This window comes from Ambystoma mexicanum, chromosome 7q (genome assembly GCF_040938575.1).
Source record: "Ambystoma mexicanum isolate Mex_15411 chromosome 7q, UKY_AmexF1_1, whole genome shotgun sequence".
Taxonomy (NCBI): Eukaryota; Metazoa; Chordata; class Amphibia; order Caudata; family Ambystomatidae; genus Ambystoma; species Ambystoma mexicanum.
The window spans coordinates 1,117,055,666-1,117,199,844 of NC_090941.1; the positions used below are offsets into that span (position 1 = coordinate 1,117,055,666).

Below are 144,179 nucleotides of genomic sequence, written 5' to 3' on the forward strand. Positions count from 1 at the left end.
CAAGACCCGCGTCTCCGTGGGAATCAGGTGAGCGTTACAGAACGCGAAGCCCACCACTAAACTCCTACCCAGGCGCAATGGAAACTTCAGATACCGATCAACTAGCCCAGTTGCTTGGGGAATTAGGAGCAGAAGTACATGCAGCTCGCCAGGAAACAAGCTCCCTAAGAAGAGAACTGATAATTTCTAAGGAGCGAACCGAGGACCTTGCTAGGCAGTTGTTACAAACTCAGGCAGGACAGACACCTTTGCCCGTTCCAGGAGGGAGTTATCCTTCTGCATCAGCTTCAAACCCAGTGCAAATCAATCTGCCCGGTAATGTGCCCTTGGCTCCGCCCGAACCCTTTGCTGGTGATCCAAAGAAATTCGCAGTGTTCATCAACCAGTGCCGCCTGCATTTCTTGTGTCGACCAGCTGCATTCCCAACGGACCAGGCCAAGGTAGCTTTCGTGCTTTCCTATCTCAGTTGCAGTGCTGCAGATTGGTCGATCCCTTTAGTCACCCAGGATGATCCGGTTTTACACGATTTTCAAGCCTTCCAGTCCAGCATGGAGAAACTGTTCGCAAGACATGCACAAGGGCAGGCCTTGGACAATGAACTTCTCTCATTACGACAGGGTAACCAAGACCTCTTGGCTTATATAGCCTCTTTCAACAGACTCATAGTGGAAACACAATGGCCCGAGGACAAGAGAATAACGCTTTTTTACAGAGGCCTGCGTGGAGAGCTCAAGGATGTGCTAGCGCAGGTTGTGAATCCTCCACAAGAATGTTCAGACTATATTGACTTGGTTGTCCAACTAGACCATAGACTACAGAACAGGAAGGCAGATCGTTCCAGATTTGATACCCGAGTGTTTACCAAACCACAGACCTCGACTAAGGGAGCTGATACTGTGAAACCCATGCAAATAGGGGGCATGAGAGGACCTTTAACCCAGAAAGAGCGGGAAAGAAGAAGGCAGCTGCAATTATGCCTCTATTGCGGTAATTCAGGACACTTTCTTCGGGACTGTCCCGTGAAACCAGCTAAGAAGACTGTAGGAGCCGCTGATACCTGTACCACAAGTTCTGAGCAGGGAAACGACCTCGCCCGACAAGAGTAGAGGTCCTCTTGCCGAGCATTAAGATCTGTCCCGTGACCTCGCATTTCGTGATACCCATGGTCCTCATTAGTCCTGAACGTCCGGATGGTTTGCATGCAATTGAAGCTTACATTGACAGCGGAGCAATCGGTAACTATGTGGACCGTGAAATGGTATCAAGGATGAATCTACCCCTTGTCCCTAAGGCAGTAAAAGACGTCATCACTACTGTGGATGGCACGGAGATAGCCTCCGGACCAGTAACGCATGCCACCCAAGAAGTGACGCTGTTGAGTCATAACGGACATCGGGAGAGAATAGTGTTCGATGTAATCAAGGCCCCTCAGTTCCAGATCATTCTGGGATTCCCTTGGTTAGAGAAGCACAACCCTCAGATTGATTGGCGAGCAAAAACGGTTCAGTTTCCAGAGTGTTCTACCACTTGTTATCCTCGACCTGATGTTTCACTGGCGACAATCTCTTCTGAGGAGATTCTCAAATTGCCTCCCGAATACCAGGAGTTCCAAGACGTCTTCCAGAAGGATCAAGCTAACACCCTACCTCCTCATAGGTCTTACGACTGTCAAATAGATCTGATACCTGGAACAACCCCTCCTTGCAGCAGGATCTATGCCCTCACCGAGCCAGAGAACGTTCACCTCAGACAGTACCTGGACCAATACCTAGCTAACGGGTTCATCCGTCCTTCAAAATCTCCAGCTTCATCGGCTTTGTTCTTCGTTCCGAAAAAGGAAGGAGACCTTAGGACTTGCATAGATTACCGCTCCCTGAATCAGATCACTGTTAAAAACAGATACCCGTTACCTTTGATCCCTGAACTCCTGGACCAAGTCAAAGATGCCTGTATATACACAAAGCTGGATCTCAGAGGAGCCTACCACTTGGTACGGATCAAAGAGGGCGATGAATGGAAAACGGCCTTCCGCACCAAGTACGGGCTATTCGAATATCAAGTGATGCCCTTTGGACTGTGTAATGCTCCTGCTGCTTTCCAATATTTTATGAACGATGTCCTCAGAGAACTCATTGACGTATGTGTAGTTGTCTACATTGACGACATCCTTGTCTATTCATCATCTGAAGAAGAACATCAGAGACATGTTAAAAAGGTTCTCGAGAGATTGCGTCAACATAGTCTTTTTGCTAAGCTTGAGAAATGCGTCTTCAACGCAACGGAAGTCGAGTTCCTGGGATTCATACTGTCACCTAACGGAGTCCATATGGATTCAAAGAAGGTTGATGCAATTATCAAGTGCCCATCACCAACCTCTGTAAAAGGAGTTCAAAGCATGTTAGGATTCGCTAACTTTTACCGCAGATTCATTCCTGAATTTTCCCGGATAGTCCAGCCCATCACCGCTCTGTTGAAAAAGAACAAGCGTTTTGAGTGGTCTTCTTAAGCGGAACAAGCTTTTCAAGACTTAAAAGCTAAATTCATCTCTGCACCTGTTTTAAAACACCCTCGCCCAGAACTACCTTACATCATGGAAACGGATGCTTCTAGTCTTGCTATGGGTGCAGTGTTATCACAAAGAGATTCGGTCACAAACCAACTACATCCGGTTACCTTTTGGTCCCGCAAGTTTTCGCCTCCTGAGATCAACTATTCAATTACAGACAAGGAACTTTTGGCCATCAGATCGGCCTTTAAAGCTTGGCGGCATTATCTTCTAGGAGCCAGACACACCGTCACCGTAATGACTGATCACCGCAATTTACAATACCTAAAGACAGCCAAAGCTCAGTCTTCCAGACAACTTCGTTGGGCTGTGTTTCTAGCAGAATTTGACTTTATAATTACTTATCGACCAGGCAGTAAGAACGGAAAAGCGGATGCCCTCTCCCGGATGGGAGTAGATGAACATTTGATCAATCCAGATCCAATACCCATAATCCCAGAACAAAGGATTTTGGGTTTGGTCAGCACTCAATCTTTTGAAGACATCAAGACCACGGTGAAATCGCTCCTAACTCCGACCGATTTGCAGGACTGGCAATTAAAGGGAAAAGATTTCTCAGTAGATCAAGACCTACCATATTTCCGAGGACGATTGCACTTGCCCTGTGAGAAACTACAAAAACAAGTAATCTCCGGTTATCATGACTCTCTAATGGAGGGGCACCCTGGTATTACCAAAACCATGGAAAAGATTAAAAGACATTTCTGGTGGCCATCGTGGAAAAGGGATATTAGAGACTTTGTAATCTCCTGCGGTGTGTGTGCCCAGAATAAAAGTCAAAAGCAAAGACCAGCCGGCCTATTACAGCCACTTGACATCCCTCCGTGTCCATGGCATACCCAGTCCATGGATTTTATCACGGACCTACCTCCATGCTTGGGATATACTACCATCTTAGTAGTCGTGGATCTATTCTCGAAAATGGCTCACTTCATACCCTTGAAGGGTCTGCCTTCAGCCTCAGTATTGGCCCCGGAATTCTTGGCAAACATTGTTCGCTTACACGGTTTTCCTTCGGTTTTAGTCTCCGATAGGGGAAGTCAATTCATCTCCCACTTCTGGCGCAGTTGCTGTCGTCTAGCCCAAGTTGATGTAAGACTTTCGACCAGTCACCATCCCCAAACTGACGGACAAACCGAAAGGACAAACCAGACACTAGAGCAATATCTACGCTGCATGCTCCAACAAACAGAAAACCCCTGGAAGGACATTCTTTGGATCGCTGAATACGCGTATAACAATTCGACTCATTCTGGAACCGGGAAGACTCCTTTTTTCTTGTTATATGGACACCATCCTAGAACCTCCAACCTGGACCCTCCCCAAGAAATTGAAGCACCTGCTGTGGATCACTTGCATTCGGAGATCACCTGTGCTTTTAAGGAAGCCACTGCCCATCTGCAAAGAGCTAAAGCTCAATTCAAAAAGGCAGCCGATCGGCAACGTAAAGAGGCCCCTCACTACGCTGTTGGAGATCAAGTCTGGTTATCCACTAAGCACCTGCCTTTAAAAGGACCCCGCACTTTCATCCCGAGATACCTGGGGCCCTACCTCATATCTGCCATAATTAATCCGGTGGCTGCCAAATTGGAATTGCCTACGCATATGAAAATACATCCAGTATTCCATGTCTCCTTATTAAAACCAGTACAACCAGAAACCCGATTGACTGAACTCCCGGAACCCGTTTTGGTAGACGGAGAACTCGAATTTGAAGTGAAGAACACCCTAGACTCCAAAATTTCCAGGTCTAAATTATACTATCTGGTTGATTGGAAAGGATACGGTCCCCAGGAAAGGTCTTGGGAACCCTCAGAACACGTCCACGCACCTCGTCTGGTCAAGAGATTCCATCTGAATCACCCCGACAAGCCAAAGCCCCCGGAGAAGACACACAGGAGGGGCCTTGAGGGGGGATACTGTCATGATCACTGCTTCCAAGGAGTCAGGATCAGTCCAACGTCCTTGGAAGCAGGCCCCTAACCCTGATCCTAGGCACCAGCCGGTCCCCACAGGGACCTTTTGGACCTTGTCCTGGCGCCGGTGGCACCAGGCTCATCAGAAGCCTTGGTCCCGGCACTGGAAGCGCCGGGCTCATCATAGGTGTGAAGATGCTTGGGTGGACTTACCTGCGGCAGACCATGCTGCTGACTTGCCAGACTCTTAAAAGTCCTCTGTGAACTGGGACTACTTTTCTTACCTGGGTGGGGCAGCTCCACTCCACTGGAACTCTTCTGGAAGCAGGAACTCTTTTCTTGCCTAGGCGGGGCCGTGGAAGGAGACGCCTCATCACTCCAAGGCTATTTAAACCACACCCGATTGATGAAACGTGCTTCGCGTTATTCTGCATCTGCAGCAGAACGCTCACCGAGTCTGCTCCAGCTTTTCTTCTTTGGATCCTGAACCTGCAAGAATTATACTCACCATTCCGGTACCCGAGCAACATCAGCACCTGCAAAAGATCAGAAACAACAGGTTAGCAGAACAAACTTTCACACGCAGTGTTTGCTTACCTGATCCCTCGGCAGCGGCCGTGTCTCACACTGCACCTTCGCCTGCAAGGACAAACAGCATTATTTTACTTACCGGCACGCAGTGTATTCCGGATTCTTCACCCTGCATCTGCACAAAGACAAACAGCATTATTCTACTTACCGGCACGCTGTGCATTTCGGATTCTTCACGCTGCATCTTCACCTGCATAGACAGCAGCAGTGTTACACTCACCGGCACGTGGCGATTTCCGTATTTCTTCTTTCTGCATCGTCGCCTGCAAAGACAAAGAAAGAGACAGTAAGAGCACTTGCCATACTTACAGACTAAAGGTGTCCAGAAACTTACCGGTCGTACAGGCAACGACGGTACTCATCCTCTGAAATCAAGAGGCTAACGTTTCACCAGTGAAGGAACTGGCAACGGCACCCTGCACTAGACGCAGATGGAGAGCCCAGCAGTCACCTATCTAAGGTGAGCAAGTTGACCTGGGAGGGGGTTCAACAGACAAGCTGGGAGGAGAGAGATAGGGACATTCGACCACCCAGACCTTTAATCCCCATATTATTTCACCTGCAGAAACCTCACCCTTCGAGTTCGACACACAGTGCGGAGAGGTTCGACCCCAGAAGCCAACCGAATCCTGCACATCACGTTTCGTGTTACGGACACCTTCCTGCCAAGACCCGCGCCTCCGTGGGAATCAGGTGAGCGTTACATGGGGAGAACCATCCCCATGGACCCAGAGAGCCTTCATCATGGACCCAGAGAACCATCCCCATGGACCCAGAGAGGCTTTGCCATGGACCCAGAGAAGCTTCACCATAGACCCAGAGAGCCTTCACCATGGACCCAGAAAGCCCTCGCAATGGACCCAACAAGCCTTCCCCATGGAGCCAGAGAGCCTTCACCAGGGACCCAGAGAGCCTTCACCATGGACACAGAGAGCCTTCACCATGGACCCAGAGAGCCCTTACAACACTTCCTACTGGGGACCACCGTCTTACTGAAAAACTTCAAATTGTTAGTCTTGTGCAACAAACAAGATTTCTTGCTCACGCCAGATGCTTACTCCTTATTGAATCACTCACCATCTCCTTCTCCTTGACCTCCTTGTTGACTTCACATACCCTATTTATGTCCAACACTCGCCCACCAGACACCTTAACAGCGCCATGTAATTTCTTAATAACCATCATGGGCACCGACCATCTCAAACCCCCTTCCATTCTATTATCAGAGAGTTTTATGTGCACCCACTCCTCTTCTTTAACAACAACCTCCTTGGTCGCTTTCCTCAAACCAAATGTAGCCTTATTGCTCAATTGTCTAGCAGTTATCCTCTCTTAAACATTATCTAAATAAATATTCCTTTGACACGCCCTACCTAACTAACCTGGGCGGATTCTTGTGTTAGGCTTCCTTCCTCTTAACATTTAAAAATTAGAGATACCTGTTGTAACATGGGGTGTGAACCTGTATGCCACCACAGTGTCCTCCGCAGCCATCTTCCAATCCCTGCCTTCTGAGATAGCCATCCTTCTACTGTTCTTAATAACTCTGTTAAACCGTTCGACTATCCCGTTGGTTTTGGGATGGTAAATTGAACTTGTCTTATGTTCAATGCCATTGGTCCTAAGATACTCTTTCATCTCATCTGCTACTAACTGGACTCCATTATCAGTGAAATGGAAGTGGGTTAGCCTTACATCATAAATATATTATCCAAAAATGCAATCACATCCCTGGCACACACATTTCAAAACCACAACAATTCCACCCAGTGAGACAGCACATCAACTAGTACTATGCCAAATCTATTGACTCCTTGAGACCTCATAGGACCAATGATATCCAAACCTACTCTTTCCCAGGGAACAGAGGGAATAGACAAAAGGGTCATAGGTTCAGCTCTAGAAACACACCCTTTGGCCACCTCTTCACAGACGCCACATTCCCTGATAATCCTTTCTATATGTACATCCATCCCTGGCTACCAATAGTCCTGTCTAACCAATTATTTAATTTTAGTAACTCCTTGATGGCCTTCACAAGCCATTTCAAGAATTTCCTTCCTAACACCTGCTGTGGGTAATATCTTATCACCCCTTAAAATCAAATCCCCTTTTATGCATAGTTCATTGAAAACATGCCTAAAAGGGATCAGGCACCACCCCTTTTCTTAATTCAGAACCTTTCATACCACACTCCAACCTTTACTTAACATTGATAAGGACCATCTGCCAACATAGCCTCACACCATACCTCCTGTGTCACTACTGCCTGGTCTATACTCAAAGGGCCTCATTACAAGTTTGGATGTAGCCATGGCTGCCTTCAAACTCGTGTCTGGGTCCGTGTTCCCTGAATGGGGAATTACCGGGCCATTACGACTTTGGAGGGCCTGGTATTTCCCCATTAAGGGAACCCAGACCCGGACGTCCCCATTCCCATTTGAGCCCACATAGGGCACAATGGGAATGGGGAGCATGCTAACAACGGGCCCCTTAACAATGGGCCCGTTGTTAGCATGCTAGTCCCTCGCGGGACCAGCAAATGACGTCTGGTGTGACCAGATGGGTCCCGGGAGGGAACCTCGTAATAGGGCGGAATGGGTTTAATGGCGCTGGCACCTTTACCGGGGCCGTTAAACCCATTCTGCCAGGGTCGTAATTAGGCCCAAAATGTGTTCATCTTTTTCCTCATCATCTTTCTCATCCTCAACCACATTAATGAGCCTGGATAAACAATCGGCTGCCTTATTCTTAACACCAGGTAGATACTGTAGGATGAAGATGCTATGGCAGTAATTTCAATGGAGGCAGTCAGTAAAATGCGTGCAGATGGGAACAGCAAATAATTTAAACATGACAGTACTTTCAGTGGGGTCAGTATGCATAAAGGCAAATAGGGACTTAGTGCAGATGAAGGCAGCAGATTAAAAATAATACATTGGGTTCATGAAGCAATGAACTAGGATTTCCATGGGGTTAGCAAAATGGATGCAAAAGACAGCAGATTTAATATGCACTAGCAAGTGATTCATGTTATAAGCAAATTCGCCATCTGTGTAGCCTTGCATTTAACAAACTAACCCAGATTAATCAACTAACCATTCCCTATTAAATAATATCCCAGTAATTAATTGGTGCTCCTGTTAACATTGAAATGCAAGCAAGCTCAGATGGAAAATTCTGTTTTTCATTCTGTGGAAGTAAACGTGCTGCAAAATGAATGAGCTGTCTTTTCCATTCAGAGAAGCTATTGTTTGTGCAGGAAATAAAGTGGATACATATACACTCTCGCTAGGATTGGACAGAGAGATGCTATGGCTCTGGAAACTTACCGAAGCACAGAGGACTTCCAAAAAAGAGGCAGGTTTAGCTTTTGAATCAGGCATCAGGCATAAATACAGGAGTCAGAAACAAAAGCTGATGACAGAAATATCTTCCATGTACTGTGCTGTGTTTCATATTTCTTCTCTTAGATAACCACGGCAGTGTCGATGCAGTGGTAAGAACAAACAAATGTGTTATTGTGAACTGAAATAAGGTTTTATTGCAACTAATGTTATTTTTAACACACATATAAAAATGGTAAAAAAAACGGAGCAGGTGGGATTGTTTTATTGTGTCTCTGGTGATTATTTTCCAAATAAGGGTGAGGTAACAAGGAAGTGCCTTAGCGCATATACCACAGTGATAAAATATTTACCGCCGGTGGTAGAGTAAAAAATCAAATTACAGAACCATAAGAGCAAGCTAAAAAAACCTGTGTGTGTATGTGTGTGTTCAACTATGAATGCTGGGAGCTGAACAGAACCATTCAAGATGGTAGGCTGATGTCGTATATAAGTCATCAGCACAACATGTGGTCATTTGTATACCTACTAAATGTGTAAGATCCGGTAAATTGTATTAACAGTCAACCCTAAAACAGAATACAAGTACAAAAGGGGGAGAGTGTGTCTCATCATATAGGGCAGCACTATAAATATGCTCACCACTGTTATACCACCATACTAAATTACCACCAATTTACCATGATACTAAAATACCACCCAAGTTAGGTAATAGCTCTATGAAAAAACCCCTAACACATTTGATGTGTTGGCCTGGGAATTGAATCCGGGTCAACTGCTTGGAAGGCAGCTATGCTCACCACTATACCACCAATGCCAGTTATACCGCCTTACTAAATTACCATCAGTGTACTACCAATTTACCACGATACTAAAATACCGCCCAAGTTAGGTAATAGCTCTATGACAAGACTCCCAACATAATTTGGTGTGTTGGCCCTGTGCGAACAGACTGTAAAGCAGTTAGTGGGTGGGGAAATGCGGAAAGAGCCATTAAATAATATTTTCGAAGAAGGCAGCATAATTGAAGTCTGCCTCTTGAGATTGTTTAGAGCTGTGGACAAAAATGCTGAAAAAACCTGCTTAATAAGGCTCTGTGCCAAGACCTGGTTTCTTTTAAATCGGTCTTTAGACTGCAGGAAAATGATGCTGGGATAATTAACAGGTTACAGATCAATTTGCATGAGGCAGATGAGCAGAGGAAAAATCTGAAATCAGAATTACAGTCATGCAATAGAGAGATGAAATCTAAATTCAGTGAATTAGAAAAACAGCTGTCTGAGAGCAGGAAACAGTTTGAGGAGAGTGAGCAGGACCTGAAACAACTGAAAGGGTGGTAAGTGCCATCAGACAAGATATAGAGGACATTATGTTGGAGATGCAAATGCTCCAAAAGGATAACATGGAGAAGGAAATTGAGTTTCAGGCTATTGAACAAGAGATGGCTAAAATGTTTCGGAAAATGACAAAAAGGACAGGGAAATTAATCAGTGCCAAATTCAAATAAGTGAAATGCAGGATGTATTTAACAAGATGGGTAATGAGAATTCTTACCTTTGTCAGGAAGCAGACCGAAGTGCAAAGATTTGGAGCAGCAAACATGTAATTTCAAATCTCACGAAAAACAAGAAGGCACCACATTCCATGGGATTGAGGTTAGCCCAACTTCTACACGAGGGAGCAGTGTACCAGTGGCTATACCGGTGGCTAGGCCTGGTTGAAATGCATTGGAAGGGTTTGACTCACCCACTGGTAGTTGCCATCAATCCTATCCACCTGAGAGAAGGAATGAACAACAGAATAATCCTACTCCAAATATAGCGCCAAGTAGTCCTATAAAATAATGAACTCGATCAAGGCATTGATTAAACTGTTCAAAAAGGAAGGGGATTGCTGCATAGAGGATCACTTGGAAACAGTGCATGATATATTTAAAGCTCTTCAAATACCTAGGGAACAGTATAGACAGTATTTTCACTTAACGTTTGATGTTGCTACTGCTAGCATTATCAGGGGCCTAAATGAGAAAGAGAATATGTCATGGGCAGAATTTGAAAAAGAGGTTAGACATCACTTCTCACCATACCAGCCATTGCAGGATACAAAAAAGGCATCGTATACCATGACAATGAAGCCAAACATGTCACCTCACCAGTTTCTCCAAGAATTAAAAAGAGCATTCTCCCGCTTTGATTTATCTTTCAGCCTAACTCTGCTGTGTTTAAAACTGCCTACTTTTATGGTTTACAAAAATACATTATATCACAGTTAATTCAGAGTTTGATCATTTAAAATCACTAAAGTGGATTGTAGAACAAGGAACTAAACTAAATGAGGTCATATATTGTCAGAGTGCAGAGGGAGCTAGAGTTAAAGAAGCAAAATCTAAATCTAAAGACTCCACACCAACGGTAATGGAAATAAGATCTGCAAAAAGGCCACTTGAATCAGCCCAAACCCAGGTCAGGAATAATATGACATCTGATCAAAGAGGCGCGCCACAGAGACTGCCATCCCAAACACCCATGTTCCAGTCACACGATCAGAGCAATAGAGAAAGTTACATTAGTCCTAGATAACTGGGAGACAGACCTAGGGTAGGATACCGGCCCGATATGTCAGGCATGAATAACAATCAAAGACAAAATCAAGATCCAAGAAACAATGGTCCATACCAGACATTGGGGGCACAACGCAGATTTTACCTCAATACTATGGTATATGGCAATCAAGACAGACCACGATATGTGGATCGGCTCATTGAAAATGGAAATCAGTATAGAGAACAGTTCCCACAAAATGAAAAACAAAACATGAAATATGCCACGCACCACTATAATCAGTCACCACCACCAGTGGATCACAACCAAAGAATCGTCACACCACGTTGCCCACCTCCCATGAATCAAGAATTCAGAAACAACTCAAATAGAAATCAATCTCCTGAGAGATACCAGAACAGGTCCAACCAGGGTGAAAGTAACCAATACCAGCCTAGGACGCAATGAGACGATTCCAGGGAAATGGGCAGAGTCAATGCCTTGAGGCCCAAGTTAAAATGTTGTCTGAGCAAATAGGAAAACTCTGTGCAGTTCAAAAGCAGCCACAAAGTGAGGGAGCAGAATGTTAAAGGAGTGATCTTGTACGCTCTGACAATAAGTGACTATGTAATAGCCCCTGCAATGATAAAGGTACAGAATCCCATGAACCAGTTTTGTGTAACGGTCCTGAATTGCTTGCCGGTTGAAACATAAAGATGACCACAAATGAGAATGAGGAAGGGTAGGCACATGCCCATAAAAAGGGGGTGTAGTTCAATTTATAGTTGAACCAGGCTATTGAAGTGTGCGCAAATGAAAGACAGAAAGGACAAAATAAACAAGAAATTCCAAAAGAGCAGAGAGACAGGTTAAAAAAAGACAGCACACGCTATGATAAAACACCTGATAAAGAGGTTGGATTGATTGTTAAAACATCCTCGCTTGTTAGTCAGAGTACTGATGAAACGCAAACAGAAAAAGTGAGTGCTCAAGAGGATGGTACAGGCCAGTCACCTGAAGAATAGTTTGAGCCACGCATATTCCAAGAGACCGAGAAGATAGGCACAATCTAAGAGGTAAATAGGTGTCATGAACCAGAAAATGACAAGCTACCAGATGATTTATGTAGGCATATCCAGGCAACAAACTGCAGTGTGAACGCTGATGTTCCCGGGCAGAGGGGCGGCCAGTTGCTACACTCCAGATGGGTGCTGAACATGGAAAAATAGACAAAGATTCCCAAAATGAAATGGGCAGAAAGGCCGGAAAAATATCATTCCACTTGCCCCTGTGTTTGGCAAAAAGTGAAAAGGGCCTGAGAAAAGTGAGTCCTAAAATAATTAGAAATTCACACTATTTGTGTGTATTGGAAGAAGTTGAGGACAGGGATTATGCTCCGATTACTGTGGAAGAGAAGTGCAATGCATTTGCAATGATTGACACAGGTGAACAGGCCACGAGCATGTCCTAAGAGTTGGTAAAAAGTATCAATGAAGGGAGATCCCCGCAAAACCATATCAAAGTGAGACAAAATGAAGGCCTAGTGAATAATTTCAATGGTAAGGAGATACCTAACAAAGGTGTCCCTGAGGTTGACATAAAGATAGGAAAACACAGGAATGAGACAGGAAGCATTGATAACATCTATCAGTGAAAACCCATTCTTGATGGGAACAGATTGCCTGAAGAGGCTGTGGCCCCTCATTGATGGGGTAAATGGAGTTCTATGGTCTCTAACAAAAAAGCCAATGGGGTCTAAAGAAGTGAGGTCACAAAACAATAGTATAAAAGAATGCCATACTGTGGCATAATCAGATGATGCCGTGGAGGTGTACCTTCAAAATGGATGTGTGCCTAGTGTCACTGTCATCATGATGTGTCATAGTTAAATGCAAAGTTAAAAAGAGAAGCAATCCATGGAAATTTATTTGGACCCTAAAAGAAAATAGCAAACAGAGATAGATGAAAATACTTTGTGCTTTTACTTAAAGGAAGAGAAGTGCAAACAGAATGTTATCCCTGAGGTAACCACAGAAAAGCATATTACAACACTTTCTGAAATACGCGTGGGAGATGGGCAGCCATGGATACCTATTTGTGTAAATGGTCATTCTGGAATGATAAAGGCCACCACAGCACTTGAACAGGAAAGAAGTTTCATTAATGAGAAAATACTCCAGCGAATAATTGAAAGGGAGGAAATCACAAAATTCAGTATTAACAACCAACATGTTCTCTGGTTAGATGAGTCGGATTCAGGGAATAGAGTCTTAGGTAGATGTATGCTAAAAATTACCATTGGCCCGAAAACTATCTGTCACAATGTGCAGATAGTGAGTGGGACACAAAATGATTTTTATTTGGGAAATTACATTATTCACAGAATGTGTATGGTGTTGGACTTCCTTAATCAAAAAGTGGGGTCCAGGTTAGGGGGACCTGCGCTTGAGTTTGAAGACAAGAGACAGACTTATCATTGTGCGCAGTTGGTGCCATTTGCAATTGAGCTACAGGTGAAGAAGGATGTTATCATTCCTGCATTCACCAGACAAGTCACTATAACACTAAAACACAGAAATGGACAGCAGATGAAGGATTCTGATGCATTTGTGTGCATAAATGAATCCTTGAAGCAACAAGGACTAGAATGTGAATATATACCACTGGTGGAGATTGGGGATGGGCCCATCAAAATCATTGTGGATAATAAAGGATGTCAAGATATTTATTTAGAAGAGAATTCAGCATTAGGTATGGCAAAACAAAAATCACATTATACTGCAGATTTCAGTAATACAGTGATTGGGAACATCCCTGAGAAATATGTGAATGCACAGGATGAATTACCAGAGTCTCTAGATTCTCAACCTAAAGGGATATTCAAAATTCAGTCTGTGAGTCAGTGTGCTGTCATCAGGAGAATTGCATATTATTTGATTTTAATGAAAATGAAACAGAAAAACAGCATATTGAAATAGAGGCTGACATTCCAAAATATTTAAAGGTGGCAACTCTACAGAGAGATAGAGCCACGTGGTTAGAGGAGCATACAGAGGTTCCTCCATTGGAGGATTTTACAGAGTTTTCGAAAATGGTAGAGGAACAGGTTCAGGCAGCAGATGTGTGTACCAATGGAGAGGATAGGAGTGAGTTGAGAAAAATATTCATGGAATGTAAAGACGTTTTTGCCAAGGACGCTTATGATTGCGGCCTAAACGATTTGCATGTTGCCACGTTACCAGAGGGATATCGTAGAGATCCGGTCTTTGTGCGCCAATATCGGTTGCCACTGGCATGCTTGGAGTCATTAGCGGAGATAATAAAAAATCTAGAATCCAGAGGAATTATTAGGCCCATTCATAGTACCTCAAACACTCCCATTTTGGACGTGTTAAAACAAAATGGCCTATGGCGTCTGTGTGCAGATTTGAGAGAATTAAACAAAAGAGTACCAGTGTCCAGATGGCTGCTCCCATTTATTGATCAAGGTCTCGATCAGGTCCATGGGTCAAAGGTATTTACCACGTAAGATCTTACCGCTGGGTACCCGTGCGTGCTACTAACCTGAAAGGATTGAAAAGCTTACTAGGGATTACAGGATATAACAGGAAGTTTATTGAGAATTACGCAGAGATTACTCAACCCTTAACTAAATTGCCGAAGAAGAGTGTACCATGGAAATGGGAAAAGGAGCAATGTGAAGCGGTGGATAAACTGAAAGAATGTCTCATGAAGGCGCCATGTTTGGGCTATCCCATAAAGAACCAGGATTTCTTTGTGGAAATAGGATTCACTGACCAATGCATGTCAGCTGTGTTCTCGCAGAGACATGATTTAAATCAGAAAACTATTGCTTATACGAGCAAGGCATTATCTCAGGTTGAAACTAAATTCAGTGAATATGAAAAGGCTCTTCTGACCAGCATGTGGGCGTTGCAGCATTTCCGTTCCATCATTCAGGGAGAAAAAGTAATTATTGAGACAAATGACCAACCCTTACAGTTTTTGCAAAGTAAACGAATTAAATTGGGTAATTGGGCACAGTCCAGAATTACTTCCAGGACATTGGCATTACAAGGATTCCCTGTGGAGGTAAGGTATGGACAGAATTAGTCCGGTTGCTCAAGGGCTAGCGGATCTGCATGATTGCACAGCTAAATGCATGCCTGATAAAAACAGAAATAGAGACCAATTTTAATGCATTTGAACTCTCCCCACACAAAGCTTTCAATGAAGAGGTGTGTGAAGGCTTGCCAACAGTGTATGTGGACGGATGCGCATATCCTGCAGCAAATAATGAAGAAAAGCAACTTGTGGCGGGAATAGGAAATAGGAAATATTTGGTTCAAATGTGACAATATTCCAAGAGCGAGCCTGAGAATTGGAGCTAGGAGTAGCCAAAGAGCAGAGCTGGCTGCCATTTATAAGGCAATTGCTACGGCCGTTGAAAATAAATTCAAAGAGATTGTTTTGGTGACTGATTCTGATTATGCGCAAAATAGTTTTGTTGAGTATCTACCTGGTTGGAAGGCAAAAGGGATTCTCACACATAACAAAAAGCCTCTCAAACATGGGAAAATGATCCAAGCCATAGACAAATTAGTGTTAGAAAATGATTTCATAATACACTGGAGAAAAATCCTTGGCCATTTAAAAGCACCAGGAGAGGACAAGGAGGGAAATGACAAAGCAGGTCAATTGGCCAAAATTGGTGCAGTCATGGGAGAGCTGTTTCCCATTGAACACTTACTTGGTGAAATACAGGTAGATGTGATCACATGCTCCAAATCTCTGAAGGAAATCGAACAGCCTGTAGTGCAATGGAGTTATGATACCCCGGATGAGGATTTAATTAACGAGTACGGGCGAGCGCCTGTGCGGTTCCCATCAGATAACTAGTATAGGGGGTTATTTTTAACAAAATGTTTGCTATTTTTCTTACTCACATTCAATGTTAAATAACAAAAGCTGATGACAGAAATATCTTCCATGTACTGTGCTGTGTTTCATATTTCTTCTCTTAAATAACCACGGCAGTTTCGATCCATTGGTAAGAACAAACAAATGTGTTATTGTGAACTGAAATAAGGTTTTATTGCAAATAATGTTATTTTTAACACACATATAAAAATGGTAAAAAAAAACGGAGCAGGTGGGATTGTTTTATTGTGTCTCTGATGATTATTTTCCAAATAAGGGTGAGATAACAAGGAAGTGCCCCAGCACATATACCACAGTGGTAAAATATTTACCGCCGGTGGTAGAGTAATAAATTAAATTTGAGAACCATAAGAGCAAGCTAAAAAACCTGTGTGTGTATGTGTGTGTTCAGTTATGCATGCTGGGAGCTGAACAGAACCGTTCAAGATGGTAGGCTGATGTTGCATATAAGTCATCAGCACATGTGGTCATTTTTATTCCTACTAAATGTGTACGTTCCAGTAAATTCTACTTACAGTCAACCCTAAAACAGAATACAAGTACAAAAGGGGGAGAGTTTCTCTCATCATATAGGGCAGTACTATAAATATGCTCACCACTGTTATACCGCCATACTAAATTACCACCAATGTACCACCAATTTACCACAATACTAAAATAACACCCAAGTTAGGCAATAGCTCTATGACAAAACCCCCAACAATACTCAATATCCCAATTGAAGTCTTGTAATTCAGGTTACCACTTGTGAATCCTGGATGACACCTTATCCAATCCCTTAGACATAAAAAATGTCCTTCAAAGGCTTATGGTCTGATCTAATGACAAACGTTATCCCCCACAAAATGGGACGAAACTTCTCTATTGCCCATTTTAGGACTAAAAGTTATTTCTCTATCATGGAGTAATTTGTTTCAGCAGCCCTCAGCACCCTCGATGCAACTGTAATAGTGTACTCCTCTTTCTCACCCTTTTGTGACAGCACTGCACCAAGACCATGGTTACTAGCATCAGTGGTGATTATGATACTTCTCCTAGAATCAAAGTTCTTCAACGTGGGTGCCTTGGTGAGAGCAAGCTTAATCTCTTGGAATTCTCTTTCACACTGATCGGATCAATGGAATCTTACCCCTTTCTTTACTAATTCCCTCATGTTAGGGGATTTGCTTGCTAGACCTGGCACAAACCTGGAATAGTGATCCGCAATGCCTAAAAAAGATACTATTTTCTCCTTGTCAGAAGGACTGGGAAAATGTACAATGTTAGCTCAGCCTTACACTCAATGCCCCTTTCAGATATGGTATGTCCCAAATATTGAATAGCATTCTTACCAAACTTACATGTGTCCTTACTCAAGGTTAAACCTGCTTCCATAAACACTTTCTTCCACCTCTTATCATCTTTTACCTGATCTTTACCATATACCAACACATTGTCATGGAAACACGGAACGCCATTCATATTGTGAAATAACTGGTACATAATGCATTGAAAGACTAATGCAGCTTAAACTAATCTGAAAGGCATGCGTTTGCATTGGAATATGCCTTCCGGCGTAATGAATGCTGTGATATTCCTGGAAGAAGGATGGAGTACAATCTGATGATAGGCAGACATCAAATCTAGTGTGATCATAATCGTTGCTTCTTTATTAGTACAAAGCATTTCTGCGATGTTGGGTAAGGGATGTCTATCTGGGATTATACAACGATTAACAGATCTTAAATCGATGCATTATCTCAGTTTTCCATTAGGCTTATGCACCACTACTAAAGGAGAGACCCATTGGGCAGCCTCTGCCCTTTCAATAACATCATTCTTCTCCATGGTAAGCAATTCCTCTTTAACTGCATTCATTAAGGCTAGTGGCACACTCCTGAGTTCATTTACAACAGGAACAGATCCTAGTTTTACCCTTATGTTGTGCATAAAACTCTTGAGGCTGCCTAACTCATCACGAAACACAGCATGTTGGGACATATCAACAGTGCCTTCTACAGCATACACATCAGCATTAGGATCTAAGTTTATCTTAAGCCGTTTCTGATGGGACCAACTTAGTAGAGGATTGCTACCTTTCTTAGAAACGTACACTTTCCACTTTGCTGGCCTGTCTTTGAACTTCAATAAAGCCCAGAACTGACCCTCCAAATCTATACTCTTTCCACCATAGGCAACAGCATAGCTCTCAACTCACACGCTTTTGGCGGGTGTCACCCGCCTTGTAAAAGGCTGACTCACCCGCCAAGCCTCCTGCACGCCCATTCATTGCAATGGGCGTCTCACCCGCCAAAAACAAAATCGGGTGATTTTACTCGCCTTTGCAACAGAAATGGTTGAGAGCTATGGGCAACAGGGTGGATATCAACTGCATTGAGAGATATGGAATTTTGCAATCCCTTTTCAAACACATGTTTGGGCAGTAACGTGTACTTTGCCCCTTAATCTATCACCATATTCAGATTCATCCCTTGAAGTCCAATGGCAACCATGGGTTTTTGGGTGTCAGCATCACTGTACCATAGTGACATCATCCGAGGTAAAATCAATGAGACGTGCAGTCCTCCATGTCCTCACATATTCTCCCTTTTTGTCCTCAACAAGGGTAAAATGTCCACGCCTGTTGCACCTTTTGCATGTAGCTTTAATTGCTGAGCATTTGTCACTGTTTGCAAAATGGGAAGGACTTTCACAATGAAAACATCTTTTCTTGTTGGAGTCATCCTTTCTACCACTGCTCCTTGTATTTCTCCTTTTTCCAGTATCCTTCCGAACAGTCTGTTTCTTCTTGTCGTATTTCCTTGTCTGACCGGTGCTCACTTCCATGACCTGGTCCTCTACCAGTTTCTGCTCATATCTTTCGACCCGGTTCTCCAACTCCTTAACACATATGTGGGTATGCTCCACTGCTTTCACTACCCTTATGACCTCATCAATGGTTGGTTTGTTTTTGGCCCATAGTGCTTCTCTCACCTTTTCATTGCAACATTCAAGCATGAATTGATCACATGGCCTTTCATTCACCATGGGACCAAATTCACAGGAAGCAGCAAAGCCTCCCAGGGCTGTGAAATATTATTCCACTGATTCATCCATTTCCTGTTTCCTTTTTCCAAAGGGATATCTTTCCAATATAATGTTTGTGCATGTTTCATAGTGTTTGTCCAACATCTTGATGCATTTCTCATATTCTGATAAGCAATTGGCTTCTTCTTCCGGTAGAGTGGGTAGGTTTTCAAATTCCTCTTGTCCATAATTTCCAGACAGTGCATGGGGAGACATTTTTTCCTTTCTCCTGCAAAGTTTACTCCATGCATGGCTAAAACATAGTGAGCGAACCTATTCTTCCACCTCTTCCGAGGTAAACTTTGCTCTCCTTGTATCTCCAGAAAGAAGTTAGACAGTGGTACTCTTTGTAAAGCCATTCTGTCTGTGGTGCTAAGAAATCACAGATTCTGACTATTCTCACATATATGCAATTACCACTCTCAGGCGTATACACTGTGCCTGCTATGAAGTTGCTCAACAATGATGCATTAATGGCTGTAGGAGTACTGATTATTGTACTGGTACTTGATAAACTTGCTTGCAACAAACAGGGTTTGCTCGCTGAGTCTTGAAAGTAGAGATACACACTCTGACGCTGGCAGTGTGGCTGGCTTGTAATTGCGCTGGCTGCAATATTGCAGTGTTGTTTGTATTTGGCACCCTGTGCTGTGGTCAGTTGATGTGTGGCTCTTATAAAATTAAGCTTTTCATTTTGACTCACTCTGAGTGTAAGTGTACACTTTACGCACTTGTAGAACCAAAGTCTCTTTGGATCCTCTTATGTTTCAAAATGTCTGAGAGCAGGACAGCAATTTTTGCGCACAAAAGAAGCAGGTCCTTAATTGGTAATAGCATTTTCCTTTGTATACGTGCCACGAATACTTGGATTTATTTGTAAGCACACTGAAACAGCAGAGAGACTTTGATGCTCCGTCATCCCCTTGAGATTTACGCTCACAATGGGCTTTAATCCCATGAATGATGACCACTCTTAAGTCTCTGATGTTCCTTTAGTGATGTGTGGAGTGTGCTGGCTTGAGCACTGGATATTCCTTGAAAAGAATATTTACAGTCTTGAAAGTTGCTTTGCCTATCTGTAACATGGGTTGGCACTGGACATTCCTTAACCTCACTATGACATGTAAGAGTTCTTTCTAGCTTATGCATGCTGGTGGAATGTGAGGTTTGTTGTTCTTGAAGTATGGTTGCTGGGCAACTTAATCTGAACACATAGAAACATAAAGGTGCGTTTAAGAAGGACTGTTTACTTTTAAAATGGCTAGTGGAAACAGGTGCAATGAGTTTGTCTTTGTAATGGGTTTGTAAAAGCGATGCTGTCTTGGTTTAACAACACGGCAGTGACCAAGTTGTTCTGTAGATGCAAGTCACTTTCACTTTGTTATAAATGAAAGTCCCTTTTATTTGAGAGATGCGCTTTGGGGGCAGCACACTTTTATTACGCTGTATAGGGAACTTGAGCTGCATTTAGAGCAGTTTGGCACGCTGGCAGAACTCTCACCTTATTGATTGCAGGTTGGTATTTACACTCTAGTCCTTGATGAACGAAGATACAGTTACTGAATGCATAAAATACTGGCACCACGGTTACTCGGTGGGGCGGCTGTGGTGACACATCAATTCCTTTGATCCTCGTGGTCAGTGAAATGATTCTTCTCACACAGGAGGCCAGTCAATATTATTTATTTATTTATATAAACTTAAGATCTGCAATGTGCCCCACCGGCCTTGTCCACAGATCCTTTGACCTGACCAGATAAACACTGACATTATCATTCCACCCTTGTCAGTTCCACATTCCACATATTACCTGTACAACATTCCCAGTAGCATCACAGGATGCTACAGTGTTCTTCACTGAAATCCTGTTAAACACAAGCATTGGCAAGTCCAACAGTTTTGGCTTGTGTATAATTATTAGGCTTTTGCCATGTACTGTCATTATATGCCCAGGTACTCACACCATTTCCCAGCACCCATCATTGATGTCCAGTAAAAACCAATACAGCTGTGCTTGGCAAATGCATTTCCCATGCCTACACGAATGCCAGCATCGAATGCCAGCATTCAACTCACAAGGGTAGTACAGGGCCACTTACTTTTGCAGAGCACTTCTGGCTCCTAGCCAGCACATGCACAGTGTCTCGCGTGTTCCTTTTAGCTAGATGTAATTTTGGTCCTCCGCTATGTTTTGGTCCAAAGCTTCCATTCTATGTCAGGGAGTTCACCAGTCACTGTGCCTGAGTAAGATGTGATTCCACGTACAAGTTATTTAGATAAACGCACTGCATGGGGCGCAGAGTCAGAAGTACTAGAATGAAATGTAGTAGATCTGATACTAGCCTGCTGAGATTGTGCAGGCCTTTTGATCAGTCTTTGCTCCCTCAGATAATGTGTTCTCTCTTTGCTAGAGATTACGCTGAGATCTGCTAATAGAATGACACTGCCTCACAGTGACTCATTTTGTGAAGAGACCAATGATATTCCATCTCTTAGTGGTAGTCCCTGCCAGAGCCGGCCAAGGCATGGGCAGTCTGTGCCGTTGCCCCGGGTCCAGTGCTCTTGGGGGCGCTGCATCTACCTGCTGCAGTGAGTACATGAAGTAAGGAGGGCTGGGCTGCTTCCAGCCACAGGGCTTTTCTTTGTGCCTGATTTAGCCAGGCCTTGCTGCCAGCTCCCAAACCCCCTGTGACGCGCATTTAGAGACCTCCCGTCCATGTCCCCAGAAGCCCATCAGACCCGTGGGGCCTCACCGTTAGGGCGTAACACGCTCTTTGTTTAAAGTAATGGTTCATTTAAGAAACTTTGTTTTGGACAAGGGTTTGAAAATGGGTATTATTTTCTGAAAGCAGATACAGAAGAACTAGTTGCTGCACAAATCTGTCTTGGAAGACAATTAAAATATGTTGACAGTATTCATATATCTGCATTTTCTTTTTTGGGAGAATGTCATATTTCACTTACATCATATAAAGCCTTTGTCAAACGATGCAAAAGGGTACCATTTGACATTATCTTTTGTTATGACTAAGTCTTGAAAGACAGCCTTGTAACAATGTATTGGAGGACACCACACAACACAGAGTTCCTTCCCTCCCCAGTCCAGGTGTCGCTCAACAAGCCTATGAATGGATTCCTATTTGGTTCGATTCCCGGCATTTATAATGCCACCCAGCGCCCTTGAACCCAAATACAAACACTTCATAATAGATGGAAATACCATTACCGTCTAGGAAAAAGTTAAAATGCTGGGTGTGTACTTGGACTCCTCCTTAACCTTCTCAAGACAAGTCAATTCCATAATCTCTTCAGCAGCATGCACCGCCAAACTCATCAATGCCTGCAGACAGCTGCCTAACCTTAGCAAGAGCCCTCATTCTGTCGTAATTCGACTATTGTAATATCCTCCTGGTCGGCGCTGCGACTACCAACATTAAAAAACTACAGGACCACACGAACATTAAAAAACTACAGGACCACACGATCCGTTTCAGCCTTCCTTCTCTCTGTCCCGAAATTCAAAAGAACAAAGGCTGGGGAATGTAGATTCCCAGTTTTTGCAGGCAAAGGCTGGAACACCCTACCTCTAGACATTAGATCTGACCCATCCCACACTTAATTCTGCAGAAAACCTAAAGCCTGGTTCCTCACCTCCAATGTGTAGCCTTGTGACTTAATGATCACAGTCTCATCCTACACAATCTGCTCATTTTAATAAATCTGCGCAGTATCATTTACTTATTACATATGTTAATATGGTTGCACATGTAAATATTACTGATTATGTACAAACGTAAAAATGTATATGTAAATATCTTATGTCTGTAAATATGTGTGATATTATTTATGCCAAACCATTGTATTTTATGGTTGCCTGTGGTAACCCTGTAATGTGTATAACCTGCTTTCCAGTGCCCAGATACCTACGGGTTTGGCGTGCGCTACAAATGCTAAATAAATAAATCCAGGTCAGTGGATAGAAGAATATATAGAGATTTATTTAAATTGTGGGATTAATAAACATTAAGCTTAAAATAACATAAGCCACCAACCCGTGGCACAACAAAATAGCTTCAGCAAATAGGTAACTTTCTTGTGATAATGAACTAGCGGGTAGTTCTCAATAACATTTTAATTGCCACAAACACAGGTTTGCATTTAAACCAAATCACACATGACATTGCCAGTGCTTTACACATGGTGTTTCTCTGCACGTTAACACATAGTCAATTTTGAAAACACACATTCCATCAGAATGCACCCTGTATGCAGCACCCTGGTTATCCAAAAGCTTTCTCAAACCTTTCTGCTATGAGTGTCACCTAATCATTCCAGGATAGAGGGTCAATCCCTTAACTAGAGAATCACACTTGGTTCAATTTATTTGTCAAAATACTCCTTTCTCTCAGCACCCAACCCTGGCATCAGTTATATGTGACACCCCTTGGTTTAAAAGGCAATGTTCAGGGAGCAGGAATATATTGGGATTTCCCTTTTTATTTTAAAAGGAAGGAGTCGGGTCTATGGAATGGATTGGGATTTTCCGTTTTAGGACACAGCACATTCAAATGAAAGATAGGGTTTTGGGATTTTGTAATGGATATGGATAATCATTTTGGAGACAATGGCACATTCAAATGAAAGATAGGGTTTTGGGATTTTGTAATGGATATGGATAATCATTTTGGAGACAATGGCACATTCAAATGAAAGATAGGGTTTTGGGATTTTGTAATGGATATGGATAATCATTTTGGAGACAATGGCACATTCAAATGAAAGACAGGGTTTTGGGAGTTTGGAATGGGTAGGGATTTTTGTTTTGGGGACAATGGCACATTCAAATATAAGGCAGGGTTTTGGGATGTGGTTTTGGGACCAGGGACCCCCTCTTCTGTCAAGAAGTCTGGGGTTATAGGATAAATAGGGTTACCCAATTACTTTATAGGCTATAGTGGTTAAAATACACTGAGAATGAAATTTGTTAATTTTGAATTTTAACAAGAATCATCCTGTGATCTTTTCTGTAGGGGAATTAATTTGTTATTGTTAATCACATGTGCTAAGGGTCTACACAGTTTTGCCCTCCATCCACCATCAATGGTAAGGGATTAAGGCAGGTAGTTTCCCCACATATGTAATATTATTGGGATATGTTTACTTACATGGGAGATCTCTGTTATTTGCTCAGGTGGACAGCCAGGTATAAGGGCCCTCTTTTGGGAACATGTAGGAGTCGGCTCACACGTCAGACAAGGATAGCTCATCTATTCACAGCAGGGCCCAGTCAGGATTTAGGCTGTCTGCCTCGAATGGTACTCCCAGTCTTCCAAGCGAAAATCTCTAGCAAAAAGAGCTCAGCAAACTCCAGCAAGTGTCCAAGTCTCCAAATGTCACAGGGGATTGACCATATAAAGCACCTATGACACCATCCCATTATGAATAATGATGTGATGCCAACCCCTTTTCTCATACATCAGATTGGGCATTCATTGTCCTCTCCCTACAGAAGTGTACACTCTGCCAGCCGATAGGGCAAGGGGTTAGTGAGATCTAGATTAGGGATAATGAGTGGAGTAGAGAGAGGATTGTCTAAAATGACCATGTTAAACTTACACTTTAGCAACTCCAAAAAGTCACAACATGACAACATTTTGTAATTTACAATCAAACACAATAATATATACATTTTCTGATTCAGCTATTTTTGCCAGAAATAGAGAAACTATAATTTGGTCCTGGCACGACCTTCCTGGAGCACGTTATAATTTTTTGCCCTTTGTACCACAACTCACAGAGTTGGGACTATTTAACTTCATGATTCAGACATTCATTTTACATTCTATCATCTCAAAAACCTTCAGATTTCTATCATTTATAGGAATGCCAAAATCATATTTTTACCCGTACCTCACGTTCTACCCATTACATGGAGCTGATATGTACATAGAACTGGCGGGCTTGTTCCAAGATTTAACATGAAATAGGTTTTGACTCTGTCTTTAGTTTTGTACCCATTTTATTAAGGAAAAATATGTCTAATGTTAATCAATATCAATGCATTATTATGGAAATCCTTATTTCACATCCAAAAAGCTCAGTAAGCTTAGTTTCTTAAAAGTCACATGCCAATGGTCTGTGCTTGGCTAAATGTTGTTTCAGCCCTGCAATTGAGTGCATTGGAAGGTCTCTTTTCAAAGCTAAGGTACACTTTATTGGGAATGTAGAACAATCTGAGAGGTCAGGCCTGTATTTCCTTATCTGACCCCACCATGAATTTGATCTCAAAAGTGCACTTTCTTGCATTTTGCTGAAACAGTCCTACATTCCTTATATGCATTGTCCAAAGGTCTCTGAGGGTCAAAGGTCCAAATAACACAGTCCAGCAGTTCATAGCAAGATGCTGCAATTGAAAGCCACATTGGACATCTGAAAGCAATGGCTTTTTAAATCGAGAGATGTATTTTACATATAAAACATTTTATTTCAATACATTGCATCATTGACTTCTGTCCATGTGTAAGTATATTTCTTTAATCTGACATTTGAAAGGACATGGGTGTTCATTCTGATTTATACACCCATGGATTTCTGTTTAACATGTGAAGCCGGTGTCGTCCACTTTAAAACAAAGTAGGCCTTTCCATTTCAATAATGTCAGTTTGTATGTTGGGAAGAAAGTGTTTTATTTATTTCAAATGAAATATGTTGCTTAGCTTCGCTTTTAGATCTAGGGCACAGTTCCTTCTTTTTATGTCCCAAATACACCGCATTTTCAGGCATGGATGTTTCATGTTTAATGCTGCTGTTTGTGTTTATCAGTTATAATGTACCTTTTCCCATTATACATTGGGCAAATTCAGCAGTATTAAAGTTCTAATACACACTTTCCTTCATCTGGGTGCGTTTCCATTTTGGCAACGTTAAGTGAGTCCCACTTTTTGCAGTCACTAGGCCTCAGATATATATTATGGGTTTCGGGTCGCCTGTATGTTCCAATGGGTCTCTAAGCCTAAAAGTTGCATTGGAGAGCTAGCTTGGCCTTTTAGTTCATGTCATTCTATGCCTGAAGTTATACCCCACAGATTCCCCCCCCCTTGCTCTTTGACTTGGGTAACTCGTAGGAAAGAGCAAGCAAGAGTGTGGTTTTTGTTTTCTCTTTTTTTTGTCCCCCTGGAGCACATCCGCTCCTTATCCCTGAGGGAGCGGGTGCTCTGTCCTCTACCCCTATCTTCAGAGTTTGGGGTATGGTCTTGGAACCCCTCCCTTTTGGGACCTCCTTCCCCTAGTCTTTGAAAGGAATTTGGGTTATTGGATCTGCAGAGAGGAGTAAAAGAGAGGTAAAGTATATTACACAATACCCCTTTCACCGATAAATAGGCATATAATATGAAAAACAAACCAACATCACATAATTATACCAACCAAAACAACACATTGACATTTATTTGAAATGCATTACACACATTATTTTCAATCCTTATGTATGCATTTCATTATGAGTGTTAATCATATATAAATGCAAATTATTATTATTATTATAATCAATGTATTCACTTTATATATGTTTTGGTTTCCATTCAGATTTCCATTCTTCCCCTTGATCCTTCAGATTGTTCCTGTGCTCTACCCTCACTGGGCTCCTCAATCAGCCGTAAGGCTTGTCAGGGGTGACAACTCTTTAAGTGATTGATGGAGACCCATTTCTCATCCGTGTGTTCTCCTTTAGGGATGCAGATCTTATAGGCAACAGGTGAAATGTTATCGACAATTTCAAAGCTCCCTCACCAAGATGGAAGGAACTTCCGCTCCTTGGTCTGGTTTCTCTGAAAATTGTACAGGTAAACCTTATCAGCAATCTCATAATCTTTCAGGTTGGTCTTAAGATCGTAGTATGTTTTCATTCCTTCAGCTGACTTTTCTATATTGCGCTGAGCATAAGCAAAAGCGTGCTGAGGTTTATTCCTTAAATATTCAATGTATTCATGGGTAGTGGATGCATTTATCAGTGATGCTCTTGAGTTCTGTAGAGCTGATGCTGAGGTAGCACCCTCTTTCATCAAACCATGAGCTCAAATGGAGGCATTTTTGTTGCAGAAGATAGTGTGGAGCTAATCGCCATCAGGACAAGCAGTAGTCCAATGTGCCAACTGGGTCCGTAGTCTGCCATGAACTTCTTCAATATGCCCACAATAATCTTGTTGTACCTCTCAACCCCGCCACTGAAGACTCAGCGGTAGGAAATGTGGAGTTTTCTTTTTAACCTTAGAATCTCCCACATCTTTGCCATCAGCTCGCCAGTAAAATGACTACCTCGGTCCAACCCAATCCTTTGCAAAGGCTGAAACGAGAGAAGATGTGGTTGATTATTAGTGCGGCTGCTGTCGCCACCTCACCATTCGGGGCCAGAAGCGTGGCTTGTGGCAGCACCTGCCCACCTTGGTGGCCCTATCATTCACCTGTCAGGTCAGGAGGAGGACCTCAGCCCACCCCCCTGGGAGCTCACGCCCAGACCTAGAATCCTGTTGCTTGTGGCAGCACCCGTCCACCTTGGTGACCCCATTATTCACCTGTCAGGTCAGGAGGAGGACTTCATCCCATCCCCCAAGCACTCACGCCTTGACCTAGAACCACGTGGCTTGTGACAGCACCTGCCCGCCTTGATGACCCCATCATTCACCAGTCAGGGCAGGAGGGGGGCTCCATCCCACCCCCTGAGCGCTCACGCCCTAAACTAGAATCACGTGGCTTGTGGCAACATCTATCCACCTTGGTGACCCCATCATTCACCTGTCGGGTCAGGAGGGGGACTTTATCCCATCCCCCCGTGCTCGCCCCCAGACATAGAATCACGTGGCTTGTGGCAGGACCTGTCCAACCTTGGTGACCTCATAATTCACCTGTCATTTCAGTAGGAGGACTCATCCCACCCCCCTGAGCGCTCACGCCCGGACCTAGAATCACGTGGCTTGTGGCAGCACCTGCCCACCTTGGTGACCCCATTATTCACCTGTCAGGTCAGGAGGAGGACTCATCCCACCCCAGAGCGCTCACGCCCAGACCTACAATCACGTGGCTTGTGGCAGCACCTGTCCGCCTTGGTGACCCCGTTATTCACCTGTCAGGTCAGGAGGAGGACTCATCCCACCCCCGAGCGCTCACGCCCGGACCTACAATCACGTGGCTTGTGGCAGCACCTGTCCGCCTTGGTGACCTCATCATTCAATCTGTCAGGTCAGGAGGAGGGCTTCATCCCATCCCCTGAGCGTTCACTCCTAGACCTAGTATCCCATGGCTTGTGGCAGCACCCGTCCACCTTGGTGACCCCATCATTCACCTGTCAGGTTAGGAGGGGGACGTCATCCCGTCCCCCTGCGCGCTCATGCCTGGACCTAGAACCACGTGGCTTGTGGCAGCACCCGTCCACCTTGGTGACCCCATCATTCACCTGTCAGGTCAGGGGGGGGATTTCATCCCACCCCCCTGAGAGCTCACGTCAGTCAAGTGATTTGGAGGTGTAGAGTGAATATCTCAATGTCCTTCTACACATCTTTGGTGAGGAACAGAAGATTATTCCACACCATCCAAAATTTTAGACCACTTTAAAGGGAGATTTTCACCAGGAAAAGAGAGATGTCTTTTTTCCACATTGATTTTCTGGTAAGGTAGATGTTTTGCATTGTAGCTTTCTCTTCCAACACGTATTGGCAAAGCCATCAGGTTTGCTTTTTCGGTAGTCTTGGAACATACATTTGCCAGACACTGCCATTATTGGTACAACCTGGCCATAAGGTGGCAACAGCTGGCAAAGAGTGTGATTACCTGGGCTCATGGTGCCAGTGCCTGGAAAATGCCTATTTAATACCTATACATAAACCCCTCTGGCTTTGTCAATGCTTGTTTTTAACACGACTTCAGCGCAACCAACAGATATAAATCAAGTGGCTGAAGGCACACTTGGTTACAGCATTTCTATTACACCAGTAGCACACTTAAGCCAATAACTCTCAACAGACTTCTTGGAAATAAGACAGACAGGCTAAGGTATGAAGTTAGTTAGGTATAGCTTAGAGATACATAGGCTAGCTCAAAGAGATCCCAGGAGGGTGTGTTTTGGGTGGGGAGGGGCTAGGCTAGCTCAAAGAGATCCCAGGAGGTTGTGTTTTGGGTGGGCAGGGGCTAGGCTAGCTCAAAGAGATCCCAGGAGGATGTGTTTTGGGTGGGGAGGGGCTAGGCTAGCTCAAAGAGATCCCAGGAGGATGTGTTTTGTGTGGGAAGGGGCTAGGTTAGCTCAAAGAGATCCCAGGAGGAGGCGTTTTGGGTGGGGTGGGGCTAGGTTAGCTCAAACAGATCCCAGGAAGAGGCGTTTTGGGTAGGGAGGGGCTAGGCTAGCTCAAAGAGATCCCAGGGGGATGTGTTTTGGGCAGCAAGGGGCAGGTACCTAGGGGAAAGGCCACATAGATTAGCATGGCCATTGTCAATCAATGGGTGTGTAAATTGACAAACAACATCCACAAGCTGTGTGATCCTCCTCACATTTGCTCGCCTCCTCAACTCCCTCGCCCACCCTCCCCATCCCCCACCATCGCCCCCTAACTGTACTCCAATGCAATAGTTTTGGCATATAAGTGGCGCTAATTAATTGCCATAACTGAAAACTCTGCAAAACATCAACTTTTGGTGGCTGACGAATTAGGAGTGTCCCTCCAAATTAGGGGAGTTGATCAATATTTTCTCCGTTTTCCTGATTGAGCCATAGACCGCAAAAGGGGTTTAGTGTTTAATAACGTGATGGCCATTGTGGGGTGCGAGTAGATATCCAGAGAAGCTGCCTCCTTGTGGATGGCGCGCGCATTTTAGGGGGTCAATCAAGACAACCCCCGGAAGCTGGCCTCCTGCGACGTGGTGACGTTCTCAAAAAGGTGAGATAAGATCTGTTGCATCTGGTGACCTGCTCACTTTGGAACCATAAGATCTGGGTTCTATCTTCCCCATTCTGACTAGCATTGTGTGATCCTGGGCAAATCCCTGTAACAGTGCTTCGTGCCTCTTATATCCGAAGAATTGTATAAGGAACTGGACAGTTGCCGTGGGCCTGCATTCACCTGCCTGCCAGCGCTCAGGCTATTTCATTGGCCATTGACATCTGGTGCGATGAGCAAATCCGAGAAGCGGGCGAGTGCCAGGAAGAGCAGGGCGGTGGGGTGCGCGTGCTGTGATCCAGTGGACAGGCCATTATTTGTTCAGCTTGTCGCTGTGTGCTGTGCACTGGCAGGGGTTGGGTGGGGGTGGTGCGGGGCATTGTGCAATGATTTCGGGAATTTTCGTGTTGAAACCTCCCTGCCCTGTCTGTATATATTCCGCCGGACCAGCAGAGAGGTGAGTTTACACGACGAGTCCCGGCGCGCCCAGGAGGACCTCTCCCTCTCTCTGTGTCCCTGCTCTGCACTCAGCATGACGGCGCTGCTCGCAGCCTGGTGCCTGTGCTGCAGCCTGGCTTTCGCATCCTCGTACCCTCTGTGAGTACTGCACCGCCCTTACTGTGACGGCCCTTCATTTATGCCACTGACTGGGAAGGTTGTGTCATTGCCATATTTGCCAACCCTACAGATTTAGGCAGTAGCCTACAGATGTGGGTGACAGATCCTACTGCTTTTTACAGTGGCAGGTAATGTATGTGACTCTAAGGCAGGCTGCAGGCCAAAGCATGCAGCACACTAGTATGGCTGTACAGTGGGCTGGTAGGCGATCACTTTGATTGGACTCAGACCAATCCAGTGACCTGACAGCTACATGACTCTGCCCTGCACTCTGGCCGGCACAACCCTTAGGTGAACGACCAGTGAAGGCAAGTGGTAGAGCGTACCGCCATCACACAGCATCTGCCTATCAGACTGAGGGGGTATCAGTCTCCATGTCATTCAGTCTTCATCTGGCACTGCAGGAATACATATGTATTGCCCAGGCTGCTGCTACAGAGCCGTGGCAAGCGTTGCCTACCAGCTCCCTGTCATTACCTTCTGTGCAATTATATTTGGTGTTAAATTACCATTCAGAATTATACATTTTTTACATTTGAACATCTTTCCATGTTGTGCTGTTTGATGGGTTTTGCATTTTAGAATGCTTCACTAGTGCCAACAATGTGTGTTTTGTATTTTCCTGTGATGTCATTGTTTTGCGAATTATTTTTGAAACTTGAAAATCCTACATCTTTTTGGTCACAGAATGTTGGCAAGTATGAATTGCCAATCGCCTGATCTGTCACATGGGCAGCGTGCGATTGCCAGACATTCCTCGGTAGGGCTTCCCAAGCGTTTGGTGACAATGTTGCATCTGACAGCCTAACAGTTTCCCTTCTTGGTGTGACTGCCTCAGCATATTGTGTCCATGGCCAATACTTGGTCTCCAGATCCGAACAAATTCCCAACATCCATTCATTCATTTGTGGGAATAACTCCTGCCTGCTAGTTTTGACAGCCTGGTCCATATCATGTCGATGCTGTATCCGCGTTATGTCGAGGCTGTATTTGTGCCATGTCGGCCCGTACCTATGCTATGTCGACGCTGTATCCGTGGTATGTCGACACTGTATCCGTGTTATGACGACCTATATCTATGTTATGTCGACGCTGTATCCGTGGTATGTCAACGCTGTATCCGTGTTATGTTGACGCTGTATCCGTGTTATGTCGACGCTGTATCCATGCTATGTCGACGCTGCACGCATTTTATGTCAATGTTCGTTGCTTAAGGCCGAGTGCTTGAGGCTCTTGTGTTGATATCCAGACATGGTCCCATAAGTTGAGAATGTTGTGTTCCCTCCACTCTACATTGTGAGCCTCAGCATGTTGTGTTGACATCCATTCCTGATGCTTGAGCGCATTGTGTTGAAGGATGCCGCTATATAGTCTGACTCAGCATCCTTATTTGGCTGTCTCAGCTTGTTGTGTTGAAGTTTATTCCTTGATCCAACTGTTTATGTGTGTTGTGCGATGCCCAGTTCTGATCTGAAAGTCTAAGCGTGTTGTGTCATCGTTCATTTCTTCATCTGAATGTGGAAGCATGTTGATTCAACTAATATTTCTTGATCTGAGTGTGGAAGCGTGTGGAAGCGTGTTGAGTCAACGTCTATTTCTTGATCTGAATGTTGAAGTGTGTTGAGGCAATGCCTATTTCTTGATCTGAATGTATTTATTTATTTATTGTTTGCTTGTTAGGCATTTAAACAGAAAATAAATTCTGTTTCAAAGCACCCACGGGGCAGCAGAGAGGGAACATGGGATAGCACTACAATTAAATGCACACAAAAAAATACAGTGGGGGAAGGGACGGCCAAACCTACTATGCCTTGTGAGTATTCAGAGCGTGCAAGTGCAGCAGGAAGAGGGCAGTGAGGTAGGTGCTGGGGTGTCCGTGCTCGAGGGTGCTGCAGATCAAGTCCAAGGTATGGCAAGTGCTATGCGGCTAGGGGCCACGTTGTGTAGAAAGTGTGAATCTCCGGTGCAAAGGGTCTGCCGAGGCAAGTGCTGAAGGAAAACAGAAGCTGTAGAGATTGGGTGTGAATGGTCTGAGGCCCCGAGGATGCATAACGGTCCAAGACACCAATCACAGCAACTGTGGGATTAGCAGAGAAGGGAAGGAGGAGAAAAAGAGGAGAATCTTGAGGTGTTTTCAGAATTTAAGAAGGTCCTGCTCAAGAAACAGAGGCAGGCTGTTCCATAGGAGGGATCCAGCTGAGGAAAGAGAGCGGCCTCCTGCTCTCTGTTTAGCAAAATGCTTTACACACAGAGAGTTGGTCCCAGAGGAGCGCAGAGGTCTAGAGGGAGTATATTTAGAGAGTTGCAGATGGTGTGGTCTCCGGCCCCAGACAGCCTTGTAGATGATAATGATGCCAAGGGATTTGAATTTGATCCCTGCAGCACCCGAGAGCTAGCAGAGGCTTTTTAGTGCAGGAGAGATGCAATCCCTGGGCTTAAGGCCAAGGATAAGTCTTGCTGCCCTATTCTGGATTAGCTGTAGGGGTCCCGGAGTGGAAGAAGGTAGATTGAGGAGGGGGCTTTTGCAGTAGTCCAGCCTAGAGAGAACCAGAGCTCGGGGAAACATTGAGCTTTTAGGAGAAAGTGAGATGTGGGAGAATTCCTTTGAGAAGGAAGAGTGGGAAGTGGGACTTCTTGGCAATGTCCTGCGTGTGAGGGAGGAAGGATAAAAAGGAGTCAAAGATGGCTCCAAGGTTTCTGGCTTCAGGAGCAGGGGGAGAGCCAAGGTGGGAGGCCAGAGAGACGGTAAGAAGAAGGGAGCAGAGGTCCGAATCGGAAGGATCTCGGTTTTGCTGGCATTGAGGCAGAAATCATTTGAAGAGCACCAAGCCTGGATGGCTGACAGGCTGTCAGGGATGAAGGAAGGTGCGAGTGAGTCCGCAGTAAGTCTGAAAAAGAGTTGAGTGTGATCTGCATACATCTGGAAGTTGGGGGAGAAGGTGGAGAAGAGGCGTGCCAGCAGAGCAAGGCAGATGTTAAAGAGCCTGGGCGAGTGGATAGAGCCCTGGTGAACACCACAGGCGGAGAAGAAAGTATGAGAGGAGATGGTGCCCAAGATGACATGGGAAGAGCGATCAGTAAGGAAGGATGTCAGCCAGTCCAGTGCCTGTTCTGAGATACCACGGCTATCATGGAGCCTTTGTGTGAGGATGGAATGGTTGACAGTGTCAAAGGCAGAATAGACATCAAGAAGGATGAGGACAGCTGGGGAGTTGGACTCCAGGGATGCAAGCGTTTCTTCACGGGTCGTTCAGTAGAGCAGTTTCCGTGCCTCTGGATGCTCAGAATCCAGATTGATGATCATGGAGACCACCAATTAATTCTGTGTGCAATAGCTTGCTGAAGTCACCCAAGAGGAGGAGGTTGGAGGTTGGAGGTTGGAGGTGGATGAAAGTAAGGAGGCGCAGAAATCAACCCATTCAGAGAGGAACAGGGTGGTAGCGCCTAGAGACCCGTAGATTGTAGCAATGGTCAGCATGCAGGAGGGAGAGATGACCAACTTGCAGACCAGGCTCTCAAAGGAAGTATAGAGTTGGGTGGGTACGAGGGAAGAAGGAACCCATTCAGGATAGATTAAGGCAACCCCACCACCAGCACAGGGAAGTCGAGGCTTGGAAATGATCTTGAAGCCGACAGGGAGGAGGGAGTCAAAAGCAGTGACTGAGCTGGCATTGAACCAAGTCTCGGTGAGAGTGAGAAAGTTGAGGTCACTGTCTTCAAGAAGGAGGCAGCAGTCAGCAGAGTGTTTGTTGGCAGAGCGGGCGTTGAGAGTTGCCAGGTGAAGGTTGTCTCTGCCTTTAAAGGTTTTTTGAGGAGAAGTACAGGGGTGTGGTACTCCGGTTAGGGAAGGAGGGACAGTAAGAATGGTCAGGAGAGAGGCAGCAGAAGGAACGAAGTTAATGGGGGAAGGCAGGATCATGACAAAGAGAAGGAGGTTGGTTTGAGGACCCTGAACCAGGATAGTGCCAATGTGGTAGAAATTAAAGATGCAGTGTGAGGATGAGAAGCCAGCCAAGAGAGAGGACTTCCACCTTGGTGCCACTGTTAATGGGAGAGGAAGTGACAGGGGAAAGAGTGGGGATGAGATGAAGAGTCCAAAGATCTGGAGAGGGGACAGAGAAGAGGAAATCCGTGAAGATCTCCCTGGATGTTGCGCTGACGTAGGTGTCTGTGACAGGAAGGCCAGGGTTTGCACGCAGGATATCTTTTTTGTGCTTTTTCATTCCGGACGTAGAGAGATATGATATGATATGATAGGGTATTTATATCGTGCTTAATACCCAGAGGTTTCTAAGTGCAAACCCAGGGATCGAACCTGCAGTGCTCCGTGTCGTCTTGCTTCCAAGGCGAGCACGTTGCCCCTGAGCTATCCTCCCGAAAGATAGGGGGATAAGAGATAGAGTAGCAATTAGAGAAGATAGGAGAGATGGTGAGTGCCATTTGGCTGACAGAGGGAAGTTGAAAGGAGAGGGGAAACGCACTGCACAATTCTGACCTAAACTCACCGGTGGCCTAGCAGGATGTAAATACACACAGCCTAATTCGATTTTGTGCAGAGGACACAGAAAGAGAGTAGAGAAAGGTGAACAGGATAAGCAGAGTGAGATAAGCAAATATATAGATCAGGCTGCTAGTGGAGGAGGCAAAAGAATAGTTCAACCATCACTCAATCGAGGCTCAATAGTTTGTTGGGGTGCTGAGGCCTGAGTTCATGGGCGAGCAGGATGCTCCCAGCAGACTGCAGCATAGTTTGAGGTGGGGGAGAACACCTGGGAACCCTCCCAGCCCTCCAAGGCCCAGACAGGTTCAGACAGGAGCCTAGGAGTGGGAGCCAGCGCTCGCCTGCCGGCTTCCGTATTGGCTTTACAAGAATGGAATATCAGCCAATCAGGGCAGCATCGGGCTGCTGCAGGCCTGATACTGAATGATTGAAAGTGAGAACGGCCATTTTGGAAAAGGGTGCCATTACAGCAAAATATGTGCTAAATGAGAAAAAAACACTGCAAAAGATAGCACCCCCATGACTGCAAATCAATCTCCAGAAATGTTGCTGCTTCAATATAAATGTGCATGTTGTCTCAATACGCAATGTGGAAGCGTTTTGAGTCAACGTCCATTTATTGATCTAAATGTGGAAGCATGTTGCATAAATGTCCATTTCTTGATCTGAGTGTGGAAGAGTGTTGAGTCAGCATCCATTCCTTGATCTGAATGTAGAAGCATGTTAAACCAATGTCCGTTACTTGGTTTAACAGCCGAAGTGTGAAAATCAACATTTGTGTTTAGGTCTAACAGCCTAAGTATATTGGGTCTGATTGATAAAGCCTAAAATTGGAGAAAAAGTGAAGCTGTCTGGAGAATCTTTGAAATGTTCATGTACAAATGTGATTCACAAAGATTGGCTAAAGGTCATCTACGTGTTGCTACCTGCTCTCTCCTTCTCTCCTTAACCACCCATGGCTGCCTTTCTCTATTTATCCCAGCAATACCTGCTCTCTCCTTTTCTCCTTACCCCTCCATGGCTGCCTTTCTCTATTTATCCCAGCAGTACCTGCTCTCTCCTTCTCTCCTTACCCCTCCATGGCTGCCTTTCTCTATTTACCCAGCAGTACCTGCTCTCTCCTACTCTCCTTACCCCTCCATGGCTGCCTTTCTCTATTTACCCCACAGTACCTGCTCTCTCCTTCTCTCCTTAACCATTCATGGCGGCCTTTCTCTATTTACCCCTCAGTACCTGCTCTCTCCTACTCTCCTTACCCCTCCATGGCTGGCTTTCTCTATTTATCCCAGCAGTACCTGCTCTCTCCTTCTCTCATTATCCCTCCATGGCTGCCTGTCTCTATTTACCCAGCAGTGCCTGCTCTCTCCTACTCACCTTACCCCTCCATGGCTGCCTTTCTCTATCTCTCCCACAGCACCTGCTCTCTCCTTCTCTCCTTAACCATCCATGGTGGCCTTTGGGTACCTTGTCTCTCCTACTCTCCTTACCCCTCCATGGCTGGCTTTCTCTATTTATCCCACAGTACCTGCTCTCGCCTTCTCTCCTTAACCATCCACGGCTGCCTTTCTCTGTTTACCCAGCAGTACCTGCTTTCTCCTTCTCTCCTTACCCCTCCATGGCTGCCTTTCTTTATTTACCCAACAGTACCTACTCTCTCCTCCTCTCCTTACCCTTCCATGGCTGCATTTCTCTATTTACCCAGCAGTACCTGCTCTGCCCTTGGCACTTCCTCCTCTTGCTGCTTTTTTCTCTCTCCTTCTGCCCTTACCCTCCACGGCTGCCTTTCTCTGTTTACCCGGCAGTACCTGCTCGGTACTTGGCAGTTCCTCCACTTGCTGTTTCTTTCTATACCCTCCTGTCCTTGCCTCTCCACAGCTGCCTTTCTATATTTACCCAGCAGTACCTGCTCTGCCCCTGGCACTTCCTCCTCTTGCTGCTCTTTTCTCTCTCCTACTCCCCTTACCCTCCATGGCTGCCTTTCTCTATTTACCCAGCAGTACTTCCTCTCTCCTACTCTCCTTACCCTCCACGGCTGCCTTTCTCTATTTACCCAGCAGTACCTGCTCTCTCCTTCTCTCCTTACCCTCCATGGCTGCCTTTCTATATTTACCCAGCAGTACCTGCTCTCTCCTTCTCTCCTTACCCTTCCATGGCTGCCTTTCTCTATTTACCCAGCAGTACCTACTCTACCCTTCTCTCCTTACCCTTCCATGGCTGCCTTTCTCTATTTACCCAGCAGTACCTGCTCTACCCTTGGCACTTCCTCCTCGTGCTGCTTTTTCTCTCTCCTTCTCTCCTTACCCTCCACGGCTGCCTTTCTCTATTTACCCAGCAGTACCTGCTCTCTCCTTCACCCCTTACCCCTCCATGGCTGCCTTTCTATATTTACCCAGCAGTACCTGCTCTCTCCTTCTCTCCTTACCCTTCCATGGCTGCCTTTCTATATTTACCCAGCAGTACCTGCTCTCTCCTTCTCTCCTTACCCCTCCATGGCTGCCTTTCTCTATTTACCCAGCAGTACCTGCTCTCGCCTTCACTCCTTACCCCTCCATGGCTGCCTTTCTCTGTTTACCCCACAGTCCCTGCTCAGTACTTGGCAGTTCCTCCACTTGTTGTTTCTTTCTATACCCTCCTCTCCTTGCCTCTCCGCGGTTGCCTTTCTCTGTTTACCCAGCAGTACCTGCTCTCTCCTTCACTCCTTACCCCTCCATGGCTGCCTTTCTCTATTTACCCAGCAGTACCTGCTCTCTCCTTCTCTTCCCACCCCTCCATGGCTGCCTTTCTCTATTTACCCAGCAGTACCTGTTCTCTCCTTCTCTCCTTACCCTTCCATGGCTGCATTTCTCTATTTACCCTGCAGTACATGCTCTCTCCTACTCTCCTCACCCCTCCATGGCTGCCTTTCTCTATTTACCCAGCAGTACCTGCTCTGCCCTTGGCACTTCCTCCTCTTGCTGTTTCTTTCTATACCCTCCCCTCCTTGCCTCTCCATGACTGCCTTTCTCTATTTACCCGGCAGTACCTGCTCTCTCCTTCTCTCCTTACCCCTCCATGGCTGTCTATTTACCCAGCAGTACCTGCTCTGTCCTTGGTACTTCCTCCTCTTGCTGCTTTTTTCACTCTCCTTCTCTCCTTACCCTGCATGGCTGCCTTTCTCTATTTACCCAGCAGTACCTGCTCTCTCCTTCTCTTCTTACCCCTCCATGGCTGCCTTTCTCTATTTACCCAGCAGTACCTGCTCTCTCCTTCTCTTCTTACCCCTCCATGGCTGCCTTTCTCTATTTACCCAGCAGTACCTGTTCTCTCCTTCTCTCCTTACCCTTCCATGGCTGCATTTCTCTATTTACCCAGCAGTACCTGCTCTGCCCTTGGCACATCCTCCTCTTACTGCTTTTTTCACTCTCCTTCTCTCCTTACCCTCCACGGCTGCCTTTCTCTATTTACCCAGCAGTACCTGCTCTCTCCTTCTCTCCTTACCCTCCACGGCTGCCTTTCTATAATTACCCAGCAGTGCCTGCTCTCTCCTTCACTCCTTACCCCTCCATGGCTGCCTTTCTCTATTTACCCAGCAGTACCTACTCGCTCCTTCTCTCCTTACCCCTCCATGGCTGCCTTTCTCTATTTACCCAGCAGTACCTACTCTCCTTCTCTTCCTACCCCTCCATGGCTGCCTTTCTGTATTTACCCAGCAGTACCTGTTCTCTCCTTCTCTCCTTACCCTGCATGGCTGCCTTTCTCTATTTACCCAGCAGTACCTACTCTCCTTCTCTTCCTACCCCTCCATGGCTGCCTTTCTCTATTTACCCAGCAGTACCTACTCGCTCCTTCTCTCCTTACCCTGCATGGCTGCCTTTCTCTATTTACCCGGCAGTACCTGTTCTCTCCTTACCCTTCCATGGCTGCATTTCTCTGTCTACCCGGCAGTACGTGCTCTCTCCTTCTCTTCTTAACCCTCCATGACGGCCTTTCTCTATTTACCCCCACAGTACATGGCCTCTCCTACTCTCCTTACCCTCCAGAGCTGGCTTTCTCTATTTACCCAGCAGTACCTGCTCTGCCCTTGGCACGTCCTCCTCTTACTGCTTTTTTTCTCTCTCCTTCGCTCCTTGCCTCTCCATGGCTGTCTTTCTGTGTTTACCCAGCAGTACCTGTTCTCTCCTTACCCCTCCATGGCTGCCTTTCTCTAGTTACCCAGCAGTGCCTGCTCTGCCCCTGGCACTTCCTCCTCTTACTGCTTTTTTTCTCTCTCCTTCGCTCCTTGCCTCTCCATGGCTGTCTTTCTGTGTTTACCCTGCAAGCCGTCTTTGCAATGTATTTCCATGGATGCCACCTGCTTTTATATGGATCAGTCAGAATGCTATAGGGTCCTAGCCTCTGGGCCGCATCACTATGACACGGGCAGCGACACTGTTGGTCTCCCTTCACGTGGCAGGGTCACGTGTGCAGCCACGTATTGTTTTGTCCGTGCCCTGCACCGTCAGAGAAATCCAGGCCAAAGTGCCACGGATCATACAAAGCAGGTAGAGAGCTGGTCCCCGCTTGTTTTCTCAGGGGGCGAAGCAACTTGAATGATTTGCGTGCCCGGAACATCGGATGCTGGCTGTTTTGCAGAAAAACAAAGTGCATTTTGGGAGCATAAAAATGACCCCCAATTTATCAAACATGTCTGTGCCAGTCATTCAAACGTGCAATCCTTCTGAGCATGCAATGTACACTTGGTATGGTGCTCATTTCTTCTGTCAAAATAGTCACCCTGACTATAAAATGTGTGCAAAGCATGACACATATTTACAGCTTCAGATGTAGAAAGCGCGAGTCGAGGGATTGTGCTGTGTGTGGGGTGCCTGAGACTGTGGGACATTTTCTGCTTAGGTGTGAGAGACATGTTGAGGAGAGAGAATTGATGAGGGTTCGGTTGTCTGCGCTGGGTGTGGCTGAGCTGAGTGGGAAGGCTTTGCTGGGAGGTGACGGGGAGAGAGGCAGGAGGAGGAACAGTGTGATGTTGGATTTATTTTGTGAGGCAGACTGGGCGGTGGGAGGAGTTGTGAGTTTATGGGAGATAAATATTGATTGGTGGGTCTGGTGCACATCATCCTTTAGGATGGGGAAGCGCCTGCGTGGGTCCGCCCACGCCTCCGATAATTAAGAAGAAGAAGAAGACAGCTTCAATGTGTAAGTTTGGGCTGTTGAGTAAAGGATGACTTTTCTATGAAGTTGTCACAGCTCAGCTGCATTGTCTCTACACTGGTGATATGCAGTAAGCCCATCCTCCAGGTTGAGGAAGCTCTCTGCACCCAGACGGTTGTGTCTGAGACTTTCTGAATGCTATGTCTCAGACACAGGAGGCAAAGAGCTTCCGCTACTTGGGGGGGGGTTTGGACCCTGTGTTTACATGGAACAGCACTCGAGCATGACAGTTTATGCAGGAGCTTGTTCTGGCCCAATTCCTCCCATGGTGAACTGAGACATAAGAAAGCAATCAGTGGTTTTTAAAAACTAAGTTTGGGCTAAGAGCTGGTGATGCATTCTGTGCTCTGCTGCTGGTAGTGTGCAGTGAACATGTGGCAGTCAGGGCAGAACATTCATCAGGCTAAGAGCTGGTGATGCATTCTGTGCTCTGCTGCTGGTAGTGTGCAGTGAACATGTGGCAGTCAGGGCAGAACATTCATCAGGCTAAGAGCTGGTGATGCATTCTGTGCTCTGCACTGCTACTGTCTATTTTTCTATGTATGACTTCGATCAACAGTCCGATTAGGCTCTTTTTGAAGAAGAGGGATTGCCTCGAAACGCCTCAGCCATTGATATTGGACTCCCTGATGTGCTTTGCTTGAATACTTTCTGTTGATTAAATGATTTTGTTTTACTAAATTTGTCTATACATACTGCCTGTCTAATTGCCGTACTGCAACAGTGGATTGTTTCAAACTGTATATTACTGTTATTAAGTGAATCACTAACCGCCTTTTTGGCATATGCAGATAGTGTGCAGGGGACGGGAGGATTCCTGATCTGGATCCTTTTCCTTCTTGTCTTGCTCCCTCTAGAAGCCCGACCATTGTAAGGCCCCAAAATACACTGAAACTCAAAGAGAACACCTGGAAATAGTGGGGTCATAAGATGCTCTCACACCACTGTGTCCTGCATCATATGTGTGTGTAGGTGTGTTCATGTGTATGGTGCTTGTGCGTGTGCATATGGGGGTGATATGTGTGGTGTGTGTGCATAACTATGCTGTGTGTGCTAGTGAGTGTGAGTGTGTATGTTTTGTGTGTGTATATGTGTGTGGTCTGCGCGTGTGTGTGAATGTGCATGTGGGGGTAATATGTGCATGTGTGGTGTATGTATATGGTGTGTGTTTTCGTTTGTGGTGGGTGTGGTGTGTGTATGTATGTGTGTGTCTGTTAGTTTTGCGGCCTATGTATAGGTGGCCATTATACCAGTGGCGTGTCCCTCTCATACACAAAGGCAAGGCATAGCAAGAGAGAATTAGAAATGCATGTCCATGGCCCCACGTTAACACCCCATTTGTCGCCCTGTAGGATAAAGTCCAAGCCGAACGATACCGGGTCCAACCTCCTCCATGAGGGCCATAACAACACAGGTGAGTGAAGTCGACCCCTTACCAGGCCTGGGGAGTGGTACCAGAGGGATGTCACTCTTGCTGTGATGTTATACAAGGGTGGGAGCAACACTGCAAGCCATTCATTCATATTTCTTCTTCTGGCTCAGGGGGAAAGACCCTGATGTGGTGCTCTTACTGTGAATGCTGAAAAGGGGGAGGGGCATTCCTCAGCTGCTCCACCTGTTGAGAAGGCATGGCAGTTGCACAGTGTGTGGGAGGGGTGGGGCTTTTGCCTCTGTGTGTACCAGCCTTGGGTGTGGTGGGGTTCATTAGAGGTTGGGGTAGCTTGATGTTCCATGCAGCAGGGGCAGAGTGTGGCATGTGAGTTCATACCCTACTCTTCAGTTTTACGCTGTTAAACCATGTGTGATTACTCACAATGCACAGCATGTTGCTTCCATCCATGTCTGACCATGATATGATATATGATATAAGTTATTTATAACGCGCCTGTACACAGGTGTTTCTAGGCGTGACAAGGGGGGAGACAGAGGGAGGACAAAAACGTATGATCTTACTAGGCCTTGTGTCATTCAGATTGTGCAAGTGCAGTAACAATAAGTGCAAGAGGAAAGGAGAGGCAAAGTGCGGTCAGGGCAACGTTGCTCTGAGAAGTGCAGCCGGAGGGAGCTGGCTCAGGGTAAGTGCAGGGAAGAGGTAGAAGAGAAGTGCCAGAGGGAGGGAGAGGGGAAAGTGCGGTCAGGGCAGCGTTGCTCTGAGAAGTGCAGCCAGGGGGAGCTGGCTCAGGGTAAGTGCAGGGAAGAGGTAGAGGAGAAGTGCCAGAGGGAGGGAGAGGGGAAAGTGCGGTCAGGGCAGCGTTGCTCTGAGAAGTGCAGCCAGGGAGAGCTGGCTCAGGGTAAGTGCAGGGAAGAGGTAGAGGAGAAGTGCCAGAGGGAGGAAGGGGGGAAAGTGCGGTCAGGGCAGCGTTGCTCTGAGAAGTGCAGCCAGGGGGAGCTGGCTTGAGGTAAGTGTAGGGAAGAGGGAGATGAGAAGTGCCAGAGGGAGGAAAAGGGGAAAGTTCGATCAGGGCAGCGTTGCTCTAAGAAGTGCAGCCAGGGGGAGCTGGCTCAAGTTAAGTGCAGGGAAGAGGTAGGGGAGAAGTGCCAGAGGGGAGGAGAGGGGAAAGTGCAGTCAGGGCAGCATTGCTCTAAGAAGTGCAGCCAGGGAGAGCTGGCTTAGTGTAAGTGCAGGGAGGAGGGATAGGAGAAGTGCCAGAGGGAGGCAGAGGGGAAAGTTCTATCAGGGCAGCGTTGCTCTAAGAAGTGCAGCCGGAGGGAGCTGGCTCAGGGTAAGTGCAGGGAAGAGGGAGAGGAGAAGTGCCAGAAGGAGGGAGAGGGGAAAGTACGGTCAGGGCAGCATTGCTCTGAGAAGTGCAGCCAGGGGGAGCTGGCTCAGGGTAAGTGCAGGGAAGAGGCAGAAAAGAAGTGCCAGAGGGAGGTAGAGGGGAAAGTGCAGTCAGACAGCTTTGCTCTAAGAAGTGCAGCCAGGGGGAGCTGGCTCAGGGTAAGTGCAGGGAAGAGGGAGAGGAGAAGTGCCAGAGGGAGGGAGAGGGCAAAGTGCAGTCCGGGCAGCGTTGCTCTGAGAAGTGCAGCCAGGGGGAGCTGGATCAGGGTAAGTGCAGGGAAGAGGGAGAGGAGAAGTGGCAGAGGAAGGGAGAGGGGGAGAGCGGTCAGGGAAGCGTTGCTCTGAGAAGTGCAGCCAGGGGGAGCTGGCTCAGGGTAAGTGCAGGGAAGAGGTAGAGGAGAAGTGCCAGAGGGATGTAGAGGGGAAAGTGCAGTCAGGCAGCTTTGCTCTAAGAAGTGCAGCCAGGGTGAGCTGGCTCAGGGTAAGTGTAGGGAAGAGGGAGAGGAGAAGTGCCAGGGGGAGGGAGAGGGGAAAGTACGGTCCGGGCAGCGTTGCTCTGAGAAGTGCAGCCAGGGAGAGCTGGCTCAGGGTAAGTGCAGGGAAGAGGGAGAGGAGAAGTACCAGAGGGAGGGAGAGGGGAAAGTGCGGTCCGGGCAGCGTTGCTCTGAGAAGTGCAGCCAGGGGGAGCTGGCTCAGGGTAAGTGCAGGGAAGAGGGAGAGGAGAAGTGCCAGACGGAGGGAGAGGGGAAAGTGCGGTACGGGCAGCGTTGCTCAGAGAAGTGCAGCCAGGGGGAGCTGGCTCAGGGTAAATGCAGGCGGGAGGGGGACTGTAGGGTGATATATACAGTCCCTAAGTGTGCTCTAAGCCCGGTGGCAGTGCATGTACTACTGGTCATGGGGGAGCTTGGTATCCACTGTGGTTCTGAGGATGGCCGGGCAACCTGTTGGGGTAGAGTAACACCATTAAATGGAACTAACTATCACTCACTCTAACTCCTTTCTCCCTCCGCAGGGATGGCCGACCGCTGCTCTGATCGGGGATTCAACGCCATAACCCTGGACGACAAAGGTGTCATGTACTACTTCCGAGGTAACCCAAGGGTGGCAGCTCTCAGTGCTCACTGTGTTCATAATCTAGGAAGTGCGAGCATATACATACAGCTGGGTGATGTCCTTGTGCTGGATGAACACAGGGCAGGGCAAATTCAGGAGTTTTTCAGGACAACTATACGTATATCCCTGCCCTCGGGTTAGAAGCACCCCGATTCCCTACAGTAACTTGACACTGCCACGTCCGTGCTCCTTTAGGGCCACCCTGATTCCCTACAGTAACTTGACACCGCCACATACGCGCTCCTTTAGGGCCACTCCGATTCCCTACAGTAACTTGACACCGCCACGTCCGCGCTCCTTTAGGGACACTCCGATTCCCTACAGTAACTTGACACCGCCACGTCCGCGCTCCTTTAGGGCCACTCCAATTCCCTACAGAAACTTGACACCGCCACGACCGCGCTCCTTTAGGGCTACTCCGATTCCCTACAGTAACTTGACACCGCCACTTCCGTGCTCCTTTAGGGCCACCCCGATTCCCTACAGTAACTTGACACCGCCACGTCCGCGCTCCTTTAGGGCCACCCCGATTCCCTACAGTAACTTGACACCGCCACGTCCGCGCTCCTTTAGGGCCACCCCGATTCCCTACAGTAACTTGACACCTCCACGTCCGCGCTCCTTCAGGGCCACCCCGATTCCCTACAGTAACTTGACACCGCCACGTCCACATTCCTTTAGGGCCACCCCGATTCTCTACAGTAACTTGACACCGCCACGTCCGCGCTCCTTTAGGGCCACCCCGATTCCCTACAGTAACTTGACACCACCACGTCCGCGCTCCTTTAGGGCCACCCCGATTCCCTACAGTACCTTGACACCGCCACGTCCGCGCTCCTTTAGGGCCACCCCGATTCCCTACAGTAACTTGACACCGCCACGTCTGCGCTCCTTTAGGGCCACCCCGATTCCCTACAGTAACTTGACACCGCCACGTCCGCGCTCCTTTAGGGCCACTCCGATTTCCTATGGTACGCTCACCCCGCCACGTCTGCACTCCTTTAGGGCCACTCCGATTCCCTACAGTAAGTTGACACCGCCACGTCCACGCTCCTATACGGCCACTCCGATTCCCTATGGTACGTTCACCCTGCCACGTCTGCACTCCTTTAGGGCCACTCCTATTCCCTACAGTAACTTGACACCGCCACGTCCACGCTCCTTTAGGGCCACTCCGACTCCCTATGGTACGTTCACCCCACCACGTCTGCACTCCTTTAGGGCCACTCCGATTCCCTACAGTAACTTGACACGGCCACGTCCGCACTCCTTTAGGGCCACTCCGATTCCCTACAGTAACTTGACACCGCCACGTCCGCACTCCTTTAGGGCCACTCCGATTCCCTATAGTACGTTCACCCCGCCAGGTCCGCGCTCCTTTAGGGGCACTCCGATTCCCTACAGTAAGTTGACCCCACCACATCTGCACTCCTTTAGCGGCACTCTGATTCCCTACAGTAAGTTGACCCCACCACATCCGCACTCCTTTAGGGGCACTCCGATTCCCTACAGTAAGTTGACCCCACCACATCCGCACTCCTTTAGGGACATTCCGATTCCCTATGGTACGTTCACCCTGCCAGGACCACGCTCCTTTATGGGCACTCCGATTCCCTATGGTAAATTGGCCCGCCACGTCTGCACTTCTTTAGGGGCACTCCGATTCCCTACAGTAAGTTCATCACGGCACGTCCACTCTCCTTTAGGAGCATTCCGATTCCCTAAGGTAAGTTGACCCCGCCACGTCGGCGCTCCTTTACGGGCACTCCAATTCCCTACAGTAAGTTGACTCTGTCACGTCTGCACCCCTTTAGGGCCACTCCGAGTCCCTACAGTAAGTTGAGCCCGTCACGTCCGCGCTCCTTTAGGGCCACTCTGATTCCCTATAGTAAGTTTACCCTGCCACATCCGCACTCCTTTAGGGCCACTCCGATTCCCTAAAGTAAGTTGACCCTGCTACATCCACACTCCTTTAGGGGCACGCTGATTCACTACAGTAAGTTGACCCCGCCACGCCCGCACTTCTTTAGGGGCACTCTGATTCCCTACAGTAAGTTGACCCTGCCACGTCGGCGCTCCTTTAGGGGCACTCCGATTCCCTACAGTAAGTTGACCCTGTCACGTCTGCACTCCTTTAGCGCCACTCCGATTCCTTACAGTAAGTTGAGCCTGTCACGTCCGCGCTCCTTTAGGGCCACTCCGATTCCCTACAGTAAGTTGACCCCACCAGGTCTGCACTCCTTTAGGGGCACTCCGATTCCCTACAGTAAGTTGACCCCGCCACAATTGCACTCCTTTAGGGGCACTCCGATTCCCTACAGTAAATTGACCCCACCAGGTCTGCACTCCTTTAGGGGCACTCCAGTTCCCTACAGTAAGTTGACCCCACCAGGTCTGCACTCCTTTAGGGGCACTCCAGTTCCCTACAGTAAGTTGACCCCGCCACAATTGCACTCCTTTAGGGGCACTCCGATTCCCTACAGTAAATTGACCCCACCAGGTCTGCACTCCTTTAGGGGCACTCCAGTTCCCTACAGTAAGTTGACCCTGCCACATCCGCACTCCTTTAGGGGCACTCCGATTCCCTACAGTAAGTTGACCCCACCAGGTCCACACGCCTTTAGGGGCACTCCGATTCCCTACAGTAAGTTGACCCCGCCAGGTCCGCACTCCTTGAGGAACCCTTTTGGGAATTTTAGATGAGCGCTTATTGGAAGGTTTCTGCGGAAGCCAATTATGCATGGCTTTTGGGGTTTTTAAACATGACCTTTATATGACATGTAGGAATCAGCCGGCATATCTTACTGATTCATTAGAAATCCCACGTGAAACCTAGAGGGACCAGTCCCAATGTGCCGCTGGAATCTTCTGCACCTGGCACCAGAGTTCTTGGCTGATGAGGTCACACCACTACTTAATCTCCCGGGGTTCTTCTTTCACAGATCAGTATGTCTGGAAGGGCTACATAGGACCTGCCGAGCTCATCAATGACACGTGGCCGGAAGTTCCAGTTCCTGTCGATGCCGCCTTCCGGATTCACCATAGAAACAAGCCCGAGGTGCATGAAAGAATGTTCCTGTTCAAGGTAAGGAAGGAGAAGTTCACCACAGCTCAGGATTTCTACGGCTATTGTGGGCCCACCTCATGCAACACGTGGTCCTTAAGAGGCCCTTCACGACATAGGTCATCCAGGGTATCGATGGATGTTTTCTAATAGAAATGACCGAAAACCTTTTTCAACGAATCCAAAATACTAAAAAAAACACGGATTTAAAAAAAAAACATATGGGTGGGGTAAGGAAGTAAAACACACCACCATTGATTCAGAACCCAGTTCTCATTGTAGTGAACTGTAACTATTGTTAACTGTACAAAGGCAACATGAACATAACATCCTTTGTCTGTGGGTGCCTTTCCCTTTTGGTATGTAGGCAACCCACCGTTAATGCTCATTTGTTATGAAGAAACCAGCACTCTGTTTTCTCTGTCTATTATATGACCTTCTGTACAGCACTTCTGTTCTGTTCACTGTCTTGCTTCTCAAATAGATACAGATGCAAAATATATCCTCAGTCCTTCAAAACATTTAATCACAGCAAATCCTAAAATCTTCCAAATATTCCAAACACATCCTCAGTACTGCCAGCCGCCCTCATTTAATTGAGAAAAGGAGCTCACGACCTTCGCCTTCAAGGAGCACCTCCTTCCTACACCCATAGAAACCCCCGATCCCACCCGCTGGTCAACCTCACCTCACCCCAAATTACTGCTCCTGTTGCTTAATTGTATGTAACACAGTTGTGCTATTTGATCTGTACGCCTAGCAAGCCTTTGTTGTACAGCACTCTGCTGCTTCCCAAAGCTAGGTTGGTATCAGCAATACCCAAAGAAATGAAATAAGTTAGATAAAACTCCAACATGGACCACAGGCTAGGAATTAGCCGGCCCGCAAGCACAGATGCACCCTAGTCGAGCTTGTGAATTTGGATAAAGAACTTGTCATCATACACAGCTGTCAGAAAATCTGGTCCCACAGTATGCGCTGAGAGGTGAAAGCACCTCTGAAGCTCCATATCACACCTTCCCAGAGGAAACACATTGAGGACACATGCTCGGTATCCGGTGGTAATGTTTCCTGGAAAAGGTCATCAGGGGGTCGGCATTTACCCAAATTTGCACTCCCACGAAAATCAAGCACTTTCCCCAAATATTCTAGGACTGGAGTTTATAATAGTAACGTATAGCTGTCCTAGAATATGTGGGAGAAGGCTTTCAGGGGTGCAGGAAGAATTCACCTACCCGGCGTCTTTTTCCAGGTGATATCACATAGAACCGATAGCAGTGTCCAGGAGGAAGCATGGACTCATGTCAGAAGCTTGGATGTAGTGTATCGCAATCTGTGCGTCGTAAAAGACGGCAGGGGATGAGCTGGGTATCTGCTGCTTTACCCCTTAAACCCGTGTGTACATATCTTCAGTTTATGTCTTTTGTTTCCAGGGCAACAAGGCGTGGGCGTATTATGAGAACAAGCTGGAGCCTGGCTACCCCAAGCTCATCACTGATGTTTTCCCGGGGGTCCCCGGCGATCTGGATTCGGCCTTGGAGTGCCCAGCCGGGGAGTGCAAATCAGACAGTGTTCTCTTCTTTAAGGGTAAGAAGTGTACCCAGGAAGTACAGGGCTCGAAATTAAAATTGTCTAGCAGGAGCTGAAAGCCGTTCGTGGGTATCCAGCATTCACCAGTGACCAGAAGCTATCACTGGGGAATGAGGACCTAGTACATAGCGTTCCACAAATAGAACTTCCACAGAAGATTTAAACATATAATGTTGTCCATTATTTTTGACCCCTTATGCTGTAACTGTTCAATAGATGTGTCCTAATGTTTATGTATAAATTGGCCCAAATGCACAGAGTTAAATTCACATAGGTGTGTTTGTTTGGCATCAGTTGGCCTGAGGAGCGAAAAATAGCTCCTGGTAACTGTTAATATCAAGCAAGCCAGGCTCTTCTAGGCTACAAGCTGGAGCTAAATAGCTCCGAGTTGCCCTCAATTTCGAACCCTGGAAGTATGGAGCATGCTTTGGCATAAGACATAGCGAGCATGAGTGATAGAAAGAGGTCAACATATTACTTCCTTATGCAGTTGTAGGGTATGGGGCCTGGTTAGACTTCCATATAACGAACATAAGGTTCCATGTAAGAATCTTTCACAGAGAGGCCTGATCCTACCTCTTCTGTCCTGTGACTCTGCTTTGCCTACCTTGCATGGCCATGGGATCATGGAGGATACTAATCTAAGAGATATATACGGGCCGAACTGTACTGGGGACAGCCTCCGTATTCCAAAGGTGGACCCTGACACGGAAGGGGCCCGTTCCTAAAAGTGTTACCCCAAAGTTGCGTGCTCCTGATGAAGCCTTCTACAGACCTCTAGGCACCTGTGCTAGGGTTCATCCTCCTAACATAGATGAGGCTGATCACGAGCTCTGCGGCTTCACAGGTATAGCGCAGTCGAAGCCTCCCAACTCAAGCGGACAACTCCTGGCTTCACCGAGGAGAGGTGGCAGCCCTCAGGCTCTGTGTGCCCATTCATGATCTGCTGTGTGGTGGCAGAAAGAGAGGGAACAGAGTTCAGAACCAAAATGATCCCAGGGCACATTGATTGCAATAATTAGCGAGCAAAAAGTTTGCAGTTTTTAGTGTCTTTGGCTGCAGTTGGTGTGCCAGCTCACCACTGCAGCTAACATAGGCACTTGTAAATATGCAGGTGGACAACCCTTAGAATTAGCACTAGAACTGCCATCACACCACAGTCTCTTGTACATTAGATCCCTGACCACACAGACCTAACACGTGACATTGTTTTGTAGTCGCATGGATGGCTAGTATTGGATGTTCCAATGCATGGGTAGAATGTCTGCACCCTTCCATGCACACAATGCCTATAGAGACCATACACGGCTGGAGGCGTGCAAATGATGCAGTGCAACCGAGCCATGTGGGCGAGGCAATACAGCTCGAGGTGTGTGGTTTCTGCTGCATGATTGGAGGCGTGTGGGTTATGCAGCGCAGCTAGAGGCATGTGGGTGATGCCATGTGACTGGAGGCGTGTGAGTGATACCATATGACTGGAGGCATGAGGGTGATGCAGTGCGACCTGTAGGAGTGTGGGTGATGCAGTGCAACTGGAGGCGTGTGGTTTTTGCAGCACAACTGGAGGCATGTGGGTTATGCAGTGCAACTGAATGCATGTGGGGGATGCCATGTGACTCGAGGCGTACGGGTGATGCAGTGAACTGAAGGCGTGTGGGTGATGCAGTGTGAGTGGGTGAGTCGGTGTGACTGGAGGTGTGTGGGTTCTGCAGCACCACTGGAGGTGTGTGGGTGATGCAGTGCAGCTGGAGGTGTGTGGGTGTGTGGGTGATGCCGTGTGACTGGAGGCATGTGGACGATGCTGTGCAACTGGAGATGTGTGGGTAATGCAGTGTGACTGGAGGCGTGTGGGTGATGCAGTGTAAATGGAGTTGTGTGTGTAATTCTGTGCAACTGGAAGCCTGTGGGTGATGCAGCATGACTGGAGGCATGTGGGTAATTCAGTGCGACTGGAGGTGTGTGGGTGATGCAGCATGGCTGGAGGCATGTGGGTGTTGCAGTGCGACTGGAGGTATATTGGTGATGCAGTGCAGCTGGAGGCATGTGGGTGATGCACTGTGACTGTAGGTGTGGGGGTGATGCCGTCTGACTGGAGGTATGTGGATGATGCAGTGCAACTGGAGGCGTGTGGGTGATACAGTGTGAATGGAGGCATGTGTGTGATGCTGCGCAACTGGAGGCATGTGGGTGATGCAGTGTGGCTGGAGGCATGTGGATGATGCTGTGTGACTGAGGAATTTGGGTGATGCAGTGCGGCTCGAGGTGTGTGGTTTCTACAGCATGAATGGAGGTGTGTGGGTTATGTAGTGCAAGTGGAAGCATGTGGGTGATGCAGTGCAACTGGAGGCGTGTGGTTTTTGCAGCACAACTGGAGGCATGTGGGTTATGCAGTGCAACTGAATGCATGTGGGGGATGCCATGTGACTCGAGGCGTACGGGTGATGCAGTGAACTGAAGGCGTGTGGGTGATGCAGTGTGAGTGGGTGAGTCGGTGTGACTGGAGGTGTGTGGGTTCTGCAGCACCACTGGAGGTGTGTGGGTGATGCAGTGCAGCTGGAGGTGTGTGGGTGTGTGGGTGATGCCGTGTGACTGGAGGCATGTGGACGATGCTGTGCAACTGGAGATGTGTGGGTAATGCAGTGTGACTGGAGGCGTGTGGTGATGCAGTGTAAATGGAGGTGTGTGTGTAATTCTGTGCAACTGGAAGCCTGTGGGTGATGCAGCATGACTGGAGGCATGTGGGTAATTCAGTGCGACTGGAGGTGTGTGGGTGATGCAGCATGGCTGGAGGCATGTGGGTGATGCAGTGCGACTGGAGGTATATTGGTGATGCAGTGCAGCTGGAGGCATGTGGGTGATGCACTGTGACTGTAGGTGTGGGGGTGATGCCGTCTGACTGGAGGTATGTGGATGATGCAGTGCAACTGGAGGCGTGTGGGTGATACAGTGTGAATGGAGGCATGTGTGTGATGCTGCGCAACTGGAGGCATGTGGGTGATGCAGTGTGGCTGGAGGCATGTGGATGATGCTGTGTGACTGAGGAATTTGGGTGATGCAGTGCGGCTCGAGGTGTGTGGTTTCTACAGCATGAATGGAGGTGTGTGGGTTATGTAGTGCAAGTGGAAGCATGTGGGTGATGCAGTGTGACTGGAGATTATGCCGTGTGACTGGAGACATGTGGGTGATGCTGTGCAACTGGAGGCATGTGGGTGATGCAGTGTGACTGGAGGTGTGTGGGTGATACAGTGTGACTGGAGGCATGTGTGTGATGCTGCGCAACTGGAGGCATGTGGATGATGCCGTGTGGCTGGAGGCATGTGGATGATACAGTGTGGCTGGAGGCATGTGGATGATGCCGTGTGACTGATGCATTTGGGTGATGCATTGCGGCTTAAGGCGTGTGGTTTCTACAGCATGAATGGAGGTGTGTGGATTATGTAGTGCAAGTGGAGGCATGTGGGTGATGCAGTGCGACTGGAGATTATGCCATGCGACTGGAGACGTGGGTGATTCTGTGCAACTGGAGGTGTGTGGATGATGCTGTGCAAATGGAGGCGTGTGTTAATGATTATGTTAAAGGTATTTGTACCCCATACCATCACCAATGGAATTGGTCCCCTCGCCGCCACGCGGATCTCTGAACAAGAAGTCTGGGTGGGTTAGTAGGGCGAAGACGGAAATGGAAAGCGAGAAAAGTGGTGTGCTGTCGGCAGCTTCACTTTGGTTTTCACTGTGCGCTGAGCTTTGGTGTGAATATTGGATTGATGCAAGACCTTGTGTGCTGTTGGTGTGATTTAAGTGTTGTTTGCTAGTCGGTGCGGTGAAGTGTGTCCAGTTTGCTCAGCGAGAAGATGGTTGTATGGATTTTCGTGTGAGTCGGGTATGCAGATATTTGAGCATTGGGTTAGTGGATTAGATGTCCTCCCTATCTAGATGTGATACGTGCTAATATCCAAGTTCTCTCTAGATGTGGCGCATGAATATCTCCACATTTCTATCTAGATGTGGCACTGGCTAACACACACAATCCAGTCTAGATGTAAAGCAAGCTAATATTCACAATTATATCTAAATGTGCCACTGCAATATTCACAATCCAGTCTAGATGTAAAGCAAGCTAATATTCACAATTATATCTAAATGTGCCACTGCAATATTCACAATCCAGTCTAGATGTAAAGCAAGCTAATATTCACAATTATATCTAGATGTGGCACTGGCTAACACACACAATCCAGTCTAGATGTAAAGCAAGCTAATATTCACAATTATATCTAAATGTGGCACTGGCTAACACACACAATCCAGTCTAGACGTAAAGCAAGCTAATATTCACAATTATATCTAAATGTGCCACTGCAATATTCACAATCCAGTCTAGATGTAAAGCAAGCTAATATTCACAATTATATCTAGATGTGGCACTGGCTAACACACACAATCCAGTCTAGATGTAAAGCAAGCTAATATTCACAATTATATCTAAATGTGCCACTGCAATATTCACAATCCAGTCTAGATGTAAAGCAAGCTAATATTCACAATTATATCTAAATGTGCCACTGGCAATATTCACAATCCAGTCTAGATGTAAAGCAAGCTAATATTCACAATTATATCTAAATGTGCCACTGCAATATTCACAATCCAGTCTAGATGTAAAGCAAGCTAATATTCACAATTATATCTAAATGTGCCACTGGCAATATTCACAATCCAGTCTAGATGTAAAGCAAGCTAATATTCACAATTATATCTAAATGTGCCACTGCAATATTCACAATCCAGTCTAGATGTAAAGCAAGCTAATATTCACAATTATATCTAGATGTGGCACTGCAATATTCACAATCCAGTCTAGATGTAAAGCAAGCTAATATTCACAATTATATCTAAATGTGCCACTGGCAATATTCACAATCCAGTCTAGGTGTAAAGCAAGCTAATATTCACAATTATATCTAAATGTGGCACTGGCAATATTCACAATCCAGTCTGGGTGTGAGGCAAGCTAATGGTGATGCCGTGTGACTGGAGGTGTGTGGGTGATGCAGTGCAACCGGAGGCGTGTGGGCAGGGGTGTTGCTAGATTTGGAAAAGATCTGGGGCTATGCTAATTTTGGGACTGTCGGGACTGGGGGCTAACTAGTCTTTTTGGTTGTAACCCCTGAGCTTCTATCCAGGGCTACAACCAAAAGAGCAGGGCTGTAGCCCCCTCAGCCCCACCCTAGCAACGGGTCTGCGTGTGGGCAAAGCAGTGCGACCGGAGGCGTGTACGAATGGAGGCATGTGGGTGATGCTGTGTAACTGGCGGTGTGCGGGTGAATGCAGTACGACTGGAGAGGTGTGGGCGATGCAGTGCGACCGGAGGAATGTGGGTACTGCAAGTGAAGTCGATGTTGACGAAACCTCCATCCAATAGCATGCAGAGCTGTTTTAGAGCTATCCTTCCCCTAATGATGAACTGGATACATTGAAGAGCAGACCTTTTGGCCTCAGCTTTCCACGATTCTATCCTTGTGCACTTGGGAAAGAGGTGCGTTTTCTGGAAGGGTGTGCATAGGGGTGTACACATGCAGGAGATCCTGTGTATGAAAATGTGCACGCTTAAGTCTCTCCACGTCAATTTCCCACTCTGTGGACATCATTCTGAGTGAAATAGGACCCGGGTGACACGCTTCTTCTGTTGTTTGTGTGTTGTGCAGGGAAATCTGTTTACACGTACGACCTGAGCGACCCGTCAGCTGTTAAGGAGCGACAATGGCCATTGGTCCAGAACTGCACCGCGGCGGTGCGCTGGCTGGGGAAGCACTACTGCTTCCAGGACACGATGTTCACGCGCTTCAACCCAGTGACGGGCGAGGTGCACCCGGGCTACCCGCTGGACACACGCGATTACTTCATCAGCTGCCCGGGCAGAGGTACGGGGTGCCCTTTCCAGGTCTGATGGGGGTCTTGAGGCTGCTCCAGGCTGGGAGGATCTCTGGAAGGCCTTCCTTCCCGTTCCTCGGGCCTGAGTTTCTCCATCCTCAATGGTCTCGTGTGGTGTCTATGCCCAGCCTCTGGCGGTCTCAGGTGCAGTCCATGTGTAGACTATAGTGTCCATCCTCCCCGCATGCTGTCTGATGGCTCATCTATATCTGTGTTTCTTTTTCATTACCTTGCCCCTTTACTTTCCATTATGTCACAATATTGGATCATTGTGGTCTATGACTGTATGAATCGCCTATCAGGAGCCTGTACTTCCGCTCACTCCATTCCCACATGTGATGTCTGTGTCCGTGATGCACGCTCTCAGCTTCATGTGTCACCTCTATTGCCTGCAAGCTTTGCATCTCAGTGCACCTGAACCCCACCTGACTCTGTCACTTCCTATGTGTATCCTCTGCACGTCCAATCCCAATAGCCACACTCTTTCCAAGCTTCGTGTGTGTGTGTGTGTGTGTGTGTGTGTGAGTGAATAAATCTTCATTTTCGTATCTTGATATCATGTTCTATGGTTATGTTATGTCTCTTTCGAAGCTTCATCTCCCTTTGTATTCGCTACAAGTCAGATATTAGGCTCATGTCCCTTTCCAACCTTCATCTGCCTGCATCTGGTCTTTCATTTTCTGAATTCAAAATTCAATCTCTGTCCAAGCTTCACCCTTTTTTGTTTGATCGTCCCTTGTTAGATATGTACCTTCAGTCTCTTTCCAAGCTTCATCTTTGCGATTGTGTGTTCTATTTCCATGTCAGTTATCTACACTAAGTCTCTGTCCAAGCTGCATCTCCTTGTGTCTTCTTTCCAGGTCAGATATCTACACTTAGTCTCTGTCCAACCTTCATCTCCCTGTGTCTTCTCTCCATGTCAGATATCTACACATGGAGCTATCTACGCTTAGTCTCTGTCCAAGCTTCATCTCCCTTTGTCTTCTCTCCATGTCAGATATCTACGCCCAGTCTCTTACCAAGCTTCATATTCTTGTGTCTTCTTTCCATGTCAGATATCTAAACTCAGTCTCTTTCCAAGGTTCATCTCCTTGTGTGCTCTTTCCATGTCAGATATCTACTCTCAGTCTCTTTCCAAGCTTCATCTCCTTGCGTGCTCTTTCCATGTCAGATATCTACGCTCAGTCTCTTGCCAAGCTTCATCTCCTTGTGAGCTCTTTCCATGTCAGATATCTACGCTCAGTCTCTTTCCAAGCTTCATCTCCTTGTGTCTACTTTCCATGTCAGATATCCACACTCAGACTCTTTCCAAGCTTCATCTCCTTGTGTCTTCTTTCCATGTCAGATATCTACGCTCAGTCTCTTTCCAAGCTTCATCTCCTTGTGTCTTCTTTCCATGTCAGATATCTACGCTCAGTCTCTTTCCAAGCTTCATCTCCTTGTTTGCTCTTTCCATGTCAGATATCTACTCTCAGTCTCTTTCCAAGCTTCACATTCTTGTGTCTTCTTTCCATGTCAGATATCTACGCTCAATCTCTTTCCAAGCTTCATCTCCTTGTTTGCTCTTTCCATGTCAGATATCTACTCTCAGTCTCTTTCCAAGCTTCACATTCTTGTGTCTTCTTTCCATGTCAGATATCTACACTCAGTCTCTTTCCAAGCTTCATCTCCTTGTGTCTTCTTTCCATGTCAGATATCTACGCTCAGTCTCTTTCCAAGCTTCATCTCCTTGTGTCTTCTTTCCATGTCAGATATCTACGCTCAGTCGCTTTGCAAGGTTCGTGTTTGTGTGTGTGTGTATGTAAGTTTGATATTTCCTCATATGCTCTTTCTGTATCATCTCACCTTTTTTCAGATGTTGTCTGTGTTTCGCACTTTTGTTGTGCCCACGGACCATGCTCTTAAACTTTTCTCTTTTCTGTTAAGTAGTGCTGGTGTTTGTTTTGCTGTACTGTCTTCTTTGAAGTTAATACCGGTGAACAAACATAAGCATGTGCTGTGACATGTGTAAATGCGAATTCTATTCCACAGGTCATGGACACGAAACTCGAAGGAACGCCACACTCATGTCTATCAAGAACCGTTGCAGCAACCGGTCATTTGAAGCCTTCACATCTGACGACTCTGGCAAGACGTACGGGTTCAGAGGTCAGTCCAGACACTTTACATTTGGCAAAAGAACAGAGGGGGGGAGGACGTGGACCAGCATTGACTCTCGCGAGATGTGTTGTGCCCGCTGTTTGCGCCTTGCGAGGCACAGATCGTGATGTTGCGGTGCAGATGAGGGGCTATGCACGCAGCTGCCAGGGGGCTGAAAATCATGATTGACAGCTGCTGTCAGTCCTGGCTCCATAACCAACAACTCTTGCCATGCCAGGCTTTGTAGGCTCACGTTTATAAAGATATATTTTAAACTATATGTCCCAGGCGCAAAGCAAAGTGATGTTGGCTGAGATCTAGGCGCCTTGCTGACGTTGTCCCACGTGACATGGGATATGTGCCCCCCACCACAGCTCCTTGTCCTCTTTCGCTGTTCATGCTACGTCGTATTGCCGTTTGGGAGCGATTCGTTTCTGCCTGTCTAGGTGTGTGATCTTGGAGTAAGGAAGGAATACAAGAGAACCCAAATAATTTGAATTGGGCAGTGTTTGGGGGGTGGGGAGGGAGTTGTGGGAGGTTTGTGCAGTGGGTGAAAGGAAACTGAGCTACATAGGAACATGGGGTAAAAAAGGAAATTGCCGGATGGTGGAGAGGGGGAGGAAAGAGGAAGGAATATTTTCAGCTGGAGATATAAGCAAAGGGTCTACAGGCGGGACAAAGGGGCAGAGGTAGTGAACAGTAGAAGCCCTTGTGGTGGATGAGGGTGAGCAGGAAGCAGGGGTGCTATGGGTAAGGTGAAGTAGGTAGAGTGTGAGATGGAAAAATATTCTTTACACAAGATAAAGGATGTGAAGGACATTACAGCTAGACATTACGTGGTGTTAAACAAGAATTGGCAGTGCCAATAGTTTTGACGTTTACTGCTGCTGTTTGCATTTTGCATTTATAGCCACCTGAGTGCAAGGTGGAGAATGCAGTTTCAAAGGAGGATGTGATACGGGATGCAGGTGTGCAATAGAATGAGAAGAGTAATAGAGCAAGGGAGGAAGCCACTGATAGAGGGTGTCATCGATGAGGAGCAATAGAATGAGAAGGGTAATAGAGCAAGGGAGGAAGCCACTGATAGAGGACGCCATCGATGATGAGCAAGAGATTGAGAAGGGTAATAGAGCAAGGGAGGAAGACACCGACAGAGGGTGTCATCGATGATGAGCAAAAGGAAATATGAGCAAGAAAGGAGGAGAGCAGGAGGGTAAGAAATAAAGCGAGAGTGAGAGGAAGGATGAGGGCCTAGGAAGAGCGGGTAAGTGGGGGGTGGAATAGAGGAGGTAGGGTAGAGGGTATGGTGCATGGTGGGGTAAAGATAGAGGGGGTACGGTTGAGTTGAGAAAGGAAGTAGGATGGGTGGCAGTAGTGAGTGAGAGTGGGGTCAAACACCACTTTATCCGTGGCACAACAAAATCAACTTCTCTCAGCATAAATAAATCACAAAAGTGGGTTGAAAAGAACCCAATCACAATTCTGCAGTTTCTGCAAATTTTACTTCAAGAAATAATTACACTGATCAATAACGAAAGCAATTATCATGTAGTGTTGTGAGATTTTGATTTTCCTGCAGGCTTTAAAGGCTAGCAGTAAGATTTCAAGATTGGTACAAATACATATGGCATTTATGATATCGCCCACAATTTGTGTTTAAAATAAACACAAGGTGATTTAGCGGTTTGTTTTTCTGCCGCCCCCCCCTACTTTTGTCTGTGTTGGGGTAGACGGACAGAAAAATTGGAATGATTTGGCAAATCTTTGGATTTCAGACCCCCCTCCACTGAAAGGCCTTCGTTGGAGAAGTTGGATAAAAAGGTTGGACTGTTTTATGAACAAAGACACCCGCTTCCTTAAAGAAGTCGTGGTCAGCAGGACAAAAATGATTACGCGATTAAATTATAGGCTATAGTTTTCAGCGCACACTGGGATGGGAGCTGTGTTAATTTTGAATTTTAACAAAATTCACCCCGTAGTGTTCTGCTAAATGGGGAATTCATATTTTTAGTTAAATAGGCTAAGGATCTACACAGCTAATCATGGGGAATTAGACAAGCCGACCGCCAGGTCAGTACCGTGTAGCGTGGCCCTGTGGCACATTTCTGCCGTTTCCATAAAAAGCATAACAGTTATGAATATGTACATTACTCATATCCCTAATTTTATTCTCCACTCACTCACCAACTTTCACATTTAAAACATGTTCAGATTAGCTAGAAACACATCTTAGATAGCCATTCCAATTCCCTGATTCGCAGTTGGATGAATTTTATATCTCCAAAATCATCTGGAAAGTACCTAAAAAATGGTACATAGATGAAGAAATTCCACCCTATGATTGTTGAGAAAAAGGCCTAAATGATAATAGTCCTTTTAACTTAATAGTGAATCTTCATGTGGGACAAATGGCCCTTCTCCTGCCTTCCGGTCATTTGTTTTCACTGGGTCAGCCTGCACCCAGAGATTTTTTATATCAGTCTCTTTGTGTTGGAAGCTTGCTCTTGGAAGTTCCTGCCCCCTTTTTCACACATATTGGTCATGCTCCAGCCAAGGGGAACTTCTCCTGCAGTCAATAACATCAGAGCCAGCAGGTCTGGAGAACACTGAATTCCGACACCTTTAGCAGGACACTTTATTGGAGTTGGTACTTAGATGGGAAATGTCTCATCCAGGCTAGAAGTGGAAGATGCCCTTGTGAAGTTTCCCTCAGCCAACAAAAGGGTTTGTCTTGGGCTGACATTTTTTTATGAACACAAAGTGACTTTTAAAATGTCACTGGAGTTTTGTATGTGAAACCTAATATACATTGCTTTTTGTCAATACGCACATCATGGCTTTTCCCTGACATATTTCTGTGAGCAGTGACACATTTTCACATTTAAACTGCTTTTATTTGCACACACCTGTGCATGCCATTCTGCTGTCACTGTTTAAAAATCATGTTTTCCATGTGAAAGGGATCTTTGATTCCTCCTTCTTTTGTAAATTAAAATGCTGCTTTTCCTTTGGTAATGACATGTAGGCCCCTTTTCCACATGGCTCTTTAATTTTACTTGAAAAACAAAAACAAAGTCCAAGCCGTTTTCTGTTTCAGTGTTTAAAATCCTGCTGAAAGGGACTTCTTTTTGGGGCCTTTGAATGCACCCCGCAGCATGTTGGGTAGAGGTGTGGGGTGGGGTTGAGAGAATGGGGCTAGGGTGGTTGGGATAGAGATAGTAGGGGAAGGGTGCGTCGGGGTAGAGATAGTGGGGGGTGGGATGGCTGACTGGTTTGGACCGGAGAGAGTGGGGGGTTGGGTGGCAGAGTGGTGGTAGTTGGTTGGGGGAAGGCTTCACAAAGCTGCCCTGGGAGAACTTGTGAAATGTAGCCCAAAATAGCCCAAACATGACCCCCCCCCCACCAGCATATGTAATGGGGTGGGGGTAGAGAGAGTGGGGTCGGGGGTAGAGATGGTGGGCATGGGGTGGGTGGTAGTAGAGAGGCAGCATTGGGAGAAATAACAAAGATATCTGCCAAAAGTAGGCCAAATTTAGCCAAATTGTATGTGAAATAGCCCAAAGTAACCCAATAAAGCAAATCGCTACTCAGCTGGGAAATCGAAAGCCTACCGACTTTCTTCTTAAAAAGCTGCTGATTGGAGAACATCTTGTCAGAGAGCTATACTCATTGGGCAGTACAGCGGAGGAGTTTGGAAAAATTGTCAGTGAGTTGGCCATTGCATGCCGTGGCATTGCTGTTTGGTGTGCCAACCAGATATTCAGTTCAGGGCCCCATTACCCTCTCTCTCTCTTCTGTAACAATGTTTACAGCGATGTTGTGGCTTGCGCCACAAGAATTTGCCAAAACCAAAAAAGGGCAATCTGAAGGTGGGTAAATACACCTTGTAGAGTCAGGAGTTAGAAATCTAAGGTTGGACTATACGTGGCATTAACCATCTTTTTGGACCCTCTGAAGGGACTGCCATATGTTCCATCCTGACCTTAAGGAATCTGAAGGCCTTATGAGTGGTACGAAGAAACCCTGCTCGGGTAGTCTACTTCTTGTAAACGTGTATTGGAATCCTAGAGGCACACGTGGAAGGCCCATGTTGAACACCGTAGCAGATATTGTAACCAACTGGCACGCCAATCACAGTTTGCACCAGGTTAATATCGCGATACCTGTATGATCGTGTTCCCACTCGTAAAACAAAGACCCAGGGGTGAATTCAAGTAATGGCGAAGGGTCGCGCAATTTAATGAGCATGTGTCCTCTGTGCTGTCTGAGTGGTCAAAAAGAGGATGCTGATTATATTCGTGTTTCTGGCTCTATGTTTGGCATTTGTCTCTGTTTGTTTTATTATTTGTTTTATTCGTATTTATATAGCGCACAACAGTCCAAGGACATTGTGGCAGTGACCAACCAGCCCTTACATGTGTCATCATTGATTCCTTTTTATGTATTTATTTGTTTATTTGTTCACTTGTAAAGCGCACCTAACCCGTAGGTATCTAGACCGTTAAGCACTTAACTAATAAGAGAATTGATCCTAATGGACATTCCCATGCTCCTGGGACAAGCAATCTCGCCCTCAGCACTTGATGCTCTGCACTTCCATCTGTCCCAGCTAACTGAAGATGAAATAAAGGATTTGTTCTCAGTGCCTTCTTTCTCCAACTTGTTTTGCGCCTTGGCATCAGCCAATAAAGGCCACAATAAGGGGACTACTACTTACAAGAATCTTAGATGGAATTTTTGTATGGGCCGCCAAATGATGCAGTGGTTAGAGGGATGTGCCGTGGTACGACCTGTGCCCTAGGTAGCTGTAACAGCACCTTGATGCCTATGGGCTGCTGTGCGCTATATAAATGTAATAAAGAAATAAATAAATAAACTCGTCTGGGAACAGCCCTACTGTAATTCAAGGCATAACATTGCAGTGAGAGCATTGGGGAGTACCTGCCAAATAGGGCCGTTTTTAATGTGGCATCATAGCGGCGGACATAAGGGTCTCAGTCTGTGTCGACACGTTCACAATTTTCACACAATACAGAAGAGAAGAGCGAGTAAGCGGTGAAGTGCTTCCCTTAGCCCAGGATCACACGATGCTGTTGAAGTGGTGAGACGGGAATTTGTGCAAGTCTCCTATTTCCAATATTGCCCACACTACAACTGGACAGTGTCATTTTGCAGCCTTTCGGATACGCTGAATTGCCGGGCTGCTGCTTGACCTGTGAGCTCTCTGTCCCGGTGGCCACCCTAACGTGCAAACTGCCCGGGGCTACGCTCCCCCGTTCTCACCCTGCACCTCTACTGTCTGTCTGTCAACCGATGCTCTGAAGAGCCAGGAGCAGCAGGTGCTGACTGTATTGGCTCCCACTCTTCTCCTGTTCCGGCCCTGGTGTCAGACGGAAACACTTCCCCGCCCCCTACTGCACAGTCACGAGTGCTGACAGTGCAGCAAGGGTCCAGCCGATCGCAGAGTGGCGGCAGCTGTACACACAAAAGAAAATGGCTGCAGCTTCGGCTCAGCTTCTAAAGAGATCACATTGCAGTGGACATAGTCTGACATAAATTCAACTAACCCAAAGCATTGATGCATACAAAACAAAATATAAGGGCCATTCGTTTTGTGCATTTATTTTGCTCGAACTTCAGAGTACCACACAGCTCCCCAGCAACAGCAGAAGGCCGACAGAAGTGAGCGAGAGGGTGAAGGCCCAGCTGGTGCTTCGGCCATTTCATTGCCGAGCTTCAGTCATGTTGCCTTGAGAATGCCATACACAGGTCCCAAACTCCCCCTTCTCCTTTCTTTACAGTAACTATGTTTTGGCATGGGGGCGTGGCCACAGGGCCATGGGATAATACGTGTTTTCTAGGACGCTCCTGCTGATCCTGAAATGATCCTTGCAGAAGATACATTAATTGATGCCCACGATCGAGCAAAAGAAACATGCAGATCCGTGAACTTGTGCTGCTCGCCCGGTGTGATTATGGAATGAATCGCCACAAAGTTCTCAGCAGAATCGATCTTTAGAATCACAGCTACCCGCGGACGGAAAGGAAAAAAGATGGCGGCCCGATGCAAACAAAGGGATTGGGAGCGGAGATAGGCGGCCGCGGATGGACTGCTGAGTGTGGTACGATCGGAAGTGGACTGCAGCCCAGAACGAATCACAAAAGGAGAAGCAGTGATTGCAGAACGTGGCACGGCTCTGGCAGCAACAGGAGCCTGGGAAAAGAGTGGGCGAAGAGGCGGCTCACAGGACAATCTGAGTGGGCACACAGCTGCTGGGCGTGGATAGACCGAGATGCTGAGTGGTCAGCACGGACCCAAAGGAAGCTCCTTCCTCGAGTGGCACAGAGCGAATACAGAGAGGACACGCAACCGGGCGGCGAATACTGGGAGCCGGTACACGCATTGTGACAGATGGTCCCTGCCGTAACACGGCGGCATAGAATGTTGCAACAAGCCCGCTGGCACTTGGAAGAAACAGCGGACACAATGTTGCAAGACATGCGGAGGCGGCGTAAGGAAATGAAGGAAGCGAGCTGGCAGTGCTCACAGAGCTGAAGCAGTGCTGGGACTAACAGCACAGGGGCACACGGAAGGTCAGGGCAGATCAAGGAAATTGTGAGCAGTGCAGTGGTGCAATCGGAATACCACTGTACTGGAGGACCACAGGGCGAGGTCAAGAAATAAACACAAGTCAAGGGAGCAGAGGGGGGCAATACACACTGGGTGTAACCCCGCTGCAAGCACTAGCGAAAACACTCGGCATCCTCAGACTGGGACTGTGTGGCAAATGGCGCCAGTGAGCCTACAAAACGGTGCTCGGACCTGGAAGGAAACAAACCTTTGGTGGTCTTGACAGAAGCAATTGACCTCCCACAGAATAGTGGCCGGGGAGAACCACCTCGAACCTCAGAGGGATCCCATAATTTTAGCCCCAGCACAGACACCTACTGAGGACCACAGGGGGGGGCGCAGACCATTGGAGTGAGCGAGGAAAACAAGCGGACAACTCTGTCTCCCCAGACAACTGCACACACGGCCGCATAGACCCTGGCACAGGGGTGAGCCGGCACAGAAGGGACGGCCATCAAGCACAGTATAACTAAGCCTCAAGACTAAGAGGAGCCAATTGCCGCTGCCTGGGTGGATGACATTATCGCAAGCCCCAAGGAAGTAAGGCAATAGTAGGAGAGTCGCCACAGTAAAGTGCCCCACCTGGATCATTAGAGTGGTGTCGTTAGGTGCCCCCACTCACCACACAAGCCTCAGAAGTGGGAGAAGCGGATGCCAGACATAGTGCCTGAGGAAGACAGCATAATAAGAAAGGAAGCAACTCCAACAGCAGGTAGGCAGAGGAACCAATGCTAGGCGACATTGCTTGGGGCCACAACAACACCGACGATCAAGGTAGCGCAAAAGCAACAAAGGAGCTCCCGGGACCAAGTTGGAGACCACCAAATACAAGGGAGAGGCCCACCGCAAAGCAGCATCTGACACGTCCGCCTGCAACATATAAATATGGCGTCTAAGCTGCCCAAAGCTAAAGGGAAACAGTCCACCATAGAGGAGTTTGCCAAGTCATCATAGGCAACAGAGGGAGCCAAAGCGGAAGGTCAGGGCACATAGGAAGCAGAGACCACGGGGCGCAATGACCAACAGATTCTGGATGCCATTGCCGAATTAAAAATATCCTTGGAAAGCAAGATTGACACTGCTATCTCGGAATTGAGGACCTCGCTTGAATTCAAGATCGACGCAGTGAGTGTGGATGGGAATCTACTGCGACAAGACGTTGGAGCGCTGGCAGAGTACACAGGAAGCCTGGAAAAGGAAGTGAAAGCCAACACAAGCACATGCTCGACTAATGCTAAGGAGGTCCAATGTTGCAACAACAGGTGTGCAATCTTGAGAGCAGAGCTGAAGAAGCGAAAGGGCGTGCACGCAGAAACAACGTACATATTGTGAGGCTTCCGAAAGGTGAGGAAGGATTGGACCCGAAAAATTACGTCGAGAACATGTTATTGCAAGAGATAATGGGTGGAGAACTCAGCCAAGGGATTGCTGTGGAACGAGCGCACAGAGCTCTGGCCAGGATACCGCCACCGGTAGCCACCCCCCTCGGCCGATCATCGCCAAGATACTGAACTATAAAGACAGAGAGAAGGTCCTGGAGCATTTCCGCAAAGGGGGGACGATAAGCAGAGCATCAGCAACCATCACGGCGTACCCGGACTACACCCTCCAGGTGCAGAGACAGCGAATGAACTATGTGGTGGTCAAGAGGAGGCTGAGAGAGGCGGGCTACAGATACATGCTGCTGTACCCGGCGAAGTTGAAAGTGCTCCATGAAAACAAAGCCCTTTTTTTGACTCACCAGAAGATGTGACGGCATGGCTGGATGCAAGGAACTGCTCGACAGGATCAGGAGACCGGGCAGAGGGGAGATGGAGAAGTGAATTGGCACCTTCACAGGGCCAGATGAGCAGACATACGGTCCCACGAAGATAAATATAGCACACATATTGACCTTGGGACTAGACTATAACTGTGCATCAGCCTCGAACCGCTGATTTAGAATAAACATGGACATTAGTTGGCATGGGCTGTGGAAGTTATTCAGTGCTCACATATGGGAATGTATCACACCCTGTAGCTTGAAAGCAGGGATGGAGGATACGCACCTTTACCCCCAGTAGGTAGATTAGTTAGGATATTAGTAGCATAGTATCCCCCTGCTGGGTTCTGAGTATCGGCTAAGCCGTAGAAAGGGACTAGATGCGGGGTAGCCTGAGATCCAGGGATGGAGCTGGGAAACTGGTTGGGGAGTGGGCGTAGTTGGGGACGGGAAGGGCGGGGAGTGGGAGGGGAGTTGGGGGAGTTGCAGTGTTAATTGTTAAGGGGGAGGGATCATTTAAGAGGACACAGGAGCTCAACACGGAAGGTCCACAATCACAACTAAATCCGTACAGGAAAAGGTGGGGAAGGAGGGTGGGCGGAGTAGGATATAGCTGAAATGGGGGACCTTAGAATTGTGACCTGGAATGTACGCGGGTTAAACACCTATATTAAGCTCAACAAAGTTATGATGTATTTACTCCGGCAAAAGATAGATATAGCAATGCTGCAGGAAACCCACTTAAACAAAGAGAAACTAGAGTTGATGAAGAGGAAGTGGAAAGGGACCATAATTGGGGCCTCATACTCAGTATACGCTAGGGGGTTCCTTATATGGATTGCGCCCCACGTCCCGTTCAAACTGTTGCAACAGGAGGTAAGAGAAGACGGGAGAATGGTGCTAGTAAAGGGGATAGTGGGTAATAAAGTGGTCAACTTGATTAATATCCATGCCCCGAACAATGACACTGCACCTTACTTTAGAAGTCTGTATGCCACTGTTAGCCCATATATGGAAGGAGCAGCCATAATAGGAGGGGACCTTAACTGTACGCTAGACCCCGAGATGGATAGGTCAGACGACAAAATAACCAAGCCTAGCCTGGCTGCGAGGGCCCTGACCACACTTATACGAGAATTCCAGTTTACGGAAATATGGAGGAAGCTTCACCCCAAATGTAGGGGGTATTCACATTACGCAGCTCCACATGATTTATACACCACGTTAGACTACATACTAGTGTCTAGTTCCATGGTGGAAGAGATTAAGGAGGCAGAGTACAAAGCAGCAGTACTATCAAACCACACGCCACTGATGGTGACATGGCAGATCTCGCCGCCCAGGCCTAGGATTCCGACATTGAAACTTTGTGCAGAGGCACTGAAGGATACCATGTTCAAGGAAGACCTGAGAAAAGCAATACATTAATACTTTGAACTAAATGCCGGAAGTGTCGCATCAGCTGACACACTCTGGGAAGCATTCAAGGTAGTAATAAGGGGGGGCAGCAATATCAAAGATGACTGGGCTGCTAGGGGGGATTACGGCAGATCTACAAACCACAGAAAGGGAGATTGAGGCTAAAATGAAAGAGGGTCCAGTCTCCCCAGACAAGACCGAGGCGATAAGACACCTAACCGAAAAATGTAAATCCCACTGAGAGAGATTATGTAACCTCAACTATAGGAAATATATAGAGAGACAGCATGCGGAAGGAGATAAACCAGGCAGATTATTAACCTGGCTGTGTAAAAGTGAGACCGTGAGACATGTGATCCGAGAGATGCGCCGCGAAGATGGCGCACTCGAGGACACGCAATAAGGAGTAAATGAGTCCTTTCAGAGATACTATCGTAAATTGTACACCGATAAAACAGAAGTAGAAGAAATTGACATAAACAAAGTGTTGGAGGACATCATCCTACCCAGGCTAGAGGTAGCAGATAGAGAACGGCTTGTGGCACCACTGGAATTGGAGGAACTGGAATATGTAATCCGTAACCCACCCACCAAAAGGCGCTGGGGGCCGATGGCCTCCCAAGCGAATGTTATAAGACATATATGGCAGACCTGCTTCCACCACTGTTGGCCATGCTAAATGAGGTGTTCGAATGGGGTAGGCTGCCGGAGACTCTGAGGGAAGCGGTCATCATTCCGCTCCTCAAGCCGGGCAAACTAGATACCGATTGCGGATCCTATAGACAGTTGGCAATGTTAAATCAGGGCAGTAAAATCCTCACCACGGTGATGGCAAACAGATTGAAACAGATTGAAACCACTGATAAGTGCCCTGATTCATCATGACCAGACAGGATATGTCCCTCAGCGGAGCATCTCTGATAATCTCAGGAGATAGCACCATGTTATAGATCAGACCGCTGGAAGCTCCCAAGAATTGGCGATAGTCTCATTAGATGCAGTCAAGGCTTTTGACTCTGTTAAATGGTCCTGGCTACTAGCAGTCGTAAAGAAGTTTTGGATAGGACTGGTGTATCTGCAATGGGTGAAAATATTGTATAGTGCACCGATTGCCAGAGTCCGGACAGGGCAGGTGATATCGAAAAGGTGGATGCTAGGCAGGGGAACTAGACAGGGCTGCCCTTGGTCCCCGATGCTGTTTATTCTAGCGCTGGAGCCCCTGGCGGCATACCTCAGATATCAATATGGGGAGGTGGGCATCACAACGAAAGGTGGACAGCACTTGATATCACTGTATGCAGACGTCATGCTGTTGTACTTAGCTACCCTGAAGAAAACTTACAATATATATTAGAGGTACTAGATCGATATGCACTAATATCGGGTATAACGGTAAACCCACGGAAGTCCATGATATTCCCATTAGGGAGATATATAGGAACGGCTCAAGATAGGTTACCGGTGTTACAGATTGAATGGGCGGTAGACACCTTCAGATACCTGGGGATAAATGTATATCACAAGGTTGAAGATGAACACAGAAATAATACAGAGCAAGCAGTAGAAAGGATTCAACACAGTAAGACATTCTGGACAAGGTTGCCCCTAACCATGATGGGGAAAATGGCATTGCTGAAAATGATAGTATTGCCCAGGCGCTACACAACTTTGCAAATGTCCCGTACCTGATACCTAAACACTATTTTAGTAAACTCCACAACATGAATAGAGGGTTCATCTGGTATATCTGGCATAATACTAGGAATCGGGTAGCCCTATGGAAATTACAAAATGCACATGATCGGGCGGGTATTAAACTACCCAATTTTGAGGTGTATTACCTAGCGGGCCAATTACAATATGTAGCTAGATGGCTCTCCGAAGAAAGCACCTCGGAGTCCAGACTATTGAGGGCGGAATGTACACCATATTTCTTAAATGAATGGATGTGGGACGGAAGGGAAGGAAGATCTGGCATAGGTCTTGTGTAATGCTGGGAAGCCGGACACCGTTCTCCCCGCAGGTCCCTCTGGTGACATTAAAGGGGGTAGATGACCATTTGAGACGCGCTATAAGGGAACACTGGGAGCCGGTAGGGGTGACAACAGTCGGGGATGTGTGGCAAGGAGATGGCAGAATAGAGTTTGACAGCTTAAGCGAGGACACAGGCCTACATAGCAAGCAGTATATCACATATGTGAGGTTGATGGCAACGCTAAAAAAGACGTGGTTAGAAGTAGAACTGACCCAGCAGCCAGATGAGGCTATAGAGATGTTCCGAACGCTGTCAGATGGGGGTCATGAGGTCTCCAGAATTTACGAAATACTGATGTCTAAAGTGGCAAGGGAGGTGGTTCAGATGATGCGGGACTGGGAAGAGGAAAGTGGGGAAACAATAAGTGATGGGCTATGGGAAAGGGCACAAGGGTACCACAAAAAAGTGTCGAGGAACGCCCGATTACAACAGATTCAATTGTATATTACTCATAGAGCATATATGACCCCTAAGAGAATTGCAAAGTTCACAAATGCTGCTACACAGCAATGCTCGAAATGTGGGGTAGAAAATGCCGGGATGGTAGACATGTTCTGGACTTGCCCCGAAATTGCGAGATACTGGAGGGAAATACCAGATCGACTGGCTTCCAAAGGGATTGAACTAGTGGTAGACTCCTTGTGGGCATGCATGATGGGGGGCTTCGCTAGACCGCGCAAACTCAAGCACGTGTGCAAACTCAAAGCCCTGGCCTATATTTTAGCAAAAAGAAGGATAGCCATGGGATGGAAAGCTCAGGCGAGACCCAATGTAGATACCTGGTGGAGGGACCTTCTGCAGTGGGCCGAGGCTGAAACGGTGATCTGGAGGGAGGCAGCATGTAGAGGGGGAGAAGAGGAAACAGAATCGCTGATGGCGTGGCAGCATCTGATTGCATCTCTGACGGGTCTGGGACCCGAAGAATTGGACACGGATAGCTCCCTGGATTATGGAGAAGAAGAGACAATTGTGAACTAGTGCACCGTGTTGGCCTTTTTACAGCGACTTTAAAGAGGGGGAGGGGAAGAAAATGCGGGGTGGTGGGGTTTGAGTAGTTTATGCACCATGTTAAGGCGCACTGTTTGTTTGTTTTGAAACTAATAAAATGTTTACCAAAAAAAATATATATGTTTTGGCATATTTGTGGCTTATGCCACAAAGCGCCAAATCCCAAAAAGGATCTAGTGTAGCAATGCGCTGCTCTGCAGCCATGTTGACCCAGGAACTCAATTGATCTGAAGTCTGGCCGCAACGGGTAACGCACCTTGGATGGTTTGAGGCCCTCATCTTTCTAGGACTCGGGTTTTCCAATGACTGTGTCTTGCTTTTGACAAAGACTATGGGTCGCATTACACGGACGGTAAAATACCGGCACCGCCTTGGAGGAAAGGGGAATTACCGCCCTATTCCCCCTTCCCCCATTGCCCTTCCCCATTCCCATTTTTGCCCCATAGGGCATAATGGGAAAGGGGAAGGTGCTAATTACGGCACCGCAAATTGTGGTACCGTAATTAGCTCCCTGGTTCCTTTGCGGGTTGGTTTTTAACACCTCCAAAAAGCAGGCGTTAAAGTCTCCAACCCTCAAAGGGACCTCGTAATCAGGCGGTAAGGGTTAACGGTCACCGGTACCATTAACGGTGACCGTTAACCCTTACCGCCGTCTGTGTAATGAGGCCCTATCTATTCCTTGCAAGCTTTGGTCAGCCATGGAGGCCCGTTCTATCCATGACCGCGGGCAGCCCTTTACTCCTTTAAAATGCAAGAGGGAAAAGCAAAAAAACACTCTCCTTCTCCTTAAATGCGTCCTATCTGTGGAATAAATTACAATGCAGATCACACCGGCCCCCTCCACTCTTTACTTCAGGAAAGACTTGAAGACCCTATCCGTCAAAGAGCATTAAGCCAATCAACCATTCTTCTCACCTCTGGAGCTCACCCACTCCCCTTTTTTCTCCTCCTCTCCATCATCGCTGTTACTTTACCCTCATCATCCCTGAGTTTTGGCCCCTTCTCAGCACTCTCGCTTCTTCATCCCCTTCAGTGACTTACTATTTCCATAACTACCCATTCTTCCTCCACTTTGCACTTCTCTATTACAGTGGACCCCACATCTTCTCCTCTGTGTTTCCTTTTCCACCTCCCCGCTTTCTTCTTCCCCCTTTAGCCTTACCATCAAACTGGGTGCTGGAAGTGCATGCCAGTGTTCTGAGAGTTAATGATTTAACTGGAGCTGTTAACTGGCTACTGGTATAATACAAATATCTTAAGCAGGTCTGCCTTCAGCCACTCGACGTATAAGCATTATGCAAGTCCTGTTCAAAACAAGTATTGGGAAAGCCAACAGTTTGGTTTGTGTATAAGTATTAGGCAATTGTCAAGCACTGCTATTATATGCTCCGGTTCCTTTTTTAATTTTGGGTGAATTCTGGCATGCTAACTTTGCCAAAGTATTCCGGACTATCCTTCTTTGGGAAGTGAAGGCAAAAGTACTTTCTTAAATTGACAGAGCTCCCATTCTTGCAAGAATGCTTGTCATATTGTGGTGCAGACTCACGTCCTTCACACGCTGCCTCCACAATCGAACGATTACGTTTATTTTTACCCTAAACTCGAGCGACACCCCCCGCTTCTTCACCCCTACTGACCAACATAAAACTATACTCCCCTACATCACCCGTGTAGAGAACATTCCACGCATTTGGAAATCGTTTCTTCCCAGGGAGGCGGGTATGTCTCGGTTCTGGATCCATATCTGTGGACTGTGCTTTCCGCCCTTCTTGTGGAAATTGAACTAAGCAGCATTCTTTAAAAAATAATCGCAGTTAGCCTGGCTCTTTAAACACACGCTGTTAGTGTCATCTCTTGCCTTTCCCTTAATTCCCCCTCTCCCCCTCTCCTTTCTCTGCACTTGCACACTCTAAATGCTCACAAGGCCTAGTAGGTGCGTCGTTATCCTCCTGTGTATTCGTTGTTTTCTATCCCATATCTCTCCCCCCCCTTGCCCTGTGGGCGCTTTGAAACACAATTTACTTGTTGTATAAGCGGCTAACAAATGCACAATATGTAAAGTAATTAAATAAATGGGCAAGGGCCTCATTCCGACTTTGGAGGTAACCACGCTGCTATTTGCGGCATGGCTGCCTCCAAAATCGTTCCAACTCCGCCCTGGTGAATGGAGTAATTACTGGTCCATTCCAAGGTTGGAGGGACTGGTAATTCCCCATTCACCAGGGCCCTTCCCCATTCCCATTTGAGACCCCATAGGGCTCAATGGGAATGGGGAAGGCGCTAATAACGGTACCGTAAATTCCGGTACCGTTATAGCACTAAAGTCCCTTTGCGGGTCCTATCCTTAACGCCTGCTAGAAGCAGGCGTTAAGGAAGGACCCGCAAAGGGAACTCGTAGAAGGGCGGTGAGGGTTTAACGGCACCGGTCTCGTTACCGGTGACCGTTAACCCTTACCGCCCTACTCGGAATAAGGCCCCATGTGTTGTATATGGGTCTGACTCTATCCCCCTGACTCTGCAGCCTTTTGGCATCTAAAGTCACCCCACCTGTTGGGGGTCACTGGGTGCCCCCATGCGTGCCCGTGAGCCCCTCCACCCACAGACTCAGGCCAGACACGTCTGTGTGCTTCGGGCTCCCCGGTCGCTCTGACGCGGCCGGGAACGCCCCGTTTATTTAAGACACACGCGGCGACGTGCAACGCCACACTCCTCCAACAACAGACACTTCCAAAAATTGCACTGCACACAACATAACAATTACAAACTCAGAGCCCATGCCCCTTTAATGTCAGCCTCCCGATTCCCCTTACTCCGGAACACAGTCAATCGGCCCCAGCACATAGTCTCCGAGATAGGCAGGTCTCCCTCGCCCAGCCCTCTGGGGGTACCTCCCGCCTACCTCAGCCGCAGGATTCCCAGCTGCTCCAGTGCCTCGTTCTGGCGACCCCACGAGTTCCCCCCGGGGGTATCTTCATCCGGGAGGACAGTCTCATCCGGGTCAGGCGGGAGCTCAGCTCGAGAGTCCCCCAGTTTCTTAAAGAAGCTCACATTTCGAGTGACGGCCGACTTCCCGTCTGAGGCCGTTACCATCGATCCCTTTACTGCCACCACGTCCAGCGGCTCCGGTTCATATGGGAGCGAGAGTTTTCCGTGGGGATGCCGATTCCTGATCAGCACTTCGTCGCCCGGTTCCAGCCGCTGCGGACGAAGACCCCGCCGTATGTTCTCTTGATGTGTCCTTGCCTGTCGCTCCGCTTCCACCCGTTGGTCATCTATTACGCCGGGTTCCTTTTCATGTACCTCCGGGAGGAGACCTCGGGGGCACCTTCGGAACAGGACTTCAGCCGGGGCCACCCCCGTCGAGGCGTGTGGGGTGGTGCGGTACACTCTCAAAAACTGGTATAGCGCCCGCTGGAGGGGCTGGCCCTGTCCCTGGGCTATCCGGAATGTTTTGTTCAATGTCCTCATCAGCCTCTCCGCGTCCCCGTTCGCACGGGGCCACAGCGGGGACACCTTCCGGTGCGCCACTCCACAGCTCTCCAGAAATTCCGAGAACCTAGCGCTCTGGAACGGGGACCCATTATCCGAGCACAGAGTCACGGGAAACCCATGGGTGGCAAAGATTTTCTCCACAGCGCCCACCACGTGCTCAAATGCCACCGACTCGACGAATTCCACCTCAGGGTATCGGGAGTATTCATCCACAATGGCCAGGAAGTGAGTGCCTACGGCCGTGGATCCGAAGTCCGCATGTACGACCTCCCACGGCCGGGTCCTTTGTGGCATTACTTCGATTTCAGGCTCCCGCTGGACTGGGGAGGCCGCCTGGCACCACACACAGGCCGCTACGAAGTCGTCCACTTTTTTTTCTAGCTCGGGAAACCACACCTTCAGCCTCAGTCTCGCTTTCGTCTTGGCGGCCCCTTGGTGTCCCTGGTGTGCCAGGTTGATGACTTCATGGACCTTGGAGCCCGGCACCACCAGGCGATCGCCCCGCAGCAGCAGGCCCGACTCCGTGAAGGACAGTTCGTCCTTTACCTTCCAGAGTTGCTCGAGGGTCACTTTAGCTTCTTGAGTGCGCCCTGCCACCAATTCCAGCACGGACTTCCAGGACCCCGACCGCATCGAGCTCCTCAAGATGCGGAAACACTCGTCGTTGGCCGCAGCACTCTCCAGTTCGGGTAGCGGCATTGCGTTGGGGGTGGCACCCTCTACCACCATCCTGACGTGGTCATCGGCTTCCTCAGCACACGAGTCTTGTGCGGGTCCTCCACCGCCCACCGGGTGCCTGGACAGGTAGTCAGCCGCATTGTTGGCACCCGGCCGGTAGATCAGGGTGACGCTATACTCCAGAAGGGCCAACATCCACCTCTCGATTCTGGCTGGTGGTTTTGAAGATGATCCGGCCATGATCGGAAGCAGCGGCTTGTGGTCCGTTACCACTGTCACGGGTCTCCCCAGCACATAAAGCCGAAAATGCCGACAGCCCCACAAGACAGCCAGGGCCTCGCGTTCAATCTGCGAGTATCTCTGTTCGGTCTCGGAGAGGGCTTTGCTGGCATATGCCACTGGCCTTATCCCCCCATCTCTGCCCACTTGGGTGAGCACAGCACCGAGGCCAAACGGGCTGGCGTCCACCACAATCTCGGACTCCAGGGCGGGGTCAAAAAAAGCCACGGTATCATCTGCTGTCAGGGCGCCTTTGATGTCCTTGAACGCCGACTGTTCCAACGGGCCCCACTGCCAGGTGGTATCCTTTTTCGTCAGGGCCCTCAGAGGCTCCGACCTCGAGGCGAGATTCCTGATGAAGCGCCCACAGTATGTTACCATTCCCAGGAAGCTCCGCACATCTGACGCCGACTCAGGGGGGCGCGCGGTCCTGATGTCCTGGACCTTCCTGGGGTCCGGAGATACACCGCCCTCCTTGAAGATGAAACCAAAGAACTCAATGGTCGGGCGGAGGAACTCGCACTTGTCCTTGTGGAGAGTGAGCCCCAGCGACTGCAGCCTCTCGAGGGTCTTGGCCAGACGTTTCAGATGTTCAAGTTCAGTCCTGGCAAAGACCAGAATGTCGTCACTAATGTTTAGGACGCCCTCCAGGTCTGCGAGAGCGCCTCGGATCAAGTTCTGAAATACCTCGGCTGCTGACGACACTCCGAAACTCAGCCGCTTGTATCGATAGAGCCCCCTGTGGGTAGTGAAGGTTGTAATGTATCGGGACTCTGGGTGGAGGACAACTTGGTGGTATCCAGCTCGTAAGTCCAACTTAGAGAAGAACCGGGCCCCCTGCACTTCAGCAATGATGTCATCGATTGTCGGGGTCAGGTGTCGTTCTCTCCTGATGGCCTTGTTGGGCAGCCTCATGTCCACACAGATCCGGACGGAGTCCGGCTGTTTTGGTTTCCTCGCCACTACGATAGGGGATACCCATGGTGTGGGGCCCTCCACCTTTTCGATTATATCCAGGTTCACCAGGTTGTCTAGTTCCCTGTCCACCTGGTCCCTTAGATGAAAAGGGATCTGCCTGTGTTTCAGAGCCACGGGCTGCACCGACTCATCAATGTGGAGCCTCACGGGGTCACCATTCATTCTCCCAATCCCTTTAAAGATGTCAGCATATTTGTCCAGCAGATGGTTGATGTCCTCTAAGTAGACTGAGTACGCGAAGCTCACTATGCCAAGAGCCTCTCAACAGGGTGTTGCTGCTCACCGGAGTCACGTAGAAGCGGGCCTTGATCTTCGACCCGTCATGCTCCACCTTGGCGACAAACGCACCGTCCAGTGGCAGGGGCTCCCGCCCACCAAATGCAAAAATGCGGGCTCTCGGCGTCACCAGCCTCGGGGGTGGGTTGAGCGCGGCATAATGTCCTCTCGCCATTACGTTGACTGAGGCCCCCGTGTCGACCAGCACCGGGACCGGCGAGCAGTTCACCTCCACGACGCATCTCGGCTGTCTCCTGCTCCTCCCCTTGAGGACTTCCATGCTGGAGACGAAGAAGACATTCTCCTCATCCTCTTCCTCCGCTTCTTCCGCCGGCGTCTCCTCTCCCGCCTGTTCCACCTGAGCTACATTGGGCGGGCGGTTTTGGCGAGGGGTCCACAGACGAGGTTGTCCTCTCGGAATCAGTACAGGCAGGGTCGCCCTGCACACCCTCGAGAAGTGGTCGGGCACCCCACAGCGTCCGCAGATCTTTCCTATTGCCATGCACTCAGACGAGTGGGGGAGGTCATAGCCGCACTTCTGGCATAACTCCACTGGCTTACCAGCTCTGTCTCTGGGAGCCCCACCGGGCCTTCGCACCCCTCTGCCGCCTCGCCAGACAGCGCACACCTCTTCCGGCCTCGCTGCGCGGGATCCGGCCTCCATCTTGTTGGCACGGGCCTCCGCCACCTCATGGCACCGCCCGAGCTCCAGGATTCTGGGCAGGGTGAGTCCGGGCTCTCTCAGGACCTGTCGCCTCAACTTGCCAGATGAACATGCCTGGATTAGCATGGTCCTCATCATATCCTCCGCATCCCCCCACGCACACCCTTGGGATAGGTGGCGCAGGCGGCCATAGAAGGTGTCGAGTGTTTCATCCTCCTTTTGTCTGGCCGACAGCATGACGAACCTCTCATAGTCCACGTTGGCAAGGGGAATGAAATGCGCGAGGAGGACGGCTTTGGCTTGGTCATAGGAGTTGTCCACCGGAGTTAACGACTCAAATATCTCCTGTACAGCTGCTCCGGCCGAATACAGCATCGTAGCCACCCTGCTGTCATTGTCCATGACCTGGGCGGCCCGAAAGTACATGTCCAGCCGTCCGATCCATCTTCTCCATCGGGGGCCCAGGCTGGACGGAGGACCCGTAGCGTCAAACTCCGGAATGGGCTGCAAGGCCGCTTGCGCCCTGGCTTGGGCCATGGCCAGGGGTGGTGGTTGGTTCGGGGGAAGAGCGGCACCAACCGTGGGTGTAGGCAGCCCAGACGTCGCAGGATGTGGGGTTGGCTGTGGGGGATTCTGTTGAAACAAATCTGCCAGGCCTTCGTCCTACGAATCCTCCGAGGTCGTGGCAGTCGCACCCTCCAGGGCGCCGAAATCACTCATAGGCCCAAGCGCACAGGCACCCTCGTTCTAGTCCTGAGGGCCGCAACTTGCACCTCTCCCCACACTGCCACCACCCTCGTGATGATGAAAGGGTTAAAGAAGCTACCTTGAGGCGTCTCGTTCCAACGTGGATCTCAGGAGCGGGTATGCCATCACCCACGTGATGATGAAGGGGTTGAAGAGGGTCCTTGAACCAAATGTTCCAAAAATTGAGCTTCAAAAATGGAGTGGGCTGAGAAGGCCCAGCCACCTCAGTCCATCTTCCAGCTACCACACGACGTTACAGACTGAAAATTGGCCAAAACATCAAAATTCAGGCATGGGCCTGCGGGTTAGGCTGCCCGCAGTCAGCAAATCCAAAAATTGGGCTTGGATGGCCTTCCGACTCCAAACCGGAGCTTTCGGAAGTTCCTCAGCCACGTGCGCAAGATGGCCGCCAGCCGCGTGTATGGTCCGCGGCCACAGCGTGAGACGAAACATCTGCGGATGTTTCGTCGTCGGAGAAAAATTATCCGGGATCGCTCTCACCGCCGGGCCCGGGCATCCAACACTCGTCGCCACTGTTGGGGGTCTCTGGGTGCCCCCATGCGTGCCCGTGAGCCCCTCCACCCACAGACTCAGGCCAGACACGTCTGTGTGCTTCGGGCTCCTCGGTCGCTCTGACGCGGCCGGGAACGCCCCGTTTATTTAAGACGCACGCGGCGACGTGCAACGTCACGTCGCCGCGTGCGCGTCTCCCTCACGGGGCAACGCCACACCACCTAAGACATCATGACATCAAGAAGGGGATTTACTGGGCACGAATCCCATCTGTGAACTCTAAGGGCCTGATTCACAGAAGTGTTTTATAATGGCGCAATCCCATAGAAAAACGCCCTGTCAACCAGACCCTACATATGTAGGCCAGCATAAGGCAGCAACCTTGGCATATTTCAACATGAGAAGGTCACATTGCTGGAAGTTAGTGGGTACGCTACCATTAAGTGCTGGCACGAATGTCAATCAGATTTCTGTAGTTACACACTCAGACATTGCACTGGTAGTCTTGGGTGTTCAGGGGGTATTTTCAATGGGACAATTTCACCAAAATCATAGGGGTAGCAGAAAAAACATCAGATGTCTCTTGACACCTAAATGGCACCCAACGGCTTCGTCTTTCAACCTGAAGATGGGCCAGAGTGTTTTCTGCAACAATCTTTAACTCCTTCAGTGCTGAGGCTAAAAACATTTACATGCTAATTTACATTTGAAGTCCTGGTTTTACGAATGTTTGAGCCCGCAACATAATACATTGTGGTGATAGCAGTCACAAAGGGTACCGAAAACAAAAACAATTGCCTTTAAACGGACTTGTCAGACTGGACAATCCACAGGGGCTGAGAGCATGACTATAGTAAGAGTAACTGCTATGAAAACCATGAAACAGGACTTCTCCTGCTACCCCACCACTGGCTGGAATACCGGCCTGGTTGCCATCAGGACCCTGCCAATGCTCCTGCAGTTCAGGAAGAAACTTAAGACCCGGCTCTTCAGGGAATTCCTACGGGTCACTTAGGGACTGGCATTCCTAGGTATCAACCACCTCTGTAAAATGGGATATCAAAGCTACTATACCCTGAAATATGCCCTGCCACCAAATTCTGTCAATTCCAAATTATTTACATACAGCTCTCCTGCTTAGTAGCTCGGTGTTCGCTATATAAACCCAAACGCAAATATGAAATACAACTGCTAGTCCGGGCTACCCCAAATCACATGTCTTACCTATCACAAAACATTATTATAAGATCACATATTTATTTAATGCCTAATACCGAATTAATCCCAGATTTAAAACTTCAATAATAGGTGTTATTACTATCCAGTGTAATGGTAATCAGTGTATCACCATCAAAGAGATGACGTGGCATTGAGCCTCCTGGCTTTCAAACCTATATGCTGCAGGCTCGACACAAAGGTGTGGTGTGAGTTTCAAAATGCTGAGCTATCCTTCCAGCTTTGGAACAGCTTTGCCTCGTGGTGCTATCTGATTTTATTGCAGGCTATAGGTTAGACCAAGAAGCAAAGTGGTTATTGTATTGGTTGGGAAGTTAACCCCACGGAGAAGCCTGTTTGTGCTGGGTGCCTCCACCCTTTTTCCATTGGTTGCTCATCACCAAGACTTGACATTCCCATTGCATATATTTTCAGGTTACAGCTGCACCTCAACCCGTGAATGCCCACTTAAAGTGAAGCATCAATCTCTGTGAACTCCCAGAACTCCCCCTAAATTCAAGTTGGTGTCACCCTAACACTTGGAGACGAACCATCACTCTCCATGAAATCCCAGAACTCTCCCGTTATTCAAGCTGGTGTCACCATAACATTTGGAGATGTGAGCATCAGTCTCCATGAAATCCCAGAACCCTCCCTATACTAAAGCTGATGCCACCCTAACACTTGCAGATGGGAGCGTCGGTCTCCATGAAATCCCAGAACTCTCCCCATACTCAAGCTGATGCCACCCTAACACTTGGAGACGGGAGCATCAATCTCCATGAAACCCCAGAACTCTCCCTATACTCAAGCTGATGCCACCCTAACACTTGCAGAGGGGAGCATCAGTCTCCATGAAACCCCAGGTCTCTCCCTATATTCAAGCTGGTGTCACCCTACCACTTACAGATGGGAACGTCAGTCTCCATGAAATCCCAGAACTCTCCCTAGCTGTTGCCACCCTAACACTTGGCGACGGGAGCATCAATCTCCATGAAACCCCGGAACACTTCCTATATTTAAGATGGTGTCACCATAGCACTTGGAGATGAGGGCATCAGTCTCCATGACATCCCAGAACGTTCCCTCTATTCAAGCTGGTGTCACCATAACACTTGGTAACAGGAGCATCAATCGCCATGAAACCCCAGAACGCTCCTTTTTTCAAGCTGGTGTCACCCTAACACTTGGAGACGGAACCATCACTCTCAATGAAATCCCAGAACTCTCCCGTTATTCTAGCTGGTGTCACCATAACATTTGGAGATGTGAGCATCAATCTCCATGAAATCCCAGACCTCTCCCTTTATTCAAGCTGGTGTCACCCTAACACTTGCAGATGGGAGCATCAGTCTCCATGAAATCCCAGAACTCTCCCTAGCTGATGCCACCATAACACTTGGAGACGGGAGCATCAATCTCCATGAAACCCCAGAACTCTTCCTATATTTAAGATGGTGTCACCATAGCACTTGGAGATGAGGGCATCAGTCTCCATGACATCCCAGAACGTTCCCTCTATTCAAGCTGGTGTCACCATAACACTTGGTAACAGGAGCATCAGTCTCCATGAAATCCCAGAACTCTTTGTATATTCAAGCTGGTGTCACCATAACACTTGGTAACAGGAGCATCAATCGCCATGAAACCCCAGAACGCTCCTTTTTTTTCAAGCTGGTGTCACCTTAGCACTTGGAGACAGGAGTATCAATCCAAATGAAATCCCAGAACTCCCCCTTATTCAATAAGGCGTCACCATAACACATGGAGACAGGAAAATCAATCTCTGTGAAATCCAGGAACTCTCCTCATATTCAAGCTGACGTCACTCTAACATTTGAAGACGGGAGCTTCAATCTCTATGAAATCCCAGAACTCTCCCTATATTCAAGCTGGTGTCACCATAGCACTTGGAGATGAGGGCATCAGTCTCCATGACATCCCAGAACGTTCCCTCTATTCAAGCTGGTGTCACCATAACACTTGGAGACGGAATCATGCCTAGAAACACTTGTGTACAGGCGCGTTATAAATGATATATCATATCATATCATCCTTCTCCATGAAATCCCAGAACTCTCCCTATATTCAAGCTGGTGTCACCATAGCACTTGGAGATGAGGGCATCAGTCTCCAGGACATCCCAGAACGTTCCCTCTATTCAAGCTGGTGTCACCATAACACTTGGAGACGGAATCATGCCTAGAAACACTTGTGTACAGGCGCGTTATAAATGATATATCATACCATATCATCCTTCTCCATGAAATCCAGAGCTCTCGCTATATTGAAGCTGGTGCCACTATAACGCTTGGAGACGGAATCATGCCTAGAAACACTTGTGTACAGGCGCGTTATAAATGATATATCCTATCATATCATCCTTCTCCATGAAATCCCAGAGCTCTCGCTATATTCAAGCTGGTGTCACTATAACGCTTGGAGACGGAATCATGCCTAGAAACACTTGTGCACAGGCGCGTTATAAATGATATATCATATCATATCATCCTTCTCCATGAAATCCAGAGCTCTCGCTATATTGAAGCTGGTGCCACTATAACGCTTGGAGACGGAATCATGCCTAGAAACACTTGTGCACAGGCGCGTTATAAATGATATATCATATCATATCATCCTTCTCCATGAAATCCCAGAACTCTCCCTATATTCAAGCTGGTGTCACTATAACACTTGGAGACGGAATCATGCCTAGAAACACTTGTGTACAGGCGTGTTATAAATGATATATCATATCATATCATCCTTCTCCATGAAATCCCAGAACTCTCCCTATATTCAAGCTGGTGTCACTATAACACTTGGAGACGGAATCATGCCTAGAAACACTTGTGTACAGGCGCGTTATAAATGATATATCATATCATATCATCCTTCTCCATGAAATCCCAGAACTCTCCCTATATTCAAGCTGGTGTCACTATAACACTTGGAGACGGAATCATGCCTAGAAACACTTGTGTACAGGCGCGTTATAAATGATATATCATATCATATCATCCTTCTCCATGAAATCCCAGAACTCTCCCTATATTCAAGCTGGTGTCACTATAACACTTGGAGACGGAATCATGCCTAGAAACACTTGTGTACAGGCGCGTTATAAATGATATATCCTATCATATCATCATTCTCCATGAAATCCCAGAACCCTCCCTGTATTCAAGCTGGTGTTACTATAACACTTGGAGACGGAATCATGCCTAGAAACACTTGTGTACAGGCGCGTTATAAATGATATATCCTATCATATCATCATTCTCCATGAAATCCCAGAACCCTCCCTGTATTCAAGCTGGTGTCACCCTAACGCTTGGAGGCGGGACCATTAATGTACATACTTATTTATGTTTTGCCTCTTTTTTAGGTGGCTGGTACTTCCGCATGGATTCCAAGCGAGACGGCTGGCACGCATGGTCCATAGGAAGCACCTGGAAGGGGCTCAAAGGGACGGTCGATGCAGCCTTCAACTGGGAAAATAAGATGTACTTCATCCAGGTGAGACCCCCCTGCCTTTGGCTCGACCAATAAGAGTGCTTTAGGTCGTACCTTTTCACAATGGGGGATGCTTCTTTGTGGGGACGATCAGCGCTCCCGGTCCATCATTTCTGTGCTCCTTAGTGGGTGCATTACTATTACATTTGTAGAGTATTCCAGTCACACATGAGAGCAACCACACACCCTAGGAATGATGCGTTTACGCAAGATCGGGGGTTTGTGTCGGCGAAGGCTGTTGTGGTGCCCGACAACTCTTCTTCTGGGACATGGACTCGCAGCTTTATCAGCACTTTCTATGGCATATATCAAGTACCGTACATTGCTGAGCCATACATGTTTGCCCATAAAAGGGACATTTGGTTTCTAGAAATAACAAAACATGCAAATGATATAGGTGCATACAGGCTATATGTTCTGTGGAGTTCGCGAGTTAAGCTTCTTTAACTTGCCCACCACCCGCACTGCTCATGACGTCACAAGGCCTGCCCATTGACATGGAAAAGTCACCCTTAAAGATCTTCTCTACAATCCATTTGGGATTTCCTTTCTGCTGGCCCTCACATCAAGGATCAGTCCAGGGGCCCACTGTGTTTTGTTCCAAATAACCAAAAGTGCCTGCATGTTGGGCATGATGGCATGTGTGGCGTCATGAGCAGGTCATAATGGACAAGGCTTGCAACACTCTCCACTGGAGACCACCAAGCTATCAATTCCATCCACTTGGCATGGCCTGCAACCATGCCCAGAAGACACTCTTCCCAGGTTCCTTCAAGAACCCAATGTGCCCACTGGGCATGAGCTGCAGCTATACCCAGTGGACAAGTTCCCTGAGAGATATAACTGGGCCTTGTCCAAGACACCTCCAAGATAGCATATATACCAACTGGGCATGGTCTGCACCCATATATACTAGGAACTTTCTTCTAGCCTCTTCCTGGAGCCCAGTGTAAGCACTGGGCATGGCCTGCCACTATACCCAGTGGTTGGTTTCTCCTGGGCCATGACACACCCCATAGACATCTCATGTACCCACGGAACATGGCTTGCTGCCATGCCTAGTAGACACTGTGCCTGGGCCATGCCCGGTCACCACCTCGGCAACCCATGTGCTCAGCTCAACTGGTTTTCTGTGGGCATCTACAGTCCAGGGCTTATAGTCATAATCTCGAATACAAATATGTCGAAAGTCAAAAAGTCGAAAAAAAAATGTCGAAAACAAAAATGTCGAATTTATTTTTTATGACGTTTTTTTTTCGAAATGGGGGGGTTCCCCCCTCAACCCCCGTTTTTTCTTTTTTTTTTTGTTTTTACCTATTTTTTTTATATAAACTAGAGCCCAAAAAAAAATATCGAAAAAAAAAAATAATTCGACATTTTTTTTTTCGACATTTTTGATTCGACTTTTTTGCCATTCGAAATTTTGTATTCGATATTATGACTGGACACCACAGTCCAGGGCTCAGCCTTTTATTCACGCACTGGACCCTTTCCCTGGCACCCTTGTGACCAATGGGTGTGGCAGCAGGTGGATTTGCCTGTGCCATAGCTATTGCCCATGCCCTAAGCACTGCCTAGGCACCCCAGGTGCCAACTGGGCATGGCTCATTGGACACTTTACTTAGGACATGAACTTCGTAGACCCCCTATGCGCCTATTGGGCGCCACTGTAAATTCTCATCCCCACACCCCCTTCGCCCCCAATGCAAAAGTAGGAAACTTTCCAAAAACATAAAAGTTAAAATTATTTTAGGAAAGTTTTGAGCGGAATCATCAAAATGGTGCCAAAGTTATCAGCACCATAAAATGTGCTCCTATGGGGTGTCCAACTTAACCATAACCACAGTCACTATCGCCAACCCTGCAACAGATAAGAAATGCACCACTTTGAAGGCAGCCACGTGCGATGCACACACTGCTTCCTATACATTTGTGATATTTACACTCAAAGTATGCTGACACACCCGTCACCTCGTTTGAGCATATAGTTTACAGCAACACCGTCAAGGAATACACCACCGCCACAATTGCTGCTGATTTCTTGGCTATGCATTGGTGTTTTGCAGCAGAACTTCAACACTGCACCTACCCTGCAAGACAAGAGCCAACCACACATTGCTACTCATTATTAGGTCGTTCAAATATTGTGGACTTCAACTCCCACGACGCCTTAGCTGCAAAGTCAGCGGCGAAGGATCACGGGGGTTGTAGTTCAAATCATATGGAGGGCCACATAATGAGCAGCCAATGATGCTTCAGTAGGAAGTTGTTGCTGAAGGGTATCCGTCACCCATTGCAATTACATCAGAACAGTAGTAGATATATTAAAGAGTGTCTACCACAAAAGATGAGGACAGTGAGGTCGGAAAAAGGAGCTGAGAAGAGTAAGGGGGGGGCTCTTATTCTGGTGGCTTAATAGTGGATGTGTGCTGGTGGCCCTTTGTTACTCCAGATGACCACGTAGCAACAAGTACTACCTGTTTGACCATATCGTATAACTATAGTTCACATGGGGCAAGAATATATTTGATTATCTCTTATTATGGGGGCTCCCAATGACTGTACATTGGGGGATGGAGGAGTGGGTGTGTAAGCAGAGCATCCACCTGACGTGTGAATAAGGACTGTTTAGTTGTTACTCTGACCCATCATAGGTGGATGCGCGGCTGCGCGCGGGACAGCCTCCACGAGGCAAGTGTAACTCTTTCTTCTTCTTGTGTTTGTAGGGCTCCCAGGTGACCATCTTCCTCTCTGATCAGATCTACTCCATGGTGCAGGGCTATCCCAAACCCCTGCAAGATGAGCTGGGGATGCAACAGGTAGACGCTGCCTTCACCTGTCCTCACTCGTCGGACCTCTATATAATCAAAGGTCAGTGTCAGCTGCTCTTGTCCCATCCTGCCTTCACATCATGGGGCATAACAATCCAGAACTGGGGTAGCCCACTGACCACAGGCAACGTGGGTTCTATTTTGTTCAGGATTTCCTCTTTACCGTTTGCATTGAAAGGTTGATATCATTAGAGCAATTTCTCACATCAACAGAAGAATTTCATTGAACATGAATGCGCTTTCATCTTTTTTTTTTTTGTTTTCCTTTCAACGTGTGCACTTTATTTGAATGGTCTTCAATGAAGTGTACAAGTAGCCCTCCCCACATAATGGCATCACATCTTACTGATGTCAGAAGAGATTGTAATCCTTCAAACACCTCATTGGGGAATAGTCCAATAATGGACCAAAATTGAAAATAAGACCATGGGCCTCATTACACGGTATGCGGTAACCATGGCGCTATTAGCACCATGGTTGCCGCCGGTATTTGACTTTGTCCGCCTTGGTGTATGGCGGAATTACCTACTCCAAGGTGAGCAGTGGTGGTAATTCCCCATTCACCAAGTCACTTCCCCATTCCCATTTTTGCCCCCATAGGGCTCAATGGGAATGGGGAAGGAGCTAATTACGGTACCGCAATTTGCGGAACCGTAATTTGCACCAAGGTCCCTTTGCGGGCCCGTTCCTGGTCGGGTCCTGCAAAGGGACCTCGTAGTAAGGTGGTAAGGGTACCGGTACCGGTAAACCCTTACCGCATTCCGTGTAATGAGGCCCCATGTGTTTAAGGCGAAAGATACAAAAGACTGTTTGGGTAACATAACTTCACATGCAAGCAATACTATCACCAATATATGATTTACGCACAAGCCCCAATAAAACTGGGCAGCCTTCACAGAGGCAACTAATGTCCTATACATATGCATTTGAACAATTTGGAAAGAAAGTGCAATCAAGTCCTTCATGCATTGTAGAACTTGGAATGTTTGCTCCACAATACTGCTTTATCTTCTTTCGGTTCCAGTTTTCAATCCTGAGTCAAGCGCCAAAAACAAGTAAAAAAAGCCATGCCTCATCTTGGTTCTTTTTGCAAAGTTATGTTTGTCAAAGAGCAGCAACAGTCAATTTAGAATACGGTGGACAACTGAAGGCCCAGACGCATCATACTCCTGTTTGCTGATCCACATCTGCTGGAAGGTGGACGAGGATGCCAGGATGGAACCACCAATCCACACAGAGTACTTGCGCTCTGGTGGGGCAATGTTCTTGATTTTCATTGTGCTTGGAGCCAGCGCTGTAATCTCTTTCTGCATTCGGTCTGCAATACCTGGGTACATTGTGGTACCACCAGACAGCACAGTGTTAGCATACAAGTCTTTTCGGATATCAACATCACACTTCATCATTGAGTTGTATGTGGTTTCATGAATAACGCATGACTCCATACCAAGAAAAGATGGCTGGAAGAGGGCCTCAGAGCACCTGAACCTCTCATTGCCAATAGTGATCACTGACCATCAGGCAGTTCATAGCTCTTCTCCAGTGAAGATGAAGAGACAGCAGTGGTCATTTCCTGCTCAAAGTCCAGCGCAACATAGCAGAGCCTCTCTTTGATGTCACGCACAATTTCTCTTTCAGCTGTTGTTGTGAAGCTGTAGCCCCTCTTAGTCAGGATCTTCATGAGTTAGTCCGTCAGATCACGACCATCTAAGTGAAGACGCAAGATGGCATGCGGCAGGGCACAACCTTCGTAGATGGGTACTGTGTGGGTGACACCATCACCAGAGTCCATCACAATACCAGTGGTACGTCCAGAGGCATACAGGGACAACACAGCCTGTATGGCCACATACATTGCCTGGAGTGTTGAAGGTCTCAAACATGATCTGGGTCATCTTTTCTCTGTTGGCCTTAGGGTTCAGGGGAGCTTCTGTAAGAAGCACGGGATGTTCTTCTGGAGCAACACGAAGTTCGTTGTAGAAGGTCTGGTGCCAGATCTTCTCTATATCATCCCAGTTGGTGACAATACTGTGTTCAATGGGGTACTTCAAGGTCAGGATACCTCTCTTGCTCTGAGCTTCATCACCAACGTAGCTGTCTTTCTGGCCCATGCCAATTATTACACCCTGATGTCTTGGGCAACCCACAATGGATGGGAAGGCAGCACAAGATTCATCGTCTCCAGCGAAGCCAGTCTTGCACACACCAGATCCATTGTCGACAACGAGTGCAGCAATATCATCATCCATGTTTATCTGTTGGTGGGGCGGTGGATTCAGGGAGATGTGGAACAAGCTCGTTGCTTGGTTACAAGGCTGGTGAGGAAGCTCAGAGCAACTGCCGCTTTCATCTTTTGACGAAGAAGCATGGGGTGCCCGCTGACCTTTGGGGTGGGGGGTCTGTATCAGTTTGGATCCGTGTGGGAGAAGGTCTTGTGTATCCTGGTAATCAAGGGACCAGTGGGCAGGGAGTGAGGTGGATCCATCAGCAGATCGCAAACAATAAGGGGAGTCTGAAAGAGTAGGAAGAGCCAATAGCTAGTCGGTGTTGAAGAGATTTAAATTCAAACACGTGGATCTTAAAGTACGCAGGAGAAGGGCACCACAGAGCCAGCAGGGGGCTCCGCACAGCAACGGTACTGTTGCCACTGCTAGGGTCTCATTTACACCATTGTAGACTCCTGAACCTAAAGTCGCTGGCACCATGAAGTACCCCAGGCCTAGCAAATTCTTAAAAATCCCACTAGACCTGCAGGGCGAGTTCCTCATTTTACATACTCGACCTAAGAGGAATGCACTTGCCCCAAGGTGACTGGTGACAAAATATTTACCAGTGCTTTTTGTAAAATGGTGCACGTCGCCATAAGCACACTTCATATTTGCTGCAGTGCTGTCAAGCATGCACAATAAAACCTATATTTCCCATCTACTGCAAACAAAGTGTGTTTGCGGTAAATGAAAAATAAGTTTCTAACATCCCCATACTTGCCGGCAAAGTCGAGTATCAGGGAAATGGTACTCGCCCTGCATAAAAATGACTTGCCAGTGCTAGTGGGCTAGTAGATTTTGCTAACTCTGTACCCTCATGCTAATTACAGTCTATCACTGCACAGGATTCAAGAGCATGCAGTTGGCACTATAAACAACTACATTGGGCATCACACACTATGGAACCCAGAGCATCAGATAAAATGGGTCTCGCTTTAAATGGCACAATAGAAACACATGTTTCTACATGGACATCCCTGCCACTGTACCACACCATGCCGCTGGCACTTCAGTATTCTTTCTATGCTATAGCATGAGTGCAATGATAATCTCAAATCAAATGATTCAGGGCACCGACTAGTATGGGTCTAGCCAGAGTTCTTCAACCTTTGGGTCCCCAGTTGCCCTGGACTAAAACTCCCATCAGCCCTAGCCAGCATACTCAATGGCGAGGGATCATGAGAGTTGCAGCTCAAAATATCCGGATAGCTGCCGGTTCCAGACCCTTTCTTTAATGCAGCAGAAATATTTTCAGATCATTCTGTGAAAATAATGAGTGTCATTGCAATACAATTGAGTATTCAGTGAAGGCACATGCCAAGGGCTCCAAATCATTTGCTGCCATTTTAGCCACAAATCACAGGGCAAGTACTCTCTTTGTTACCTATTCTGTGGCAGAAAAGCCAGACTCTGTGGCCACCACCAAGCTGTAGGTTGGTGAATTCAGGTCTAGAATTGGCTTCAATCTACATCTCAAAACAATCGATGGAAGATGACTAGCAAGGCAACCTAGGTGCAGAGAATCAGTGTGGACGGGGCAGTGGATCCAAGTGGAAGTGTGGAGCGGAGCGTAGTTTGTCCCATGAGAGCTGTAGCACATGTGTATCCAGATATCATTAGCAGATGTCAGTGGGGACTTTGGATGTTGGACGCCATTTTGCTACAGTGATTATTTGTTTTCTTCTTCTAGGTAATACACTTTCACTGGTTGACTTGAAGAACACCCCTCGCGTGCCGGGCCAGGAGAGTTCCATAATCCATTCAAACGTGGACAGTGCCATGTGCAACAGCCAAGGAGTGCACATTTTCACTGGAGCCTCATTTCACAGATACAAGGACCCAAATGAACTGCTCCAAGCCAAGGAGCTTCCCGAAGCCAGGAACATCGCTGCTGAGTTTTTGGACTGCACTCAATAAATGCTCGACCCTTCATCACCCCTTACTTCTGCACACGTTATGTTATGCTATGTTGATTTATACCGTGCACTGCTACCACCCAAGGGCAGTCATCAGGTGCTCATAGTGACAGCAGAGGGGGCATTTCACTATCGGCTGACCGCTGTGTGCTCGAGTACAAGAAGAAAGGGGAAAAGGCCCTGTGTGATAGTCCCACCAGTGACGGTCAATGAAATTAGGAGGTGAACACTGTAGAGTGAGCAAGTGAGTGAATGAGTTTCTGAGCCACTTCTTTGGTACTCATGAACAATTGAATAAGTGAGTGACTGGCCCACTTCTTTAGTACCCATGAGCAAGTGAATGAGTGAGCGACTGAGTAGCCAAGTCACTTCTTTAGCACACACGAGCAAATGAGTGAGTGACTGACTGACTTAGTCACTTCTTTCATACCCATAAGCAAGTGAACGAGGGAGTGACTCCCACTTCTTTAGCATTCATTGCACATTTGGTACCGATCTTGATCACCTCTAACACTTGTGTATGGGCGCGCTATAAATACAATATCATATCATATCTAAGTGTCTCACCAAGAACTCCAAAGAGCAACAAACAAGGCAGGATTAGGATGAACCACCTGTGATGCTCACGTTTCCTTAGATGTGCGTGTTGCCATGCTGCTATGAATCAAGCACCACATAAGGAGGAGAGGAGTCAAGCCTGGGACCTCATCGGCAGACCTCTGGTCTCACTGTTTGCAGTGCTTAGATGTGTGGTCTACAGATTAGTGTTCAGTCTTTTTTCCATCTCTATCTCGGACTGGTACTAGGATGCTGCCTCCTTGTGCTCCCGCGTGTGCTGTGGTGATCTGTAGGCACACTTGACTATGTCAGGGTGTTGTAAACCCTCTAGGGTTTCTCACATTAAACATCTTACAAAAGAAGACCTTTACGTGTTACCTTCTTTCTGCAAGCTGTGCTAAGGCTGTGGACTGCCTTGGATGTGTATTGAAATATTGCAAATTGGGGAAGCTGAAAAGGGGGAAATTATAATGGTCCGAGGGAAGGACAGGTTCCAACTCAACCTTGACATGAACGGTGATGTACTTGTTTGGAATAGGTGTGTCCCCCCTCCTTAATGATTCCTCCTAACGCCCGCTTTTTAAATTCCGCAGTCTGCTATTAAGACCACGGAACTTCAACACTCCACCTCAGACTTTCCCCATTTCCCCAGGGTTCCTGGAAATGTGTTTGCCACATTCAGGAACTTCCCACCTCAAGCTGGACATTACACACACCCTAGCCTAGTTTCACCCTTACTTGTGACTGGAGATCACACACCCTAGCCTAGTTTCACCCTTACCTGTGTCTGGGGATCAGACACCCTAGCCTAGTTTCTCCCCACTTCACTCTGCAGATCACACAGCCCGGCTTAGATTCTCCCCACTTAACTCTGGAGATCACACACCCCACCCTATATTCACCCCCATTTCACTCTTGAGATCAGAAACCCTACGCTTATTTCTCCAAACTTCACTCTGGAGATCACACACCCTAGCCTAGTTTCACCCCACTTGCTGTGGCGATCACATGCCCTAGCCTAGTTTCACCCCACGTCACTCTGGAGATCACATACCATTGCCTAATTTACCCTACCTCACTGTGCAGATCACACACCCTAGCCTAGTTTCTCCCCACTTCACCTTGGAAATCGCAGACCCTAGCCTACTTTCTCCCAACTTCCCTCTGGAGATCACACACACTAGCCTAGTTTCTGCCCTCTTCTGAGCTTAGCGCCCTGTAGGAACGTGCATATGTGATGGATGTGATTAAACAGAATAATTCAGAGTCCAAATAACAGAACCAACTCAGGAAGATGGCAAAGTACTGTTTTATTAACAATTATCTAAAACAGGGAGTTTAAAACGAACATCAACGGACGTGCGCTCAGTCTCTCAGCGATCTTTACACAAACAATAGCGTTTACACCAAAAATACATAAGAGGTGACATCATACTATGAGGCAATAATGAAAAACCTATCAAGTGTCAAGATTGGCTAAGGGGAACATCTAAGTATACTTTCTATAGGAGTTAGTATTGTGATTGGCTGTCCACTATCAGGTGGACAACATATGCCTACCTCTAAAACATGCCATTTTCAGAAACATTAGATACACAGTTTCTCATTGGTCTTCAAACAATAAGGTCCTTCATTATATATACTACTACAATTGGTTGGCACGCTTGTGCCATATCTGGAATATTTAGTTCACTTAGCAGCACGTAAGTCCAGACCCAGGTGCAAGGAGATGGGGCATGACACTACCTTCCCACCCTCTTAGCCCAGCATCTCTCATCGCCCATGCCTTCTGCCATGAAGATTGTCTTTGTACTTGGTCTTGCAAAGTATCCTTGTCTTTGAGAATGCACGGGAGTGAGGGCACTCACTATCATGTCTAGGACTCCAGGTTTGCATTATATTTTCATCCTTGGCTCACGTGACAGGAGACCACAATTTGGTCCATTTTGCAGGTTTTAAATGCTCTAAATGAATTACGCTTGGCACTCTTGGTGTTCTTTCCTTGCACCTTAACAAGGGATGATTCATCCTCCACACGTTTGCTTATTTCCAGAATAGATAGCTGACCTTGGCTGTTTCAGTCTACACGTCAGGCCAGACAACCTCGCTATGCAGCCCCACGTTCCTGCTTATTCTTGTTGCAACACAGTTTTCCCTCATGCTTTATCGGTGCTGGCTTACTAAATTCATGATACCGATGTCCAGCTTCTATATAATCGCGGCTTCGTCTGTGTTCTATTCACTATGTATAGCCAGCTTCTATGATGACTTAGTCTACCTTGCATTTCAGCATCAGTACATCTATTAAATGAGTGATTTTCTGCAGCACTCTGTGCATGTATAATCTTCTTCTTCGTATTTAAAAGTTAATTTGATTCTTTACTTCATCATTAGTTTCTTTAGGATCTATACATCCTCTTCAGCCAGTATCTCGAGATGTCGTACATACTAATTGTGACGTCACTAGCTTCTTTTCTTTGCTCTTTCTCATATTCCTTCAGGGAGTTCTTCCCTTAGATTGTCATCACTTCGGGAATACATTTGGTAGGGTTGTCTCAACAAGTATCTTAAACCGAACACACGTTGCGGTATTGGCACAACAGCGGTTGTCATGTGTGCAACATATGGGAGGAAGGGGGCAGGGTCTCCTACAGAGCTATGCAGCTGCTCCTCTACTCTTCCCTGTGAATATCACACACCCTAGCCTAGTTTCACCCCACTTCACTCTGGAGATCACACACCCTAGCCTAGTTTCACCCCCACTTCACTCTGGAAAACGCACACCTAGCCTTGTTTCTCCAACTTCACTCTGGGGATCACCCACCCTAGCCTATTTTCACCCCACGTCACTCTGGAGATCACATACCATTGCTTAATTTAACCCTACTTCACTCTGGAGATCACACATCCTAGCCTAGTTTCACCCCACTTCACTCTGGAGATGACACACCCTAGCCTAGTTTCACCCCACTCACTCTGGAGATCACATATAGATCACATACACCCAAGCCTACTTTTTCTGCACTTCACTCTGGAGATCACACACCCTAGCCTAGTTTCTCCCACTTCACTCTGGAAATCACATACACCCAAGCCTACTTTTTCTGCACTTCACTCTGTAGATCACATACAACCTAGCCTAGTTCTCCCCACTTCACTCTGGAAATCGCACACCCTAGGCGAGTTTCACCCCACATCACTCTGGAGATTACACACTATAGCCTACTTTGTCTGCACTTCACTCTGAAGATCACATACACCCTATCCTAGTTTCACCCCACACACCCTAGCCTACCTTCTCCCCACTTCACTATGGAGGGCATGTACAACCGAGCCTAGGTCCATGATGTGAGGAATGAAGGAGAGAAAGGAGTTGAAGATAACTCCCAGGTTTCTGGTCTCAGAGGAGGGAGAGGGGGGGAGAGCCCATTGAGGGTGGCCAGAGTGAGGGGAGAAAAGAAGGCATTGAGACTGAGGTCATTGGAGGTATACCACAACTGGATAGCGGACAGGCAGTCAAGAATGACAGAGGAGGTCAGAATGACTGCAGAATCACACAGATTTGACTATCCTAGAGAGGAAAACACCCAATGTGACTTACTAATTTATTTATTTATTCATTCATTTGAATTTGTAAAGCGCACAGCGGCCCTGAGGTATCGTGGTGCTCTTGCAGAAGATTAGCTTGTTACATACATGAGAACTGTACAGAAAAGCAGGACATTTTATACATTATATAAATAACAGAAAAATGTGCATGTTTATTTCAGTCAAAAGTCTACATGCAAGATATGGAAAATTATAACTGCAAGAATTTCTCATAGGAGTAATAAGAGAGAAGGGACAGTTAAATAGGGAACAGTAATGGCTGTTCCCTCAGTCCGCATCTTGCTTACCTTGTCAGTCGCTACTGGTTGACAGCTGAGCTGCAGGTTTCACTGGCGAACACAGGTAAACACAGTCTAAAGCTGTTACTGTAGGTGCTGCCCTTTGCCTCTGGGCCCTTAGCTGGAGGGGCTGCACAGGCTGAGGGGCTGCCATGGGGACTGTGCTCATGAGGATGTCTGCAGCAAATGGAGGGGTTGGGGGGGGCTGCAGAAGGGAAAACCACGACAACAGGGATACAAGAACATGGGGAGAAGAGCAAAAGAGGCTCACATGAAAAAAGAATGAAAATAAGGCAAGAACAAGTGCAAGGACAATGGGGCGGGGTCAGGGGACACATAGGGGAAGGGGATACACGCACCTGCACTCCGGATTGACATTGGAGTGCAGGTGGGGCTGCGACATGAACAAACTCGTAGTACAAGGTACTGTAGCCAATGGAGGGAGGACGGTAGGGAAAACCACAGCAAACATGGATGCGGGAACAGTGGGAGAAGAATGTTAGAGGTTTGCATGAATGAAAAACCTCAAAAATAAGGCAGGAGAAAGTGCAAGTACAAAGGGGGGGTCAGGAGACGCACAGGGGAAGGGGATACACTCACCTGCACTCCTGATGGAAAATGTAATAGTACCACTGGAGAAGTAGGGAGCTGTTGTGTGACCATCGGCAACGGCACTCATGGGCAAATGTGCAGCCTGGCCTCATCATGGGCTCAATTTCAACACACATGCCTTTCCTTCTACACTTGGGCATTTGACCTCTAGTGTGTTGACTCTAGACTGCACACCAGGACCTGCAGGGCTGTGCACCCAGTCTTTCTTTAGGTGAGCGGGTGTGGGCCGGGTGACAAAAAGAATGCCTGTACTCAGAGTAAGCTCAGATCCAGTTGCATAGCATAGCAACTGCAGTAAGCTGCTGTGAATCAACAGTCCAGCCATGGTTAGTCTTTCTGGAGACTCCTAGGTGAGATTGCCAATGTAGCTTTAAGACAGCAAAGCAACTGATTGACAAGTATTGTCCTTCTCTGCCCCCAGTGTCACACTTCAAGTCGAAATGTAGCAAAGGAAGAGTTGCCTGGAAGTGTCTGCAGGTGTCCCAACCCCAAAGGGAGGATCTATATACAAAAAACACAAATGTCTGACTGCTGCTATCTCCACTTAAGACATATTTATATCAGGATATCCGGTGGTTGTAAAGCAGTACTCCCTTGCCAACAGCACAAAATACTTCAAGTTAAGTTATTAACCAAAATGCCAGGGCTAGCGGAAGGGACATTACACGACCCAGTGGCGCCTACTGCAGTGGTGCAGCCCAGGAAGCCAGCTATATTGAAAAAAACAGAAGCTCAAAGCTAATATTTTATTCAAGATAGGTATGGGTCACAAAGGCTAAGCCAGGGGTCAAAAGGCAGGGGTCGCAAGGGAGACTGCAGGGGTCCCAGCTGCGACCCCTAGCAACTCCCAAAGGACATCCCTGTTTGAAAGGCAACCATGGGGCTGCCCTTCCCTCTGGGGACACTGATCTTAATTTCTGGGCTTGTCAAATAACAACATGGACATGTATAATTAAGGGCTCCTAGTTTTCCATTTGTACTTATGTTTATACTTAAACTAGCTGGGGTACCCAGCGCTGCCCGTGTCCTGATCGATTGGTGTCTCATGGGCCCTGGAGAAAGTTGCTCTTGTCCTCTGGTCGGCTAATCTTGCTTCAGTTTGCTCTGGTGTCTCACTTGCCCTGGAGGATGTTGCTCTTGTCCTCTTGCTGGCAAGTCTTGCTTCAGTTTGCTCTGGTGTCTCACTTGCCCTGGAGGATGTTGCTCTTGTCCTCATGTCAGTAAGTCTTGCTTTAGGTTGCTCTGGCATCTCATTTGCCCTGGAGAAAGTTGCTCTTGTCCTCTGGTCAGCAAGTCATGCTTTTGTTTGTTGTGTTTCAGAAGCTCTTGATATTGATTTTCGATTTGCATCAGATGGAGCTTTTCCAAGTGATGTTCGTTTTTTGTGCGGCATGTTTCAGTCACTCAATGGCTTCAGCACATTTGAGAAAATGTCCAGGAAAGATTGATTGATTGTGCTCTCTTCTCGTGAATGAACTTACGTAAACTGTAACCTTGCCATTTCCCATATTTGGAGTGGTGTGATAAAAATATTTTCTTAATTTATTTTTAATTACCTTTAAAAATGCTTTAATAAACACTTTCGAACTGTCCTTCTAGTACCTACTGGAGTGAAATGGGGTGAGCATCAGTAAATGAGGGTGTCTACGGAGTGAATATTTTGCATCCAAACATAGACTACAATCTTGCCACAGATAAATTAGGAATCTATGCAAAATTTGGTAGCAGTGGGTTCAACGGCGTGGATCTGTATAGCCGGACAAACATACACACATACATACATTCAGCTTTATATATAAAAATTAATACAGGAATGATTTTGTTTCCAGTCTGTATTTATTTGCAAACATCAGAAAAAGAGAATGGAACAGCCCTGCCCTTATTTGGGTCCCTTCTATCTTATCGCTGAAGCCTGGAAGGTCAACCTCTGTGAAGACTGGCAGCACAGAGTATAAAATTAGAGGAACTTGGAAACCTTTGGCTCTCGAAATGTTTTGGATTACAACTCCCATCAGCTCTATCCAGCATAGGCAATGTTTAGGTATCATTGTCATTGTAGTCCAAAACATCTGGAGGGACTCAGACTGCAGACCACTGAGCTCCCAATGTGGTCAGTAGATGTTACAAGGGCACCTATTGGACTAAACAGTAAAAAAACACAACTCACCTTAAGTGGAAAAGATTTCTTTAATATGGCTGGTCCACGTTTACTATCAACTGCTAACCTGGCTCTTTAGACTTAGAGATTAACCTTTTTACATGAACATACATGGGAAATCCCGATACCCGTCCCCACCCATAATCCTTTCCTCTTGCAAACCCTTCCTTTTTCCCTCCCAACAGCTTAATGGCATTGCCGTTATCACTCTTCCCGTGATGCCCCACTCTCTGCCAGACCACACCGCCCGTATCCCTGGGCTAACCTGTCCATCTGAACAGAAAACTAACCAATCCCTCCTTAACACTAGCATGACCCTATTCTTTCAAAGCTGAACTTGCAGTGCACCTGCCATCTCCCTCCAACAACGCCTCCTAGCGAAGCACACTACTCCTTTCCACTGTCCTACAACCATTGAAACCAGGCTGACCTGTCAACCCAGAAAATGAGAAACGTCTTAGTACCAGTACCCTTGCCCAAACCTGACTGACGGGAAACTCATATCTCCTTCCTGGGGGGACCCACCTTGGGCCAAATAGTACAAAAACACCAAACTCACTTTGAGTGGAAAAGGTCACTTTATAGTAACAGGCAAAAGCTTACAATAAACTACTAACCCGCCCTCTAGCCTTACAGACTAACCTATTGACTGAAATATAAATAGGAAAACCCTATTCCCTGGCACCTCCACTAATTCCTCCCTCATATAAACCCTACCCTTCTCACACCACAACAGTTTTATGACCTTGCCATTATCACCCTCTCTGTGATGCTGCTGCCTCCACGAAATGCGGTTCCTCTCCCCACCCCCTATATCCCCAAGCTAGCGTATTCATCTGAACGGAGCTGACCAACCCCTCCTCAGAACTAGCAAAACCCCATTCCTTAACCCCAACACTAGCTGAACTTGCAGTGCAACCGGTACTCAGAAACACCCTCCCCATCCCACCACTTCCTCGAACACCATCCTCGTGTGCAAAATGTAATACCTGTTACTCATCATAGACAAATGCATCCCATCAACCTGGCATCTTTCTATATTAATCCAATATAAAATGGCTCCTAGACAATCGTCCCTTATTATCAGATTGTCCCTCTTCATTTTCTTAATTAGTGCTAACCCTGGCTCACTCGCCAGGTTATTGTCCCCTGTATGTATTATGATTGCCAAGGGCTCATGAACCCCTTCCTTCCATTTCGAGTATTGGCATGAGCTGACCCTATTTCAGTCCTCCCCAGCCCGGATCACCAAATCCTGATAACTGCAAAGCAGCTGCATTTTACTAAGGAAATGTCCACAAATCCAGGCCTCAAAACGTCATCATCTTCCTGAGCAACATATTTAAAACAAAACAAAAAGAAGTACCCCAAACTAGTCATCTAGCACTTCCATCTCCTCACCCATGCCCAATCTCCTGCCTTTGGGAGCAGCCTTTATTCTAAAAGAGTGTGTCCCAAAGCACCAAGCATCCTCCCCCAAGACCTTCAACCCTTTCCACAATATGCACAACACTCGGTATGCTAACACACTTTCCCCTCCTTCATGCCTGAAAACCAAGCCCAACCCTTGCCAATTCCAACCCTCCTGAACTGGATATAATCCACCCCACTCTTTCCAGCAAACCCAAAGCTCCCAGCACTCCTCATCACTTTAGGATTTCCTAATAAATATATCCAACCCTCTCTCTGTTAACCGTCCCCCAGGCTAGACCTTTAACACCTTTCCTTCCCAACAACGTTTACAGTGTAGAGGTCACAAAAACATCCCTGCAACACAAGTCCAGAACAATGCTGTCTTCCACCGTGACGAGCACACATCTCCCTACACGCTCAACAACCGTACCAACGACACCGCCTGCCTCAACGTCCTAAACTTTCCCTTTTCCCTCCACCATGATTTAAGCATCCTGTTAGCCATTTCCACCTCACTAGGCTCAAAACCCCAAAACAAAATGCCTTACAAGGACATTCCCCCAAGCTTGCCACAAGAGTCACCATGGATGGTCCTTTGCCCACCAACCTCAAATTGCAGCTGATCACATCAACCTCATACTTTTCTCTGTATCCAACTACATCTTCCAATGCTATTCCCGCCTATTCACAAATTCAAACCATGCTCTCGGGTATCCTGCACAGGACTATGTGGGCTGGGACTTCTCAACCAGGTCTGGGTCCTTATTCCCCCTGATGTCACAGCCATTCCGGAATCTGCACTCCATCCCTTTCCACCTCTGGAGCCGACCCGCAGAGCCCCTGCCACTGAAAACAAGACAAAGCATGCCCTTCGCTGTTATCTTTGCCAGACACATTTTTCAATGTAAATACAATATTGTTATGCAGGCCCACCAACACAAACACCTGCCATAACTTAGCAACCCTCACATAATTTAATTAATTAATTCATTCATTCATTTATTTTGTCATTTGTTACAGTGCCTTTCACCATAATTATGGTCCCAACGCACTTTTGGTTGAACGCCGGACCGGAGTCCATAAACTTGAGTTTGAGAGGTGCTATTATGCGTGTGTACATGTCAGACATTATAGTAATGCGAGGGTGGCCAAGACCCTGGTAGTCACCCGTGTCTAAATGAAGACAATTCTGCCAATTGGCTGTTCATGACTTCAATCATCCCTTTATCATTCACATTAGAACTCACCTTCTTGTTCGATAATACCCTTCCCAATAGGCTTAACACCACCCACCACCGCCAAAGGAAAAAATGTGGGAAAAGCTATGCTGAACCCCCCACCCCTCAACACACGCCCTCTCCTGCCAATAAAAGTAGACACCTCTTCCTCCTGAGGCGACATGAAACAATTGCAGATCCCGCATCTCTGGGTCCCCAGGTAGACACTGTGGGTCAGACTAGAGATGAACATTTCAAGGGTGTTTATTTTAAATAAAGAGAAAATGCCTACCTGCCCCTACAGGTATGAGGGATTTTACCTTCCTAAATAAATGAAAAATAAGGGTGCTCGTCAATTGTCCAAATCAAAACCAGTCCTCAGTCCGAAACCTAACCCCAACTGGCCCTACTAGCTTTAGAAAATACTTAACATAAAAATAGCCAGATTAGAAGCCTTTCCACCCAGCTTCTTCTGGCCTAAGCTACTTGGGTTACAACCAAGCACTCTTCATCAGTCTAGCATGGATTTTTAATATTGATCAAAGTAAGGTTTCAGTCCTCTCTTCAGGTTCCTTATAACACATTTTAAGTCTTTAAACATATCCAATGGTTCCAGTTCCTTAAAAGGAAAAGTATTTCTCTTAGTGCGAATCCACAACTTGGGCATTACATTTCACATTGTTCTGGACTTAGCATTCAGCAATTGAACCCTCCAGGTTCCCTGTTTTCTAAGTATTGAACAATCTAACTTCTTTTTCTAGGGCTCAAGAAAGTCTTCTGGCCCTCTGATTTGCTCAACTCAGCAGGGTCTCTCTTGGGCATCTGCCCATGTCCAGCAATTGGGTTTCTCGGCTTCCCTTAAGCATCTGGCTCCTCCGGCTTCTTGTCTCGCTCTCTTTAGTTAATACCCTTTTGCTTTCGGATTTGCTTAACTCAAGGACATAACCGTCCGTCCCTATCCCCGGCTTTACCTTTTCGGGAGTGCTCGCTTCCCTTTGCTGGCCCGGCTCGGCAGTTGTTAAACTTCCTGTACAGAGATTGGGGATTTGGTTTCTCTGTTTTGGCCTGGTCTCGCCGTTGGTTAATGGGCCCCAGGACACCATGGCTGCTGCAGGTTGCACGACCAAGCGAGACGGTCTCTCTACGGTCCCCGTCTCAGGTTCTATGCAGGGGAGGTGTTGATCTCCATCAGCTGGTGACTTCACGAGGATCTCAGCATTGCCTTAAGCCAAACATCTGGAAGTAATCGTAGTATGTTGGGTATGCCAATTGTGAGGGTGTAGCAGTAAGAGTCTAACACAAGGGTGGCATGTTGATTTGCAAAGACTTTTATGAATTACAAAAACAGGGGGATTTGGGGGAATCTTAACTAGCCCTATCCCTAAGAGGGGTTTCCCTGCCACAACTAAAATAACTAATATACCTGTCTCTATAAGAATGTCCAAAGTAAAGTCCGCCGCCCTGTGTCCAAATCATAACCTCTCCCTCACAAGCTAAACTCAACATAAGGTGAAAAGGGAAGTGTCTCTTTGGCTGCCGGCCTTGTTGTTCAAAACCAAAAGGTCAGAAACAGTGTAGAAAACCAGACAAAGGTTCCACAAGACTCAAGGGGTTGATTCCCTTTCCTCTGAGTGTTTCCACTTTATCTACTTTCCACTTTATCCAGGTCTCTCTGTTTTCAATGATCAGGACGAGTCTTTATCTTTGCTTAGTAGGCCTGGCTCCCAGGTCCTGCAATAAGAAAGAATGGCTTGGACACCTTTTCCAAGCCGCCCTGAAGGCCCCAGCGCCTCAGTTCTCTCTACCAAGCTGTGCTGAGGGGCCCAGACCCCTTTCCCTCCCCCTCCTTAATCCACTCTCCCGCCAAGTAGGATACTGAACGTAGTCATTTACATCATTTTTTCTCACTGATTTCACTTCCACCCACAGCCTTGGTTTACTCCCCTGCCAAGGTCTGTAAGTAGCACTTGTATCTTTTAAGTTCATTTTCTCAGTTGTTGTTTGGGATATGCTTTCCCAATATGGGTCCCAAGCACTTCTACTTTGGCTTTTCACATATGGGTCCCAGACCTCTCCACTTAATAGTGTTACAGTTCAGCTGACAGCCCTGGTGTACTCTCCTGCCAGGGACCCAGACCCCTTTACTTTGGCTCTTCATATATGGATCCAAGACCCTCAGATTTGTAATGTGCTTCTCTTAGTTTCTTAATGTTATGGTCCCCAACCCCTCTTCTCTGTATTTACTCTGGGGTCTCCCTGTGCCTTCCCAGTCCCCCTCTGCGTACCTTTGCACTTGGTCTTCGAGGGTTACGGTCCTCTGCAACATCAGTAAGCTTCTGCTGCTTCCCCTGGGCTCTCGTGGTATTCTTTCGGTGTCTCCCCAGCTAATCTCTTCCAGTGATGGAGTCTTCTGTTCTCCTTAGTCCCTTGCACCCTTCTGGCACTCAAGCGCGCCCCCTTTCTGGGAGGCACACTAGTCTTCTTGGTTCCCTCAGTGAAGTTCCCCCAGGCTGCTGGGGATCAAGGGTTCCCCCTATCTCTCTCTGGGAATTACAGTGGTGTACAGTCCTTTCTGTTCCAGCACAGGATTTTTGCGCCTGCTCCTTCAGGGAAGGCTTGACAACACTCCCTGGGTCCCCATCTCTATTTCTATGATAGATGGACCAATCGGAAACCCGTAACAACTAGGCTGTTCCTTGTGGTTCTCAAGTGTGATCCTCATGCTTCCGCATATCTCCCTCGTCACAGTACAGACCCATTGAATCCCTTGTGAGTCATTGGGGATATTCCTTCACTTAGGTAACTCCTATTCTTCCTTGTCCCAGCACTTTCTAGGGAAATGCTAAGATGACCACAACTCATGAGCCTATTAGGGAAGGGGTTGATCTTAGGTTTGAGGGAAGGGGGTCTAAGGTCAGGTGGTAGGCGGGGATACCTAATCCCATAGGGTGGCCTCCCACCCAGGTGATCCTCCCACTGAGTACCAACGCCAGTGGGACTATCGGGTAGTACGTCCCTGGCCACTAGGTAAGAAGGGACGACATCTGAAGATTCATCACACAATACACAGCAATATCAGATTTTTGTCTATTCCCATAAAGGCAGACACAGTGTTCTTTGCAGGGAGTTCCTTGTAGGAATGGGAGTCCGATTAATCACAACACCCGATTACAGAAATCTAGAAATGAAAGCCATACATTAAGATCCTCGATTATTGCCCCAATGTCCTCACTCTACGTTGTGTCAACATGACCCATGACATTGACCGTGCTATATTCCTTCAGAACAGTTGTCCCGGAGCAACTACTTTACACACAAGGTTCAAGCGCCCCAGCAACTTTTGTAACTACCTCAATTCCATTCGTTCTCTTTGCTGCAGGGGCCTCCAATAGCAATTGTAGCAGCTTATCCTGTGCCAACTCCCCATCAAGCCAATGAACTCCTTCAACAAATATTTACACTTGACCTCCACTCCAGCCCTGCCCACAATAAAGAAGTTACCTGTTCTGACCCTGTCTAAAACTAAAAACAGCATTGCAAGAATGTTGTGGTAGTCCAGACATAGCAGCGGACATGTTTTCAAGAGTCCCAAGTTTATTTATTTTTAAAAAGGCCTCAACTATCCCTGCTTCTATGTTGAAAATGTCCTATCCTGAATAATAACAAAAAGGGTGCTCATCAGGACGTCTTGCACAAATAAACCTTATCCTCTGTCCAAACCTGCACTACCCTACAAACAGACTAATAATGAAAACATATCTTAGCCTAGAGAGGTATTCTTCCACCCCACTCCCTTTCCTTTGGCTTGTCCTGGCTGGGGCACGACCCCCTCCTAAAATGTCTATTGAATTCTCCTCTGAGTCTTTCAGGCCTCTGCCTGCTCGTGCAATACACATATTTCCTTGAGTTCACATACAAAAAGAGGTCTCCTGACCCCTTAACAAAGTCTTGCTTAGCTTAGAACGTTTGTCACTTAAACGCAAGACGTGAAATTGTAGATCCTTGGCTTTTGTAGCTGGTGACTCTTGCTCACACCTTCAGGGGGTTTCAACTACTTTGCAGCAATGGATTTTCTGGATCCAGCATGGACCTTCTCAATATTGTAAGGAAGTCATGTTATCAAACAGTGAAGACAGACACAAGTGATCACAGTTCAAGAGTGTTTTTTGAACCAAGGGTTGGTTAAACGCCTATCTAAACCTAAATGTAAGGATGGGAGCAAGCTAAGACCATCAAATAATAATAACGCAGTCCTAGTCGAGTCTCTGTCAAAATAAAAGGGCCTACACTAATAAACCTAATGGCAATCCTTAATTCTAAATACAAACTAGTGTGGGACAATAGTGTATGCAAAAAGAAAAGTGTTCAAGAAATAATATGTCATGATGGTTGAGCAGTTGGCTTCCCTTCCCCACGATTTTAGCACGGGGCAAGGTGAAACATTTGAGTTTCGCACACACTTTGGCTTCTCTGCCATGAGGATACAGTTCAAAGCATAAGTATCAAGGTCTTCTGCCAAAGCCTCTTTCCCAATAACAGTCTCTCACTGCAGAGGGCCTGTCGTAACAAACAAGCACCAAAGTTCTGTTCTCATCAGGATTTCACATTCACAAGTGCTCGCTTCCAGTGTTCATCATGGGTCTCCCTCTTTCAGGCTCGGACCCCTTTATATCACAATGTTCACATGTGGTCTCCCTCAATCAGGTTCAGACCATGGATCTCCCTTGTTCGGGCTAGAAAACCTTCAGCACAATATTCACGTTTGGTCTCCCTCGTACGGGCTCAGAACGTGGATCTCCATCGTTCGGGCTCGGACTCCATAAGCACAATGTTCTCAATTGGTCTCCCTCATTCGGGCTCGAACCATGTAATCTCACTTTCTACGTCTTCTTCTTGATATCAAAAATCAAAGACTTTCGAACGTGCAATGGGTTTTGCTTAAACTATTGCAGGACCACTTCGATTCAATTCACACAATGTTCTTGTCAATATTCTACTTTTGTTTCTGGCACTTCTTGGCTGTATACCTTACAGAGACCTTCGATTGAGCATCCTCATGGTTCCGAACCACTTTGTCACTGGTATTGTATCTTTTCCAAACATTCATCAGCAGTTAAACTTTCCTCGCGTCTTTCATCACACATGTTTAAATCTTCGTTCTCAAACTCTTTATACAATGTTGCAGTTTGCAACCTTGACTTCAGCACAGACCGGTCTTGCATCGGTCTCCCCAACTCACCGGCTGTGTTGATCTCTCTGGCGCTGCTTTGATCTTCGAGCCAATGATGGTATCATGGCGGCGGCTGTTCCCACCTGACTCAGCTGTGCAGGAGGACCCTGGCTATCTCCGACACACAATACATGATTCTTTAGTCTGGTTTTCTGGCCTTACGCTTTCTAATCTGAAGGGTTCTTGATAATAATGGTTTCTCGCTGAAAAGGTCAAGGATATTTCCCATCTTGTGTACCCTTCTTGGTTTGGTGTCTCCCTTCCTTCGTTCAGATGCCATCGGGAAGGTACTGTACCTTTGTGTGCTTTGCCTCGCTCAGAGTGTGCTCTCGTGCTGCGCCTTTTATCCGTGAGGGGAACTTTAATGGAAGTCAGGTGCAAGTGATTACCCATAATGGCCTGACCTTGCCTGTCCATAGTAGCGGGACATGTCAGGTACAATGCCTCAGTGTGAGTCTGTTTTCTCCCAGAGCGAACTGTCTGTGTGAAAGTGTTTGTGAAGGGAAATGAGGGGTAGCGTTTCTAAACATCCTACCCATCCGATAGGATGGGGTGGAGGTGTTACAGGGTGGGGGGAAATATACTAGGAGAAAAACTTTTAATTAGAACAAACTCTTCCCAATCTATTTCTATTACATTGTACAATTGTAATATGCAGCGGGTCTCATGGTGGGACAAAGCGCCCTTAAAGCGACTTATCCCACCGAAGACCACGTTTCTTTTTTTTAAAAAAACTTTTATTTTTATTGGCAGAGGTTTACAGTGACCAGACACAGCAAAGCATACAATAGAATAATTGAAAGCAGGAGACATTGTACGTAAATAGATAGGACATCATTTGCACAGTCAAAAAGGAGTAATTGAGTATGAGACAGCATAATATACAAAATCAGTCCTGTAAAGCCGGAGATGAGACACCGCCAGACACACTCTCATCCCGATTGTTAAGGTAGCTATTAAAGGCTGACCATATGTTCCTAGGGCGGGATTGAGCTGGGAGCATATTGATAAATTCTTCTTCGCAGTTCTGGGCCCAGGTAAGTGCATTGAGCCACATATGGAAGGTTGGGGGAGAGGGGTACTTCCAGCGTTGTAGGATGCACTTCTTGGCTATCATGCAACCAACGTTAAAAAATGTAGCCATACGTCTAGCCTCATCATCATTCCACACCCCAAACAGTACCCCCAGCGGATCAGGGTCAATCAATGTACCAGTGATGTCCATAAGAGCCCCCAAAATCTCATTCCAAAAATGTACCAACATGTGGCACGTCCAAAACATATGTAAATGATCAGCACACTCTGACTTGCAGCATGCACAGTTGTGTGAATTAGTGCGAGCAAGCCTAGAGATCCTGAGAGGGGTGTAGTAGAGCCGATTTAGTAATTTAAACTGCATGACTCGCTGACGAGAGTTGAGAGATACTCCATTAGTGTGGGAGCACATCTTTACCCATAGAGGTTACTGACCACTTATAAGTGGTCAGTAACCTCTAGACCCAGTTCAGCAGCCCATTCGGAGCGTGCTTTGAATGGTCGGGGAGGAGCGGCCCTAAGTAGCATTTTATACAACGAGGAGACCAAGCTATGGGTGCCCCCTGAGTTGGCTATATAAGCAATTTCCGGGGCGTCAGGAGGCTGCATTGGGAAGGTGGGCCATCAAGCACGGAAGGCAGCTCAGAGCCGGTAGTATTGTAACAACTCAAGTGCGGATCCAGTGTGACCTTGTCTCCATGTCTGTGAATCAATGAACCTGCCATCAGGAAATAGGTCGGTTAGCGCTTGGTATCCAAGCGCCCCCCCACCGGTGGGCCAGTGCCGCGTCATGTGTAGACTCCAATCCAGGGAATCGACATATGGGACGCCATTTGTAGTAGGGGCAAGCTGCGTCTGTCACCATCAGCAACCGGCCCCAGGCTAGCAGGGTGGCCTCCACAGGGTCGATGCGTACCATAGGAACTGGGCACACGATTTATGCAATTGTGTGAAGTATCGCTCCCCAGGATAGATGGGAACATTGCTAAAGATGTAGAGTAATTTAGGGACTAGGACCATCTTAATGAGAGAGAGTTTACCAGCCAGCGATAATGGGATATGGCGCCACCGTGTCATTTTCGATTCAACTAGTTGTGCCACAGCCAGGTAATTATCTGCCAACAGAGTGGATTTAGATAGAGACACCTGGGCGCCCAAGTATTTGATACCGCCGGGGGGCCAGCGGAGTGGATATTCGGAGTGGGGTTGTTGAGTGGAGACGGTAAGCGGGAGCATCTCGGATTTGGAATTATTAATTGTGAAGCTTCAGTGGATTCCCATGAGTTTGATATCTTGTAGTATTGGGTCCAGATGGGTGGCATCTCTAATGTATAGTAATACGTCATCCGCATACAGGGAAATTATCTCAGGGGAGTCCTTCAGATGTATTACTTTATGGCAGTGGCGCGCTCTGATTTGGTCAGCCATTGGTTCGATAACCAATGTAAAAAGGATTGGGGAGTAGGGGCAACCCTGCTGAGTGCTCTAAAGAGTGTGAATAGTGTAGAGGTCTGGAAATTGACCCGGACCCTTGCCATCGGGGTATTATACAACAATTTGATATATCCAATCATGTTGGGCCCAATCCCCATCGTCTCTAGGACCAACCACATATATTTCCATGAGACCATATTGAATGCCTTTTGAGCATCCAGCGTGACTGCGATGGCACTTGCGTCCTGGTCGATTCTGGCCATGACATTAAAGAGACGTGGGATGTTATGTGAAATGGATCTTCCGGGTACAAAACCCCCTTGGTCTTCGTGAATCAGGTGTGGCATGATCGGGAGTAAGTAGTTTGCTCTAACCTTAGCGAAGATCTTGATGTCAATGTTCATGAGGGAGAGGGGGCTATATGAGCCACATTCGTCACTAGGTTTGTCGGGTTTGAGCAATAATATTATAACAGCCTCGCAGAGGGAAGGAGGGAGAGTGGATGACCGCAGTGATTCTTCCCAGATCTCCAATAACTTGGGAGCAAGAATAGCCACAAGTTCTTGATAAAACTCGGTGGTGAGTCCATCAGGGCCAGGTGCCCTGCCCTTCGGAAGGTCCGAGATGGCTTTAACTATTTTCTCCAACCAGTTGGTCACGTGTATCGGAGGAGCTATATGTCATAGGAATCTGTTCAAGAAGGTCCCTCTTGTGCTGATCGCTGTGTTCAGGGGGCAAGGCATACAACTTAGTGTAGAATTCAGTGAAGATGTCCAGTATCTGCTCGTCCGACCACTGTAGAACCCCCTGTGCATCCTTAACTGACACTATTTGGGCGTGTCCCCCCTCCCCTCTCATTAATTTCGCCAGTGTTCTGCCTGGCCGTTCACCCTCACTGTATTTACGGGCCACCTGAGGGCGACTAAAATATCGAACCTCCCAAGTGGGGTGTGTTTGGAACACTTCAAGTTTGGCGGGGTCAGCCGCTGACGAGCCATCCTGTTCCAACTCACGCAGTTTGGATTCAGAGTGAGTAAGGTCATTACGTATGGTCTTCAATACCCCCGCCTCCCTAGAGATGGACATCCCCCTGATGTATACCTTAAAAACGTTCCCCCGGACCCTGGAAGTAGTAGCCTGTAGAGAATTGCATTCAAAAAAGGTCTCAATGTCAGCTTTAAAGACAATATCAAGGAGAGCAGCGGACTTGAATCGCCATGTGCTGAAAGTAGGCACTGGGGCACCCAACTCTACAGACAGGGTGATTGGGGCATGGTCGGACAGCGTACGGGTGAGTATCTGTGCTTTGGTAATCTTCCCCATGAGAGTGTTAGATACCAGGAAGAGGTCAATTCTGGAAGAACTGTCCTGAAAGGTAGAATAGTAAGTGTATTCGCGTGCTTGAGGGTGGAGGTCCTCCAGGCATCCCGGATATCCAATGATGCGCTCTGTATGTGTAGTCTGCATGCGGATTGTGATAGAGGCCTGGAGGCGGTTCCAGTCCTATCCAGGCCCACGCCAAGAATTAGATTCATATTGCCTCCCCAGATGATAGGAATGCCCACATACCCCAACAGTATTGAGACAATGTTGTCAACGAAGTCTGGGGTATCCACATTGGGACCATAGGTATTGACAAGAATGTATTCCCTGTTGAAGATCATGCAGTGTAAGACAATGTATCTACCCTCGGGATCAGTGTAGTCCTTAAGGAGTGTGAACTTGACAGACTTGTGAATCAAGGTTAGTACTCCCCTTGCATGTGTGGAGTAGGTCGTGTGGAACCTATTAGGTCCCCAAGATGGTGCGATGTGCATCACCAAACTACCCATGGAATGTGTCTCCTGGAGCATAAGTATTTTAACCCCATGTCTCGTAAAATCGCATAGGTAGCGATTTTACGGGACTTGGTGAAATTACTAAGTCCCCGGACATTCCAAGACATTATTTTAGTAGGCATTCTAATGACCTAAGGTACATCCCAACTGAAGTGTCTCAATGTGTCTCAGAGAGTATGAATGTCTGTACGAGTGTGCTCTGCGGTGAGGTGGTGCGCGTGTCTGCCTCCACCATTTCCAGTAAAACTCTCTAGAACAGCACCTCCCCCCTCCCACACCACCCCAGCACAGCTGGTAGTGAGCCCATCCACCCCCACCCATAAACAGTAATATACTCCTCTAATATGGAGATAGCAGCTCGATCCCAATGTTGATCGGCTGTGCCATAGGCCCAATGGGGGTCAAATTCTAAAAATTCCCATATAGTGGACATTGTAACCACAGCGGGGAGTGCTGTTGCCGTGCGTCCGACCATAAAAGGAGAACTGAAGTACCAAAATGGTACTGTACATAGGCAGTATACACAATACAACATTTTTACCGAAGCAGCAACAATTTTTAGTGGCAACTAAGTAGGACCAGTATAGTTGCAGGTGTGAGCCAGCAATTTTAAATGTCACAAGTAAGACAGAACACCACTATGAACAAGAGTATACCGTAGGCAGTACAATATCAAATACATTATTGATTGCGGGCTCAGAGTCACAGTGCAGAAATAGAGCACAACGCAGTTGAAATAGCATCAATGCATGTAGGAAGGATGTAGCGACTCAGAGCCTGCTGCATGGTGGAAATTAAGGGATCATAAGTACATGGACCGTAGGAAAACTAAGATCAAATAAATGTTAGCACAGGCATTCCTCATAGGATCCCCAGAAAAAAAAATAAACAGGCCATGGCTCAGTCATTGTCCATGTGAAGCGGTATCTGCGCCTCTATGAATTTCACAGCTTCATCTGGGACGGTGAAAAAGTACAGTTTATCCCTAGAGGTAAACTTGAGTCAACATTGCGTAGGGAATTTTCCGCTCCATAAGTAATTTTTTCACTCCAAGAAATTGACACCTCTCCTGCTGCACACCCACGGAGAAGTCAGGGAAGATCCTGATTATTTGGGAGTCAAGGCGAAGCTCACCTTTTTCACGGGACAGACGAAGGATGAGATCCCTGTCTCTATAGTTGAGGATCCTGGCAATGACAGGTCTGGGAAAGTCTCTGGGTTTAGGTTGCGGAGATAGGGCACGATGGGCACGTTCAACCGTGAAGAAAGGGGACCAATCAGGATTGTCAAGCAAGTCCTTAAGCAGGCTTTCAACCGCCAGTTCCATGCAACCATTGAGAGCATTTTCTGGAACCCCAATGATCCGTATGTTGTTTCGACGTGATCTGGATTCCAAATCATCGCACTTCGCTCTTACGGCCTTCATATCGCTGGTAAGGGAGGCAACTGTGTCCTGAAGGGCATGTAGTCCATCCTTGTTGGTTCCAATTCTGGACTCCGCCTCAGTGATCCTGATGCCTGCCTGGTCTATTTGGGACTTAAGCAATGCAACATTGTCGTTTATGTCGTCCAACTTTTCATGGAAAGAGGCAACGTTTCTAGCCATGGACTCCATCAACGTGGCGAGGTCGCGGTTTGGCGTGCCTGGGCGTGATTCTGTTACATCTTGATTGGAGGATGTATGGCCCACCTCTGATCTCAGAGTTGCTTTGGCGAATTTGTACATGGCCCCCGTTTTATTGACGCTGCGGCACTTGTTCGGCATTACTATGCAGGTGAGGACATGGGAGTACCCAAATGGGTGGAGATGCAGCTGTCCAGGCCAGGGCGCGCAGCGTGGTAATTGCCACAGGGGGCACCAGCTAGCCGGTATGGAAGTCCAGGGGAGCAGATCGACACAGCTACTGAGAGCAGTCAGTCAATGCTCGTGCGTGAACTGTGATGTTGGTTAATGACCAAGACAATTATCAGTCACCCAGCAGGTGATGAAGGAGTGGGATGGGCTGTGTTGATGTAGGTGGAGCAGGTAGCTACGGCAGATCATTTTATGCTCACATGCAGAGTGCTGCCTCTAGCCTGTGGTCAATAGCAGTTGTGGAGGATGGGCAGTGTTAAGTTGAAACGCCAGGTGCAGAAAGTGACAAGTACATTGGAGCAGAAACCATCCAGTTCCAGTGGTGCATTAATTCAGTCATATATGCAAATTAGAGTTCAATATTATTTTTCTTTAACTCTTTTGGCTCTCATTATCGTCCAACAAGATTTTTAATTTTTCCAAGAAGAAAGTCACTGCAAAGGTTAGCTTTCAATCCAGTTTTCAGCACTCAGTGTAGCAGGCTTTCTTATCTCTTCACCCATGCATTTTGTTCTCAGATCTCTTAATGTGTGACAAGAGATAATCAGGTGTTTTATGGGGTTTTATGGTATCTGTTTTTGACAAAATCGGCAGCTCGTGCTACAATCTTCTCCTTTACGTTTTATCATGTTTTTTACCTCTCTCATCATAAACAGATTTAGTCTGAGTTTTGAGAATGTTTTTCTTCGACCCTTACGTGGGAATTTCTTCCGTGGGAATTTCAGCAAGTACTTAGGTCATTATTTTAGTGCTTTACACTCTGATACGTATTTTTGCATTCATGCATGCATGTTGTTTTCTCTGATCGGAAGTTGCTATCCAATCTGTCTCCCACAGTTTTTTCTTCACCACATTTGGATTTTTTTCTAATGTAGCTTTGTTGGTCATTAGTTGTGATAAGATGTTATCACATGTCTTTTTCCAGGGGGCGTGGCCAGCACGCATGAAGTGAAGACTGATCTCCACGAAGCTCCTGCCCATGATCCTGAAACGCAAACTATCGCGGCTGAAATAATGCAGCTCTGATGCTGAAACTCAGCTGAGCCATAGACGAACCACTTCTGGGGCATCGACGAAAATACCGGAGAAAATCGGCGCGGGCAACGTCGAAAACGAAGCGCCCTGAGACTCCCCCCATGACGTCCAAGATGGCGGCCTGACCGAGGGACCCACAACGCTACGGCCTGTCGGGAGCGTAGGATCGAAGGGCGGACTGCGGCCACAACCACACTCCTCCACCGAGCGCAGGAAGCGAACGACCGTCGGGCCCCTGCTGCACCGCCCCGCGGAGGGAGAAAGCGGAGAATCTCGCGGCGACCAGAGAGCGGAGAGAGGCGGCGGGCGGTAGGACCCTCGGGGATCCTGCGCCTCCGATCCCTGTCCCCGCCGGCCCGCCGGTGCGAGCACACGCAGAAGCGACGCATCTGGGTATCGGTGAGGGCCCCAGCCGGAAACCCACGGATCCCCCAGCCCGGGACAAGGCCCGGATTGGGAAAGGCAACCGCATCCCCGACCAGCATACCAGAAGTAAGTGCGTACCCTTACGAGCGGGCACACGGCCCCACACCATCACCCACCAGCGGGGGCCATCGCCCACCCCACCAATTGCACTGTGCGGCAACACCCAATGCATTGCGGATAGCGTTGGGGGGAGACCCAAGAAGACGGGGACACAACAGAGGTCGCACCTCGGACCTGCCCCACACCACCAACTCCCGGGGAGGGCTATCGTCCACCCAGCTACCCGAACTGTGAGGCCACGGACAATCCGCTGTGGATCGCGCCGGGGGGACGCCACGGGCGGACGGTGACGCGGTTGCAGCAGGACCGCGGATCCACCTAACCACCCCTTACGGCCAACGGGGGAGAGCACGAACACCAAACTAAGGTGTGACCCAGCTCTGAAACGATCCCCGGAGGAGAGATCCTTACAACTCATTGGGGCTACTAACCAAAAACTGGCACTGGCAAAACCAGAACCATCAGGCGGTGTAATGTCTCCTCCCAAAGGCAGACCAAAAAATATAACGATGGACTCATTTACCACTCCCAAACCAAAACAGCAGATAGCACACGCAGAGAACAACATGGCCGAGGCACCACCACCGGCGGCGGACCCCCGTGACTCACAGATCCTTCAGGCAATCGCAGCACTGAGAACAACGGTGGAGGACATGAGGGGGGAAATAATATCAGACCTCCAATTAATAAGGCAAGATGCCCGAAACCTAGCTGAAAGAGTCACCGCCACAGAAGTCACCACACGTGAGACCTCAGAGGCGACGCAGGGGCTACAAGCGAAAGTCAAAGCGCTAGAAACAACGGTGGCAAGACTAGAAGCAAGATCCGAGGAAGCAGAAGGCCGGGCCCGATGGAACAACGTTCGAATCTTGGGAATCCCAGAGGGCATGGAGGGCTCAGACCCCACAGAATTCATAGAATCGCTGTTGCTACAGGAAATTGGGGCAGGCAACCTCACCCAGGGGTTCTCTGTGGAACGTGCCCACAGATCTCTCCAGAAACGGCCACCCCCAGGGTCCTACCCGAGACCTATGATTGCAAAAATCCTGAATTTCAGGGACCGAGAGACTATACTGAGGTTCTCCAGAGAAGGGGGAGAGATCAAAAGAAATGATGCATTAATAGTCATGTACCCTGACTACACGCCGGTGGTGCAGCGGGCAAGAAATTCCTTCGTACCTATAAAGGCCAGACTACGCAAACTGAATCTTAAATACATGTTGCTGTACCCAGCAAGACTTAAAATAATACACAAAGGGACGGCGATCTTCTTGGAGACCCCAATCGCAGCAAACCTATGGCTCGAACACAATAACCTAGCGGAAGACACTGAGGAGCAGGCGAAAAGCAGCAAATGATGATCCCGCAAGAGTCCAATGCAAATGAAACCGAACGCAAAGATTGAATCCAAACCCGCATCAAGGAAACAACAAGATTGGGCAGGAAACAGGAGCCCCACTCACAAGACAGCTGCTGAACCCCCCCAACCGACAAGGTGTAGTCAACGCAGCTACACACTGCCCGAACCCGAAGACCTGGAGAGGTATGGAAGGCTTGGGAGCCCCCGAGCGTTGTGAGTTTGAAACAACTGCTGGGGGCAGTTTCTTCTTGTTGATTTGTAGTGTTAATCCATTCCCCGGAATGGTAGTTGAAATAGTTGGTAGGTCTCCATATGAAAAAGCACAACTGGAGGGCCGGTGGGCTGGGACGGCGGCTGAGAGGGGTGGGAACCAACAAGCAAGCGATGACCTTGAGGCCCTAGACGAGATTGCAAACATTTCAGGGAGAAGCAAGACCCTCCCGTGTCTTCAACATAACCTAGATGGCAACGCACATTAGGATACTAACCTGGAACGTGAGGGGCCTGGGCACTTACCTTCGTAGGAACAGAATCAAATCCTACCTACGCAGGAAAAAAGTAGACATAGCCCTGATACAAGAGACACACTGCAACACGGAAACAAACGCTACGCTTAATGAGCACTGGGGGGGACAGGGCTTTGGAGCACCCTACTCTAAATACGCCAGAGGGGTTTACACTTGGATCAACCCACGGACACCAATCCACCTGCATAAAACGGAAACGGACCCAGAGGGCAGATACCTCATAATATGGGGCACCCTCGAGCACAGAGAGATCTGCATAGTTAACTCATACTTCCCCAATAACAACATCCCCAACCACCTGAAAACATTAGGTTCCAAGATGGTGCAGTACAGGGAGGGCTTCTTTTTGTGGGGAGGCGACTTTAACTGTGTCCATGACTCAGAACTGGACAGATCCTGGTCCCCACAGAAGGGTCCCTCTGCAGCCACTCTATCCCTAGTCACCTTATTAAAGGAACTAGATCTGACCGACACGTGGAGGGAATTACACCCAGCCGAAAGGGCCTACTCATACTACTCATCACCTCACAAACTCCACACCAGGCTCGATTACTTCTTCATAAGCAAAGAACACCTACCCCAAGTAAGAGATACGCAATACCTAGGGAGGACTATCTCCGATCACTCCCCTTTTCTGCTAGACTGGCAACACAACAGCCCCAGACCACCCATCCCCATGTGGAGAATGCCCGCCGAGGCCTTAATAGATCCAGCCTTCAGGGAGGAACTACATGAAGTTATAGAGAACTACATAACGGAAAACTCAGGTAGTGTCGAACATGCCAGCACATTATGGGACGCCCTTAAAGTAGTCACGAGAGGGGAAGTTATCGTGAAAGCCGGAGGAATCAGGAGAACCTTAAAGACCGCACTTGAACAGAAAGAATGCGAGATATTAAAACTTGAATCCACCCCAGTGGATACCCCCGGGAGGGAAAATAACCTTAGAACTCTTAGGGAGGACTGCTCAGGGGCATGGGACAGATTAGCCAAATTTGATTTCATAAGCAGAACAAACAGAACACACTCAGAAGCTGACAAACCTGGCCGGTTACTAGCCTGGCTTTGTAAAAGAGAGCACCCTAAACACATAACCACGATACTACAGGATGAACATGGTGTAGAGCATAGAACCCAACAGGGCATCAATGATGCCTTTAAAGCTTACTATGCCAGACTATACTCACATACAGAAAAAGTCCCGCAAGAACAAATATTGGACACCTTAGAAGAAATAGGGCTACCCAGACTATCGCCAACACGATCCGACACCCTAGACTCTGACATCACACAAGAGGACATAACAGAAGCCATTCGCTCCCTGGCCACATGTAAAACCCCGGGGACCGATGGGCTTCCCCCCGAGTTCTATAAAGCATTTGAACCTTCCCTGACCCCCCTACTACACCGGGTCTTTTTAGAAGCCTACGAAGAAGGCATCCTACCAGACAGCATGAGAGAAACCCTGGTGATACCAATGCTCAAGCCTGATAAACCTCCCGATAAATGCGACTCCTACCGACCGCTCGCTATGCTAAATTATGACGTTAAAATATTGACGACGATCCTAGCAAACCGACTCTCTAAAGTGATTGGAGACGTCATACACATAGACCAGAATGGCTTCATACCAGGCCGAAGCACGTCCCTGAACTTGCGAAGGCTTCAACATATCATAGCCCAAACCAACACATGTGATGAACAACTAGCACTACTATCTCTGGATGCCATTAAGGCGTTTGACTCCATATACTGGGAGTGGCTTATAGCGGTTTTGGAGGGATTTGGAATTGGCCAAAGGTTCATCAAATGGGTTAAGATCCTATATAACAATCCGAGGGCTAGGCTTAAATCCGGGAAATACGTGTCGGAAGCCTGGGACATCCAAAGGGGCACTAGGCAGGGCTGCCCACTCTCTCCCATGCTTTACGTCCTGGGATTGGAACCCATAGCAATTTATCTTAGAAAGCAGTTCTTCGATGCAGGGATTAGACTGGCAGGAATAGACCACATCATCTCAATATATGCCGACGATGTCCTGATATACGTAAATAACCCCCATAAGAATGTCCCGACAATATTGGATGTTCTTGACAATTATGCCAAATACTCTGGCATTAAATTCAGCAAAACTAAATCCTGCTTGTTCCCACTAGCGGGATTGAAAAATAGAAGTACCGATGAACTTCCCAAGGTGGGCGTCGAGTGGCGGACGACGGCTTTCCGTTACCTTGGGATCCTGGTAATGCACACCCCGGAGCTGATGCATGAGCACAATACGAAGGCTGCGGTACCCATACTTCGGAAATCCATAAAATTCTGGGCAAAGCTCCCATTGTCTATACTAGGAAGGGCCTCAATAGCTAAAATGATCATTCTCCCCAGATTCCTATACGGATTTCAAAATGTGCACTTCTACATCACAAAACCCTTCTTCCAACTCCTTGACGCAATAATCAAGGAATTCCTGTGGGGAAATGGCAGACACCGGGTGGCCTTATCCACGCTGGTCCTGCCGTACGAGCAGGGCGGAATTCAACTACCAAGTTTAGAAAAATACTACCTGGCGGCCCAACTGAGCCATGTATCCAAATGGCTAGCAGACGATGTCACTTCCGAGTCCCCCCTGCTGCAAGTGCTGATAAAGCCGCTTCGGCTGAAAGAACTGATCTGGGCCCCTAAAAACCTTATGTGCAGACCACCATTCCTGGCAGACCTGGGTAAGAAAATATGGCACAGAGCCATGATGATCCAGCATCTGAAACAACCATACTTCCAAGAAGTGCCGATATTGTCTGGCCTGAACGAAACAGACGTTAGCCTGAACAACATCAGATCGTGGGAAAGGAAGGGGCTATACACTTGGGGCGACCTTTACATGGAAGGCACATTTAGAGAATTTACCGAAATACGGGAGAAGGAAGATATCCACGCCGGACAATTCCTGTGGTACCAAAAGCTCCGGAACATAGCCCGATCGAGATGGGCCACCTGGCCTGAAGAACCGGAGGCTAATCCCTTCTTGACATTGATGTACAACCTGAACGATGGTGGGAAGGTGGTATCACAGATATACAGTATTTTGCGCAACATCCCCAACCCTCGAAGCGAAGCAATGAGGATCCGTTGGCAAACGGACATGGGACAGGAAATGTCTGACAGCGAATGGCTCAGGGCATTGTCGTTCCCGAAGAAGGTGTCAAGGAACCAGAGATTCCGATTAATACAAATCAATGTGCTGTACCGCACCTACCTGACCCCAAGTAAAATAGCAAAGTTTAATAAGACCAATCAAACACAATGTAACTGGTGCGGGACGGAAGGAGCAGATCTGATCCATATGCTATGGAACTGCGTTAAGACACAAACTCTCTAGGCAAAGGTAAAGCAGACCTGCGAAGCAGCTGAAGTTACAAGATACAAATGGACCCCAGCAGAATGCCTCCTGGGCAGTTACCCCAGGCTAGCTAAACTTAAACACGCTGTGAAATTGATGGACCTGTTATGTATAACAGCCAAAAGGACCATCGCCATGGCATGGAAAAAACCTGCGGGTCTGAGTTGTAAAGCTTGGCGCATCGAACTGGAAAGGTGGGCAAACGCTGAAACCAGAGCCTGGGAAGACAGCATAGCCAGATCCACGGAAGAATCAAGCATGGCACTGGAGGCATGGAAAGACACTATGTCTAAAATACTTCGATCCTCCGATGATAAACCCCCTTGAACAATGAACCCGAATACCCTATTGACCCACTAGAATGGACAAATACCGGAATACGGCCCCCCGTCAACCAGGCCATCTCAGGAAAGATTCCCGATGACCCCCCAAAGCCGGGTCGACCGCCCACCCCCCCCTCCAGGGACAGACTAACCTCCAGCTATCCCCCATAAGGAGACAGTTAATGTTATTTTGTTGTATAAATGTTGTTGGCCGTTTTTGAATATAATGGCATGTTAACTGCAAGTAAGTCAGTCAACCTGGGTTAAGGACCTGACCAATGAAAATGTACAATGCATATAACCACAAATGCCAATAAATAAATTTTTAAAATAAAATCACATGTCTTTTTCCAGATTTCCTAAAGCTCATCAAGGTTGTTCACGGCACCTGGTCTCAGGCTTTCAAACTGTGGTAGATTGTGGACTCCTATTATTTTTCTATAAACCGATAGTGTTTTCCAAGTTATTCGGACGATTATTGAAAGTAAACCTAATTCATACCTTACGCATGCTGTGGGAGAACTTAGTTGCAGCTGGAAAATCCTTTTCCAATAGGTCCTTTCACATTGTTCCTGTAGCGAGTGTGTGCAACCAAACATTGATTCAGCACCATAGATTCGTGCTGGAATTACTTTAGCTTTGTAGAAGTCCATAGCGGGCTTGAGGGAGAATTTTCCATAGTTTTTGTGCAGGGCTGCCCCTTGAACAGCCAATGCTCTACATTTGATCTTCATCCTTTGCACCATTGGTTCGTCCATGATAGAAGCACTGATTTCTACTCCTAAGCTTCGCACCAGTTTGGCACGCTTTAATGTCTCTTTCCCCAATTTCCACTGGACTTTAGCTTTTGCTTTTCCCCTTTGTCCTTTCAGGTTCGATAGCTGGAGAATCTCAGTTTTCTTTACATTTATTTCAAGACCATTTGTTCTAACATAAGCTTCCAAGGCCATCAATTTCCACTGCAGTCCTATTGGAGTCCTATGCAGAAGGACTATGTCATCAGCGTATATTAGCCAGCTTATTTGGTTACCGTTTATTTTTGGTGGGAAGGATGGTACTTCTCCATTGCTTCTCCTATATCCGAGATTAGAAAGTTGAAAAGAGTGGATCCCAGGGGACACCCTTGTATTACGCCTATTGAGGTTTTTATATGGTGTGTCAGTGTTACTCCTCGATCCAAGCAGATTTTAACATTTGTGTTTGAATGCAATGCTTTTATTGCCATCAGTAAACTAGGTGGACAGTTCATCTTTACCATCTTCTCCCATAACAGTTCCCTGTCAACACCATGAAAAGCGTGAGCTAGGTCCACAAATTCTAAATAGACGGTAATATCTTTTTGTATTGCTTGCATCTTTAACAAATTTAGAATTAATAGACTCAGGCCACAGCCCACTCCTCTTACAAAGCCCATTTGTCTGTTATCAAAGGCTCCTGTTCTAATAATCCATGATTTTAGACGATGTAGGATTTGAGTGACAAATCATGTCCCTACGATTTCGAGCAAGGCTATTGGCCGGTAATTCCTGGGATTAGTTCTTTGCCCCTTTTTAAAGATGGGAACAATGATTTCAGAATTCCATGACTTAGGAATCATTTTTCTTTCATTATACGCTTGAATAGTAATTCGCAAAAGTCGGCCCATTCATTTGGATGTTCCTTTACCATTATATTGGTTATACCATCCGGTCCGGGGGCCCGTGATGTACTAATATTTTTAATCTTTAACAGAATGTCCTCTTTTGATATTTCAATATTCCAACTAGTTACAAAGGGGAATGTCAAGTCTTTGCTTTCCCCAAGTTTTTGGAATAACTTTGCGTAATGGTTAACCCAATGTTCTTCGGACACCATATTTGTCATGACTGCTCCCCGAGGAGCATTTGAGATGTTTATGATGGACGAAAAATCTCTACAGCTCTTTTTTCCTAGAGTTGCCATCATATGCTCAGCGCCATGTTGCTCGAGTATGTGTCTATAACTACGAATCCAGTTGTTATAGGCTGTCTTTAGTTTCTTTTTCTCATGTCTTGTTCCTTAGAGTTTCGAATTACCCAATGCTCTCAATCTCTGTCTTAATTCCCGTTTTTTTGCCACGATTTCAGGATCAAACACGTGCTTCCTGAATCCTTGCTTTCCAGTTACAGTATCTTTTTGGTACATTTTTACAGGATGGAATTGTAGTCCAGGTGAGCATTTTCTTGATTGTTATCTTTTAGTTCATGTATTAAATCTCTGATGTTTACTTTATTCATTCTTAGTCTGTTTTGTCCTGGTACTACTTCTATTTCTCGATTCCAACTTGTGATCTTAGCTGTGGTATTAATCTTTAGATCCATTTTTACTAGATTGTGATCACTTTCAATTGTTCTTATTACTTCGACCATTAAGATGTTACCTGCAAGGGATTCTGAGACAAAGAAGTAATCCAAAATCGAGCTTTGAGCCACCCTTCCCCATGTTGCTTTTGGTGGAATATCTCCCTGGATGTTTCCATTAATCCAACTCATATTCCAGACATCCATCTCTTCCGTCCACAACACTTTCATATCGTTTAAGTTTTATTGAGTTTTTGTTTCTAAATGTGTTGTTTCTTTTGAGAGTATTTCCAAAAAAGGATTATTTTGGGTTGGATGTTGGATGTTGTTCAGCATTATATCGTCCAATATAGTGCAAATATTATCAATGTACAACGATTCTTCCGATAATCGTTGGTGCCAATATATGTTGATTATATGCAGGCAACTGGTCGTGCTAGAATCAGTTCCTTGTACGTTTATGGAGGTCACTTGCGTCAATGATTCTTAGCCCACCTTTTCATTTAAGTATTGTCATTAATCCTGACATTGGACAGCCTTTTTGTTGGTAATGGCTGGATTGAATGCAATTTCAAATACCTCTACACAAGGTGGAATCGCCAACCATGTTTCCTGTAAACACAAGAGATCCCGTTTTTTTTAGGGCTTCTGATGAGTTATTAAAAAGATTAACGTGACCCCTTGTGTTCCATGATCCACATTCTAAAACAACTCCATTGGACATTTGGCATTAGCTTGATCCTGATTTTGTTTGGGCTCTTGCCATCCAAGACCAGTTTTCTTCTTCCTTTTCCAATTCCATTTTGGATTTCTCACACATTGGACTTTCCTTATTTATGTTCTCACATGCCAATGTTATTTTTATTTGCTTTCTTGGTCTCCCTTCCTCTGTTTTCAGAGTTTTCTTCAAAGTCCGATTCCATTTCTTTCTCTTCAGCCAAGATCTTCCGTTTCGGACTTGCCTCCATCAAGTTCGGTTTCCATTTTACTTGTCTCGCCGGTTCAAGTTGAATTTTTCTTAATTCTTTCTTAGACTCCTGGTTCGTGCAGGTGTCTTATATTGAATCCTAGAGTGCTCAGATCGTCTTGGCTCTCAAGCAAGATTTCCATTATTGTACGCGAGTGTAGGTGAATTCGAACTTTGTCTAGAATGGCTTCCTCCGTGAATTCTACTAGTCTCATATCATTTGATGAGATTGTCTTCAAATGGGGAACATGATGTAGTAGTTGCATTACATTGTATCTATTTAATATGAGACCATCATCCGCTGACGTGCATCTTTCAAGAGAGAGGCATTTGGCATCCTTTCATTGCGGCCTCTAGGCCCTTCACCTTGTTTTCCTTTTTCTTGTCTGTTTTGATCTCTCGGCTGTGTAGAGGGCAATGTTTCCTCACTCCCTCTCCTTCTATTCACTGATTCTTTTGTTCCGGGGTCTTCTGTTCCTCTTGAATGCTGTAAATTGGTATATGCAAATTTAGGTAGTTGCGTTTGCGTTTTAGGGTTAGGCCACTTTGTTGGGCAATTTTGTTTCCCTTCTCTCCTCAATGGTCAGGACTTTTTTACAGTTTAGTTCTGTCCAACGTCCGACTGAGGTTCTTTAGGACCTGTCTTTGTCGGGGTAACGAAAGCGCATAACCGGGTGTGTTCTAGCATTACTGAGTTTATCTTAATTTCCTTTTCCTTGAGTTTTCTTTCATCTACCTCAAACTCAGACTGTGGCTCAATTTGGGCCTTTTGCGATCGATCTATGTCATCCGACTCTTCCACGTCGTCTATTTCATATGTTGACAGATTTAGTAAGTCCTCCACAGATATCTCCTCCTTTTCAGGCTCTCTTTTTCTGCCATTATCTTTAATGGGTATAGTTTCATTTTCCTTTTCTTGTCTTTGTTTTATTGATTGTTTTTCAGCTTCTTTGTTTCTGCTAGTTTCTGTTTGGGTTGCCATGTGCAATGCCTTAATATTTCTTAGAAATTTGCAGGAGCCCTTTGCTGATTTACTTTTATTACGTGGCATATTTTTTGTCTTCTTTTTGCATTTTCCTTGTTTTGGTCACATCTGGGATCCTTTCTCTTGCCAGCGTTTATTTTCCTTTTCAAACACGGGATACACTTCTTTGGCTTTTATCATCAGGATTTCCTCATTCTCAGGTACCTCTTTGGGGTTTGCGCATTGCTCACTTGCATTTGCAGAGGTTGAGGGAGTCGCCTCTATAAGATCTTCATTGCAATTTTCCATTTGCACTGCCTTTCCACTTATTGTGCTTGAGTTTTGTTTTTGCATCTGATTCACAAGTTTGTCTACTGCTATCATTGCTCTTGGGGTGTAAGTTCTCTCCCATTTCGGCATTTAAGGGCTCGGGGACCACCTAAGTTACCCCACCCAACTTAAATTGAATAAGAATCAAAAAAATCTCAAAAAGAACAAAACCACAAAAACAAAACAATTGTTCAAGAATGTAAATGTACCAAGTAAAAGCGTGGTGCTGGCGGCTAATATAGTCTCAAAGAAATACCACCAACAAACTCTGAACAAACTGATGAACCCTGCACTAGAGGTTACCAAACCAATGGCCCCATATCCCCCCTTGGATGATCTTGTTATGGCTGTGTCAGCGCAAGAGATAGTTTACAACCCAATAACCCGAGCTTAACTCAACTAGCACAGTCTAAATCAAGCAATAGTGATAGCGGACATTGCCCGGCACTGAACACCAAAGATTTCCATCGGCAGGAAATAAGAAGAGCGGTGGATTCCTATATGGCTAGCCAATCTTCGTTCCCCCATGCAGGGAAAAATTATATTTACTCCAAGGTAACCCACTGTAATTGCCCAAAGATGTGTGATAATCAATTGAAGGTGGGTGATTCAGCCCCGCCGCAACAAGCTACTAATGATGTGAACATTCCACCCATAAAATCTAGTATGCCTACTTCTGATGGGACATCAACAACTAATAGTAAATTCTCAGCCATCTCAGCGTTCCCTTTCCTCAGTAATTTGTAGCTCTGTATCAGCTCCTGAAAGGAACCGTGCCTTGCTGGCAGATGTGGCACCCGAGGTTCTCCAATTGCTTCAATCAGCTTTTTATATTGAATCTAAGTCCAACAACGTTAATTGCAGTGCAGACACAATCGCTACTCTGATCAAAAATAGGCCCAAAGGAACGCAGGTTGCGAAACAACAAGCACATTTTCCCTTAATGTGGCTTGTAGACCAGGCCCACTTACACAATATGATCTGAATCGCAGGTCAATTCTGGCCATATTTTCAAGTTGAAGATATTAGCACCTCAGACATTGTTCTAGTTGAGATTCTGAACAAACCTAACATAAACTCAGTTTGACTCTGGGTGAATTCCATGGTCATTCAGAATACTATATGGATGGCAAAAAATCATCTTTATGTGCTGGGCTTTAAAATTACCACTGAGTCTGCAAAAATGAACAGTCTTAGAGCCACTCCCCAACATCAGGCAAGCCAAAACAAGTTTTATATTCCAATCTCCCAACAAAAGGTAATTACATGTAATCAAAGGGAATGCACCTGTAGGGATATACCAAGCCGAGCTTAACTAGCGCATGTCATAAAAGCACAAGATATATCACTCATTAGTTGGAACACAAGAGGATTCATACATCTGATAAATAATGGAATTCTTTAACTAATCATAATATTCTTATGCTACCAGAGACTTGGATGATGTCTGCCCCCCAGTGGGACAATTATGATATTTTCTTGAATCCGGCTACCAAAGAGAATTGTGGGAGACCCACCTCTGGACTACTTACAGCTATTAGACTAGATATAGGCATTGTTGCTCAGGAGTGGGCGACCCCGAAAAGGTACATGCAACTGGTAAAAGTAAAAATACATGCTATCACTTATGCATTGATTAATGTATACTGGAACCCGGTGGGAATAGCCAATGGCTGCTTTTTAAAAGACTTGAGTGATCTCCTAAATCTAATTATTATGGTTTCAATGACTTCACAGATTCTCATTGCAGGAGACCTGAATCTTGACTGTAATTCTGAAAGTCGGTCAATTAAAAACGCAAGACTGGCTAAATGGCTCTGTTTTATATCCTATTACAATCTACACAAGCTCAATGAAGCCTTCAAATCGGATATTCCCCCCGCCCTACATGGAGAAGTGACGCACGCTCTTCTACTATTGACTATCTCTATGTTAACATACAGCTTTTTCATCACATTTCTGATTTATGTATCACTGAAAACACCAATAGTGACCACAATCAACTAACAGCACAATGGTCAATCCTCAAATCTAAGGCAAATGTATGTACTAGCAATTAACAAGTGTCTTTAACACTTAATGTGGGTGGCAATAGGCTATGATGGACGGAGAAATCACTCACCAATCTTAATACATACTTGGCTGGTCAATCCACTTCGCCATCGGGTCTACCTACTCATGACATTGTATATTCTGATGTATTGCAATACTTCCAAAACCCCAAAATGTATAGGGTTAATGCTCATCATTCTTTGCCTCAGCCAAAGTTGCATGTTTTCAATCAGGATGTAAAACAAGAAAAAAGCCCTTTCGACTTCAAAAGCGTAAAGCTTCCAACCAACCCCCAGGTATCAAGAGCTCTGATGCTGACGAATATGAAGACCAAATATTAGAACTGGTTAAAGGCGATGCGAGCTAAAATATATCAAAAAGATGGGGCGTCCATGGTGTGCTCAGTGCAATCCAAAAACATTGCAGGAGCATGGTCTTTATTGAATCAAGTAGCTCATGGACCACAGACCGCCATCCAGGCTAATAATGTTACTGAGTTTATATGGATCAATCACTTCTCGGTTCTTTATGCCTTGCCTTCTAATTCTTTAAGCTTGGAGCCTTTAGATGCTCCTAAACATTTTTGTTTAAACTTTGACCTAGAAGATATACGTTATTTCATAAACAAAATCAGTCAATCAGGACGTGTGGTCCAGATGGGCTCTCAAATCGGACCTTAAAAAGGCACCCTGAACTGTGGACAAACATTTTGTACAATATATTTTCTCTTATAAATAAATCTCGATCTCTGCCTACAACACGGAAGCACTCCATCATAGTTCCGATTTACAAAAAAAGCGATTGGACGTCGCCAACTAGCTACAGACCTATAGCCTTATTTGACGCCCCTGGTAAAAAAAAAAAAAATTCAAGAATAATCCAGAAAGAATGTAATAAATGGACTCTGAAAGCTCATCGCACAGACCCATTTCAGTCAGGTTTTGTCACTGGCATCGGAACTATTCCCAATTTGATCACCCTCAATATGCTAAGATCTAAATATGCGTCACAGAAACAATTATTATATTTAGCCTATATTGACTTACGAGCCGCATTTGACTCTATTGATCGCACACTCTTGTATCATACACTTCTGCATTATAATTGCCCAGCCTATATACTTGCTCTGATTATGATGCTTCATACGAACACAACAATGCAAGTTAGGCTGTCCTTAGCAGGTGAACTATCTGCCTTCTTTAACACATACCGGGGCCTCAAACAGGGTTGTATCTTGGCACCCTCTTTTTTTAATTTGTTCTTGTTTGATTTGGGCTTTTCATTAAGAAACGTACAATGTGACTCTCCTAAAATAGGCACACACGAAATCTGCTACTTACTTTATGCAGATGATCTCATACTTAAGTCTCAGACCCCGGTGGGTCTACAGAATCTGCTGAATGAACTAGCCCGGTATGCGACTGAAAACAATTTGATAATCAATATTGAAAAAACGCAAACCATGGTGTGCAAAGCAAATAGCAGAACAAAAATAAAAGTCTTGTAATTGGAATTTACAAAATGTGAGCCTTTTATAAGTTCAACAATACAAATATCTAGGAGTCACTATAACAGATCTTTTGTCCAATCAGGCTTTTGAACTCGAGATGACCCGAAAATTACAAACTCTCATCTCACAGGCAAAAATACTCAGAGGTATATATGGCAAATTCACTCTATTGCATATTGTGCACTTTTACCAGCAGAAAGTGATCCCTTGTTTGACGTATGGTGTTGAGGCCTTTATGCTGAAGTAATGCAAGTGATGGGATAAACTAGAATCACGTTTATAGAGGCAACCACTGCACTTACCTTAATCCACCCAGCTACCACTTATTCGATATGAACTAGGGCTATTATCTTTGCAATCGCAAATTAAGTGGAAAATGTGTGCATTATTTACAAAGTCTATAATGTCTAAATCTAGATCTGACATCTTAGGCATTATGGCGCAGAATCTTCTTGCACGCAAACACGTGTTTACCAAACTGTGGTATAACTACACCTTGGATGCCTTATCTGATACTTTGATAACTCTGGATCTCTTGTCACAAAATCCTGTACGGTCCAAGCTAAAAATGTATTAACATGATTGGTTTGAAAACCGACAAAATAAAGATTTCAGTGTGCATCTATTTGGTCATAAAAGTTATTGTACAATGGCGGATTAACTGATCAAATGCCCGTCTCCATATATACGCGATCAGTACTTGCGATTCAGGTTGAATCTATGGCCAACCAGAGAGGTAATAGCAAGAAGAAAGATTATCCCGAAAGAACTGAATTATTGTCGCTGTTGTCTCGATAGATCTCAAAAAGAAACATTGGAACATTGTATAACAGTCTGCCCTATGCTCAGCAGCCAGAGAAAACTTATTTTAAAAAATTATGTGGTTGTCAAATACTCCACTAAGGAAATGAGAGAAATATGGCAACAAATTTTTAGTAGTCACAAACTAGCGGCTCGAGTGGTAATAGCACAATTTCTGGATGCAATCTTCCCTAAGTGTACTAAAGATGAATAATTAAATGGAATTATTATTTTTTTCTTAAAGAGATGTTGAGTATCTAAGAAAAAAACTTTTTCTTTTCTTCTTCTTTTTAACTTTATATTTCTTCTGTGTTGTCTAATGATATGTGTAACCCTGTGATAATGCTGACTTAATTTGTTTTAAAAATTTAAAATGTTTTTTCTTTCTGTATTATATATACATTTGAAAGGATGATTATATGACCCAACCAAATAAAAAAAATTAAAAAATAGGTTGCCTGCAATCTGGAGACATACTGACCTCCTCTGCGGTACTTTCTTGAATATTTGGCTACAGGTCTTTATGGTTTCTTAGATCACTACTTTGTCGTTCACTGTAGGCTTTCAAAGGATTTATGGCACTATTCATAGTTCGCTGTGTGTTGATCTGGCTTTAGTTTCCGTCAACATTGGGTTGACTGTTCACAGCACAGGCTGCAAAATCACACAGGGTCAGCGGGTTCTTTGTTCTTATTGTCGCAATGTCCCGTTTGGTAGTGTGTTTGCATGTTATCTCTTTTGACACTAGCAGGCTTGATTCGAACGTGATTTGAGTTTGATTTTGAGGCGTTAAGGACACAGGAGGTTCCCGCGGGCTAGTAAGAGAGAGGGGGAGAGGGCAGCTATGGCAATTGCTCAGCTGGAAAGAATACCGGAAATCTGATGTACTGGATTATGTTTGCTTGGAACAATCCGATATTTGTTGATGGTCCATGCCTCCCTCCGGTTATTTCCAGTCCAGCTTGTTTCGAGATGTGAGCTTTCTTTCTCTATGCAACCCTCCTCCCACATGCATCTCTCCCGCAGTCTTGGAAATTCTACCACTGCGTTTGTTACGGGGGGGTTCTGAGAATTACGGCTACACATGGCGTATTAGACTCCTCCCCCTCCTCGTCCAATCCACCCATACCTTCTTCATTCAATTTAATAGGGCTTTAGGGGTACCCCGATATGACTTCAGGCGGCATATGTAACAGGCCACTTACTTGATTAGCAGACGGCCAGTCTCTGGTTTGATCCTCTCTCGACAGTGTGGCAACCAGTGGTATTGATACAGATTTTCAGCGTCAGAGTTGCGCCCTCATTATCGTTGTCATTAGGGGCTTCAGGAAGGTCGGTTTTAGTTCTTTCACAGTGTTCTTTTCCATGATTCCTAGGCAGCCACTCACGGCCACCATGTAAACCAGGAACACTCCCTCACACTCCACGATGCTCCGCCTCCGGCGAGGGTATATGTGGATTTTGCTCCTCTTTTCAGGAATAAACAGTGAACAAACACTGTAAGCTCAGCAGAAGCAGCTTTAGCTCCACACCAGGAACACCCCCTCACACTCCGCCATTCCAGATATTTATACCTGAAGAAGGGCCAATGAGCCCAAAATGCATGGTATCAGATAAGTGGCCTCAATGGCCCTCAGAAAGATTAACAGCTCCTATCAAAATATCGGGAAAATGATGTTCTCATTCATCAAATAGTTAATGAATTTTGTATTGGAATATGTCGAGGTTTTTTCTTTCTGTTTTCATTCATGCAACTTATGTTATTGCTTTAATTCATACTGAAAAATGTTAGGAATTACAATGTGCTTCAATTGATGAAAGTATAATCAATTTGAATCTTTATTGTACTACATTATATTTGGCTATAAAACATCTTTTTATGAACCTAGGTGAATTTTGTGTTAATATTCCAAAAATTGCACAACGGTTTTGTTGTATAAGTGTGCCCTTGTTTGCTCCTCGTTTTTATCGAGGGACCCATTCTCTTCCTTAACTTCAGATCTGGTAGCACGGATCGAACAAGGAGCAGCTGGATATTAATTTTGATGAAATAATACAAATTATAGCAAGATTGTATCAACATTATAAGTAATTTTTGTGCACCTCTACACCCTATGAATAAACCACAGGCTTTTTAGCCTGTCTCTCTGAAATATTGAAAAAACTTGAAAAACCTAAGGTGCAGACTCGTCTTTCGCCCCAACTAATGAAGATTGTATCAGAGTGCATCAGGCTTTTGCCGACAAGGTCGACCAGCCCCATGCAAAATTTGCTACCAATCTGAGAGTGGATGGGTAGCCTGAGTTGTTCGAAGTTGAGGGAAGGGAAGTAAAACCAAACATCCAGTTTAAATCTGTCACCATTGCTGAGATAGTAAAAAAGAACTCAAAAGTATGTGCCCCACTACTTGTCTGGGTGATGTTATCCCGTCCAAATTTATTTTGGGGATGTTATCCTGTCCAAATTTGTTTTGGTGACTGTAAACATCTTTGCCCCTTTTCTGATTTGTGACTGCAACTTTCATCCATAACACTGTCCCTGACACAATTAAAGAAGTTGTGGTAACCCTGCTGCAAAAAAACAGACCTAAACCCGAAACCCTAAAGAACTTGCAACCCATTACAAATACCCCCTTCTTTTTGAAAAATGCGGACAAATTTGCGACTATCCAGTTACAGGAACATCTAGAATGCTCCGGTATATTTCATCCAAACCAATCTGGCTTTCGGTCTATCCATTGGACAGAGAGTGCCCTGTTGGATCTTCAAATTCAAATGTTAGACACCATTGATAGAAGTGGGACAGGGCTGCTGATATTACTAGATCTATCTGCAACATTTGATCTGCTAGATCACGAGCGCCTCCTGAAAGCTCTATCAGTGGTTGGCAGCTGCTCTAAAGATGTCTCAGATTGGATCCACTGATTTCCAAACAATAGAAGGTAACTAGTTTGCCGGGGCAATGCTATGTCCGACCAGGCACAAATACATTGTGGAGTACCGCAGGGTGCGCGTCTGCCACTGGCTCTCTTTAATGTATACATCAGATCCCTCTGTGACCACCTAGAAAAATAGGGGTGCAGTTCACTAACTATGTAGATGATATTCAACTGCTGATGGAGCTAAGTGGTGATTACACCAATGACTCGGACAGACTATCTAACATTTTTGGGTCTGTGAAGAGCTGGATGTCCGGCAACTGGATGTACTTGAAGAGTTCGAAAAACAAGCATATGATCTTTGGATCAGCACAAGCCAGGGCAAAGCTAGACTCTGAATATCTGAGCTTCGATGTTGAGGGTAGTCGTATTTCAGTGTTAGACAAGGTGAAGACCCTTAGTGTGTTTTTTGAGCCAGATCTTGGCGCGTATGGACATGTGGATAGTATTCTCAAAAAATCCCACTACCATTTGAGAGTATTGAGGCAAGTCAATCCGTTTATCTCCAACAATAATTGTGAATCGCTGGTCAGAGCCATAATCATGCCCAGGGTGGACTATTGCAATGCACTCCTAAGTGGTGCCAGCAAAGATTGTATTCACAAGTTGCAGATGGTGCAAAGCGAGTCAGTGAAGATAGTTAGAAATGTCCCAAGAGGGGAACACATCTTCATTGTTAGGAAATACCTGCACTGGATGCCAGCGGCCACTAGGGTACGCTTCAAGGTAAACACCTTGACTCATAAAAATGCCTCTATGGGATGGCACCCTCTTAACTTAAACAAAGCCTTGATCGGTATGAACCTAATAGATCCTTACGATCAAGTAACACCGGGCGCTTGGTTTGCCCCAGTGTTAGACGAGAAGGGGGAATGGTTGTTCCTTTCCAGTTCAGGCAGCTCATGCCTGGAACACCCTCCCCACAGATCTACACCAGGAAAAGAATCTGCTGGTCTTCCGGAAACACCTTAGACATGGTTATTTGATTAAATGGTTTGTGTACCCGTCCTGTTTTACTGAACTGTCTTTTGTTTTGATGTGCACCCTGATGCCTGCGGGCTTTGGCGCTTCATGAATAACTACATAAATAAATAAATCCCATTCTCTTCATTACCGTGCCCCTCCTTCTGGACCCCCCAATATTCCCCACTGCCTCTGTGTTTATCTACACATCCATCCTTTCCATTTGCACCTCCAAGTCCCCCTTCCTTCTCTCCTCTATTCTTTTGCCTGACCCAATGCCCCCATGGGCAGGCACGCTCCCCCGTATGCTCCCCCGCTCTTCTACCAATACTAACTGTCCATCCTGTCCCACAGTCTCCATTGTTCGCTCCCATGCCATGGCTCACCCCAGTTCCTTCTCATCTCTTGGCAAACAAGATGTCCTCTCCATCCAATTCATCCTCCACACTCTGTATCCTCTGTGTCCCCAAGCTATTTGCAGTGGGCTTCTGCTGCAGGAGACAAAACCATCTGCCACACAGCCATGCCACACCTCTGTACCCCTTTCCTCCCCCCAATCCCTTGTTCTCTCTTGTGCTTCATGGCCCACCACCCTGGTCAGACCTCTTCCTGCCCAATGTTGCATGACACCCCTCCTGGGAGCATGGTAGCTCCCAGGATGTTGTAATGGGTAACGTGGCAGCAGCCACGTGACCAACCTAAAAAAAGATACGAGCTGCTTCCGGCTCGGCAGTCGATGCCACACTGACTCCTGTACATGCACCATGCTGGTGAGGCGCAGTGTGCCGTGGGCCCACCATGTGGCCCGGCCCGAAGACGGTGCCCCTGCTGGGCAACGCCGTCTACACTGAATGATCCTCCTGTGTGAGCACAGCGATTGTGTTGCCCCGGCCTGGGTACCCCCAAGACCGGGGCTGATTGACCTGTGGCGCCGGTGGCCCGAAGCCCAGGAGGCCACAGGGTGCCCCCGTGGCCCGCTGGATTGGTAACATGGCATCCAGTGATCCGGATGCAGGAGGGTGCCCCCTCTGGTCCGCCCAAGCGCATGGTGATCCAGAGCCCCCAACAATAGCGACGAGGTGCCTCGGAGGAGGCAAGGAAGCCACGTGTGCAGTAGCGGCGCCTGCTGTTTTGGGTGGCCCAGGGCATGAGTTCCGTCGGATGCCCGGGCGGCGGATGGCCGCATTGTAGAAGCAGCGGCAGCAGCGGCGGCGGCCGCCACGGGAGGAGGAGGAGATGCTGCCTCCCCTCTTCTCCCCCAGTGAAGTTGCCTGCCTCAACGATCTCCCCCTCCTCAAAAACCAGACACTCCTCCCCAACAAACCAATCTGTTATATCACCTTCCTCCCAATCCAAAACCACTCCTTCCATGCTGTCCCTTCTCTGCCCCTACACCAGCCGTACCTGGCTGCTACAGGTCTGCCTTTATGCCGTTCAGCCCCACGCTCCTGCATTTCTTCTTTAGGGGGGTTGTCCCGCCTTCCTCCACTTGACAACCACTGAGAAGGGTCCCGCCCTGCCCCCACTCCTCTAACCACTCCTACCATGGGCCGCCCTTGTCCCGATCAGCCACAACACACTGTATTTGTATTTATTTGTAAAGTGCTTAAGCCGGCCAGGATGCGGGGATTCATGCCCCCTAACCTCTTTGTCACCATTCTTCCTCCTCTCCAATGGCACTGTGGGTGGGACCTTATCCCACTCTTTCCCTCCCCTGGGCACCCCTCTACCCCGACCCCTTCCCTCCTCCCATTTGCATGCCAACTCTTCTGCTCCCTAGGGTCCCCACTTACCCATCTTCTTCGATCCCTACGCTTGTGGCACTGTCTCAGTCTTTACCTCTCTATTCCCACAACCCTTTTGTCCTCAACACCCTGCCATAACACCTCCCCTACTAACACCCCCCTCCCAGCCGCACCCTCAACCCCATGTACGGATCGCATGCCCCCACCACTGCGGGCATCCTGTCCGAGCCCACCTGCCTCTATGGCCACACCACCCTTTCTCACACCGAACACCGCCTTTGCCAGCTTCCCCGCCACACCGGACTTATTCAATGCAAAGCTTCCCTGCATGCTACTGGCTCCATGCCCCCAACCGCCATGATCTCTGCCATTTCACCAGAGACCAACCCTACGTCTGAAGTGCCACCCTGCTGGTCCACGCTGCACCCTGACATGGACACGGGGCCCAAACCGCCCCCCCCGACTGGCGGTCCCCTCCATCAAGTTTACTAGGCGTGCAATAAATACGCTGGCTTATGATTGCCCTACTCCTGTTTCTGTTAACATGCTTTCTATATGAATATATTTGCACATATATTTTATTATTGTTATTTATTAATAATAATAATAATAATGATATTAATAATAATAATAATAATAAATAAGATTATTTCGGATTGTTACAAATCCTTAAAACTACCACAAACAATTCATAGGACTTAGGCCCTCATTACAAGTTTGCTGGTATCCCGCCGGTAATTCCAGCAGAAAACCGTCAAACTGACCTACTGTTTCCGTGGCCGGATATCCCAGAATTCCAAACATATTACAGGTGGCGGAAAGGGCAGTAAATCCCCATTCCATGGAGTAATACCGGGGCCAGAAATACTGGCTGTTTTTTGCCAGTGGTGGCCTGATTTACCTCCAGCTCTTCCCCTGGGGGAAATCAGCAGACCCCCAACAGGAATATTGACAGTCATGGAATTAGCAACAACTGTACCAGCAATTTTCCCAGACAGGCAAACTTATAACCAACCCCCTACTCGACATATCTCAAAAGCAACCTAAAACAAATTGAGCATGCCAAAAAACTGTTAAGCACCAGCAAATCTGAAAATAGACAGTAATTTAAAACAGTTCATTGCTAATGACAATACCATTTAAAATGATACATCATTGCCCTCCCATCGGTTAGTCTGTCTCAGGCTTTCTTTAAAAAACTGGCAAGGTCAAAGATATCCGCCGGCTTGGTTGAGCTAGACAAAAACATCATTGCAGGGCGTTGAGACCTTATCCCACTATCTCTAAGTGCAGCCATTAAAAAATGCCTTCTTTTGTCACGGAAAATGGGCAACACAGTACGAAATTGGTCAAGGTTTTGCATTCCCCACAGACACAGTCAAAATCTGAAAGCCCTTCCCCCACCCCCAAATCACCCTTATACCATTTCTGCATTACTCCTGTTACTGGGAGTATGTTGAACCTGGCATTTGAAAGAAGGGATTGGTGATAAGGCAAGGGCGCCCTCATCAAATAAGCCGCAGGCCCATCTGATGGAGATCAAGGGAAATAGGCCGCAGGCCCATCTGATGGAGACCAAGGGAAATAAGCCACAGGCCCATCTGAAGGAGATCAAGGGAAATAAGCCGCAGGCCCATCTGATGGAGATAAAGGGAAATAAGCCGCAGGCCCATCTGATGGAGATCAAGGAAAATAAGCCGCAGGTCCATCTGATGGAGATCAAGATAAATAAGCCGCAGGCCCATCTGATGGAGATCAAGATAAATGAGCCACAGGCCCATCTGTTGGAGATCAGGGTTAATAAGCCGCAGTCCCACCTGATGGAGATGAAGATAAATAAGCTGCAGGCCCATCTGATGGAGATCAAGGGAAATATGCCGCAGGCACATCTGATGGAGATCAAGGGAAATAAGTTACAGGCCCATCTGATGGAGATCAAGGGAAATAAGCGGCAAGCCCATCTGATGGAGATCAAGGGAAATAAGCCGCAGGCCCATCTGATGGAGATCAAGATAAATAATCTGCAGGCCCATCTGATGGAGATCAAGTGAAATAAGGTGCCGGCCCATCTGATGGAGAGCAAGGGAAATAAGCCGTAGGCCCATCTGATGGAGATCAAGATAAATAAGCCGCAGGCCGATCTGATGGAGATCAAGGTAAATAAGCCGTAGGCCCATCTGATGGAGATCAAGGGGAAAAAAACGCAGGACCATCCGATGGAGATCAAGGTAAATAAAATACCTGATGGAGATCAAGGTAAAAAAGCTGCAGGCCCATCTGACAGAGATCAAGGTAAATAAGCTGCAGGCCCATCTGATGGAGATCAAGGTAATTAAGCCGCAGGCCTATCTAATGGAGATCAAGGTAAATAAGCAGAAGACCCATCTGATGGAGATCAGGGTAAATGAACCGCAGGCCCATCTGATGGAGATCAAGGAAAATAAGCCGCAGGCCCATCTGATGGAGATCAAGGGAAATACGCTGCAGGCCCATCTGATGGAGATCAAGGGAAATAAGCCGCAGGCCCATCTGATGGAGATCAAGATAAATAATCCGCAGGCCCATCTGATGGAGATCAAGGGAAATAAGCTGCCGGCCCATCTGATGGAGATCAAGGGAAATAAGCTGCAGGCCCATCTGATGGAGATCAAGGGAAATAAGCCATAGGCCCATCTGATGGAGATCAAGATAAATAAGCGGCAGGCCCATCTGATGGAGATCAAGGTAGATAAGCCGTAGGCCCATCCGATGGAGATCAAGGGAAATAAAATGCAGGACCATCCGATGGAGATCAAGGTAAATAAGATGCAGGCCCATCTGATGGAAATCAAGGTAAATAAGCTGCAGGCCCATCTGAAAGAGATCAAGGTTAATAAGCGGCAAGCCCATCTGATGGAGATCAAGGGAAATAAGCCGCAGGTCCATCTGATGGAGATCAAGATAAATAAGCTGCAGGCCGATCTGATGGAGATCAAGGGAAATAAGCCGCAGGCCCATCTGATGGAGATCAAGATATATAAGCTGCAGGCCCATCTGATGGAGATCAAGGGAAATATGCCGCAGGCACATCTGATGGAGATCAAGGGAAATAAGCCACAGGCCCATCTGATGGAGATCAAGGGAAATAAGCGGCAAGCCCATCTGATGGAGATCAAGGGAAATAAGCCGCAGGTCCATCTGATGGAGATCAAGATAAATAAGCCGCAGGCCCATCTGATGGAGATCAAGGGAAATAAGCCGCAGGCCCATCTGATGGAGATCAAGGGAAATAAGCCGCAGGCCCATCTGATGGAGATCAAGGTAGATAAGCCGTAGGCCCATCCGATGGAGATAAAGGGAAATAAAATGCAGGACCATCCGATGGAGATCAAGGTAAATAAGATGCAGGCCCATCTGATGGAAATCAAGGTAAATAAGCTGCAGGCCCATCTGAAAGAGATCAAGGTAAATAAGCTGCAGGCCCATCTGATGGAGATCAAGGTAATTAAGCTGCAGGCCTATCTAATAGAGATCAAGGTAAATAAGCAGAAGGCCCATCTGATGGAGATCAGGGTAAATGAACCGCAGGCCCATCTGATGGAGATCACGGTAAATAAGCCGCAGGCCCATCAGATGGAAGTAAAGGTAAATAAGCTGCAGACCCATCTGATGGAGATCAATGTAAATAAGCTGCAAGCCCATCCGATGGAGATCAAGGTAAATAAGCAGCAGGCTCATCTGATGGAGATCAAGGTAAATAAGCGGTAGGCCCATCCGATGGAGATCAAGGGAAATAAGATGCAATTCCATCCGATGGAGATCAAGGTAAATAAGCTACAGGCCCATCAGATGGAGATCAAGGTAAATAAGATGCAGGCCCATCTGACAGAGATCAAGGTAAATAAGCTGCAGGCCCATCTGATGGAGATCAAGGTAATTAAGCTGCAGGCCTATCTAATGGAGATCAAGGTAAATAAGCCGTAGGCCCATCTGATGGAGATCAAGCTAAATGAGCCGCAGGCCCATCTGATGTAGATCAAGGTAAAAAAGCCCCAGGCCCATCTCATGGAGATCAAGGTAAATAAGCCATAGGCCCATCTGATGGAGATCAAGGTAAATGAGCCGTCACTTGCGGATTTCAAATGATGTAATCTTGCCTCCTATAAGCCAGATAATGTATAACTCTTATTTTTAGCTCAAACTTAGAAACTTCTCCAATACGTTCTGGACCCTCCAAATACGTAGACAGTGAATGTTTATTTAAAAAGGACTTTTTATTGGCCAATCCACCCACTTTATAATGTCCACAGAGTGGGGTCACATTCCTGATAAGATCTTGTGTTAGGGCCCCATTGACTGCCAGGCCAAAATGCCATCCAAGTCAGAAGAGGTCTCATGAATATACTATCAATAAGGTAGGTCATTGCAGTTTCAAGATGAATCGAGTATACCGGTGTTGAGGAGCGGACCTTTAATAGTCACCTGAAAAAATGTATTCTCCAGCTTTTGGAGATGTTCTGCCTTCATGTAGCATCAGATTTTGCATCCATGTATTCTAGATAGGATACCGTTACACTTGTAACCATTAATATATGTTCTATGGAGGAGGGTTGCAGACTCCTTGCTAATCTAATAACTCCCCCTATGGTTTGACTCATTTTAACACTTGGTTTGGCAATGTGGCCATCCCAATTCAGCGTGCTGTTGAACCTCGTGGCCAAATAGTCAAAGGAGGAGCAGTAATTCAACCTCTCTCCTTCCAGAATCATCAGTGGAATCTGCTAAGGTTTCTGGAAAACACACATAGTAAAGCATTTGGAATAATTTACTCTTAGGCCCATGTCCCTCAAAGTTTTCATACTCATTTGTCAGAAATTGTGATGACCTTGGGGTTCTAGCCAGGAGAACAGCATCAAGAGCATAGCCGAGAATTGCCAGTCTCCTGGCTCTGAACGAGGAACATCAGCTCTAAGTAACTCCACGTATGAGGCAAGGCAATTAACGTAGAGAGTAATAAGTAAGGGTGCAAGAATGCATCCTTGGCAAGCTCCCTTATACACCGTGATATGTTGAGTCAATTCGCCATCCAAACTATATCGCAGATAAACCCTTGAATTCTCATGTAGTGACTACGTCATCTGGACTAATATTTCAGAACCCCCATGTCATTAAGGGTTACCAAACTAGTCTATCCACGTGGCCAACGGCAAAACTAAGATCCAAAAATGCCATGTAAATAGGAGTATCTAGAACCTGGACATATGAACCTGAACATATTTAAAAACCCTCGCAGGACAAGGCCACAGTGTTGAGCGATGCAGGTGCGCAGGAGACGTTGCCTGATGATGCATAGCACGCAACACTACGTCCACGCTTCTGACCCTTTAAGAACCGAGGATCGTACCCTCTGCAGCAAAGCCCTCGCAGGACAAGGCTGCAGTGATGAGTGACGCAGGTGCGCAGGAGATGCTGCCTGGTGATATGTAGCGCACAATGCTACGTCCAAGCTTCTGAGCTTTTAAGAACCGAGCATCGGACCCTCAGCGGCAAAGCCCTTGCAGGACAATGCTGCAATGTTGAGTGACGCAGGTGTGCAGGAGATGCTGCCAAATGATACGTAGCACACCGCGCTACGTCCACGCTTCAGAGCCTTTAAGAACTGAGGATCAGACCCTCTGCAGCAAAGCCCTCGCAGGACAAGGCCGCAGTGTTGAGCGATGCAGGTGTGCAGGAGACACTGCCCGATGATACGTTGCACGCAATACTACGTCCACGTTTCCAAGCCTTTAAGAACAGAGGATCAGACCCTCTGCCGCAAAACCCTCGCAGGACAAGGCCATGGTGTTGAGCAGCGCAGGTGTTTGGCGACGAAGTGGTCGGAACGGTGATGCAAAATTGAAGAGTGCAAGCATGCAGAGCAGCCGTTGACCAGCAGCAACCGCAAGGTAGGAAATGTGCGTGCGGTTGTCGCAGCCATTACTGTGTCCTACTAAACTGCCCTACCATGCACATACTTTCCTTTACAATGCATTTTCTTACCCTGCACTGTGTCCCCCACATCCACTAGGCTTCCCTTTCTCCAGATTAGCCATACTCTGTTTCTTCATTACTACTACTGTTTTTCTTGAACTTCTCTCACGCCTCCTGCTTTTTCCCTCAAGGTGAACGCTTGTGGAACCCAGGAACTACTTGCGCCTACAGATTGTATTGGGCCACGACTTTGTTCTCATTATGTGTTTTTACCAATAGGCCTTTCTCCTCTTCTCTAGGTTCCCCCACTCTGCCTTCTAGCTCTCCCCCCTAGGCTGCTCTGAGCTGGCTTCTACTGTTGGAACCCAGTGCCTGCGGCTGTTCTGTTGTTCTTGTACTCTGTTGTAGACGTTGTAACTCTACTGTAACCTACTGTTCTAAGTCTGTTCCTGGTACTTGTGTATCCCTGTGTTCTCTCTATCTCCTCCCTCCCATCGTACACTTCCCCTGCACCTCAGTTGCTCAGCCTTGTGAAGTGCATCCTTCCTCCCTCCCACACCCACTATGGCGCTCTCTATTTCCCCCATCTTCTATAATTGTTTCTCTATCTCCTATCCTTCTCCTCTCACTAAGTCTGGTAGGAAGAAGCTTAAGAAGGACAAACTGGTCTCCAGCCCAGTCCTTCCCATTGGTGACACCTATGTCATTGCTTCCCCCAGAGAGACTATCACTGACATCCTCTTTGTCACTCCTTCACCCGACCTATGGACCCCTCATATAGTCGCTCTTCTCTCTGCTTACTCCTCCTCACCCATTAATGGTGGCACATGTTGGGAGGTCCTATTAGCCTCCTTCCATTCCTTCAGAGTCATCATTAATGTCTAGCTCAATGGTACCATCGTGGTAAAAGGGTCCCAGCCCAACCTTCTACTTTTCAATAGGCGCCTCCCTCGCCCGACCTATGGACCCCTCATATAGTCGCTCTTCTCTCTGCTTACTCCTCCTCAACCATTAATGGTGGCACATGTTGGGAGGTCCTCTTAGCCTCCTTCCATTCCTTCAGAGTCATCATTAATGTCTAGCTCAATGGTACCATCGTGGTAAAAGGGTCCCAGCCCAACCTTCTACTTTTCAATAAGCGCCTCCCTCGCCTCATCAACTTTCTCCCTTTTGCCACCCCAGCTTCCTCTGCGCTCGCCCCTCGGCCACCTTCGTCCACCACCCTGGGTCCCTTCCATCTTTCTCCATGGCTCCCTTGCCATCCTCTCACTCCGCTACTCTGTCTCCCTTGCCACCTACCTTCATGGCTCCCTTCTTACCCCCTCCCTCCGCTACTCTGGCTCCCTTGCCAGCTTTGGCTCTCCTAGCTCCCTTGCCAACTTCGTCCACTACCTCTCTGGTTCCCTCTCCAGATGCCTCGCTCCTAGCTACCTCGGCTCCCTTGGCCCTCACCTCTATGGCCCCTCAGCCATCCATGCATTCCTTGGCTCCTCTGCCTCCTCCTCTCTTTACCTCCCAGGCTCCTCTGCCACTTCCGGTGGGGACCCCATTACCCCTCCCCTCAGGTCTTTCAAAAGTGGCAACCTGCTCCACACTGCTACTCTAAACTGTTGCTCTGCTGTCAAACACTCTTCTGACATCTGCCACCTCCTTGAACTGCTGGATCTAGATGGTATTGCTATTACCGAGAAATGGTTTAAGGCCAGCTCTGTCATGAGTTTTGACACACTTCTCCCGGAGGCGGAGTGGCCCTGGTCTTTCCTGAGTGGATTCCTGTCTCCATCATTCCCACTCAAGCCTACTCCTCCTTTCAATGCCTGGTCTACAGGCTCTGTGTTTCTCCTGGCTGCTCTCTGACCCTGGTCACCTTCTACAGGTCACCTGACCAGCCCACCTTCTTCCTTTCTGAATGGGCTGACCTCACTTCTTCTCTCCTCTCCTCTACCTCCCAGCTTCTCCTCCTTGGGGAGCTCAACATCCACCTGGGCTCTGCTGACTCCAACCACTGCGATTCTCCCTGTCTTTCCATTCCATCCTCTGGTCCGACCTACTCTGCCGGACACACCTTGGATGCTCCCATCTCCTCTGACATCCCTCTCTATAACCCTCTCACTAATCCTTTCTCCTTCTTTCTTCTCTGTTATCACATGAAGCTTCATGTTCCCCTAGCAATGGCCACCCAGCACTGCCACCCTCCTTTACAGTTATCCGAACTATGAAGAAAGTGTCAGTGGCACCCTTTGCCCCACCTACTCGCCTCCACCTACTCCTGCGGCTGACTCCCATCCTGACACAGCCCTTTCCAACTGTCACCTTTCCATCTATAACATTCTTGACATCCTTGTCCCTGTCATGAGGATCCGCCTGAAGCCTGCCAAAAAGTGCAATTCTTGGTACGACTCTGACCTGGCCGCCCTGGAAAGCAAGTGCAAAGCAGCTGAACGGAAACTGGAGCTTCAGGTTCACCCTCACAAACTGGCTTGCCATCTACTCCAAAGGCAACTTCGAGCATTCACCCTCTCTAAACAAATAAACAAAAAAAAGAGTCCACATTCAAGCCCGCATCTCTACGGCATCTACCAACACAGCCAAACTTTTTAAAACCTGCAAGGAGCTGGCCAATCCTACTACTGTATCTTCCTTTACCACACCCTCCCTGGCACTCTGCTCAGCCCAGGCCTCTCATTTCACCACAAAAACTGAGGACATCCTGTCCTCACTCTCATTTGTTCCCCTTCCTCCATCTACCTCTTGCAGGCCCTCCTTGGTCACCTCTTGTCCCCTCGTCCCTCTCTCCTGTCACACCTGATGTGGTTTACAGACAAGTCCGGTCTATGAAAGTCTCATCCAAACAGGTGTCTCCCTGCCTCTCCAGAACCATTAAGGACAACATTGACTCTCTCAATCCAACCTTGGCCGATCTCTGCAACCACTCCTTTGCCACTGGAGTTTTGATCTCAAGCACTCCCTTTTGCACCTCCTGCTCACAAAGCCTTCTGACGACCCCTCCACCCCAGCAAACTATCGCATGATTTCTATCACTTCTTTCCTGGGCAAACTCCAGGAGAATTTGCCTATCTCCCAGCTAGCCCTACTCACTGAATCTGTCGGATGTCTCCATGCTCATCAGTCTGGCTTCAGAGCAGCCAGAGGCACGGAAACTGCTCTTCTGAACACCCATAAAGATTGCTCTCTAACCTTGACTCTAGCTCTCCCTCTGTGCTCATCCTCTTCGACCTTTCTTCTGCTTTTGATACAGTGAACCACAACACCCAGATCATCCGTCTGCGGGATCAGGCTCTGGTGTGGCTATTCTCTTTCCTCTTTCCTCTTGGACCGACCTTCCCAGGTTGAACTTGGGTCCTTCCTCACCTCCATCTTTCTCTCAACATGTGGTGTTCCCCAGGAATCTATCCTCTTGCCCTGGTTTTTAAAGGTCTATCTGGCCCCCTTGGCCCGCCTGATCTCTACCCTTTCCTCTAACTTTCAGTGTTATGCGGATGACACGCAGCTCAATTTCAGGCTACCCTCTGCCGCCTCCTCCTCCTCTTCTTCACTCATCCCTGACGGTCTTTCTGCATTTCAGGCATGGTGCTCCTCTAATGATCTATATCTTAATGCCAATAAGACAGAGGTCCTTCTCATTGGGACCCCTGCTCCCGCTTTTCTCCTTTCACTCTGGCCGACCTCCCTTGGCCCTGTGCCTCACCCTCTTGTGAGGCAAATAACCTTGGGGTCATCTTTGACTCCACTCTCTCCTTCTCTCCGCACATAAGAGGCATCTCCAAAAAGTCTCATTTCAAACTGCACCTCCTCCGAGATATTCTTCCTTTCCTCTCCTTCCCCCAGAAGCTCACAGTCTCCAGAGCTCTGGTTCTCTCTAGGCTGGACTATTGCAACAGCCTCTTTCTAAATCTGCCTGCTTCTACTCTTTGCCCTCTGCAACTCATCCAGAACAGTACTGCGAGACTTGTCCTTGGCCTCAAGCCCAGGAATCGCATCTCTCCAGTACTGAATCCCTCCACTGGCTCCCGGTGGCTGCAAGGATCAAGTTCAAAACCCTCTGCATTGTCCACAAGGTTTCCTTCGGACGGGGCCCGTACCATCGCCAACGCTCTTGTCCTAAGTACCTTCCTTCCAGGGACCTCCGCTCGTCTACTTCCAATTCTCTGCGGGTGAGTCGCTTCTCCAAGCAGAGACTGGGTGGTAGATCTCTTTCCTCTGCAGATGCCTCCCTCTGGAATGGCCTCCCTGACACTCTCTGCCTTGAGCCGGACCTCCTTAAGTTCCAGATGCTCCTCAAGGCCTTCCTTTTCTCCTCTTCATTCTCTCTTCCTCTCCCCTGCTAACCTTTCCCCTCCTCCTTTTCTGCCTTCCCTCTGCTATCCTTCCCTTCCTCCTGCTCTGTTACGTTGACTGGCTGCCTGGTACTCCTCTGAGTCATAAAAGACACCTGGCAGTCCTTGCACTGCCACCAGGCCTTCCTTGCCCTGCCACGGCTTTTTCCCCTTTGGAGGTACTGCCTTCCTTGTACTTAACCCAGGGCTCTGTTGCACTGGGTGCACTTCTCTCCTTCCCCTCCCCTGCATTTCTTGTCTGCGCACTTGCACAATCTAAATGACACTAGGACTAGAGAGATTGTTTGTCTTGTTCTCCCGTTTTCCCCTCCCTGCCTGGTTGCGCCTTAAACCACTTGTGCATAGGTGCATTATAAATAACCTATCAATCAATCAATTAAGCCAAAATAACATAAAGGTTGTGGCATTGATGAACAGTACCGGTTCCTAGTCTGAGAGCCAGTTTTGTGTCACAAAGAATTTCATTATCTGGCACCCATCCCTCCATACGTTTCAAAACAGCTTTGAGGTCCCATCTAATAAAATCACTGGTCAGTGAGAGGAAGGCATATATTTACTGTTCTTTTTATAAATCGGGATAATCATTTGTGTTTTTTTATCTAAACACTACCCTGACCTTAACATTAATGTGCCACAGCATGCACCATCAATTGCTCAATACTCAAACAACCCCACCTGTCACCACCTACAACACGTGCGCTAGCCGATCCTAAGCCTGACTAGGGGTTTCCTTCAGATCTGATGGCGTGTCAGGCAGGAGGTGCTCCACCCTGTGCTCAGGTGAAGCACTGCCTTACCCCAGCAGGTTTTCACGAAACCCACACCTCTCTATGTCGGGCTCCTCCCCACCCCGTTTGCCTCACTCGGATGTCATGCTGTAACTTTCCCTCTCTACGTTCATTATGTTTGGGCCTGAATGACTGTGATGCTGGAAATGCATCGGAGGGACAGGGCCTCCGTATCCTTGTCCTTTACTGCTTTTTATTGTGTGCTCTGTTGTGTTTTCCACGCAGGAGTTCATGTGGGACTCCTGGCGGTGCAGCTCTCTCTTTTGTTTTTGGTGAACGGACCCATGGGATACCCTTATGGCACCCAACCATGTGCCCCTAGTGTATGTTTTTGGGCACCTGTGTGTGGCCCACAGAGCAGGGTACGGCTGGTGGCAGCTCTTTGCTGAAATGACTGGTGCCCTGAGCGTCCTCCATTTTGGGATGCCCAGGCCCTGTCATTGGAATCAGTAGATTCCTGATGGAGACAAGAAGGCCCCCGTGGCCTCTTGCCCTCCATCGCCTGTTACCTTAATCTTCCTGAAGTCCCGGGAAGCCCTGACTCTGTCCCTTCCCCCTGACTGGTTGTTGGGTGGAAGTTCTATATATGGTAGTGTGGGAAGTGCCGACCAGACTGGCTGGAGCCTTCCCAACGACTGTATGTTGTGGGTACACCTGTGGGTGGGACCTGGGTCAATGGAGTGTGTGACGAATATGCACTTCTTGTTGTGGATGTCTGGTATCTAATGTTTGACAAAATGACTGAGACAGCCCTGCCCAAAACTGGTATGAATTCAGTGTGTAATGTTGAATGGCGTGGTACTTGTCCGAATCCACAATCTGTGTTATGAGTGTCTGGATGGAGAAGAATGGCCTGAATGCACTGTGCGCCTGATTGCCTGACAGACTGCTGAATGCCCTTCGTAGTGATTGGATGCTCGAGTGTGACCCAGTGGAATGAATGGGAGATCAACAGTATATCTGGGGACCTCTCACTGCTAGGAATCGTATTCAGAAGTGTTCAGAGCTGAAGTCCAAACTACGAAAAGTTACTGGAGTGAAACTGACGCTTGCCCTTGAAACCCTGCTGGAAGAGAAGAATTGCTGTTGCTCT

General features: G+C 47.1%; 1 protein-coding gene and 1 pseudogene across 1 annotated transcript; one reads left to right on the top strand and one right to left on the bottom strand.

Annotated features, from left to right (window-relative positions):
- The first annotated feature begins 30,330 nt into the window (after window positions 1–30,330).
- Window positions 30,331–89,958, top strand: HPX (hemopexin). Its single transcript, XM_069640520.1, has 10 exons — window positions 30,331–30,486; window positions 41,548–41,609; window positions 43,987–44,064; window positions 47,030–47,172; window positions 48,585–48,738; window positions 54,447–54,662; window positions 56,704–56,820; window positions 81,897–82,027; window positions 84,751–84,895; window positions 88,813–89,958. Exons 1-10 carry the CDS (start codon window positions 30,422–30,424, stop codon window positions 89,037–89,039), a joined length of 1,338 nt encoding a protein of 445 aa, XP_069496621.1. The 5' UTR covers window positions 30,331–30,421; the 3' UTR covers window positions 89,040–89,958.
- Window positions 85,977–87,119, bottom strand: LOC138528817 (actin, cytoplasmic 1 pseudogene; annotated as a pseudogene).
- Window positions 89,959–144,179: the final 54,221 nt, after the last annotated feature.

Excerpts from the sequence above, each read along its gene's own strand:
- HPX (XM_069640520.1), top strand. The coding sequence starts at position 30,422 with ATGACGGCGCTGCTCGCAGCCTGGTGCCTGTGCTGCAGCCTGGCTTTC. Across the intron at positions 54,663-56,703 it reads CATCAGCTGCCCGGGCAGAG|GTCATGGACACGAAACTCGA; the intron begins GTACGGGGTGCC and ends TCTATTCCACAG. Across the intron at positions 56,821-81,896 it reads CAAGACGTACGGGTTCAGAG|GTGGCTGGTACTTCCGCATG; the intron begins GTCAGTCCAGAC and ends CCTCTTTTTTAG.